Below are 143,787 nucleotides of genomic sequence, written 5' to 3' on the forward strand. Positions count from 1 at the left end.
GTTGTTAAATAACCGTTTTTGAGCTCAATTGTTTTCAATAAATTTTTTTCACTCGCTGATGCTTTGAAATGTGATATTGCTTAATATTCGACAGCACTGTAATGTGGAGTAATGTTTTGAGTTTGTGATATGTAAAACAAAAGGGAACATATTCCATTATGTAAAAAAAAAAAAAAAAAAAAACACTTGTTCAGTTTATTTTGTCCTCCCTGGTAAGCATGTGTGCACTCATGTGCTCGAAATATGAAATGGATGATGTGAATGTAGAGGTGACTCAATCGCGTTATGTCCAGAGCCCAGTAAGGATAACATTTGTAACTATAGATTTATGGTGACGGACTTAGTTTATTGCAAATTTGATAGTTTTGTGAACAGAGCATCTGCTTTTCACCCATTTATCAGCCTAAACTAAATTTTGTATAAAATGTCCAAACCTGCTGAAAAAAAAGCCATTTTAAGTGTTTTTTTTTAAAATAAAAAGTATTAACAACTCTGTTTGGGTAGGATCAAATACATTACGGAGGCATATGAGCCGACATATGAAGTACTAATTCTGCCAAGTATGGAAATAAATGCATGAATAAAAACCTAAAATACATGCTATATAAATAAATACACACGTACATAAATAAAGCAATATCTAAACATATGATCTAAATTCTATTCATCCATATATTTATACATTTTGTCATTTATCTTATTTGGTCTTAATTTTGTCCCCCAAAAAATGTTGAAGTGAGCTGTGGTTTGTTGAAATTTCCAGAGAGCCACTAGGAAGCGCCAAAGAGCCTCATGCAGCTCCAGAGCCGAGAATTCCAAGAAAATCAGTCCAGTCATTTGGGCTTATAAACCACATACGAACACACATACATCAGGATTTATAAATCAGTTCAGATAATAATGTCCAAACTGCGGCCCAGGGCCCAGTTGTGGCCCGTGATCAAATTTTGACTGGCCTGCAACCTCTGTCATATGTGGCCCGCCAGGAAGGTTGACTGCAGTTGTTATTTCGCAAGCTAATCCAAACCAAGCGAGTGATTTTATTAACATTAGCTTGCGAAATAACAAAAAACTCCGACTCCATTAAACCACAACACAGTATCAAATTTAAAAAAGGAAAGTTGACAGAGTCGACGCTTCCAGTGGAAACTACAGTTTACTTTTTCACAGAAATCTGAAACAACCGTGTCTGCCTTAAATGCCAAGAGACTGTGGTTGTTTTTAAAGAATATAATATCAAGAGGCACTGCCTAACAGAATAAAGGTAACTGGAAACGAACGCTGTGAAAAGGTGAAGCAACTGGAAGCTGTTTTAACAGCAAAGCAGCTCTTTTTCACGAGACCCCACGGGTCGAATGAAAATTTTACAAAGGGGAACTACGAGGTCACAACGCTGATTGCGAAGCAGTGCAGACCTTTCACGGAGGGTAAATTTATTAAAGACTGTTCAAAGAATACCAGGCATCACACGTTTATAGCTAACCAAATCTGGCCCGTTTTCTGAAAAGTTTGGACACATTGTTGTGGATGAACTGTTGCCTTCGAGCTGACAGTAACCTATTGTGTGAAGACATCTGGCGGGAGTTATGGGATAATGTTTTTGCAGGAAGTCACAAGCTGTTGAATGAGCAAGTTGGGGCCGGGAAAACATCACGAGATCTTTTGAGCACAGTATAAAGCCCAACGTTTCTGGAACATTGCTTGAAGATTTCTGAATAAAGAGCGTTCCCTCTTTGCCAAATCTCCTCTCTGCGTATATTTTGGGGCGAATCAAACAACGTCTGCTAGAAAACACCTTATTTTTAAAAAGCTTAGATTTAGAGTATATTGGTGGATAAGTTCAGTAGCCGATTATTCATCACTGATCAACAAATAGATAAAAAGCTCAGCTTGTTTTACCCAAGCAGACATTTGAAAAACATTTCATTGTAACCAAATGCACAACAAAATACCAAAATAAATTATGAAACTAAATGCATTAATATTTAGGTATTGTTTTATTTATGAGTTCATTTATTTATATGGAATACAATTTTATGTATTTATACATATGGAAGGACCAGTCATCTATACTGCAGTAGCAAGACTCAGCAAAAAGAACCATCGAAGGCTCAAACGAGTCTTTGGCTGAGTCCCATTCTTCGCACTTTCACTCGCTATGTGCCCTAGTCACTCGGTTTGCGCGTTCACGTGAAAATGGGGTGTGTCCCGATACTCTCAAGACCGAGGCAGAAGTGCCCTCAAACCATGTCGTAGCCACTTCAAGACCGAGGGGGCTCTCGACCTCACTTGGCGGCGAAGTGACTACCCAGAAGGCTTTGCGAATTCTCAATATCAACAAACATGCCCGGAAAGGAACCGCACAAATGTAAGTAGTTTTCCACAACCACGCATGTATTTGCAACAAAATGTATTGAGATATCTTAGTTAGACGTAAATGCAATAGAAAATCGTATTTTCGCGTTAAAACACGAACATTGCAAAATCGCTACTTTACGAAGTGCACTAATCTACCAAGGGAGCTGGCAAAAAAAAATCTTCACGCTACAAACTTTAAAGTAGGATAACTGGGCAGAAAATCACGGTTCAGCCCATCCCTGTTTTTATCTTAAACGAGTCGTCCTTTTACATCTACTGTACATGGCCAGTCGCTAAAGGAGCATAGTCAGAATACCGTTCTGAACATAAGCGCTTGTTTACTGCACACAATTTCGGGTGTCGTGTTTTATTTACAATATGATTCTTTCATGTGAGATCAGAATGCATTAGTTTTCATCATGCATTATGAGTAATGTCTCCGAATTTCACGTGGAAATACAGTTGAAACAAACTACTATCACATAGTCCACTGCCTTCTCTGTAAACACATATTAAGTAAACTAATTACCTTCTCAAAATGTTGTCCAAATGTGGAGACAATTCTAAAGCATATGTGATGCTGGCCAATAGAAGGCTCATACAGCCATAAGAATAACATGTCAATTTTGTGTATCTATTCACTATCAAATAATTATCCAGAACACATCCTATAATTTCCTGTCTCACATCAACTTGCTGAGCATCCTATACTCAGTTGTTTTTGTACAATACATCAGCATTAAGTAATTCTTGTTTTTTCCACCCAACCTAAAGGCCACTGTAGAACGTCCCGTGGAAGAGCTGGTCACCATCACAGCTACCACGCCATCCACACCACCGGGCACGTCGTTGGCACCTTCTAATCCGGCGCCAAACCCCAAATCACCCAGAAAAAAAAGGAAGCACGATACACTCCTTGACTTTTTGAAAGCGGAGTCTGCCGGAGTGAGGAAAAGGCTCGAAGAAACTGTGGCCAAAACTGAGCGGTTCCCGTCCTTTTTGGGAAGCTCGTGGACAAATTTCCAGAACAGTGACATCTCTGCAATGTTTCCCTTTGTTTTATAAAAGGATAATATTGTTTTTTTTATTAAGAACTCAATGAAGTTCCAGTTTGTGTTTTCCAGCTTCATGGAAGTATTGGTATATTTTTGTTAAAATTTGTGACACATTATTTACTATTATGTATTTTGGCCCAATGTGAGTTTGTTTTTCTGAAAGTAAACTATTATTTAAGCTGGAGTGATTTGTAGTTGTTTTCTTTCCAACAGTCACATAGTTCACACACAGTATCTCACATCATTATGAAATAAACCACCAAGGTGTTACTCAAAATGAAGATGTTTATTGAATAGTAATGCAGAAAAGCACATAATGCAAATGTGGGTCTGACTTAAAGAGCCTAAATATGGCTTTTGGGCAATTTATTCCATATTAACTGTGGACAATTCTTTGTACGGTGGACCTGGGAACCCTGAAGACCCGTGACACCACACGGTAGGACAGAGCGTGGGCCAGCCAGTACACGTAGATCAGGACCTCCAGCCACGGCCCTGTTCCCTCTTTAGCAGCTCATGCAGGGCCCACATAACCTAACCTTCTTGCTCAACCTTAAGTCCTGAATGAGTTCTGACTCCACATCCAACCATAAGCACAGGATGGGAACATTCCTGTCCAACCTGTCCACGCTTATGGGACAGCCACTCTGGAACACAATAGATAACAATTTAGACATAAAAGTGGGCATAGAAAAGAAAAAGACCGCTTTAACTGTGATGTAAGCATCATGAAAAAATGTTGAAATGACCTTTTTTATATCCAATGACAACTCTTTTGAATTAAATTCCTTATGAACTAAGGTTTTTGGGTCGTACAGGGAAGTTTGGTGACGATATTATGTCAGCTTAAGGGTCAGGTGGACTGTTCTTGTGTTTGTTTACTTTTCGTCATGTCACACATTCAAAACCCCTACTATATGTCATAAAATGGCATTAAGATACTAATAAGTAGATTGCCATTTATGTCTACACAAACATAGGGTATTATGTGAACGTGCATTGTATGTTAACTCTTACTGTATTTGACCGAACGGGTCATTTTTTTTAATGAGTGTACGTACCTTGTAAAGATGAATCAGCACTACATAGCGCCAAAGCTGTCTTCAGTATAGCACATTTCTCCTCCGTTGATTGGAGACACGGAAAAGATGATGAGCTTTCAGGCAATCGGTAATAACACAGCTGTAGCGGGCATTTTTAACGTTGCACGAACTCTCCAACTGACACACTACGTTGAGACTCGAGTTGTTTACATGTGACGTAGGCCTATACGTCACTAAGGTCTACAGCCAATTAATATTACCGCCATCTCCTGGACAGGGGTGGAACCTTGCAAGTCTTGTCCAAACCTTTTCCACTTTGCACTCCACTCGATGAGGGCACTCCTCTATCGAGGGACCTCACTGGAGGGTTCTCGGGGCCGAGTGAGAGAAATGGGATTGGGCCTTCATGTCATAAATGAATGTTAAGCATACGGTGAGATTGACCCTTTTCCGGCAGGATAAGGGCCATGGCGGACGGCAGAAGCACCAAAACATCCACAAATACTCTAAGGCAGTGGTCGGCAACCTTTTCTGACCTGTTTTATGTCTGACTGTATTCTTGTGGCATTGCCCAATAATAACATTAATAATTATAACAATAACAACAAAAATAAACCAAAAACCACCGTGTAAACACGAGTCCACTAAGGATCCAGATAACATAGGAAAAGGCATACGATTGTATTTTATCATCACACTACCGCGTAGTACAACATTGTTTTATTCAAACTCTTTCCCATAACGCCCCATTGGCACTGTCAGTACAAATAGTGTGATGATAAGATTAAGTGTAATGCCTTTTCTGTTGTCATCTACAATCATAATGGATAAGATTTAGTGTTCTCACAGCCGCAATCTGGGTTTGATATCTGTCGCAACCAATGCTGAGCAAATTAGGTCAGCAGTATTAGTCAACTGATCAATCATCGCTCAATAGTGGTGATATACTACCGTTAAACCTCGGTATGACGCACAAATTGAGTATTTTAGGAGGTAAAAAACATGCATGTATGCATGTATAAGGCAATTTTTTTCTTTCTGTGCCAAACGACTCATGGCCCAGTCCCTGTCCGCAGCCCGATGGTTGGCAAAATCCCTATAATGGAGGCAAGGCAAGCTAGCAATTCCACCCTGAATATTTACTTTTAATCCCATCTCCGGAATCCTCCATTTTAACATGTAGACTTTAGCAACCTAATCCACAGCTATCCCTTGAACCAATGCGGCTCCGCCAAACCCGAGTGCGTGAGCAGCTCCCCGTCCCAAAGTCCAAACGCGGGGCAGAGCGGAGTCTTGAAATGAGCTTTGATGGCGTGAACCATCTTTTGATTCTGAATGTCGACCAACCCCAGGGACCCCGCCTCAAAGTCCAAAAGGATGCCCACACGGTCCGCCTTCCCCACTAAGGTGACGGGAACCACTTTGCTGTTGGTCATTGCAAACCATTTGCGCTGGGCGTAGCCGAAAACCCACGAAGCGCCGCTAGTGCCCACGCATTCGTCACGAGACATGAGTGCTTCGGCCACGCCCAGACGGAACTCTTGTGACTTCTTGACAGTCACCTCCCAGTAGTGGCGACCCCCGTTGATCCTCTCGTTGCCAAACACCACCGCCCAGTCCCGGAAACGCTCGGGGTTGTCTTGTACGTGGCTGGGGTCCAGACCCAGCATGCGGTAGATGACGCCTGTATCTTTTTTGAAGAGGTCGAGACTGCTGTGGGCCGTCTTTTCGTCCAGGCGGAATTGCAGACCTGCAACAAAAACGTACCAGAGTGGGTTTGTCTTTGGAGTGTAGAGTGGGGCTGCTCAATTGACCAAAATCGAATCGATATTGAGATGAGACGTGGTGCGGTTGTGTAATCGCGAGTCACTGCAATTTCTTTCAAGGATTTCAAAAACCCCTTTGTTATTTGAGGGATGCAGTGTTCATTTTACCTCTTAAAAGTTATGGGTCCCAGGGACTCGCATGCTCAAAAATCTATGGGTCCCAACAGAGATCTATGGGTCCCCAAAATTTAGTGTTATCGAGGTTGAAATTGTAAATCGGCTACAAATACATAATATAATTTTAAATCATCACAGTTTATTGGTAATACAAATCAGTTATCACTTCAAGATTATTCAGTTCACAACAATATTGGACATATTAACGAATAATATTGCTGAAATAATTATATTAATCTATATTTTCATTCAGTTTTAATTATCACAGGTTATTGGTAATACAAAGCAGTTATCACTTCAGATTTTTCAGTTTACAATATTGTACATTATACAAAATCCTGAAAATACTTCCATCCACTTAAATATTTTAAGCGGTGAAAGCATGGCCAAGTCTTCTATTTGATGTCGTATCCGTTCTCTCCCTGCAGCAACGGAATTTCCATAGCTAATTAGTGGTTTTCATTGTCGTTGTGCCAATCCAATGTGCTTTTCTGAAAGTTCGGATTGTGAAATGATTTATGCAATTTTTTGTCACAATGGGGACACGCATCACAGAACATGTAGCCTCCATTATCATCCTCCTCATAGCGTAACCAGAAATATAATTTAGTCCATTTTGTCAGAAAAGTATTTTTCTTGCTAGGAGTATTCTTTTGTTTATTTTCTTTCGTCGAGTCGTTCGCTTCAACACGCGTGTTTTCCTTGCCTTTGCGATCTTCCGAAGAATCTCTACGCTGATTTTTTTCGTGCCGGAATTATTGCCGTTGCTATAACTTTCTGCATTATGTTTCGACTTATTACTGATACTGAAGAAATTACCAATTTTGTGTTGATTTTCACCTTCCCTGGACGACAACCATCACAACAATGACGTTATCTCGAAGCAACGAGATCTCGTTTGCCGTGATCGGCGTGCAGACGAAAACTCGAACGGCGAGACTAAAACAACGATAGCGAATCTGCCTGACGAAAAGTTTGGAGTGCAGTAAATCTTTGTTAAAAATAAAAGTAATCGGGTAATAATGTCAATTTTGTGTCAAAAAAGTTGCGTCCCGGGGATGCACGTTGATTCGACACTATGCGTCCCCAGCAAAAATGATGCGTCTAGGACGCAGAGACGCGGGCAAGCAAAAACAGTGCGGGATGGAGCGTTTGGCCAACAAAAATTGTCATAGTTCAGGTTTTAACAGTGCTGGCCTATCAGAGGCAAGTTTTAACGGCACTATCAATTAAAAACGAGGCGAATTTTGCTGGATCCAGGTCACACATCCACTTGTGAGCCTCTTGTCCACAGACAGAAACCCTAACAACGCTCCTCAGAAAAGGGTGCTGTTTACTGAAGTTAAAGTAATGTCACTAACATTGACCCTCAGGTGCATAACACTATGGGTTGTAATGCTAGAAATTGTTTAAAAAAAAAAAAAAAAAAACGTATCATATTTTCCCCCCACTGATTTTCAACCCACTGGATCTCTTAAACACACGTTTTCTACTCCGAGCACTAAATATTTCTATATTAATATATCACAATTTTTAAACACAAAATCATCACAAATTTGTTTCAAGAAAATTTTGTTGGCCTGGAGAGAGATGGGCGCAACGAAGCTGTACTGAAGTAACTTAATTAGTAGTTAGGAAACTGAGTAGGAAACTGAAAGAGATGGGAGTTAGCTCACACCTTGTAGAATGGATTACTGACTACCTGACAGGCAGACCCCAGTAATGTGAAACAGGGGGGCTGTACATCGGACACTGTGGTTAGCAGCACAGGATCTCCGCAGGGGACCGTGCTCTCTCCGTTCCTATTCACTCTATATACATCGGACTTTAAGTACAACTCTGAGTCCTGCCATGTGCAAAAGTTTGCCAACGACGCTGCGATCGTGGGATGTATCAGAAATGGGCAGGAGGAGTAGTAAAGGAAATTTATTCAGGACTTTGTCCGATGGAGCGACGCAAACCACCTGCACCTGAACACCACCAAGACCAGGGAGATGGTGGTGGACTTCAGGAGAACCAGAACTCACCCGGTTCCTGTAACCATCAAAGGAGAATGTGTAGAATTTGTCCAGACCTACAAATACCTGGGTGTGCAGCTGGACAACAAACTGGACTGGACTGCCAACACAGAGGCTCTATGTAGGAAAGGGCAAAGCCGACTTTACTTCCTCAGAAGGCTGGCCTCCTTCAAAATCTGCAAAAAGCTCCTGAAAATATTCTATGAGACAGTTGTGGCAAGCGCCCTCTTCTATGCGACAGCGTGTTGGGGAGGCAGCGTCAAGAAGAAGGATGCCTCTCGTCTCAATAAACTGGCTAGGAAAGCGAGCTCTGTTGTGGGCACAGAGCTCGACAGCCTGACAACAGTAGCCGAGAGACGGGCACTGGAAAAGCTGCGGTCAATCATGGACAATCCATCGCATCCACTACACAGCATTATCTCCAGACAGAAGAGCAGTTTCAGCGACAGACTGCTGTCACTGTCTTGTACTACGGACAGACTGAAGAGATCTTTTCTTCCTCATGCCATGAGGCTCTTTAACTCTACTCGGCAGAGTAAAAGCCCACAGTAAACCACACCACCTACATTGCATATTACCGAATCTTATTGCAATATGTATTCTGTGTAGCACTATTTAGATATTCTATATAACACGCTACAGTGGGCATTTGCACGTCACACTGGGTATTTGTATATTGTATTATTTTTGCTTTATTATTGTATTGTTCTCAGCTCAGGGATGCTGCTGGAAATGTGAATTTCCGATCGGGGATGAATAAAGTATCTATCTATCTATCTAATTACAACCAAATACATGAAGAAATTACAAGTATGCAATCATGACTTCATATTGGCAGTGATATACTTCAATATTCCAATAATAATAATGTAATAGGGCAGCATGGCAGAGCAGTGGTTACCACGTGTGCGGAACAACTCTACGCTCATGAGATCGACCCTTCCTGTCTGGAGTTTGCATGTTCTCCCCGTGCTTGCGTTTGTTTCCTCCAGGCACTCCGGTTTCTTCCCACATTCCAAAAACATGCATGTTAGGTTAATTGGCCGGTCCAAATTGTCCCTAGGTGTGAATGGGCGGGTAAGTTGTCTGTCCCTGTGTGCCCTGCGACTGGCTGGTAACCAGTTCAGGGTGTCCCCTGATTGCTGGGATGGGCTCCAGCACCCCCGTGACCCTACTGAGGATAAGCGGTGCAGATAATGAATGAATGAATAGCAGTGTTCTCGTTTGCCCGCGTCCCTGTGTCCTAGCCGCATTATTTTTGCTGGGGACGCATAGTGTCAAATCAACGTGCAACCCGGGACGAAACTTTTTTGACACGAAATTGTCATTATCATTTTTTAACAAAGATTTATCGCACTCCAAACTTTTCGTCAGGCAGATCCGCCATTGTTGTTTTGGTCTCGCGGCTCGAGTTTTCGTCTGCACGCCGATCTCGAGTTGTGTAGTGAAAGTCCGTCTCTTTTTAGAGGACCGGCTTTTTCAGCTCAACTCATTAAAGAGCCGGCTCTCAAACGACTCACTTGCTTTGATGCATTATATTACGAATAATTATGTTGTATAAAGAAGTTAAGAAAAAAAAGGAAGTATAAAAGGAGAAAATGAAAAAAGACACGTTTGTGGTGATCCCTTTTAATCAGTATATTACCAACAATAGTTTAATGCAGAAAAGGAATTAATAATTTGAATAAGAAAATGTATTATTCTACTTAATTATATTTGCATGTATTTTTTCCTTCTACAGTGAACGTCCAAGCGACTTCATTTTTGAACTTTTTTTAAAATAAACCTCATTCATGTCGAGCAACTCAGTGTCTCTCAACAACATGTTCATTAGCAATATATGATATAAGGAAACACGTGTACAATAGAACATGTTAAACTCCATAAATAAGCATGTTTGGGAAAAAAATGATTTTTTAGTAGTTCGTTAGGGAAAATACGACAGTTTGTAAGGGCAAGGAGCACACTAAATTTTGGAGACCCATAGATCTCTGTTGGGACCCATAGATTTTTGAGCAAGCGAGTCCCCGGGACCCAAACTTTACACAGGTAAAATGAACACTGGAATAGTACCGTAATTATTGTACATTTAAATGCAAAAAAGTAAACAATACGGTTTTATCTAATTTGATTAGAAACTGTTACACGATTTCCCAATTTTACCAAACTTAAAAAAAAACTTTATCCGGAACCTTATTAGCGTCATGGCATAAACGTTGCACTATATGGTTTATTGATATCAATTACCGTATTAAGTGAAACAAAAAAAGACAACAATACTTTGAAATTTGAAGGTTTAACACGGGATCGACAAATAGTTTGAAAAGTTATGCACTGAGCCGAGTCCTGCGCCTTCCTTCGGGGTAAAACAACAACAACAAACATGGAGACCTCATTTAACCTCCGAACACTCGCAGACTTCGAATGGAACTTAGCGTCTTTTCTTAAAACTTTACCAAAGTTTTCGCTTACTGTTGCAATTAGAAGTGATGAAGGGTCTCCTCGCCGGCAAATTAACACTTTTGTTGTTACTCGCCGTCAAATAAGTTACGGTCCGTCGCGCGAGGCGACTTGCACATGCAAAACTGCGAGATGACGCCATGTTTCTTTGACCACATGCTTTCCTCGCTTCCGGTTATCAAAACTAAAACAACATGAGTTGCGCGCCCCCTGCAGGCAGGGAGAACAACAATAGCACCACGGACAGCTACTTTGCCGATCAATCGTCAAAGAACCTATCATGAAAGAGACATAAAATGTAAATTGAGGAAATGCAATTTGTATGTGTATTATTCAAACTCCAAACACCTTTTTATGTGAAGTTTTGTTTATTGAACAAAAAAGCTACATTTACCAGAGCTAGACAGTCAAAACGCTTTTTAATGTAGCGGATTTAAATCAATTTTGGGCAGGGTTGGGTAGGGTTACTTTAACTTGATTACTTTCAATTACTTTTGGATTACTCCAATACCAAATATGCTAATAAAAGACGAAAGAAACTAAATCTGAAAAAAATTACTAAATTTTGTGCAGGCTTGGGGAGTACCGGAATACATGGAACGGCAAAAACGATGTTGGCAAGCTGTTTGGATTTATTTTCATTTTGTTTCTGTCGCATTTTATGTTAGTTTTGCCGGAGATCAAAGAGATCAAAGCCAGGAGAGAAAGCTTACCACGTGTTGTGAGTCATAATTGTATTCATATTTAGTTTATTTTGTCTTTTATTAGCATATTTGGTATTGGAGTAATCCAAAAGTAATTGAAAGTAATAAAATTAAAGTAACCCTACCCAACCCTGATTTTGGGGCAAGGCAGATATTTTAGGTCATTTTTTAGGTTTTCTCCAATAGGCTTTTAATAACTCACTGTCCGCTATAGCAGTGTTTACAAATGAATTCCCGGTACTTCTATTCTATAGATTATGATTGATGCCGACCTCATACGTTTATTTTCCTGTCCTTTCCGGCTGCCTGGTTCGTAGTGAAATGAGAGAAGGACGAACCGGGATGAGTCAGCAGACCAGCACCTGGACCTGAAGCATGTTATTATATGCATCGACCAGCCAACTAAGATAGGAAGCTTCGTCGTTTTGGTCTTGGACTTATGAACAATTTTACATATTCATCCATCCATCCATCCATCCAGCCAGCTGTCTTTGGGAAACAGCTGGGATGCAAACTCCACACAGAAGGTTCAATCTCATGACCTCAGAACTGTGCGGCACACTCGCTAACCACTGCGCTGCTGAGCCGCCCTAATTTTAGTTATCATCTATGTTTATTTTGTACTTTGAGATTGACTACGTTTTGCGTATTGTTACTCAATGCAACATCTATTGCAGCATGGCTAAGTGGGAAGGGGGTTGATTCTTTTGTGGCCTCTTCTCAATGGTTTCTTGAAGAATTCATCTTGAGGTTTTGAGTTTTTCCTTGCCCGCATGCCGGTTTCAGATCAGGCGATGTGTAATTGTGGCCTGTGCAGTGCTTTGAGACATTTTGTAATTAAGGGCTATACAACTAGAGGTGACTTGACTTGATTTGTGTTTTCTAAAATCAAATTATCATGTTGCCGGATCTGACATTATTTGTGGTAACGGTAGAGCAGGATGTAATTCAGCTTATTAAAGATCAGTTTATACTTTTGCTGTCATTTTTTTTGTTTCCCTATATTTTTAACATGGTTTTGAAGTTTTACTATTTATTGTTCTTATTTTTCTATAAAAGACAAAAAATACTTAAAGTGTGAAAAAAGTATCTGCTAATAGAACAAAACTTTTCAGAACTTTATAAGTAAAAAATAATGAGTAAAATCACCAAATATTTTTTGTTGTTTTCGTTAACTTTGGGATACATTAATTTTGCAGGGTAATCATAAATAGCTTAATAAATAATGAGTTATTAAATATTAGTTAGTACTAATTAGTACTAGTTCAAGAGCAGAAAATTAGTCCATCTAATAAAATAAATAGGTAATATGCTGCCATCAACTAATATAGATGAATGTTACCGTTACTTAGCTGATCATTAGAAGAAAGCAACCATAGTGAACAAAGGCATGCTTATTTTCCAAAGAGGTTAGGGTTAGGGTTAGGGTAAGGGTTAGGGTTAGGGTCAGGGTTAGGGTAAGGGTTAGGGTAAGAGTGGGCAATTTCTTGCTATACACTAAGGTCTAAAGGGGTGATTGAATAGTTTCTTTATAAAAACCAGAGATCATCTGTTCACCAATGATAAAAGTAACTTGGTAATGAGAGCAGAGCAATAGCAAAGGTATTGTTTGGGATAATGTGTCAGGACCAGAACGGAGACAGGACCCACTTCCATTACGTTTCTCTCAGTTTTATTGGGAAGAAAGGAAAGGATTGCGCACACGATCCAGTGATCGCTGGACGCAGGAAGCAGGTCGCTCTGAACGCGGAAGTGGCACTTCCGTGGCGAGCGGTGGCGGTGGCGGGAACGGAAAAAACGGGTCAGTAGCCGGGACAGGAGAGCAAAAAACGTGGTCGGGATCAGCAAGGAGTTGAAAGCCACGAGAGTGGAGTAGACATGGTCAAGATAAAAAAAAACGCAACGAAGCCGGGAAACAGACGGGAGCAAAAACAGGAGTGAATCAGGGTCGAAAAGCTTGCTTAGAGTAAACTGAGGTTCACAGACGGACTGACAACAGGTGACAGATATACGTGGGTTTAAATAGTGACAGGAAGCCAATCAGAGTCCGAGGCAGTTGGCGCCAAAGGAGCGGGCACAGGTGCATCACATCGGTAATCATGAGATAATGGTGACAAGTAAAAAATAAATTAAAAAAATACAACGTTAAGTTTTATTGAAACATACAAGTTGGTGCAGGGAATTCAAATGGTTATAAATCATCATTTTAAAAATATAGTCTACATCAGTGGTTGGCACCTTTCCTTTACCACGGACCGGTTTGATGTCTGACAATATTACATATTTTTTACTTTGTCTTAAGTGATAATAATAATAATAATAATAATAATAATAATAATAACAAGCGTGAATCCACTGTGTAATCATGTGCAACGTTTTGAAGTCCCTGTAACATTGCAGGAAAATCATGTTCATTCATTCATTTTCCGAACCATTTATCCGCCCGAGGGTCGCTGGGGTGCTGGACCCATTTCAGCCATCTTTTTGGGAGGACACCAGAGTTTACGGAATGTACGTGGATAACATGCAAACTCAACACCGGGAGGTCATTTTTATACCTATAGCCTTTAATCACAAAAGTCTTAAAGGGCTGCACAGACCACATTTACAATTTGAAATCAACGTGAGGGTAGGGAAAAACTCACCTCATTATGAGGGGAATGAAGAAACCTTGAAGTTATCAATAGAGGCACTCTATTTGACTCACAAGCTGTTTTGTTTGACCAGAATTCCCATTTATTTTATCCAAAACACTGGTCACGTGGTGTCAATCTCCTGTCCACGCGCAAGTCCACACGTGCACGCACAAACGAGACCTCACGACTCAGCAGAGACTGCAACAAGCAAACGACACACTCGCCCACTCTGCCCGCCCCGACGAGATGCTGGACGTGGAAATGCGCACATTGAAAGAGACACGCGTGGGTCCAACTCCTCTAAAGGTTGCAAAATTGTCTCGAAGGATTTGCGTCTTTTTGTGTGTCAGCTGCACGCGTGACGCGCACGCACCCACCATCCTCGCACAGTTGCATTTGGAATCGACGAGCCAACGTGCAGCCTGATTCTGCGTTGACACAACTTGTTATCTTGCACGAGATTTGTTTTTCGAACCGCTGTGGTTGCACGCGTGAAACATGTCGAATCGACAAGAGTTTATAGCGTGCGTGCACCTGTGCAGGTGGTCGACCGATGCCACAGGTGAATGAGGGAGAGTAAGGTCGAGCGGATCTGCTTACCTTTCGTGATGATGGACCTAAAGGCAGAACCGGAAGAAATGGACATGGAACAGCCCTTGCCGATGGAGGTTTTTGCACAGCGGTCCACTCTGCACGGCATCTCGCACATCTTCACTTACGGGCGCTTCTGCTTTCGACGCTGCCTGTGGCTCTTCTTCTTCTTCACCTCTCTCGGCCTGCTGCTGTTTGCATGCTTTGACCGGATTCAGTTTTACTTGGAATACCCGCACGTCACTAAACTGGACGAGGTGGTCTCGCCGATCATGACGTTCCCCGCGGTCACTTTCTGCAACCTGAACGCTTTCCGCTTCAGTCGTGTGTCACGCAACGATTTGTATCACGCAGGGGAGCTTCTGGCGCTTCTCAACCATAGGTGAGGCTCATTCTTTTATTTTTAAGTTGAAGTAAAACTCATGTTATATCATGTTGAACAGGGTTGGGTAGGGTTACTTTAACTGGATTACTTTCAATTACTTTTGGATTACTCCATTATTTATAACGGCGTTACTCCCAACACAGCTTACAAGTCACATCTGCAACTGATGGTTGTGTTGGTTTCCTGTATTTTAAGTTAGAGGCAGATAGAAGAAAGAGCAGCAGAAGATGGGCCTTTCATTGATGCTTCTCATGAACAGATAATAAATCTCATCTCATCTCAGCTCATTAGCTGTACCGCTTATCCTCATTAGTGTCGCGGGGGGGCTGGAGCCCATCCCAGCCATCTCCCGGCAGTGGGCAGGGGACACCCTGAACTGGTTGCCAGCCAATCGCAGGGCACACGGGGACAGACAACTCACTCGCTCATTCACACCTAGGGACAATTTAGACCGGCCAATTCACCTGGCATGCATGTTTTTGGAATGTGGGAGGAAACCGGAGTGCCCGGAGGAAACCCACGCAAACACAGGGAGAACATACAAACTCCGCACAGGAAGTCTGGAGCTGGATTTGAACCCACGCAGGAGGTTCCCAGGACATGAACTGTGCCGCACATGCGCTAACAACTGCGCCGCTGTGCTGCCCCAGATAATAAATGTATTTACATAAATATTCAAATAAACCTTATTTAATAGCTACGTACTTCAGAAAAAAAAGATTTTTAGTAGCTTGTATACATACAGTCTAGAAGCGCAAGGCAAATAATCAAGTCCAAGTCAAAACAAATAAATTATGTTTTTTTTCTCCAATTTTTTTGGGTTGGGCCTGTTTTTGTCCCCATCACAATAGTTTGATCAATAATGCATTTTTGGAATAAGAACTATTGTCAAGACCAGAACAGGGACAGGACCCACTTGCGTTGCGTTTCTCACAAGTTTTATTGGAATAAAGAGAAAGGGTTGCGCCCACGCTCTGGTGTTCGCTAGATGCGGGAAGCAGGTCGCGGTGATACTCGGATTGTGCTCTGAGCGCGGAAGTAGATCTTCTGTGGCGAGCGATGGCGGTCTCGGGGACGGAAAAAAAGATCAGTAGCCGGGACAGGAGAGCAAAAACATGGTCGGGGTCGTAAGCGAGTTGTAAGCCAAAATAGGAGAGAAGACGTGGTCGGGGACAAAAAGAGGTCGAAAGCCGGGACGGGAGAGTAGACATGTACAGGATCAAAAACGGGTTGAAGCCGGGGAACATACGGGATCAAAAAACGGGACAGGTCAAAAAAAGGCTTGCCTAATGTTAACTGAGGTTTCGCAAACGGACTGACAAAAAGGGACAGACAGGACTGGGTACAAGTAGTGATCAGTAGCTAATCACAGCCCACGGCCGTTGGCGCCAAAGGAGCGGGCACAGCTGGGTCACATCAGTAATCATGACAATTAAACACATTGATTCACAAAAAACACACCTTGTCTCATGGTCGGGGTCGGAAGCGAGTTGTAAGCCAGAATAGGAGAGGAGACGTGCTCGGGGACAAAAAGAAGTCGAAAGCCGAGACGGGAGAGTAGACGTGTACGGGATCAAAAACGGGTCAAAGCCGGGGAACAGACGGGAGCAAAAAACGGGACAGGTAGGAGTCAGGGTCAAAAAAAGGCTTGCCTAGTGTTAACTGAGGTTCACAAACGGACTGACAAAAAAGGGACAGACAGGACTGGGTACAAATACTGATCGGTAGCTAATCACAGCCCACGGCCGTTGGCGCCAAAGGAGCTGGGATACATCAGTAATCATGACAAGTAAACACATTGATTCAGAAAAAACACACCTTGTCTCAAAGAGAGTATTTTGAAGGAATCCTCCGGAGGGATGTACTCAACCCTGTCACATGTTTTGATCTGAACTTGAGCAGAGATTTTTGAGCCATGAGCTGGTGCGACCTTTTGTCCCTTCACCAATCTCTACATGAACTGATCAGACGAGGGCCAAAAGGGTCTTCCCTGAATAGAGAATGTTATTTTCACCCGGGTTTCTTTGTATTAAGTTTCTCTCTTCTTCAACATCAATCTGTCAATTTAGCAGGACTTGGTGCAGAATTTGTTTTATGTCAACGTAATGAACGGAGTAGCAACATCAGCAGCCGCTGGCTAGTCAAGTTTTTTAATGATTGGGAAGGGATGTGCAGTAGCTCGGAGTTTCAGTTCCCTCTAGAGACGCTGACAGACTGTGCATTCCACATCTAACACCAAACATCAGCCGCAGCAAGTTCTTTGAGTGTCCATTTCACTGATATTTCGAGAAAGTCCGCAGTTGGACTTATTTTGATAAACAGCAGCTGGGCTGGAAATTTACAAGCTCCATTCGATAAAAAGAAACTTCCCGGGGCTATGGGGATATTTGGCTCCTTTCTCTCACTGGCTGGCATTTACCGGGAAAGAATGGCTGGAGGCTGGTTGCTCGCGAGAGACAAATATCAAAGACCTTTTCACAGAATGCCAATTTCCTGAATCAATACAGCCGTGAAAGCTGTGGATTAGTGTGATTACTTTGAAAACATAAAACAGGGAAAGCTATGCCTGTAAAAGATTCAATCTACATGTTCATTATTCAGAAACTAAAAAAATTGCTTTTTGTATTATTATGAGAGTTAAGGTGGCTCAGGCAATATCTATTTTCTACCGCTTACCTGGCGACCGGGTCGTCGGGGAAGGAAATACAGTACAGAAGCCCAGATCTCCCTATCGCAGCCACGTCCTCCAGCCAATGTTCCCTCTAATTTTCCACGGGTGTGAGCGTTCACACAAAGTCGGTGAGCAACGCTTGAAACAACAGAGAGCAACCATAATTCCAAGTGTGGCAAGATAATTAATTATCAATTATGTCCAAAATTTGACATCAAGTTACATTTTGCTGAGTTTCCGGCAATGCAAAATTATTTTTCTCTTTTGAATGAATTGACTCATGTTGTCACGGTCGCCATGACGACCAGTATGCCACGCCCCGAACTCAAGCTGAAGCAGATCAGCTGATTGCTGTTCTGCAATTTAAGGCTGGATTTTGGGTTTGGCGGGTGCTGGTTCATTACTCATTATTCACAATCCCGTTCTGTTATGCCTTGTCCTGTTTTAGTCTGTTATGCCTTGTCCTGTTGAGTTCGTGCCGGAGGAACTCTGTATTGTTCTGTTTTGCCCCGGAGTATTGGGCGACTTTTATTTTATTAAATAAAACCTATGGATCGTCAACGCATTTGAGTTCTCCCTTCATGCCTCCTGCCTACGTTCTGGTCCGGTCACCTTCCACGCCACCACGCCCGTCCCTGACAGAATGAACCAGCCAACAAATAGAACTCAGCGAACGATCCCAGCGCGACTTGGGGAGAGCTGGAGAGCGCAGTTCGGCAGGCGCCTACTGAGTTGGCCTTCCCTGCCCGTTCGAACCACGGCCCCGCCCGTCGTGGCCCTTGCTGTGCCTCGAATGGGGTCCCACGAAGAATTGACGCCTGCCTGCCCGACTCCCGTGCCGATTGCCTGCTATTCCCTCTCCCCTGCGTGCATGTCCGAATCCGACTCCGCTGCCCGTCGGGCCGACTCCGACTCCCAAGCCTGCCTGTTCGACTCCCAAGCCTGCCTGTTCGACTCCCAAGCCTGCCTGTTCGACTCCCATGCCTGCCTGTTCGACTCCCATGCCTGCCTTGACTCTCCCTGTACTGATTTTGTTCAGTCTTTCCTGTCCTGTCTTGTCTGTTCTGAATCTGTTCCCCCCTGAGTCTGACTCTTCTGAATCTGTCCCCCCCTGAGTCTGACTCTTCTGAATCTGATCCCCCCTGAGTCTGACTCTTCTGAATCTGATCCCCCCTGAGTCTGACTCTTCTGAATCTGATCCCCCCTGAGTCTGACTCTTCTGAATCTGATCCCCCCTGAGTCTGACTCTTCTGAATCTGATACCCCCCTGAGTCTGACTCTTCTGAATCTGATCCCCCCCTGAGTCTGACTCTTCTGAATCTGATACCCCCCTGAGTGCGACTCTTCTGAATCTGATACCCCCCTGAGTGCGACTCTTCTGAATCTGATGGCCTGACCTGAGTGCGACTCTTCTGCATCGGCCTGACCTGAGTGCGACTCTTCTGCATCGGCCTGACCTGAGTGCGACTCTTCTGCATCGGCCTGACCTGAGTGCGACTCTTCTGCATCGGCCTGACCTGAGTGCGACTCTTCTGCATCGGCCTGACCTGAGTGCGACTCTTCTGCATCGGCCTGACCTGAGTGCGACTCTTCTGCATCGGCCTGTCCTGTTTATCTGTCCTGTTCTCGCCTGTCCTGTTTATCTGTCCTGTTCTCGCCTGTCCTGTTTATCTGTCCTGTTCTCGTCGGTTCTGCCTGTCTGTCATCCCTTGTCCAGTTGGCCACCAGACCCCCCCTGCCGAGCGCCGATTCCGATCCGCCCGACGCAGATGGCGCCTGCCTCTCCCCGTTCCTGCGTGTTCGGAGGAGGGAGCAGGGTTGCCCCAATCGCGATCGTCAACATTCCGGGGCGCGAGGTAGTAATTTTTTCTTTTTTTGGGACCTCGGGAGCTGTCCCTTAAGAGGGGGGCTCTGTCACGGTCGCCATGACGACCAGTATGCCACGCCCCGAACTCAAGCTGAAGCAGATCAGCTGATTGCTGTTCTGCAATTTAAGGCTGGATTTTGGGTTTGGCGGGTGCTGGTTCATTACTCATTATTCACAATCCCGTTCTGTTATGCCTTGTCCTGTTTTAGTCTGTTATGCCTTGTCCTGTTGAGTTCGTGCCGGAGGAACTCTGTATTGTTCTGTTTTGCCCCGGAGTATTGGGCGACTTTTATTTTATTAAATAAAACCTATGGATCGTCAACGCATTTGAGTTCTCCCTTCATGCCTCCTGCCTACGTTCTGGTCCGGTCACCTTCCACGCCACCACGCCCGTCCCTGACACATGTACTATTGCAAAGGTTGTACAAATATTTTTTCCTAGCTGTTACTTTTTTTCTTTTTGTTCTCTATTTATTTTTTTCCTTTGTTTCTTTCTTTTCTTTTTTTCTGAATTTTTCCTTCCTTTTTCTCTTCCTTTTGTTTCTTTTTTTTCGGCTTTTCACTACTTTTTCATTTTGGTATTTTTTTTCTTTTTTGTTCTATTTCCCCCCTTCCCATTTTGTGCACAATTTTACATAATATTTGGTCGTGTAGGGATTAAAGAAGCAAAAACAACCTGAAGAGCCGTTTGGGACCCGAAAGAGTCGGTTCTTTTAAGTGAGCCGAGCCGAAGAAGCCGGTTCTCGAAAAACTCTACTGAGTTTACTCAACTTCGTTCTTCTTCGACATTGACTTCAAAATACCGCATTTAGGACACAACGTCAGGGGAACCCGTGTATTTTTATGCACTGTAACTTTGGCTTAAGTCGCTTTTTAATTAGTAATTTTGAGCCCTAATTTTTGTGCGCTGGCTAGATTTTCCTGTTCGCTGAGAACGTGCGAGTAGTGCGCAATTGAGCACGTGCACAGCTTACAGGGAACACTGCCTCCAGCACAACCAAATTGATTCTGAGATGTTCCCAGGCCACCTCTGATATGTAGTCTCTCCACCTTTATACATGCCTATATAACATCTCCAGGAAGATGTCCAGGGGGCATATGGATCAGATTCCCCAGTTACTTCAGCTGGCTACTCTCAACATGTAGGAACAGCTCTAAATCTCTCCCAGATGAGAGAGATTATATCTACCGTAAATTCCGGACTATAGAGCGCACCTGATTATAAGCCGCACCCATCACATTTTAAGAGGATAACCGCTTTTGTTACCTACACAAGGCGCACCTGTATATAAGCCGCATGCGCCCACATTAAAACATGCAACACAATCACAAATTTAACCCAAACCCGACTTTGAGTCCCGCGATTGTAAATGAGGGTTTTTTAAGGGTCATTGTTATATCTTCGTTATTCATTATCCATTATCCGTTATCGGTCAGTTCATAATACGCTACAAAGCCTGGGAGCCAGGACACTTACTCTCAGCCAAAAGGCCAAGCTAAGGTCCTAGCCCTAAAGCCTTGCTGCGATCATTGCGAATGCACCGTTCCCGGAGGTACTGCAATACCGGGCCGATGCGTGGAGTGGACAGAGCAAGCTCTTATTCCATCTCCGGATTGCAAAAATCTAAGAAGTACACAGTCCAAAAACCACAGCCGGCAAAATGAACGGAAAATGATACCGGTACTTAAGGTTCGATGCAGACCTGCAGAGTCTGGGTCCCGTTGAAAATAATCCAAGGAAAAAAAAAAGTATATTTCCAAAGGTAAGGGTGGGAAAAATATATATCCACTATTGTCCGCTGCGTCCACAAACACGTCTTACTTTTACTCCACTTTCCGTCAGCCCCCGTTGTTTTCGCCCCTTCTATTTGATTCGCTCGTGGAAAACATATCAGAATAAGTCTCTAAAATAAATACATTACAAAAATATACAGTTGCAAATACATATTATACATGGTTACACATATTTACAAAGAAAGACGGTACACCGAGAGAGTTTTCAAAGCTTTAATAATAATATTATAACTTTCATTCCAAACCGTGCCTGTGAAAGGTAGCAAAACGCTACTACCAACACGCTCGCAGCACAGTAAAAGGCTCTGTTAAAAAAACATACCGTACTTGTAGTAATCACGGTAAACCGTCCTCATCTTCCTACTTATAACTGACGTCATCAAAGTCGTCTTCCCCAGTATGGGAAAGAGACTATGTCATATAGACGTCGTCCCACGCTCCCTTATTCACAAACACGCTAGAAACATGCTCGCAAAGTAAAGTTTACGTGCAGTATCTCTGTTTCCTTCTTTATCAGACTGCTCGATTGCATCTAGCTTGAAAGCTGCATCATGTGCCTTTCTTTTTGCAATTTGCATGGTGAGGATATTTCTACGCTAATTTAATTTGTGCACAAGCTAAGAAGTTGCAGTCTTCCTCAGCGCATATATTCCACCGGTCTGAATCTTACCTTTTGTACTCGAGCGCCGCTGGCGGCTGTTAGAAAAATGACATAAATTGGCCGCATCACTGAATAAGCCGCAGGGTTGAACGTTTGGGAAAAAAGTAGCGGCTTATAGTCCGGAATTTACGGTATATGGGAAAACCCCCTGTGAAGGAAACCCATCTTGGCCGCTTGAGTCTAGAATCATACCAGCTCAGTAGCCTAGATGGTAGGGCGCCCGCTTTGAGACTGGGAGGTCGCTGGTTCGCGCCTCGGCCGAGTCATACCTAAGACTTATAACATTGGTAAAATGGCGGCGCCCTCTGTTGGCTGCGGCTGCATCGGCTCGCTACAACGGGTCAGGTGTATCGACATTTCGTTCTTACAAAGAATGACAATACAAAGGAAATTATTATTATTATTATTATTATTATTATTATGTTTTGTCATGAGCAATAGTAAGGGTGGCAACAGATTGACTCGTAAATCAAGAGTTTTGCATTCTGGCTCAGCTCGTTCTTCAATATGACGGACTTATACAGAGTTTGGATGAAATCAGACGCTACACAAATCCTCAGGCAATATCCCGCACTACCCTGTCCTCATTTGTGAACAAGGCAGCAAGATACTTGAACTCCTCCACTTAAGACAGGTTCTCATTCCCAATTCAGAAAGGGCACGCCACCCTTTACCGAGAAAGAACAATCATCTCGGATATGGAGGTGCCGAGCTTCTCAGATCTAATTCACACTCGGCTGCGAAATGCACCAGTGAGAGTTGAAGATAAACATCATCTTCCAAGCGCGGAGACGCAATCCTGATCTCATCCAAACCGTATCACATCCACGCATCGACTGCACCTAAAAATTTAGGTCGATTCATTTGTAAGAATAATCCCTTTGGATGTGGACTAACCAACATTATAGATTTTGGAGTAGAAAAAAAATGAAATTCACCAAATTCCGTCTTGGGAAGTTTCAACCTAACGTCAGTAAAATAATTTATATTGATTCAACACAAAGACAATGGTGAAATTGGCAGATGTTAAAGGGACATGCGTAATATTTAGCACCTCTTGGTGGTAAAAAAACAAAACTGTCATGAACCAGGACGGAATCTCGGACCCAATTGCGTTTGTTTCAAAGGAATCTTTATTAGAAAGAGTTGTCGGAACTGGCTTTGGACGCCGGCGTCTGTCGGTCATCAGCCGCTTCGGACGGACTGGCAGTTCCGTGACAGGTAGGTGGAATCGGTACAGCTTAACGGGCAGGTCGATGGCCAGGGCGGGAGAGCCGGTCGAAAACGTGGAACGGAAACAGGTCAAAATCAGAAGGTAGGCAGGAATCAAGCAAGAGTAGTCTTTGGTACTTGGTAATCTGGCGAAACACACAGGAATACAGAAGTACGGTCTGACGTCCTTCTCTGGACGCTGACCGCTTAAGAGGAGAACGTCAGCCAATCAGAGAGTGCGCTCCAGCGCGCCAAACGATTGCCCCAGGTGACTTTACTTAGGCAATCATGACAAAAACGTCATTCATATAAAAAAACACTATTTATTTGAAAAACAAGCAAAATACATGAACTATCATAGAAACATACATGTTTTTTAAACCATGGGGCTCACCTGAAAGGAGCTGACATGATTGTCCGCCATCTTGCTGCTACTGGTACCCACAAAAAACAAAAACTTGAACGTGAATTGCTAGGCAAAAAAAACTAAAAGAAAGAATTGTGCGGTTGGGTCGGTTTGAGTCTTGGTAATCTGTATTCTTCCTTGTGCTTTGTAGCACTCGATTTCGATTGCAATACACTATACAGCAACATATACTGGTGAGATTTTTACCAATGTACCTTCAATTAATTATTCAAACAAGTAGCTATGAAATATAGCTTCTGATCGTTTTTGAGAATCAATTAGTAGTCAATTACCAATTAAATACCATAAATTCCGGACTATAAGCCGCTACTTTTTTCCTAACTTTCAACCCTGCGGCTTATTCAGTGATGCGGCCAATTTATGTAATTTTTTTAACGGCCGCTTCCATTAACTGCCCTGTCAAAGCTATATTATTATTATTAAAGCTTTGAAAACTCTCTCGGTGTACCGTCTTTCTTTGTAAATATGTGTAACCATGTATAATATGTATTTGCAACTGTATATTTTTGTAATGTATTTATTTGTATTTATTTTAGACACTTATTCTGATATGTTTTGCACGGATGAACAAAAAATGAGGGGCGAATCAAACGCGGGGTGCCGAGTTTAAGTAGGGACCGCTAAAGGTGAGGGACAGACAAGAGAAGAAGAGGGGTAAAAAGTTGGTTAAAGAAAAAGGAGTTGCGTGAGTAAATGTGTTCATCTGATATATTTTTCCCACCCTTACCTTTGGAAATATACACTTTTTTCCTTGGATTACTTTCAACGGGACCTGGACTCTGCAGGTCTGCATCAAACCTTAACTACCGGTATCATTTTCCGTTCATTTTGCCGGCTGTGATTTTTGGACTGTGGACTTTAATGAAGGACATTTTGTATACTATCCACACATCGGCCCGGTATTGCAGAACCTCCGGGAACGGTGCATTCGCAATGATCGCTGCTTGGCTCTGTGGCTAGGACCTTAACTCAGCCTCTTGGCTGAGAGCAAGTGTCTAGGCCCCTTGGCTTTGTAGCGTATAATGATTTGACCGATAATGGATGATTGATAAAGAATATAGAACAATAAACCTTACAAAATGTTCATGATCCTGCACTCTCTATCTCTCTCTCTCCCTCTCTCTCTCTCTCCCTCTCTCTCTCTCCCTCTCTCTCTCTCTTTCTCTCACAAGCTTACCTTATATCGCCACTCCCATTCAATTTTCCTCCTCACCTCTCTGTTCCCTTTCCACACAGTTTTTCCTCCTATTACAACTCGTCCTCTTCCCTTATTTAGTAATCTGTCCCTTTGTTATCTTCCTCATCATGTCCCAAGCACCCGGGTCCTTGTTCTTCCTGTGTACCAAATACCTGCCTGTTCTTTTTGCTCACAAGTGACGCCTAATGAACTCTTGGACTGTCCCCTTAGCTGCTTGGGTTTAGTGGAACATCGACCCCTCGCCTGCAACTTGGATAACGATTGTTGCCTTTAGTGTTCTAGATATTGTTGCTACACAACCCGACTTCCGGTGTACCAAACCCTGCCTAAATAAATGACCACCGTTTACTGTACTAATCTGTGTTTCTGCACTGTGCTTCTGTTCCACTAGGAGTGGGTTCTTTAAACAAACAGAATTTGCTTTGCTTGAACAATAAATAAATAACCTATTGAATTGTGAGTATTCACAGATGTTCAGATGACAAAATTGTTTTTTTTTACGCCTCCCTTGGCAAAGGTACGAGATTCGAGACGTGCATCTTGTGGAGGAGAGTGTTTTGGAGAGCCTGAAGGTCAAAGCTGACTTCCACAATTTCAAGCCGCGACCGTTCAACATGTTGGAGTTCTACGACCGCACCGGCCACGATATCAATGAAATGCTGCTGTCGTGCCACTTCCACGGCGCCGAATGCAGGCCGGAAGACTTCAAAGTGGTAAGTTCACGCTAGTCCAAATGTGTTAAATGAAATGAAATGAAATGATCTGCATTTATATAGCGCGTTTCAAGTCAAGACTTCCCGCTTTACAGTGTGCTTCACATTTCCCAATAGCGGCCGTGCAGCCATGTAAGGCGCTAACCTGCATATTGGGGGTATTAGGGGTTCAGTGTCTTACCCAAGGACACTTCGACAAGTAACGGAGGATCCGGGATTCGAACTGCGATCTCTTGATCCCAAGACAACTCTCTACCTCCTGAGCAAGGATCACACGCTATTGTAATGGTTATTACAGTGGGACCTCGCTACTTCGCACTTCGACGTTCGCGGGTTCAGAGCTTCGCGGCCTGTAATAGTTAAAATAAATAAATAAATAAATAATAATATCAATTAAAACAATTTAAAAATTAATAATAATGAAAAATATTACATTAAAATTAGAAATTACATTATTTTACAAAATTTGAAAACAAGATATTCAATTAGAATTAGTAATTGCATCATTTTATAAAATTTTAAAACACAAAGAAATGCACGTATACGCTAAGCGTCACGGCCATAAACGCAAGCTTATTAGCCAGCACTCGCTGAATACTCGACTCCCCATTGGCCCATTCACTACAGTAGACCACGCTTACCTTGTATACAGTACAGTATTGTACGCTTCTCACCATAGCTCGCAGTTAGTTAGCCTTTTTCTCGCGGTGAATTTTAAGTCTAAAAGTTTTTTGAAGCCCTTCGTGATGCCTCCCAAACGCTCTTCATCCCTTGGTGCATGTAGTGAACCGAAGAAAAAGCGAAAGATGTTAACGATTAACGAAAAAGTGAGTTTATTGGACAAGTTGAAAGCAGGAAATAGCTACGCGAGCGTAGCCCGACAATATGGCCTGAATGAATCCACGGTACGGTACATGAAGAAGGAAGAGAAGAACATCCGCAAAACTGCTGCAATATCTTTCACGAAAGATGCCAAAAGGGTTGTAAACACCCAGAATAAGACCATGGTGCGAATGGAAAATGCACTGGTTTGGATCCATGATTGTAGGGCGAAGAAAATCAGCCTGGATGCAAACCTAATCCGAGGTTAAAAGAATTTATTGTAAGAGGTAAGTTAAATTTTGTTTTATTGTTTGATTGTTTAACAAGACTCTCTCTCCCTAATCATATTCCATATGGTGTACTGTATTGTACTGTATACAGGGGGGGTGTACTTCAAAGGTTTTTTATTTTTTTGGAAGGGGCGTCGCTACTTCGCAGATTTTCACTTTTCGTGGGTGGTTTTGGTCCCCATTAACCGGGTCTGAAAAATAATAATAATAAAAAAAAAATATATATATATATATATATATATATATTTTATTTTTTTAGCATTTTTGAAGGGGCGTCGCTACCTCGCAGATTTTCACTTTTCGCGGGTGGTTTTGGTCCCCATTAACCGCGATAACCGAGGTCCCACTGTACAACCCGTCACGGGAAAAAAAAAATATAAATATTTTTGTTGTATACAGTTATTTATGATACTCAGGGTAACTTCAGCAATTTAATCAAATTTAATTCTAATACTAGAAGTTCTATGACCTGAAAACCACGATTGAAAGATTGATGCCCAAAAAGCAAGATTTTAAAAGTTGACTTCCTGCTCTATGTTTTAATCTTGGATGCTTTACGGCCAAAGTGTTTATGTTTGCAATACTCCTGCTGCACCTTTTCACACCTCCGACAAATACGTTTCAATTTCTGGGATTGTAGTGTGCAGAGTACTCATCAGTCTTGTTGACAATGGTATTTTTTTTTTGTTTTTTTTTTTTTTGCTGGACGGTTGAGTGAGCTCTTAAAGTCCTGTGCAAATGTTTACACCAGTCCTTTTCATCTTCTCAGTGTTTGGTTCTGCTCGATGGCAGGAGTTGTTTATAATTAAGCAGTTGTGGAGAGTAGACAAACACATGGAGTACATAACTAAAACAGAGGAATTCCCACACTACAGTGAAACTGCAAGACTCAACAGCAAAAATACCAGCCCTAAATCTAAAGCTGTTACGTTGCCTGTTTATTCACATGTCATGGATCATTATACAGAAACGATCCATCCATTTTCTTTCCAACAGTAGCTCCAAAATAACGTTTGTTGATGGAAAAAGGAATAAATCAACTTGAAAAATGACTAACTTGACAAGTTGTTGTCGACTCAAAAATATCTTTACCAGCTAACAAGTACCTCATGAACATACTGTGAATACTTTCGCCTTATTATCCCGGATGACGCTGTTAGCATTGTGGGGCTAACTGCTTTCCGCGCTGATAGAAGCGGCGAGCTCACCGGTAAGAGCAGGGGTGGCGGACTATGCATTTATACCAACAACAACTGGTGTAGAAATGCTAAGATAATCTCGAATCACTGCTCACGAGACATTGAACTTTTGACGGTGATCTGCAGACCCTTCTACCTACCGAGGGAGTTTAGTGCTACCATCATTACTGCCGTGTACGTGCCCCCCAGCGCTAATACTAAGGAGGCAATGGACGTTCTCTACCGAACTGTGAGTGAACTGCAGCATGCTTACACTGAGTGCATTTTTATTGCGGCGGGGGACTTTAACCAGGCCAACATGAAAACAGTTCTCCCGCATTTCCACCAGCATGTCAACTTTGCTACAAGAGGTAGGAACACATTAGACTTGGCCTACACAAATATCAGAGGAGCATACAGAGCAGCCCCCCGCCCCCACCTTGGCTCATCAGATCACCTTTCTGTTATGCTAATTCCTGTATACAAGCCCCTGCTGACCAGAGAAAAACCTACAGTGAAGCAGGTGAGGGTGTGGACTGAGGGGGCAATGGAGGCACTACAGGACTGCTTTGTATGCACAGATTGGGACATGTTTAAATCGGCTGCCACTTACAACAACAAAATAAATATAAATGAGTACGCCATGTCTGTGTCAGCCTACATCAGTAAATGCGCAGAAGACGTCAGCAATACCAAAACCATCTGCACCCGTGCCAATCAGAAGCCCTGGATGACTGCTGAGATACGCAAACTGCTAAAGGTACGGAACCTTGCCTTTAAATCTGGTGACGAGGAGGCGCTGAGATCAGCGAGGGCTAACCTGAACCGTGCTATCAGACTAGCAAAGCGATCGCACAGTCAAAAAATCCAGGACCGTTTCCTCAGCACAACCAACACCAGGGATATGTGGAAAGGCATTCAGGCCATCACCAGATACAAGCCAACCACCGCCCCAGTGCAGGACACTAGCATGGACTTTCTGAATGACCTCAACAACTTCTTTGGGAGGTTCGAGGCACAAAATGGCACCCCTGCAGCGAAAGCGGTTCCAAATCAGGACGAAAGAGCACTCCTCCTGGACTCAACTGACGTGAGGAAGACCCTGAGAAGGGTCAACACACGGAAGGCTGCAGGCCCGGACAACATTCCAGGGCGGGTCCTTAGGGAGTGCGCCGATCAGCTGGCTTGTGTACTAACAGACATTTTCAACACCTCGCCAGACCAAGCCACAGTACCATCATGCTTCAAGATTGCCACCATCATCCCAGTTCCAAAGAAACCCCACATCTTATCATTTAATGATTACCGGCCCGTTGCACTGACTCCCATCATAATGAAGTGCTTTGAGAGACTGGTTAAAGAGCACATCACCTCCAGTCTCCCCTCCTCACTCGACCCCTTTCAGTTTGCCTACCGGACAAACCGCTCCACCGGGGATGCCATCTCCTCCGCGCTTCACCTGAGCCTGACACACCTAGAGGAGAAGAACACCCATGTGCGGATGCTGTTCCTGGACTTCAGTTCAGCATTCAACACCATCATCCCACAACACCTGGTAGACAAAATGAGACTCCTGGGTTTCAACACCCCCCTGCGGAACTGGCTGCTGGACTTCCTCACTGACAGACCCCAGTCAGTGCGGATTGGTCAGAACATCTCCGATGTCATCACCCTCAGCACGGGCTCCCCCCAAGGCTGTGTCCTGAGCCCCTTGCTGTTCACCCTGATGACACACGACTGCGTCCCTAGGTCCGCCACAAACCACATCGTGAAGTTTGCGGACGACACAACAGTGGTGGGCCTCATCAGGGACGACAACGACCTGGCCTACAGAGAGGAGGTGGAGCAGTTGGTAGGCTGGTGCAGGGACAACAGCCTGGTCCTGAATGTTGACAAAACTAAAGAGTGACTTCAGGAAAAACCAGCCCAACCATGCCCCACTTTTCATCAACAACAAGGCTGTGGAGGTTGTCAGCAGCATCAAGTTCCTAGGGGTGCACATCACAAACAAACTCACCTGGTCCGTGAACACTGCATCACTGGTTAAGAGGGCACAGCAGCGCCTGTACTTCCTGCAGAGGATGAGGAGAGCCCACCTGCCTCCACCCTCCCTCATCACATTCTACAGGGGCACCATAGAGAGTATCCTGACCAGCTGTATCTCTGTGTGGTGTGGAGGCTGCAGCGCTTCCGACTGGGGTAGTGTGAGGAGGGTGACGAGGACAGCAGGGAAAATCATCGGGACTTCTCTCCCCTCCATTCAGGACATTGGCAAGAAGCGCTGCCTATCCCAAGCTAAGAACATTATCAGGGACCCCTCTCACCCCCATCATGGACTGTTCACTCTGCTAGCCTCTGGGAAGAGGTACTGCAGTGTGCTTTGCAGGACCACCAGGTTCCACAATAGTCTTGTCCCCCTGGTCATTAGACTGTTAAATGGTCAATCAAACACATAGTAAATCTAAACTGCTGCTAATCTGTACATCTGTTGGTTTGTTTTGACTTTTTGCACTACTGGCAGTTCTTTATAGCTAGCCACTCCTTGCACATCTGTTTCTCTGCACTATTGTACTTACAGCGTTATTGTTACAGTGTTATTGTTACTGTTTACCTGACTTGTTTACCTGACTGCCCTTTTTGCACATCTGGTTAGCTGCTCCTCTTGCACTATTTGCGCTACTGTAAAATACTATACATAGCCATAATTATTTAGTATATTATTAGTACTCAATACTCCAACTCAATACAACATTTTATTTATATCTGTACATTCAAGGAAACTGTTCGGGTCAGATGTATCGACATTTCGTTCTGTATACACGTGTACTAGAATGACAATAAAGTAGATCTGAATCTGAATCTGAATTATTTATGTAGGCCTTAAAAATTTGATTTTATTGTCTTACCATTTAGTTTTATGCACTGAGCTCTTTTTGCAGGGCAAGCCTGCACCCTTATACTGGGTTAGAACTTAGGCCTTTTTGCCCCTGTCTCTTCCTTGTTTTTTTAAATTTCCTATTAGTTTTTGGGGCACTGAAAGATATCTTGTCAGACTATTTTGTTCCTCGCGTTGGCCATTGTTTCCTTCATTATAGATGAAACAAACAATTGATAAATAAACAACTACTTGATCATCTAATTAATCATTAATTATTTTCAACAATATATCAATTATTTAGTGGCTTAGAATGCTCCAAATTCTCTGTCACGGTTGCCATGGCGCCCAATTAGCCCCGCCCGTGTGGCGCCAGCTGCGGCTGGTTGACAGATTGGCGTTCCTTCTATTTAAGCTCAGTGCTCTCACTCACCCTCTGTCAGTCTGTCAACAAACCTCTGCCCCGCAAGACGTGGGTTTTGACTCGGTCTGGTTTCCTGCTTGTGTTTCCTGTCCAGTATCGTTCCCTTCTATTTTTGTCGTGTTTATTATTGATCTCCAGTTTTGTTCCCGTCTAGTTTGTCCTGTTTGATTTTGATATCCTGTTTTGATATCAATCCTGCCCGTCGGCCACACCAGACTGCTGTCTAACGTGCATGACTGCCCCATCTCCCGTAAAATAAAAGGCTTGTGTGAGAAAAGTCACGCATTTGGGTTCTCCTCCTGTTCTGGTTCTTGTCATCCTCAGGTTCGGAACAGTACACATTGCCAATTTCTGTTACACTCAATAATGGAGGACAGATTTTATTAATGGTGAATCAAAAATAAAAATGGGTTGAAAGTTTTATAAAGTCATAAACTTAAAAAAAATACATTTTGCCTACTTTATGACTCTTATTACATGAGTCCAAGCGGTAACTAAGTCCTTCATCATTTATGCATACATCACTGTAAATTTTGAATATTTTCAAAATTTGATTTTTTTCCAGTAATTTGTTGAATCCATTAATTGATTCAACAATTTAATAACTGTTAAATGCAGCCCTTGTGTTAAAATTCTATAAATGCAGTCATCCATCCATTATCTGCACCGCTTATCCTCAGTAGGGCCGCGGGAGTGCTGGAGCCCATCCCAGCTATCTTCGGGCAGTGGGCAGGGGACACCCTGAACTGGTTGCCAGCCAATCGCAGGGCACACAGGGACAGACAACTCATTCACACCTAGGGACAATTTGGACCGGCCAATTTACCTGAAATGCATGTTTTTGGAATGTGGGAGGAAACCGGAGTGCCCGGAGGAAACCCACGCAAGCACGGGGAGAACATACAAACTCCGCACAGAAAGTCCGGTAGCTGGATTTCAACCCATGACCTCAGAACTGTGCCACATACGCGCTAACCACCGCGCCTAAATGCAGTCATAATATTACTAATTTAATGTAACAATATGGGGTAGCACGCGGCGCAGTGGCTAGCCCATGTGCGGCACAGTTCTGCAGTCATGAGATCGAACCTTCATCTGTGGAGTTTGCATGTTCTCCCCGTGCTTGCGTGTGTTTCCCCCAGGCACCCCGGTTTCCTCCCACATTCCATAAACATGCATGTCAGGTTAATTGGCCGGTCCAAATTGTCCCTAGGTGTGAATGAGCGAGCGAATTGTCTGTCCCTGTGTGCCCTGCGACTGGCTGGCAACAAGTTCAGGGTGTCCCCTGTCCACTGCCCGAAGATAGCTGGGATGGGCTCCAGCACCCCCACGACCCTACTGAGGATAAGCGGTGCAGATAATGGATGGATGTAACAATATGTTAGAATTTCTTCTTTTCACAAAACACTTTTTTGTAGTGGTATCAGCCCCCTATTGATTGTATTTCTCTTATCATCACCGACTGTGATTTGGGCCACCGGCCCAGAATTTAACATACAGTATGAAAGGCACTGTAAAAACAATAATGAACAGACAGTATTGACCCAAAGAGCAGCTGCTAGATCGGAGCACTAGCTCTGCTGAATTTGTGATGTGACTGATTATAAGTCTTGAAACTTTAAGACTCATTAACCTTCTCTTCTCATTTGAGACGAATGGATAATTCATGTGAAAAACATGCACGTACACAGGCAGCTCGTCTACTGTGATAGAGTCATTCCGTCTTTGAAGAGAGCGCTTCTCTGCAGGAAATTACATCTTTCCTCAACACAGAGGGAGAAGAGAGGTGCTTCTCTTAGAACTCTAGCCTTTGTTGCTGACATCTGAGTTCTTGAGCATGTACTGCCTTTGAAGATGCCTCGATGCAATGCTTTGGTAATTCAACCATCGCTTTGTTCGTGCAGCGCCTGATGAATAAAGAAACGATAGGAATCCCAAAAGAACTTCCTTTGTCCAGAGATGAAAAGAGGGGGAAAGAGGCTGATAAGAAATTTTGAAAGACTTGCATTAGGAAGGCAGAGTCCAAGATGAAACGAGCGGCCGAGTCAGCTCTTCCACCTCCAGTTAATGTTGCAAAATACGTATGCAGGGTAAGACCAGTTTGGCTCAGATTAAGGCTTTCATTTTTGAATGAGGTAAAAATTTAGCAGGTTACTGATGACCCGGTGACAATAGAATAGAATAGAATATACCTTTATTGTCATTGTTACAACATGGGATATATTGTGGCAACGAAATTGGACGTGGCACTCCAGGTCCACATTTTACAGTGAGGATAAAGAAACAAAGAGATAAAGGAACAAAGAAGATGTTTGTACTGTCCACGTATTGAATGAATTTGGGAAGTACAATCCCTAAGCATGCCTGATTAAAGTCGCCGGTGACGATAAAAGTTCTGTCGGGGTGTGCAAGCTGCTGTTTATTGATAGCAGCAGGCCGGAGATTTAGCGCTATGCTAACGTTAGCATCCGGTGGAACGTTAGCATCCGGTGCAACGTAAACAGCAATCACAATGACCACAGTTAGCTTTCTCGGTAGATAGAAGGGTCTACACAATACAAATGCTTGCTGACTTCCGTCCAAGTCGAATTGGATCAACTCCAGCTGCCTTCTACCTTGTACTAGATATGTGCTTAAGTTGACCTTATTGAACAATTGTAGCACTTGGTTTTGCATGTGTTGCATGTTGTTTTTTTTCTCTTCGGCGTGTTTTCTTAATTTCGGGAGGCTATGGGGTAGACTTTAGGATTAAAGTCTAATAACGGATGAGCATAATATTTTTGGCACAGAATATTCTTGGCATAAATGAGCTACAGAACATTGGCTGTTTACGTGTGCAAAGACTGAGGTGGTTTACCATCATTTTTATATAAAAAGGTTGGTCCTTAATCTGATTGTAAATCTTCTACAAAGTTAAACATTAAAGGGGTCCCACGGTTGGATGTAGCACTGTTCTACTGACAATAGCCTTGTCATGCTTGGGGGAATCTTGTTCAAGCCTGTCAACCTTTGCTTGAAGAAATCCATAGTATTTTGTTAACAGGTACAGGAGATAGACCTCGATCGGTGGGATGTTCCTCCTTCACACTTGTTTACGCACCTCATTTACAATTGAATCCTCCTTAAGTGTTAGACACCCCTTTAACAAATCCTGAGTATAAATGAAGACAATTAAATTCAGGGCAGCACGGTGGCGCAGTGGTTCGCGCGTCCTCCGCACAGTTCTGAGGTCATGGGATAAACTCTTCCTGTGAGGAGTTTGCATGTTCTACCAGTGCTTGCGTGGGTATCCTCCGGGCACTCCGGTTCCCTCCCACATTCCAGAAACACACATTTCAGGTTAATTGGCCGGTTCAATTTGTCCTTAGGTGTGAATGAGCAAGTGAGTGTGTTGTCTGTCTCTGTGTGCCCTGCAACCAGTTCAGGATGTCAGCCATTTAACCGGTCCATGGTACGGAAAAGGTTGAAGATTACTGCTAAGTTTTTGGGCATAGTTGCAACCATCTTAAAAATGGCCTGAAGTGTCATGTGGAAATCTCGGCCATCACTCGGGACTGGAAATGACCCAGACTCCTCTGAGACTGTTGGTATCCATAAAACATGTGCTCGTGTTTCTTTAAGATGTGACGGTTTGACGGGGACGGATGCCCCAAAGCCCACCACCAATGCTGCCCAGCAACTTCAACAGCTGAGCTCCCACAAATCCTCCCACAGTGGAAATGATGTCACCTCTCAGTTACTGTGTTTAGCCTCATCCTGTCCCCTTGTGCCCTCTCGCATCTTGGGCTGCGTTCTGCATTTCTTCTCGCTGGATGGCCCCATGCAGCAAATCCCTCACATCAGCCCCCATGGGCATGACAATCCTCATTATGTTTTCATGTCATGCTCTTTCCTCTCTCTCTCACCCCTTTCCTCACGCGCCCTCCCTTTGTTATCCATGTTCTCTTGTGATGTCTTTTCAATGAGAAGCATGCAGTAAAATAATTATCACCTATGAACAAAGTGAGGGTGATGATGATGTTCGTTTGGGATACAAGCACATGTATCTGTTTGTTAGTTTGTCTGACATTCCACTCTACCAAGCCAGAATGGCATTGGATATAATTATATCTTTCACAAACAATCGGGTAGGTCACCCTAGATGTGAAAAATGCCCCAAAAAAGCTGAGTCAGCATCTCTGGTTTTATTGATTCAACAGTTTTCACAGAAAGACATTCTACTCCCCCAGTCAAGAACATGTTTGTCCGGGATCACGATCTTTCACAAGCAATGGGGTCGGTCACTTAAGAGGTGGAAATGCCCCCCTCCGAAATACTGACTCTGCACTTTTGGTTTTGCAAACTCAGCAGTTTCCCCAGAAAGATATTTACCTCTTTCAAGCCTGAACCACATTCAATTTCAACACAATGTATTGCAGACTATCAAAGGGATTGACCCATATAGAACAAAATGCCCAAAAAGTTGACCAGGCACTTTTTTGTGACTCATATTTTTTACCAGAAAGACATTCCACTCTCCACCACAAGAACGGCATTGAATATAAACACCATCTTTTACAAGCAGTCAGATGAAAAAACTGCCATAAAAATCTCACTCAGCATTTTTTGTTTTGCTGACTCAGCAGCTTCCCCAGAAAGATATTCTACTATCTCAGGACAGCACAAATTTGATCGCAATCTTTCAGAAGTTATCAGGTAGGTCACGCTTTGGCCCTGCCAAAAAGGGAAATGCAACTTGAATGGCCCACAGCCATTTTAGTTCTGAATAAATTCAGCCATCCTTTTTCTCTACCGTTGACGCTTTTTAGTGTCATTGTGCGAAAATCAGATATTAGACCGGGATTGGTCGACAGGCCAAGTGATGGACCGCTATTTACATTCGCATTCACACTAACAGAGAACTGAAATATCTCCATTTGCACCAAAGTCAGGCAAATCCACCTCTACATTATCAGTAACTTTACTCTTAACAAATATATTAGGCAACAAATCTTTCTTACGATCTTGTAAATGCTGATTTCCCAAAGCGCTCTTCGATAATAAACAAGCAAACACATGTGGCGCTTTAAAGTTATATCCGGCCACATGCTGAACTTTGAATATTTAGTGCTGACCAACGGCAAAGAATCATCAGGCGCAGCAGTGGCCACATTTTCTAAATCAGCATGTGACTCCTTAGGCCTCATAAAGAAGACTAATCTTATGCACCAAAGGCATCCGTCAGCAGCAAGACTATTAAATGAAGCGGGACTGTAAATTTAACATCACATCAAGAGTATTGTAATAAATATAATAAATCCGACCTCAGTGAAGAGTGACAGCACTCGATTTAATCATTTCTCTGTACACAAAAAGTCTTTTAATTGACCATTAGCAGAACAATTAGTTTGAGCGTACGTACATGTGAAAAGCCAAAATCATTGTTGGTCAGTCAAGTGGAATAAAAAATACAACAATATTACACTGGACAAAACACAAAATTAACCCAGGTTGGGTAAGAAATTGACCTTTTTAAACTAACTTTATGTGTTGTTTTACTAAATAACCCAATTTTTTGGGTTGTTTTGAACATACTCCATTTTTGATGGTTATTCCTTTCCCAACAAGAAACCAACTTTTTTTAAGGTTAAATAATGCTTTAATGTTTTCTGTTTAAACAAATTGCCATATATAAAACCTAATTCAAACAAGGAGTTAATAAGTACACTTATGAGCCGGTTTATTATTATTATTTTTTTATTAATGTCCAGCTTTTTTGAAATAATTATATGATTTATTATATACCGTATTTTCCGCACTATAAGGCGCACCGGGTTATAGGGCGCACCCCCAAAAAATAGTTTTTAGTCCTATATTTTCCATACATAAGGCGCACCGGATTATAGGGCGCTACAATCGGAACGTCGATAAATCAGTCGGATTCAGTCAAACTTATTACCCCCTTAACATTCCGAAAGCTTGCAAAGAAGCAAATACGTGTCTCAGACATGTACGGAAACAGTGTCTGTACGATGTCACCAATCACTCAAATGCATCGTTCCACATATCATTCGGAAGGTTAAAGTCTTGGGATTCAAGAAATGCCAAACATTTCTTAGTTTCCATTTTATTTTTTGCTGGCAACTGTGTGGACAGCAAAGTAAGAATTTTATTGTGCAGGGAAACGGGGTTCTTTACTGTGCATATGAAAATAAACACTTTGAATTGAATTTAGTTTAAAAATAGACTCATCACAGAAACATCAAGATCATTCTAAAACAAGATACCGGGATAATATAAAGCCGCATAGCTCACCTAAGTTCTCTTGCAGCCATCACGTTCAATAATGATACGTAACCATGGTCTTCTTACAACCCTGAGTGTAGTAAATCCAGGAGAGTAAAATATTTACAAATACAGAATAGTAAAAAATGTTTTCTCTATTCCGTAGTGCAACCCAACGTCTGATTCACATTCATCTTTTTCGGCCAGTTGCAGGCTTTGATTCGCCCCTTTAGCCTATGCCAACTTGTGAATGATAAAAAGGATCCGCCCCCTTTATCTCCGAAATAACTTTAGCCAATAGTGACTGATTCAAATGATGATTGACACATTGGTTAGGAAATGAAACACCGGTATATAAATCCCAGCATACACCGCGGACTACTTCGCCTTCGGGGGAAAATCTAGTCGGTGGCTGCTTGCCTTAGTTGCAAGACTTTGCGACTTAATATTGATCCATATATAAGGCGCACTGTATTATAAGGCGCCTGGTCAGCTTTTGAAAAAAAAAAAAGCCTTTTAGGTGCGCCTTATAGTGCGGAAAATACGGTACTTATGAATTGTAAAATATGTTTTAATAATCATAGTGTTGAATGCAGAAACAATGCGTAATGACGTTGCTCGTACTTGCTTCCTGATGAGATTGCTAGCAAATGGGATGTTTAAGATGTTATCCGCTTTTTTGTTTTATGTAATGTTAACCCTTTATTTGTATTGCTCTAATCAGCACCCAGGAAACAAAAGGCAGTTTTGTCTTTGGTTTGAGTCTACTGGCGCTCCCTAATGTGATGCTGATAATCTGCGATGTACAGAAAAATCTGGAGAATAAATTGATAGAAAAAAATAAACAATGCCCTATTGACACAAAACAATGTGATATAACAGTTGTTCCTATAAGATTTTTAAATGATTAAATAAAAACAATATTTACGTAATTGCTAATAGTCTGAGGCAGCATGGCTGCGCAGTGGTTAGCACATTTGTGGCACAATTCTGAGGTCATGAGATCGAACCTCCTGTGTGGAGTTTGCATGTTCTCCCCGTGCTTGTGTGGGTTTCCTCCGGGCACTCAGGTTTCCTCCCACATTCCAAAAACATGCATGTCAGGTTAATTTGCCGGTCCAAATTGTCCCTAAGTGTGAATGAGCGAGCGAATTGTCTGTCCCTGTGTGCCCTGCGACTGGCTGGCAACCAGTTCAGAGTGTCCCCTGCCCACTGCCCGAGGATAGCTGGGATGGGCTCAAGCACCCCCGCTACCCTACTGAGGATAAGCAGTGCAGATAATGGATGGATGGATGGTTCGAATCAGCACCCAGGAAACAAAAGGCAGTTCTGTCTTTGGTTTGAGTGTACTGGCGCTCTTAAACGTGATGCCGATAACCTGTGATGTACAGAAAAATCTGCAGAAATAATTAATGGAAAAAAATCTACAATGCACTAATGACGCGAAACAATGTGATATAATAGTGTATATATAAGATTTTAAAACGATTTAATAAACATAATATTTATGTAATTGCTAACAGTCTAATGTTCGAGCTTTATAAATGGGTTCGATGAGGAGGCTAGTTGTCCCTGAAAGAACTTTTAATTCTACCACAAACAAGCACACATGTATATATGTAACCGCTGGACTGGATGATGAGGTTTTTATTATAGTTGCTGCAAATTAATGAGTCACAACACAACACAACATGTGGTAAGCTTCTCTGCTGGCTTTGATCTCGTTGGCAGCTCGTTGTATACTGCCTTAAAACATATCAAAGAGCTTTCTTTTCAGTTTACATTAAATACATTTTAGAATATCAACCATCACAATACATGTTTACATCCATTTTACCAAGATTCTTTTAACAAGAGATCGTATAGTGGCTTTTTAACGTTTACAATGAATTCAACATATTTTCTTTAGTCTGAATTTTAACCAACATCATCCTTTTTATATATATGAGAAAATAGAAATAATAACAATAATGAGTATAAAAACGGGTACAATTTACCTGCAAATGAATGAGTCACAACACAACACGTGGTAGCTTCTTTGCTGGCTTTGATCTCTATAAAGGGAATTAGCATTTTAGCACAACGTGCAACGTCCGGCAAAACTAACATAAAAAGCGACAGAAACAAAACGAAAATAAATCCAAACAGCTTGACAACATCAATCACATTACTGTGCATGTTGAGAGATTTGTCAGCTGTGGTTTTAAGGTTTAAAATTAACTTTTTTGCTGAGTACCAAAAGATCGTGTCTTACCGTTGGCAGCTCGTTGTATACTGCCAAAAAAACCCACCTTCCTGTCGCAAAGTCTAAAGCCAAACCAAACTTTACCACATACCAGCAGGTGGCACTGTTGGACTCATCATTGCAGGACGCTTATACAGAAACTATACAACATATTTCAGCAGGAATTTCAATAAAACAAAAGTTATTATTACACCCGTTACATATATGTTCTATGTTTCAATTTTCGGAAAGTGTAAATAAATTCAACAAATTGTGAGTGTATAATTCCAAGCAATCCAATGTGCTCAGGTTTAGAGTCTAGGCTTCATGTTGTCAAAAGGCGGACAGGCACACAGCATCTCCATGACTCCAGCTGGTTTCGAGACGGATCAGTAATGCTGCTCAAGCACGCTCTATTTGCCCAAGCCGGTGAGGGGCTGGCACGCTTTTTATAAATGTATTTTGGACCGAGTGATGCTGAAAATAGCTCAAGTGGTCTGCATTGCTCTGCCCATGGTTTATTTATCTTGAAGTTTAGTGCAGGTGACTCTGCAGGACTCTGGCATGAGGCCTCAGTGACACGTCGACTGCAGGGTAGAGGGATGAAGCCGAAATCTCCTGTGAGTCGCTTACCGGGTTTGGAGATGGGGTGGTCTGATTCCAGTGACTGGCATGACGAGGTTATTTTCCTGTTAGTACCCTCCAAATGTTACCCAAGGTTACCATGTCAGTCTGAATTGCAATCGTGACTGGCTGTGTTTAAATATTTCAATCGGTGTGAATCGGGGATCACGCAGGAACAGGCCACTGCCTAACAGATTGGACGGAATTTAGCTTTGTAACTGGAACTTAAGGCAGAGAAGGAGAACATCTGTGTGGATAAAACAGGTTATCCGGTTAGCTGCACAGGCACGCCTCTTGTTTTACATCTGTCTGTGCTGTTTCTACTCGTAGCTCTTTTGTGTTTTGTCTCCAAACAAACCTGCAACCCCTGTACCAAAGCAAAAACAGCTAAGCATTTATTTCTTTCAGAGAATTTTGGAGGGAAAAGAGAGAAGGGCATATCGCTAAAAATTAAGAGTTATAATTAGGATTTGAATTTGAAGTGAAGGCACTGAGAATCAGAACAAGTGACCTTCTCTGGATATTCATTCCATTCTTCAGGAAGTGAGCACTGCAAAACTCGAGCTTTCTTGATTTTTACAAAAGTCACTGGGAAAACAGTGGTTCTGTGAGCCAAAAACCCAAAGATAAATGCATCAGGGAGTGGTAGCATTCAAAACACCAACAGACCTCTGATTCACTGACACATTGATTAGTATTTCCTCCATCTGCCCTTTCACTTTCATATCAGATCAGCTTGGCATTTCCTCTCCAATTACTGAGCCAATCCGTTAAATGCTGTTAATCTAGCTTGGACTGCAGTCGCCTGGCATTTTCTCTCTTTTCTCTGCTGGGCATTTCGAAATAGAATGAGTGTTTGTGTGTGATGTAGCGGTAGATGCACTTTCTACAATAATTTTCACTGCAACATTTTTATTGACTGAACTGAATACCAATGCAGATCTGTTCTATGGGTGTGACCAAAAAGGAATAGAGTGTTGAGGTTTCTTATTGGTTCAATATTCCAACTGCAGAGAATATTGGCTTTTGCGTACAAATTTGGCATGGCTACATTGTTGGAACAACTGAAAACTTCTATCATGACAGTTTGTGGCATTCTTGCAATATGCATGAGGAAACATTTTGATTTAGTTGTGACAAAAGTATCCACCAGAGTAAAAAGCTTGTTTCCAAGTATTTCGTTAAACATTTTGGTTTCTGCAAAATCCCAAATTTTGGAGCAAAATTAAGAGGAAATGGTTAGCACTTAACTTCAGTCTTTTGTTGGCTGTCTGATGATGTCAAAACAAATCTGAGCACAGGGTTTATACAACCTCATCATGGCCAAATAAAAGACTTTTTAAGGACCTTCAAACCCAATTATTCAATTTTTTCTGTACTAATAATAGAAGAAATCCTGTGTGAATAATGTATTTTGCAGATACACAAATATAGCTGTGGCATATGATGATAGGACTTGAGTCAATCGATAATTAATTTGTTTTTGGGACAAATCCCTTCCCATATAGGTGTTAGCTAAAATGACAATAATATGTAGCCTACATTTTTTGTTGCAGGAAGGTCTTCCCATGATTAATCACCATTCAAATGCTACCTTAGTTTTTTACATGAGCCATAGTAAATGTCCATAGTAGATACATAATCCTTCCACTTATACACTTTTCATCGTGCCCTGTTTAAGTGTAGCATGCAACTGTCCTCTTGAATGCGACTAGTAGGTGGTGATGAAGCTTCCCATGATAATGCCACACAAACTAATGTCAGCTGCCGTCAATTAAGAGGAAAGAAGGGATGCAATAGCAAAGTGAAGCCACCAGAGAGCATCCCGGGATCATTTTAACCAGACTCGTTGTGAAACTTGGCAACAGTTTCAAGCATATTCAAGCACACTACCCCAAATTAAAGCACTTTGTGATTCTTGAAAACACAAAAGTAAATTCAACGCATTTTCAAGGATTTAAAGCATCCATACAAACGCTGTGAGCATTCACGATCAGATTGTTTCAGCAGGATCTGGATTACTACTTATTGTCAGGGCTGTTCAAGTTAGGGCTGTTCAAAATTTAGTTACAGATAATCTGATGTTCTCATGTGTTTTAGGCAGACACTAATTTAGCAATGCTTCAACCCTCGCATCAACATTTGCATCAAGCTTGGAAAAACTTCCATCAGGGCTCTCGTTTGTGAAAACGCTTGTATTTTTACCATGGAAAAAGTTCTTTTAATCCTGTTTTGCTTGTACTCGGGAGATTCTACTTTCTTAGAAATAATATCAACATTTTAAGACGCTGATTTATTTTCCTTCTACTTCTACTTCTCCTGATTCTACGTAATTTCTCAGGAAGAGTTCCCTCTTCCAACTAGTGGCTAGAGTTAGTCAGCAGAGTGATGGAACAGCTTGATTTTTACAGAAGAGATGGCCAAAGCATTGCTCAGCCTATTACAATCGTAATGCAGACAAAGATGCACAACTTCTGCTTCACCTGACGACCATGTGCTATCAGTGGCACTCAAAGCTAATATAGGCGGTAACATGATGTTTGACCAACTACAGTGGAACCTCCGTTCTCGACCATAATCCGTTCCAGAACCCTGTTCGAAAACCGATTTGTTCAATCACCGAAATTGTCTTTTCACATTAAAAGTAATGTAAAATCGTTTTAATCCGTTCCAACACCCTGAATGTTTACCATGAAGCTAACCCAGGCTAATCGTACGTTCGCGTTAGCGTTATCTTCCGTACGAAAGATTACGCTAACATGAACGTGTAAAAATAAGAAAAAAGGATTATGAATAGAATTTCTTACCTTTGTGGTGGACGGTGGGGAGAGAAAAATCATCAAAAGTTTTTCAACCTCTTCCAAAACTTGCGGCAGTTGCTTGCTTATAGCGCTAACTTCCTTAGCCGCATCACTCGATTTCACAGCCTCCTTATTCTTTACTATCGAGGGCGTCTAGCTGCGGTTGATGGTGGACGCATCAGGTTAGCACTGCTCGTTCTATGCGTTTATACTGTCATTGGCGTCGGTTTTAAGAGTATGGTTAATTATTAATTTTACAATTCTAACCATTTTAACATAGTTAGAAGTAAAGCAGCCGAGTCCTGCCATGGCCGGGCATTATACCGGCGGGCGGAGACGTAACTGCGTGAGATTCTTGCTCAAAGATGTTGTGGCAATTTCGGAGGGAATGTCAAGGACGGATTTTATTAACAAGTTTGTTGAAAAGATTCTGAAGTTTAAAAAGGAGGAGGTACATGCTGTCATAAAAATGACTTCTGGCAAAGGCTTTGATGTGAGTTTTGAAACGGCAGCTCTTTATCAAGAGTTTTGGAATCGCTTTGAGGGAGTGAGGTCCCAGTTTTCAGGATTTACAGTGGAGAAGCTGACTGATAATACTAACAAGATTGTCGTTGTTAGAATGTTTAGTGAAATGATCAGTGCTGATGACGTCTGTTATTGGTTGAGTAGATACTGCTCAGTAAAAGGCCAGGCTATGAAGGTGAGGTGTGAGAAAGGCTATTGGAATGGTGCCTGGAGGGTACCAGTCCAACTACGGCAAGATCCTCAGGGCTTTCAGGGAATGAAACAAATTCCGTCGACTATATTCCTGGGGGAAAACCGTGGCTTTATCCACTATCAAGGGCAACCAAAACTCTGTCGCAAATGTGGTGAGCATGGGCATCTGGCTGAGGTATGTGATCGAATTTTTTGTGGAAAGTGCAGAACAATTGGACATTCCTTTGAGGAATGTAGCAATAGCAGAAAATGCAATCTCTGTGGAGAAACGAATCACCTCTTTAGAAACTGCCCGAATTCGTTTGCTAACAAATTGAAAGCTAGGAAGGCAGTTAACAAAGACAACAAAGACAATGAAATGATGTCAGACAACATAGATAATGAAATGAATAAATGTCACAAAGACAATGAAGTGAATAAAGATAACAAAGACAATGAAATTAATAAAGTCATGGAAATACAAAATGAAAATGAACAAGAAATTAATGAAGTTATAGAAATACCCAATGAAGATGAACAGGAAATGAATAAAGTTATGGAAATACCCAATGAAATTGATCAAGAAATGCACAAAGAAATTGGACAAGACAAACAAATTGAAAAAACAGATGTACCTACCAAAACCCCTGGAGCAGAGACCAGAGAATCAAAATTGAAACAGGAAGAACCTGGAAATTCTGATTCGATTTCTCATAAAATACCTGAATTTGGACATGACAAACGAATAGAAAAAGCAACTGCCACTCCGAAAACACATACTAATCAGGAAGGGCCTGGAAGAGAGTTCAAATTAGCAAATTTGTTTGCTACGCCATTGCCGGGATTTGGAGAAGTCAAACAAATCGAAAAGGCGAATGACTCTCCAAAAACCCATACGGGCACTGGAAAGAGGAGTAAAAGTAAGACAAAATTGGGAGTGGTGAAAAAACCAGAAACAAAGATAAGAGATTTAGAAGAAAGCCGATTGCCGGTGAATAAGCCCACAAGGGAACTGTATGAAGTTGAGACGGAGGAAGTCGGGGAGGGAAAAAATCTGACCCTTAGTGGGCAAGGAAGTAAGAGACCCTTTGATAGGTCCTCTGGCTCACCCCCTAACCCAGAAAAAAGGGGAAGACCTGGAACCACAGACAGAGAGTCAGAGGGTCCCAGAGTTTTCCCCGGTGAGTCTCAAAATGAGGTACTACTCTTAAGTGATGTGTCTGACACAGGTGACACTCTCGATGATCTCGATGATCACCAAAGAATGGACTCAGATCCCCCGGTTTTGTCTAACTAGTTTAAATACTTTAACAACAATTATGAACATTACATTCTCTACTATCAATGTGAGAAGTGTGAGATCAAAGGTTAAGGCTCAGTGTTTTATCGTTCTTAAAAACTATCAGAACGGATGTGTTTTTACTACAGGAATGCTGCATCCCCTTTCTAAAAAATTATAAACAGTGGGAAGAGATTTGGCCATATCCGTCATTATGGAGTGGCTCGAATGAAAACCGTAACGATGGGGTAGCCATTTTAATAAACAACCCTCAACTCATCATAAAGGGGAGTACTGTGATGAGAGACGGACGCGCAATCTTAGCAAGACTTTCTTATATAGGGAATGATTTTAACCTCATTAACATATACGGCCATGCCGACAGACAACTCAGGTACGAACTTTTAGAGGACATCCAGTCGCATATGCTAGGCCATCAACCACTAATCGTGGGAGGAGATTTTAATTGCATCCTAAGTAGGAAGGATAGAAAGAGGAATGATGAGGAGTTTAAAGTAGATAAAACATCAACTTTATTACAAGACATGTGCCGGACATTTAAACTGGTGGACTGTTTCAAATCCATACATCCAGGAGAGGAGGGCTTCACCTGGTTCAGTAGTGACAATGCCAGAGCCTCTCGAATAGACTACATATTTACGAGGGGTTTAGCACAGAGTGATGCAAGATTAATTCCAGTTTTTTTTTCGGATCACTTGCTACTGTCCTGCTCTTTCTCATTTCCTTCAGGTATGACTGTTGGGAAGGGTTTGTGGAAGTTAAACTGCTCCCTGCTGGAGGATGAGGCTCTAGTCGCACAATACAGGGAGCTGTACAAAGACTGGCAGACCCTTCAAGACTCGTATGATTCACGAGCACAATGGTGGGAAATGACAAAGAAACGAACACAGACCTTTTTTAAAAATGCAGGGAAAAACAAGAAACTCAAAGAGATGAAACGCATGTCGGGACTACAAAGAAGACTCCAACGCTATTTCATCCTAACAGAAAAGGGGATGGACTTTAATGATGAAATCAAAGAGATCAAACAAGAACTAAACGCTTTGGCGGAAATAAAGAGCAAAGGCATCATAATAAGAAGCAGAGAAAGAGAAATAGAAGAAGGGGAAAAATGTACACGCTACTTTTTTAAAAAAATTATGGGCAAAAATGAGGGGATTTTTAAACTTCAAAACGAAAACGGGCAAATAACAAAGGAAAGTAGTGAAATAACCAGATTGGTCGAAGACTACTACAAAAAATTATTTGAAAAGAAAGAAACATATGAGAATGAAATGGGGCATGTATTAGATCATATTTCAAGATCAGTGCGTCAAGACCCCTTTTTAACATCGGACTTTACCCAAGACCAACTGAATGATTGCATAAAGACTATGAAAAAAGGCAAATCACCCGGGGAGGACGGACTCAACCTCGAATTTTACCGGACTTTTTGGGATATTTTAGCACCAGATCTGTTAACTGTTTTTAACGAATTTTCCAGTCGAGACCATATGCCAGACAGTTTCAGAATCGGGATAGTTACTCTATTGCACAAAAAAGGAGACAAAATTGACTTAAAAAACTGGCGACCCATAACGCTTTTAAACGTGGACTGTAAAATTTTCAGCAAGCTTCTAGCAACACGAATGTCTGTTGTCTTGGGAGACTTGGTTGATCCAGACCAAACCTGTGCCATTGTGGGAAGGAAGATCAGCGACAGTCTCATGCTGATCCGTGACACCATTTGTTATGCAAGAGACAGAAACATGCGACTAGCGGTCCTAAACCTAGACTTTGAAAAAGCCTTTGATCGAGTCTCGCACCAATACCTCTTCAGGGTATTGCAAAAATGTGGTTTTCCCCAAAAATACATCAATTGGGTAGGACTGCTATACCGAGACATCTACAGCAAATTCATGATTAACGGGAATTTATCGGAAGCAATCGAGATCAACTGCGGTGTACGTCAAGGTTGCCCTATGTCTCCCCTTCTCTATGTTCTTTGCATTGAACCTTTGGCACAAATGTTAAGAAAAGATAGATTTGTCGAAGGCATCAATATCCCAGGAAGTGGGGGACAAATTACCAAGTGTGTTTTGTACATGGATGATTTTAATATTTTGTGTACTGACCGCGCATCTGTTGAAAGAGCCCTTGACTTGACTGACCTGTTTGGGAGGGCGTCTGGGTCAAGGCTAAATAGAGAAAAATCACAAGTGAAGTTTTATGGAATGTGGAAAGAGACAGAAAAGGCAGGACTCCCGCTGACGGTGTTAAAGACAGACCAGAAAATCCTAGGGATAAAGTTCAATGCGGATGGAGGAGGCGAGACCAACTGGGATGACGTGACAAGGAAAGTTAAGCAAAAACTTGTTTTTTGGTCACTAAGAAAACTGACAATAGAGGGGAAGGTCCTAATCATCAAAGCGATCATCCTCCCAATGCTTTTGTCAATCAGTTTAATTTTTATGCCTAAAAGAAACGTGCTGTTACAAATGGACCGAGCCATCTTTCGCTTTGTCTGGGGCTCAAAGTGGGAAAGGATAAAAAGAGATACAATGAAAAAGAAAAAGGAAAAAGGGGGGAAAGGAGTGCCTGACCTCCAGCTTTTCCTGGGAAGCAAATATGTCTCTCTCCACTTCCAAAACGCTGTGGGCCCACCCAACAACCCGAAAAGTCAAGCAATGACCCGTTTTTGGATGGGCTCATATTTGCGGAAGCTAAAGCTTGTACCAGACAATCGTTTGATTCCAGTTTCGTTTAACTTGCCACCAACACATCTCTTTATCCGGGATTTTTTGAAGAAGTTTGATTTGGAAACACAAGAATGTCACACTTTACAAAACCACAGGGCCCTTATTGCTATTGTGCAAGAGCGAGCTACAGTAAGCCCTGTGCGGGGGCTTGCGTTTGGCGAATCCACAACGGTTTGGAGCAACGTCAATCATCCTGCCCTCCCAAACAGACTACGAGACTTGTCATGGATGGTGGCTCATGAAGTTCTCCCAGTCAGAGCTGTAATGCACCACCGAGGAATGTCAGCGACTTCGACGTGCCCTCGACCTGGCTGTGGCGCCCAGGAGTCGGTGAGGCACCTTTTTTGTGAGTGCAGCGCTGCCAAGGTCTTGTGGACAATGGCCGAACAACTAGGAAAGTTCCCGGACTTGCCAGCAGGAGAGGTCCCTGATGCACAGTACGTGCTTTACGGGGTGAGTCGGTCGAGGAGGCATCGGAACGACTTTGCCAGGGACTGGCTCACTCTCGCCGCCATCAAGGACGCCATCTGGACCTCCAGAAACCTGCTGGTATGGAGGTGCAGGCAGATCCCCCCCGTGGCTGTGCTCCAAATGGCTGCAGATACCATACAATCTGCGAGCGGCGGGCCTAGGACGCAGCCATAAAGAAGACTCGTCTGTACCCACCCGGAGGGGGGAGCCGGAGCTACACTGTGGGAGTCCCGGCAGCAACGGCCTGGGTTGTGGAACCCAGAAGGGAGAGGACCCACGCAGAATGGAAAGGACCCACACAGAGGACTGGAAGAATGCTGCTTGGGAGGGTGGGATGGCAGAGCTATGCCCTTGCACAATAGTATTGCCTTTTACACGCTGGTTTACTACTGTTAAAAGAAAATAACTCTGAAATTGTTTAATTGATGTTGAAAATGTCAGGAAAAAATGTTAAAACGTCATATCGTCACGTCATATTGTCAAATATAAAAAAAATGTGAATATGCTTGATGGATGTGTTTTGCTGCTGTTGGTGTCGGTGGATTTGTTCAGACCGAGGACAATCGACTTTGGCCTGGACGGATCTATTGACACTAACAAAGATGTTATATAATGAAATTGTGAATATGTTTGATTTTCGAGAAGGTTTGTTCAAACCTCACTTTGTGTTTGCTGTTAAAAACGTAATATTGGAATATAATATTGTGAATGTGCTTAATTGCTGTTGAGATTGTCATGATTGTTTTCTGTTCTTAGTGTCAATAAATTTGTTCAAACCAAACCAAAAAGATAGTAGATTTAGCCATGCTGTATTAACTAGCAAGATCAGAAATTCGTACACCTCTTTCATATTTAGCTATTATGTCTTTCTTAAAGGCAATAGTTGTACGAACAAACTTGTCCTTTTTCACCTGTCCTGCTTGCACCGACCTTCTTCGGAGGCATAATTAGGGGCTAAAACACCCGTACGCCGCTCAGCATCGCACCCTAGCGTACCGGCGTTCGAACTCCGATTTTTTGACCGAAAAGCGAAGCAAGAATTTCTCTAAATTTTTGGTCGAACACCGATTTGTCCAAACTGAGAGGCGTTCGAAAACCGAGGTCCCACTGTATATTAAACGTATCTCTTAATTCTAAGCTTAAAATTGGAATACAAGCATTACAAATTGTACACGAATCCTTGTAGCACATCCATCTCTTCTATCATGAAAAGGTTTGATGATGTCTAACGATGTGCAGACATCAGCTTTTCTCCATCCATGGAAGCTTACAAGACCATTTGTCCTTCAGGTTGAATCAAACTCAGATGATGAATGTTGTTGCTCTCCTGCTACCTCCTCACATTCCCACTGCAAACATAACACAACACAACTATTGCTTTTACTCCTAATGATGGGAAATGAAAGCCATCATTCATCCAAATATGCAACTCTAAGAGGCAAAAACGGCATTCCCGCTTAATGAGTGATGTTGTGACTGCCGCCAAGAGTAGAGGACATCAGTCATTGTAGCATGCAGTCGCGCTTAGCAGCCGCAGGTCTAATTGGCAATCCCGTCTCTGTTTACTCACCGCTGGCCGTTGCCTCTCTGTATTTCGGATAAGGAAACCTCAGTTCAAGGTTGAACTGATACCATGTTGTGGGTTTTTTGCCCACCTCTCAATGAGTCTTTGGGGTAGCAGGAAGCCACGTTTTACAGATAGCGGAATCCTGCTTATTATGCATCCCAAGTCTCCAGTCTGTTAAATCTCCGTCCCAATTGGCCGTGTTCTCGAAGTTGGTGACTCCGAAGTTACAGAGTCAAATCAAATCAAAAAACTGCATGGGATCTAAATGATTTTGTATGCGATTGAGTTATGCAAGTGCGCCTTTTAAAAGAGATCACTGCCTGAATTTATCACCTGATATACCTCATTAATGCAAGTGTCGTTTTAATTATATGTTGATTAAAAGAGAGAGGAGTCATGTTTGAGTGGCTTTTATTTGTATGCCATTAGCATTTGAATACACTCAGATCGGCTCCAATGCAGAAGTGGATATTTTCTTTGGATGAGGGTAAAAGACTGTATATCTAACCAATTGTATTAGCCTTTTTGCAAAGATTGGTTATTTTAGTCGAATATATACAATTTATTTAATCTCATGTAAGGTCACACAAGTATAGGGTGCCTCTGAGGACCATTATGAAGATTGTAAATCACATTATTGCATATGCATTTTTTGCTGGGATTATTTCCCCAAAATAACTGGTGATTGCAGTGATGGGCCGTAAGGGCCCCCAAGGTGTCACGAGGATTACCAGAACAGAGCAGGGGACCCCAGAGCGTTCGTTACAAGTCTTTTATTTGGGGAAGCGTAAGGGTTAGCGGGAAACACGATGACCGTCGAACGTGAGCAGCCACGTCGTGAAGACAACTTCGGAAGACGTAGCCAATCGTAGCGTGGGACGGAAGGAGGTCGAGTTTACCAGGACGGGACTGAAGAGAAGATTGTAGCGTGGGACGGAGGCAGGCAGACAAAATCAGGTAAACAAGAAGGCAGAGGTAATCGGGAGAGTCTTACGGGGTACAGAATTAATCCTCCCACAAATAGTTCTCCGTGTAACGCGTTTAAAAAGGGAGCATTGACCAATCAGGAAGCACATTCCTGCGCGCCAGATGATTACCCCAGGTGGCTCCACTTGGGTAATCATGACAGAACCCCCCCCTCAAGGAACGGCTCCAGAAGTTCCCCAGGAAAAAAATAAAAATAAAAATAAACCCACGGCACGTCACAGAGTAACACAGGAAAATCAGGAGAGTCAACTCAGGACAGGAAGAATCAGACAGGACAGGCAGAATCAGAAGAGTTCGGACTCAGGGGGGTCAGATTCAGAAGAGTCCGGACTCAGGGGGGTCAGATTCAGAAGAGTCAGGACTCAGGGGGTTCAGATTCGGAAGAGTCAGAACTCAGGGGGTTCAGATTCGGAAGAATCAGACTCAGGGGGAGCAGATTCAGAACAGACAAGACAGGACAGGAAAGACTGGAGAAAATCAGTACAGGGAGACTCAAGGCAGGCATGGGAGTCGAACAGGCAGGCATGGGAGTCGAACAGGCAGGCATGGGAGTCGAACAGCCAGGCATGGGAGTCGAACAGCTAGGCTTGGGAGTCGAACAGCCAGGCTTGGGAGTCGAACAGGCAGGCTTGGGAGTCGAACAGGCAGGCTTGGGAGTCGAACAGGCAGGCTTGGGAGTCGAACAGGCAGGCTTGGGAGTCGTTCGCAGTCATACGGCCGGAGGTGCCTTAGCCAATTTCGCCATGTCGGAAATGACTTGCCGAACTGCACAACAGGAATCGCGCTGCTGATTCAGACTTTTATAGCGGTCAGGGGGCAGATGTACAAACGCGGGGTCCATTCTGGTGGGAGGATTCTGTCACGAGGATTACCAGAACAGAGCAGGGGACCCCAGAGCGTTCGTTACAAGTCTTTTATTTGGGGAAGCGTGAGCAGCCACGTCGTGAAGACACAAGGACTTCTCTGCTGTCCTAAATAAATCTAAATCATGTGATGGTAATTATGTATTATCCATAACTACTGATTAAATAATTCAAAAATGTCTGTCAGCTTTCTTTCATTGCTTTTCCCTTTGTTGTACTGCTTCCAGATGTGCACTTTCATATTTAAGTATTTCAGATTTTAGCCATTACTTGTTGAAAGGCTCGGAAATCTTCCCGGAGGCCTTCAGAATGAGATTTGCAGGCCTTGAAAAATAAAGCTGTTGGTTTAGCCAATCGCATTCTGTTAGCGGGCCTTGGGAAACTCACCGGTTTCACAAACTATGATTAGTTAGGGGGCGTTAATGGAGGTACTACAACAGAAACGTGAAGAAAAAAATCTCTGTGTCCACTGCTTCTATCAAACAGACATTTCCAGCCCAAAGAAACCTATGCCAAAATTACGACAGAACAGGCTTTCCTTTAGCAATAGCTTCGATGGCGATACATAAGAACTTCTTGATGGAACTGAACTGCACGGAATAACATTTCAGGTTATTGTGTAATGTGTGTCCATGTGCCTGTCTGTTTTTTCTGGTCCATCTGTATATTATTGTTTCCCTCCCTGGTGTTGGCCGGATAACTTTTTTTTTTGCCTCTTAATTTTCTGTATCCTTATTTCTTGGTTCTCTATCCGTTTTTGTAGTGGCTGGTTTTATGTTGTGTACTGCCAGAGTTTGTGTCATGTACACAGCTCCATTGGTACACCAGGTTTGTTTCTTGTTTTGATACTTTGTTAGGTATTTTTGGGACCTTGTGTTTTTGTTGTTCTGGCAAATTTTGTTTTTTTTATTTGTATTCCACTTTTGTTAATGAAACAACACCTTTTTTAAGTTACACTTTACTTTCCTGTTCCTGCTCAACTTCCTTGGGTCCGCTACCCCTCTGACGTGCAGTCAGAAGTGGCAGATATATACTACATAACATTTTAAATGTATTAAATGGTTATATTTATTCAGTGTTAAAGTTGTTTCTCATTTGACTTCACCATTTTTGGATTTTCTTTTTCAAAATCACAGAATTTTCACATTATATCATGGGAGCCTTCGCATTCAGCAGACCCTGTACAGTAGTATAAAATAATTGTTGATAAAGCTCTTGTTTTAACCAATCAGATTTCGATTTGGTGAAACCAGGGTCTTCTAGCTGGATTAGAGAAATGTCAGCGTTTTCACAAACTATGATTGGCAAGGGGGTGGTAACGGAGCCCCACAATAAAAACGTGAAGAAAAATATCCTTGGTCCACTGCTTCTGTCGAACTGACTTTTTCAGTCCTAAATCAAATACAAAGGTTTAATTTTCAACATTAGCTTCAATGGTGATAGAAAATAACTTCTTAATGGAGCTGGAACACACAGATAATCTTTACAACAGAGTAATTAAAATCGTCTCGAGAAAGGAAAAAGAAGATGGATTTAGTGTACACTTAAAAATGATTTTTGGTGAGTAAAATGTGGCTATGTTCATTAATAGTATTGCATCTTTATGAGGTTATTATTGATGCTTTTTTATATCTGTGGCAGCAGTGGCTGCAGTAAAGGTTTTATAGCCACAACATAGTTATTGAGGGTTAGATTGATTCATACGTAGCACTACAGAAGGCAAATGTGTCAAATGCACGGGCTGTCACTGGGACTTATGAAAGTGAAGAAATTACACAAGGCAGGCAAGGAGTCAGATGTCAAATGGAGAATTGTATCAGTTTTATTTCAAAGTAAAGCCATTTGCGAAAAAAAATAACTGCATGGTTGTGCATAGCTGCTGGTGTAGCATACACTCCTCAATTACTTGGACCGTTTTCGGAAGGGTTTTCTGCGCATGCGTGGTGACTCATGTGTCAGAAATTGTCAGAATCGCTGCCCAGTATGTCAATCAAGAGACAATTATTTTAGTGAGCAGATGATAGACTGACGTTCATTTTGTTAATGCTATGTGCCCTGAGGGGCTTGCCCCAGAAGTGGACAGGGCGATTGCGAGGCTGTCTCGCACAGCGCAAGCTCTAGTCAAGTCATATTTATTTGTACAGCCCTAATCACAAAATGTCTCAAAGGACTGCACAGTATTACAATTACGTCTCCCCCTGATCTTAAACCAACATGCGGGCAAGCAAAAACTCAAAAACCTCAGCATGAAGAAAAAAAGAAACCTTGAGAGGGGGCCTCACAAGTGGTAATCACCCTTACAGGATGACCAGGGTGCATTGGATTTAACATTGGGTAACAATACACAAAACATAGTGAACATCAATGAAAAAACAAAGATAATATTCGTCCAGAAAGTGCATGACAGCAAACGACTTCTCAAGCTTGTAAAATTGTCCAAAGAGTCCATGATATAATTACAGTGTTCATTTTACCTCTGAAAAGTGCTGGGTCCCAGGGACTCGCATGCTCAAAAATCTATGGGCCCCAACAGAGATCTATGGATCCCCAAAATTTAGTGTTATCGGGGTTGAAATTGTAAATCGGCGACAAATATATAATATAAATCCATATATTTATTCAGTTTTAATCAACACAGTTGATCGGTAATACAAATCACTTATCACTTCAAGATTTTTCAGTTCACAATATTGTACATTATACAAAATAATATTGCTGAAATATTAGTCTATATATTCATGCACTTTAATCATCACAGTTAATTGGTAATACAAAGCAGTTATCACTTCAGATTTTTCAGTTCATATATTCTTCGTGGTTTGCTGTCCCGCCACATTTGTGATGCCTTCTCAAGGTCCAATCCATTATCATCCTCAAGTCCATTTCTTGCTAGGAGTATTCTTTTGTTTATTTTCTTTCGTCGAATCGTTCACTTCAACACGGGTGTTTTTCTGCCTCCGCGATCTTCCGAAGAATTTCTCAGCTGTCTTTTCAAGCCGGAATTATTGCCGTTGTTATCACTTTCTCCATTATGTTTCGACTTATTACTGACACTGAAGAAATTACCAATTTTGTGTTGATTTTCACCTTCCCTCGACGACAAGCACCACAACAATGACGTAATCTCGAAGCAACGAGATCTTGTTTGCCGAGACTGGCGTGCAGACGAAAACTCGAACCGCAAGACCAAAACAACAATGGCGGATCTGCCCGACGAAAAGTTTGGAGTGCGGTAAATCTTTGTAAAAACAAAAAAAAAAAGTAATCGGGTAATAACGACAATTTTGTGTCAAAAAGGTTGCGTCCCGGGGACGCACGTTGATTTGAGACTATGCGTCCCCAGCAAAAATGATGCGTCTAGGACACAGGGACGTGGGCAAACGAGAACACTGTAATTATCTGAAAAATAACTGTGGTGCTCCAAAAAGGCAAGACGAGTTTAAAAAGAAATAAACTCTCCAGTTGAATTGGTTAATTAATTTGTTGTTCAAATAATTGATTAACCACCTATGCTACAATACTAAAACTCAAAACAACAATTGAATTGTCCTTGATCATAAATAAACATGAGTTGACGCCATTTAAAATGGTCAGTACAACTTTTCTATTAGGTATAGACTACCGATTCATCCGGATAAAACGTTACCAAAACAATATCTGTAAACCCGACAAATCAGGCTTAAAATATTTCACACCATCATCGTTTTAGCAACCAAAACAAGCCCAGTAGTACAGCATTTTAGTGTCACAGTGCGGCAATTCCACACATTGATGTCAATACCCTCTGAATTGCCATTTCACGGCTAAGGCTGCGCTAGGCCTGCCATGTCTATTCCTCTATGTTTATGAACAGTTATTGTTTACAAGTGGCGTGATCAATCTTTCACTGTTTTTTTAAATTATTTTCTAGAGCACCAAACCATTCAAGCAGTTGTAAATAAATTTAACAGGGAAAAACTCTCCCTACAAAAATACATTACGGATGGTGGGGTTGAGCGGTGGTCTTGTGGATCCATGATACACTTCAAATTTATCAAATGAAAGTCTTACTAAAAAAAAACTATTGTAATTAGGATTTCACGATATAAGGATTTGTTTGCTTTACACACACACTTCACTTAATGGTGTTGTTTTAAGAAGCTCCATGTAAAGCATGTAAAACAGGTGCTTGCTATTCCACAGTCCATGGTTACCCACTAAACACTGAGAGATGGGCACCAATATCTCGCAAAATCAATTTGAAACACACATCTGGTTTCTGTGTGATAGAGCAATTTTTCATTGTCAAACATTGCATCGCAGTCCACTGATACGAGAACTGTCCAGGATTGCATCATGGGCAGGTGTACACTCCAACCATCCATTTAATGCTTATCTTCAAGGCCACAGCTGAACTGAAGCTGATCCTAGCTAATCTTGGTCTCAAAGTAGGACACTGCCTGGACTGGTTGCCAGCTAAAGCGCAGCGAATCAAACTCACAGTGCACATTTCTTGGCTTCGGAGTTCCTGGGTTCAATTCCAGGACTCGGCTTTCCCTTATTTATAATGCATGTTCTCTCTGTGCCTTATTTTTCTACAAGTACAACACGTATCAAAAACATAAATGTTAGGTTAAGTTCAAAGTCTAGATTGTCTTAACTGTACTGTATACTACTGAATTACAGTATTTTGCTGTAATTTTTACTAGTTACAGTTTGACTGGAATCTGTAATCCAGTAAAATGCTGTAAATATTGTACTGTTCTCAGCTCAGGGATGCTGCTGGAAATGTGAATTTCCCTTAGGGGATGAATAAAGTATCTATCTATCTATCTATCTATCTATCTATCTATCTATCTATCTATCTATCTATCTATCTATCTATCTATCTATCTATCTATCTATCTATCTATCTATCTATCTATCTATCTATCTATCTATCTATCTATCTATCTATCTATCTATCTATCTATCTATCTAAATATGAGTACAGTTTTAGCTAGATACAAATCCACAGTATTAGATACTGTGTTAAATTAGGTTGCTTTAAGTACTCTATGCATATATATGTAAAAAAAGAAGATTTTCCACTGATTTGTTCCCGGATTCTTAAACGATTCATCATGGGGAATCCCAACAATCCATAGTATCTCCTGCAACATTGAAATTTCTCTAAATTAGATCAAATGAGAAATTTTTCTACCCTGCTAGGTGTTTCAGCTCTTGAAGATCTACCAAATAAAATCAGTCCTTCTTCAAAACACAAAGTTAAACTGTTTCAATGCTGACACTCAAATAATGAATCATAGAAGCAGGCCAAAAATACATCTAGTGTACTCTATTGCTCAAGTACACGAGACGAGAGTGTTGCTTACTGCAAATTCAGAGAGAACATATTTTGATAGTTTGGCATGCTTTGGGTATGTTACCGTTATGCATCTGTGCCAGTCTTGTAACTATTAACTCTTGTAAAACATTTTGCATTCATTTGTGGTCTTGTCATTGCGTGACTCGCTCTGTACATTCAGAAACCTAAAAACACAAGTTCTTTATACTTGCCTGACTGCTTACTCCGCTAAATTCCTTGGAAGAAGCACAATGTGACATTCTTTTTAGGGTCTTTAACAACTATTGTGCTGCCAGATTTTTCCATTGTCTCGCTAATGGTCCAAATGTTCAGACTACGATTCTGAAACTGACAAGACTCGTGTCTGTGTTCCAGTTCAATGACGCAAGTGTGTTGGAAGCGGTGTTAAGCGCGTTACTGAAAAACAGCAAATAGAATAGAATATACCTTTATTGTCATTGTTACAAAATGGGTTGAACATATTGTGACAAGGGCAGCACGGCGCAGTGGTTAGCGCGTGTGCGGCACAGTTCTAAGGTCTTGGGAACCTCCTGTGTGGGTTCAAATCCAGCTACCGGACTTACTGTGCGGAGTTTGTATTTTCTCCCTGTGCTTGCGTGGGTTTCTTCCGGGCACTCCGGTTTCCTCCCACATTCCAGAGACATGCATATCAGGTGGCTTGGCCGGTGCAAATTGTCCCTAGGTGTGAATGAGCGAGTTGTCTGTCCCTGTGTGCCCTGCCCACTGCCCGATGATTGCTGGGATGGGCTCCAGCACCCCCGCGACCCTACTGAGGATAAGCGGTGCAGCTAATGAGATGAGATGAGATATTGTGACAACGAAATTGGACGTGGCACTCCAGTTTCACATTTAACAGTGAGGATAAAAGAAAACAAAGAAGATAAGGTTATAATTTACACAATAATTAGTTGCATTTACTAGTTACTTCATTTAAAAAAGTAATTAAGTGGTACCAAAGAGTAAAGATGTAATTAAAAATGACCGCATATATTTGCATTTAAGCCTACATCACAAATAAGCCGCCCCCCTAAAACTGCTTAAAAATAACCACATACTAAAAGAAATACAAGAAAACATGTACTCCTACCTGTGGAAGCAGTGAACCCTTTCCATATTTTTGGCTTGTACAATCTTGTACAAGTTCAAAAACGAACACTAAGCTAAGACACTCCATATCGTTTTTTACTGTCAATGGTTTGAGCTCTGTTCACACATTTGGCCTTAGATGCAATCTCCAGTGATGAATCCTTCTTCCATTATCAAACATTGTTTTCTTCTAGGGGCTGGTTCTTTCTCCTGCCGCCTTTATCACTTTTAGCTTAACTTCAGCAGTATAGGACAGACATTTTCTTTTTTTCCAGGCATGGTGTATTGCAAAGATAATCTTACAAATGAAAATCACAGAATTCAGCACTATTTCCAAAAATTCTGTGGCCACGTTCTCACATTTGCCCTACTAGTTTTCCGTTGGTTTGTTTTCCTCTATAAGCCGTGCGCCTTTTCCCACACACTGCCTACAGTTCTCGACAGATAACTAGGGTTGGGTAAGGTCACTTTAACTTGATTACTTTCAATAACTTTTGGATTATTCCAATACCAAATATGCTAATAAAAGACAAAAGAAACTAAATATGAATAAAATTACTGAATTTTGTGCAGGCTTGGGGAGTAAAGGAATACATGGAACGGCAAAAATGATGTTGGCAAGCTGTTTGGATTTATTTTCATTTTGTTTCTGTCGCATTTTGTGTTAGTTTTGCCAGAGATCAAAGAGATCAATGCCAGGAGAGAAAGCTTACCACGTGTTGTGAGTCATAATTGTATTCATATTTAGTTTATTTTGTATTTTATTTGCATATTTGTCATTTATTCTAACCCCAGCAGTATTTTATTGTTTTGAATCCGGTTTATATGCGAGTATATACAGTAGTGAGAATATCTCTATGAGGACAAACTCAATGTGCTTGTACTCTGTTCTTGAGCCCAGTACTGCCAAAACTGTTTCTGTTGTACATTGTTTGTAAACATTAACGCGCCCATCTCACAGTGCCAGTGGCTGATAAATCGGGGTTGTGTGACAATGTGAGTGATGCAGGGAAATTCAGGAGTCAGAGGACGCTGGCATTTATAATCTATATAAAATAGGTAGCTAGAAGAATGCTTGAAAAAATGATCCAATATGGCTGAAGGTAAATACTTTAGCTCATATTACATTTTTCATATTATTTACCTCTTCATTAAATTAAACATTAAAATAGCAGTAATCAATAGAAGTTGTGTAATCAATGATTAAATAAGCCTACATAAAACAACCAAAAATATCTGCCAATTTGAAAAATTACTTAAAGGTGCTGTTCATAACTTTAAAATATTCTACTGTATTTTCCGCACTATAAGGCGCACCGTGTTATAAGGCGCACCTTCAATGAATGATATATTTTAAAACTTTTTCCATACATAAGGCGCACCGCATTATAATGCGCTACAGTAGAGGCTGTAGTTACGTTATGCAACCATTAGATGGTGCCGCGCTAAAGGGAATGTCAACAAAACAGTCAGATGGGTCTGTCAAACTTCATTAATAGATAACAAACAAGCTTTCCACAACTCCATTCACTCCCAAAATGAATAAACAGCTGTTTTATTATTTTCTCTGAGGTATAGCATTTTCGTCGCCCATCTTTAACATCTTTGAACAACAGCAAGGCATAACATTTTACTTTTCCTCCATTTAGTCAACACGCAAAAAACAGTCTGATACTGTTATGGTAAATTAAACGTTAGTGCAATCGCAATATAGTGACACTCGTAATGTGCAAAAACAATAACAAGTGCAAAACAATAACAATAAAGCAATAACATGATAACTGTAAACTGTAAAACGTAAACACACAAAAGAAAAACATAAAGCTCACTCAAGTGTGTCCTCTAACTGTGGCTATCTCGCTTTATTGCCACGGAAACTTTGTTTAGTCTTCTTTACTTGGCGCAGCTCATCCTCATGCTTCCTCCACTTCCGCACCATCGATTCATTAATGTTAAACTCTCTTACTGCTGCTCTATTTCCGTGTTCTACTGCGTGACTGATCGCCTTGAGTTTAAACCCTGTGTTGTAAGCGTGTCTCTTAATAGGAGCCATTTCAGGGTCTTTATACAAACGCACAAATAAAAGAGAATCGTTGTTTAATAGTTCCCAGTATGCACAGCGCACTTCTTCTTCTACGCGAAAAATGGAGTCGGTGGCTGCTTACCGTAAGTTGCGAGACCTGTCGCGGCTAAATATTGATCCATATATAAGGCGCACCGGATTATAAGGCACATAGTTAGCTTTAAAAAAAAAAAAAGATTATAGGTGCGCCTTATAGTGCGGAAAATACGGTAATTTAGGTTTTAAGTTTTTCATTGAACTCACGTGGGTTTTAGATCATGGGAAGGTGTAATAATAGTCTGTAATAATCTGTGATCTGTGCAGCCCTTTGAGACTTCTTGTGATTAAGGGCCATGCTAATAAACATGACTTGACTTGACTTGCTGATGACTTCTGGCTGAAATCATCTTTCCATCCTCTACACGTTCATGTCTATCTTAGAGGTGCTCGAATAATTATTTTTTTCATCTTTTGGGAGGTTTGGGTTGGCATTTGGACTGTATTTAAAACAGTCATTTTTTTACTTTCACCATTTTCATCCTGGAATAATAAAAACCACAGCCCTCAATGCCCCCGCCTCCTTTCCTCCAGCGTAATGCACTGCGTGGCCGGAACACCGACGACAAAACTAAGATAGAAGCAGAAAGGCGCGTTTAAAAAAAATATCTATATGAAGGCTCTTTGAACTCAGCCGGGCTAATATTTAATTTAAAAATGTTTAATTTTAAATTATTTAAGGACACCTCAAACTACATTCCCCCTTTAATCAATAATGTTGCAACATGTTTCTAACTGGATGTCACGGTTGCCCATGGCGCCCAATTAGCCCCGCCCATTTGTCGCCAGCTACGGCTCGTTGACTGATTGGCTTCCCTCCTTTTTAAGCTCAGTGCTCTCACTCACCCTTTGTCAGTCTGTCAATGAACCTCTGCACCCGCAAGACTTGTGTTTTAACTCTGTCTGGTATCCTGTTTATGCATCCTGTTCGGTATCGATCCCGTCTATTTCGTCCTGTTTTGATATTGGTCTCCGGTCCCCAGTGTCTGGTATCGTTCCCGTCTATCTCGTTCTGTCTGATCTCCGTCTCCAGTCCCCTATATGTGTTATCAATCCTGTCAGTCAAGTTCTGTCCGGTATCAACACCATCTGTCCGGTATCGGCTCGTGTAACTGGTATCGATCTCGTTGGTCTCTGGCTTCCCGTTGTTTCTTCTTCGGCCCAGCGATCGCTGAATCACTGGCGTTTGTGTTAATGCGCATGACTGCCCCGTTCCCGTAAAATAAAGCTTGTGTGAGAAACGTTACGCGTCTGGGTCCTCCTCCTGCTCCGGTTCATGACACTGGACCCTTTTCTGTATCCACACAAAATGCCAAACAAAACAATTGTAAGATGTAATTATTCAATAACGGAATATTATCACATCTTCAACTCAAACTGTTCGCCTCATAATTATTATTTTTCATACACGGTCGAACTATCGTCTTTGAAATGTTGAAAACATGTCATTTCGACTCTTTGCCATTAGCTCTGAGGGAATAGGCCTTGCCTGTGAGGAGAAATCTTCATACGAAAGAGTTTAGATGTATTTATAAAAGCGGACCACAGGTCCTCAATTTCAGAGTGTCCAAATATGCGACATTAGGCAATGAACTGCTTTGCAATACTGAGCATGTGTTTTCATGCATCACAAAAGCGCAAATCAGATAACTTACCGCTGGACTTGCACCAAAAGGTTTTTCACGCGAATAATCACAGCACTGCACCACTAAAGTGTTGACCTAAAATTTAGGTTATGTTTTGCCATGGCTGAGTCACAAAGGACACCCCTATCTAAATTATCATTTGGCGAGCTAACAATTGTTTCCAAATGACCATTATTCTTAAGCAACAACTCTACCTTTGTACCTGGTTCAAAGCTTTGGGTGTCTTGTTTTTTTTTTTTTCATTTTATTTAAAATGATTTAGTATCATTCAACACTGTTCAGGAGTGTCACTTCCAATTTGTCAGTGTTACTCCGCGTCCTCTCTTCCCTTTCTACCCCTCTCTCTCCTAGCGCTGATAGACATATACAAATGTGGGACATTAGGTGGAGGTTTTGTATATTTCTCTATAGTTGGTGATTGAATCTCACTTGAGCATGGAGCTTTTTTTTTTACAGAAAAACTGTGTATGACTATGCTGGTGCTGGAAGGACGACCACACATTAGCCTGGGGCAGCAGCCTTAAAAGGGAAGCCCAGACGTCCCTATCCCCAGCTATCTTCCAGCTCATCCGAGGGGATCCTGAGGCGTTCCCAGGCCAGCCCAGTGACATAGTCTCTCCAGCGTGTCCTGGGTCGCCCCCGGGGCCTCCTGCCGATGTAACATGCCCGGAACACCTCCCGAGGGAGGCGTCCTTATCAGATGCCCGAGCCACCTCCACTGGCTCCTCTCAATGCGGAGGAGCAGTGGCTCTACACAGAGTCTCTCCCGGATGACTGAGCTCACCTTATCTCTAAGGGACAACCCAGACACCCTGCGGAGGAAACTTATTTCTGCCACTTGTATCCGGGATCATGTTCTTTCGGTTCATGACCATAGGTTAGGGTAGGAACGTAGATTGATTAGCTTACCCACACGAAACAATAAAGCTAGGCCGATCATTATTGCATTCGATTCAATGCAGCTAAAATGAGGACTAATATCTTTTAATGATAACAGTCAGTGTATTGGGTGGTAAAAAGCTGTTCCACATAACAGTATAACATACTCTCACCGTAATACACTGGAGCCTCCACAGACTGTGCCGCTATGGTGCAAGTGACACAGCTGAGCAAAAAAGGTGGGGGAAGAGTGGTGCAAGGAATCAAATTGACCGAACCTATATCCGATGCTGAATCGTTCACATTTTATTCATTTTTTTCTATCTATCTACTATCTATCTACCCTGGTCATATCCCTCGAGAGAAAAACAAAAAATATAAAATAAGGGAAAAAGTAGCAAAAAACACACACGAGATTTTTGTACCATGGCCAACCCAAATTCCCAAACACCCAAACAAGTTAAAAACTTTTTTTTTTTACTATTTTAAAAAAAATCGATTGAGCTTTTTATTTATATTCAAGCCTATCCTGTCCTTTGACCAGCTCGGTAGCCTAGATGGTAGGGCGCCCGCTCCGAGACTGGGAGGTCGCTGGTTCAAGCCTCGGCCGAGTCATGCCTAAGACTTACAACATTGGTACCCATTGCCTCCCTGCTTGGCGAACGGCATTAAGGGTTGGAATTGGGGGGTTTGGTCACCTAATGACTCCCAACACAGCAGTTGGTTTTAAAAACCCGGCGCCGATCGAAGGCGACGAGTCACGCCGATAGCTTCGCGTGACAAAATGATTTCCGGTAGATATCACGTTGATGGTTGATACTGGCTGAATAATAATAAATAGAAATAAAATAAAAGGAGAGTTTTTAAAATGCTCTAATCTTGGGGGGTGCTTTGGTTGAATTTGGAGCACTCCCCGGAAACTGGCTGGTTACGCCCATGTAAAGTACCATTTTTAGGCCCTCTGACAACCTCTGATATTGGGATTATGCAAACAATGAAGTTTATCCAGCCAATCTGTTTTTTCGCCAATCTTCATGGTGCAAATAAACAAAATGTGAGAGATTTATCGTCAAAGTCAATCCATCATCCTGGAGAAAATCATATTTAAACCTACTTGACCCCCTTTCTGCCACCTAGAATGTTGTCAGCTATAATAAGGGGATGTCTTGCCTCTGTGACTAGCCTCAAGGCTGTTATCCCTCCATGTTTACTCAGCTGTGTCTGAAAAGGGGGTTGCTGCACGCTGGAATTGCAGCACAAAGAGCTGTTGCTGCGACCACGTCAGCTTGCCCGCCTGCTCGGAATCTTCCTTACAACAGAGCCGGAGCATGAATCTTGTATACACGCCTGTTTAACACAAATGGGCATGCAGAGATTTGCGGGTGGGTGGAGATGCAAACATGCAAAACACCAGTGGGGTGAGGCAGCGCTTCTCAGCCAGTGTGCACAGAACGATTTATGTGCTGCGAGACTTTGTGAGACTGTCTGGTGTGCCGCAAGAAATCGTCCATTTTCGTTTAAATGAGAATTAATAGATGAATATTCAGAAATAGCCTGCTGTTTTCTGTTCTGTCAAACAGTGTTCAGCAGAGAAAATATACAATTTGTATGTGTCAGTAGGGGCAGGAAATCGCTGTTTTTCTAGTAATCTCCTGAGGACATAGTACGGGTAAGTAATGTTGATAATTAATTTAGTTTGACGTTTGACCTTACATTGCAAAAGGGCAAACCGGGGCGTGACATTTTGTTCATTTTAAGTACTGTTTTTTATTTTACGGGGGAAAATAAATCACTTATTTTGTTTGTATTGTCAATTTATGTTTTATTATTTAATTAAAATTAAAATTAAAATTAAAATTAAAATTAAAATTAAAATTAAAATTAAAATTAAAATTAAAATTAAAATTAAAATTAAAATTAAAATTAAAATTAAAATTAAAATTAAAATTGGAATTGGAATTGGAATTGGAATTGGAATTGGTATTAGAATTGAAATTGAAATTGAAATTGAAATTAAAATTAAAATTGATTTCGAAATATTGTATGCAACGAGTTTAGACATGTCACTCCTGGGTAAGACGTGAAAGATTACGACAATAAAGAGAAAAAAGAGAAAAGTGTCATGATTACTGATGTGACTTAGCTGTTCCCGCTCTTTTGGGGCCAACCGCCGCGGGTTCTGATTGGCTCCCTGTCACTATTTGAACACAGTCATGTCAATTCTCTGTTGTCAGTCCATCTGCAAACCTCAGTGTATACTAGGAGAGCCTTTTACGACCCTAAATCCCACCTGTCCCGTTCTTGCTCCCGTCTGTCTTCGGCTACGACCCGTTTTGATCCTGACCACGTCTGCTCTCCCGTCCCAGCTTTCGACCTCTTTTTGTCCCCGACCACGTTTTCTCTCCTATTCTGGCTTACGACTCGCTTACGACCCCGACTGTGTTTTTGCTCTCCTGTCCCGGCTACTGACCCGTTTTTTCCGTCCATGACACCGCCATCGCTCGCCACGGAAGATCCACTTCAGGACACGATACTCAGATTGTGAAAGAAAAATGTAGCCAGCTATTTGAACCTTGGGGACACTGTGGACACATCTTTAGTAGTAGTACTTTTCTTTAACCATTTTATAAATGTTATTATATTTTTAACTTTTGCCTGGACGGATTTAAAAGTCTAACAGGCCGCATTTTTCCTGTGGGCCGTAGTTTGCCAACCTCTGTACTAAAACATGTCCTTTTTGTGACCACATTTTGGACAGTAGTGATTAGGACCTAAGTGATCATTTTTTTCGTATAAGATCCGTTCCCTTTGCCAGTGGAAAAAATAAAGACTTTGAAAGGATAAACACCGTTTAACACATTATAAATGTGTTAGGACCAGAACGGAGACAGGACCCACTTGCGTGCGTTTTTCTTAGTTTTATTGGGAAGAAGGGAAAGGATAGTACACACGATCCGTAGATCACTGGTCGCGGGGAGCAGGTTGCTCAGACGCGGAAGTGGTATTTCCATGGCGAGCGATGGCGGTGTCGAGAGCGGAAAAAACAGGTCAGTAGTCGGGGCAGGGGGGAGCAAAAATCGTGGTCGCAATCAGAAAAAAGGTCGGAGCTGGGAAACAGACAGGAACCAGAACAGGAGAGAGTCGGACTGACAACCAGTGACAGGAAGACTGGGGGAAGCCAATCAGCGTCCGAGGCAGTTGGCGCCAAAGGAGCAGGCTCAGGTGCCTCGCATCAGTAACCATGACAAAATGTGTTAAATCAGAATGTATGATTTTAATTTACTCAACTTTTCATTTTTTCACGATATTGTTTGGAACCCCCGTTAAAAGGCAATAAAAATAAATAAAGTGGTCTGCTTTTGTCCAACTTCTCTTTTGCACTTTGTCATGTCCTGCTTGGTTGTCATGGCGCCCAGCTTGCCCCGCCCCTTGACACCGGCTGAGACGCATTGGACTGATTGCTCTTGGAGTACTTAAGCGCGCTCCTTTTTACTGTGCGTTGCTGGAACGTTGGTTAAACCTGGTTAAACTCCGTGAGACTTCTGTTAAAACCTGTTAAATGCCTAGTTCTGTGAATCTGCCCGTATTTGATCCTGTCCTGTTTTTGGTCTGATCCGTTTGTTTGTTTTTGACAACTTTTCTTTTGTTTGGATTTCTAATCCACTCCGCGACCATCGATCCCCGGATCGAGTGTGCGCACCCTACTCATCCTTACCCCAATAAATTGTGAGTACGTCTACGCGAATGGGTCCTTTTTTCCTGTTTCCTGCTCAGTTTCGTGACACACTCGGCAACACAGAACTACGGTATTTTCCGCACTATAAGGCGCACCTTCATTGAATGATAGATTTTAAAACTTTTTCCATACATAAGGCGCACCGCATTATAAGGCACTACAGTAGAGGCTGTAGTTACGTTATGCAACCATTAGATGGTGCCGCGCTATAGGGAATGTCAACAAAACAGTCAGATAGGTCAGTCAAACTTTATTAATAGATAACAAACAAGCTTTCCACAACTCCATTCACTCCCAAAATGAATAAACAGCTGTTTTATTATTTTCTCCGAGGTAAAGCATTTTCGTGACACATCTTTAACATCTTTGAACAACGGCAAGGCATAACATTTTACTTTTCCTACATTTAGTCAACACGCAAAAAACCGTCTGATACTGTTATGGTAAATTAAACGTTAGTGCAAATGCAATATAGTGACACTCGTAATGTGCAAAAACAATAACAAGTGCAAAACAATAACAATAAAGCAATAACATAATAACTGTAAAATGTAAAACGTAAACAGCTCATCCTCATGCTTCCTCCACTTCCGCACCATCGATGCGTTATTGTTAAACTCTTTTGCTGCTGCTCTATTTCCGTGTTCTACTGCGTGGCTGATCGCCTTGAGTTTAAACTCTGCGTTGTAAGCATGTCTCTTAATAGGAGTCATTTCAGGGTCTTTATACAAACGCACAAATAAAAGAGAATCGTTGTTTAATATATATCCATCATGCTACATGTGGTAACTCAAACGTTGTTTGAATTCATTTATTCCTCCAGGCAGATGGCTTCTAGCGTTGAAAGTCAAGGCAGCTGCTCCCCTGAACAACTCCCAGTAGATTAAAACACGCTGCCTCAACATTACATATTACACCTCAATCCAGTGACTCTTGCTAACAAATTCATTTTTTCCTCTCCATCGTAGAAGTGTAACATTCCTTTAGAACAGGGGTGTCAAACTCATTTTAACCCGGGGGCCACACAATAGAATTCTGTTGGGGGCCAGACTAGTAGATTAAAGAGAAAGAAAAAGAGATAAAAGAAAAAGAGTAAAAGGGAGGGAAAAGGAGAGAGGGCAGGACAAAGAAAGAAAAAGAGAGAGAGGGAAAGAGCCTGAGAAACAAAAGATAAAAAGTCGTGAGAGAGGGGGAAAAGAAAGGGAGAGGGAGGAAGAAATCCAAAGAGAAATGGAAAGACAGAAGGAGAGAAAAGAGAAAAGATAGCGTAAAGGGTATGAAGAGAGAAAGAGAAAAGAGAGAAAAGGAAAAAAGGAAGTTAGAGCAAAAGAGGTTAAAAGACACAGAGAGAGAAAGAGACAAATAGCAACAAAGGAAGAGAAATAGAGAGACACAAAGAGTGAAAGAGACAGAGTGGGAGAAAAGGGGTGGAAAAGAAAGAAAGAGAGAGAGAGAGAGAGAGAGTCAGAGAGAGAGAGGGAGAAATAAATACAGTGTCTTTGTAAGTACAGTAAGTACAGTGTCTTTGTGAGAGGCACCAGGCTTTGGCAACATCATGTTGACATATTTCAACCTGCTGCTTGTTTTTCTCTTGCGCTTCTCTGAGTGTTGTCTCGCGGGCCGGATTCAATCCCTTAGCGGGCCTGATCTGGCCCGCAGGCCGCCTGTTTGACACTTGTGCTTCAGAATGTAGTTTCCATCACACAGACTACATTGTCAGGACCAGAACGGAAACAGGACCCACTTACGTGACGTTTACCGCAGGTTTTATTGGAAAGTGAGAGAAAGGGATGCGATGTTCGCTGGGCGCGGGAAGCAAGTCACTCTCGTACTCGGATTGTGCTCCGAACGGGGAAGTGGATCTTCCAAAGCGAGCGATCGCGGTGTCAGGGACGGGAAAAACGGGTCGGTAGCCAGGACTGGGAGACCAAGGCGTGGTCGGGGTCGGAAGCGAGTCGTAAGCCAGAACGAGAGAGTAGATGTAGTCGGGGACAAAACAAGGTCGTAAGCCTTGACGGGAGAAGAGACGTGGTCGGGATCAAAACAGGTCGTAACGGGAGACAAACAGGAGCAAAAAACGGGACAGACGTGAGTCAGGGTCGAAAAATGCTTGCATAGTATACACGGAGATTTACAGACGGACTGACAACAGGGGATTGACAGGACCGGGTTCAATAGTTCAATCAGAACCCGCGGCAGTTGGTGCCAAATGTCAAATCAGTAATCATGACATACATTACATATACAATTTTTTAAACAGTTTCTAACTTTCTGTGAGTTTAATCCTTTCACTGCCAATGATGGCTAAAATCATCAATCAAACATTTTTACTGTACTGGCTGTAAATGAGTTCAATATGATCTTTTTTCTACTATGTGTTATGATTATACCGCAATTGTGTTATTGCAAAAATTCATTCAGTAAGCTGCATTTTTTAAATGTATCAGATACAGTGGAACCTCGGTTCTCGACCATAATCCGTTTCAGAACCCTGTTCGAAAACCGATTTGTTCGATCACCGAAATCATTTTTCCGATTAAAAATAATGTAAATCGTTTTAATCCGTTCCAACACCCTGAATGTTTACCTTGAATGTTTAACGTGAAGCTAACCCAGGCTAATCGTACGTTCGCGTTATCGTAATCTTCCGTACGAAAGATTACGCTAACATGAACGTGTAAAAATTAAAAAAAGGATAAAGAAAATAATCATGAATAGGATTTCTTACCTTTGTGGTGGTCAGCAGAAGGCGCAGGTGGACGGTGGGGAGAGGAAAATCATCAATAGTTTTTCAAAATGTGTTAGACCCATGTAAATGAGTTCATGACCTGAATGAATGAATGGATGTTGAATGGATGCTTGAAAGAGGGAACACCCCCAGGCATGTACCGTATTTTCCGCACTATAAGGCGCACATAAAATCTGATTTTTTTTTTAAAAAGCTGACTATGCGCCTTATAATCCGGTGCGCCTTATATATGGATCAATATTGAATTGCAAGGTCTCGCAACTAAGAGAAGCAGCCACCGACTCCATTTTTCGCGCAGAAGAAGAAGTGCGCCGTGCATACTGGGAAATATTAAACAACGATTCTCTTTTATTTGTGCGTTTGTATAAAGACCCTGAAATGGCTCCTATTAGGAGACACGCTTACAACGCAGAGTTTAAACTCAAGGCGATCAGTCACGCTGTCAAACACGGAAATAGAGCAGCAGCAAGAGAGTTTAACATTAACGAATCGATGGTGCGGAAGTGGAAGAAGCATGAGGATGAGCTGTTTATGTTTTACATTTTACAGTTATTATGTTATTGCTTTATTGTTATTGTTTTGCACTTGTTATTGTTTTTGCACATTACGGGTGTCACTATATTGCGATTGCACTAACGTTTAATTTACCATAACAGTATCAGACGGTTTTTTGCGTGTTGACTAAATGGAGGAAAAGTAAAATGTTATGCCTTGCTGTTGTTTAAAGATGTGTCACGAAAATGCTTTACCTCAGAGAAAATAATAAAACAGCTGTTTATTCATTTTGGGAGTGAATGGAGTTGTGGAAAGCTTGTTTGTTATCTATTAATAAAGTTTAACTGACCTATCTGACTGTTTTGTTGACATTCCCTTTAGCGCGGCACCATCTAATGGTTGCATAACGTAACTACTGTAGCCAAGTCAAGTCACATTTATTTATATAGCCCTTAATCACAAAAATGTCTCGAAGGACTGCACAGGATGACAATTACAAAATTTCACAATTACCTGATCTTAAACCAGCATGCTCTTATAGCGCCTTATAATGCGGTGCGCCTTATGTATGGAAAATACGATAATTGCATTCTTCACTTATTTTTATGTTATTTCATTTATATGTTCATTTTTGTTCGTTTATGTTGTCTCGAAATTTTTGGTCGGACTCATGATTTATGATTGTGTATTACGCAACAAGCCGTTGTCATAATTAGAGGAGAATAGATCTCATACATCCACCCACCCAGTCTCCTCAATTACCCTTAAGCTATCGTCCCTGAAGGTGATAGGTAGTGAGAGGCTGGCCAGGGCCTGGGAATAGGATGAGAGAGGCAGAGCGTCTCTACTGGCCTGTGAAATATTCCTCAAATGAAGCAGAGGTGGGTTGGGAAGTACGCCGGCAGATAGAGAGGAATCCACGAGGGTAAAGAAAAAATAGATGGTTGATCAAGATAGAATGGAATAGAATAGAATAGAATAGAATAGCCTTTATTGTCATTGATAACAACAGGGTGAACATTAAATTCAACGAGATTAGACCTGGCAGTCCGGGATAAACAAGGTAAACACGTAATAAAGACTGAAATGCAAAAAAAAATTAGATAAGCGAATGTCAGGATAGCTATAAAAGATAAAAAAGAAAAATCGTAATTATAGTGCAATAAAAAATAGTCCTTCGTAACAACAGTGCAATAAAAAGTAGTGCAATTACATTTAGCAGCAAACCCTTTTAAAAAAAACAGAGATATATATTTTTCACAGTCGTACGTGCTTGTTTTGTCACGGTTGCCATGGCGCCAAATTGGCCCCGCCCGTGTGGCGCCAGCTGCGTCTCGTTTACAAATTGGCTTTCTATCTATTTAAGCTCAGTGCTCTCACTCTTCCTTGGTCAGTCCGTCAATGAATCTCCGCCCCCGCAAGACGTGGGTTTTGACTCGGTCCTGTTTCCTTTTGGTATTTCCTGTCCGGTATTGTTCCTGTTTATTTTTTTGTCCTGTTTGATATCGATTTCCAGTTTCGTTCCCGTCTAGTCCTGTTTGATTTCAATATCCTGTTTTGATATCAATCCTGTCTGCCCTGTCCGGAATCGACCCCATCCGTCCGATATCTGCTCAGGCTATTGTACTCGAGCTCGTCGGCCCCTGGCTTCCTATCATTCCATGCCAGACTGCTGCCTAACGTGCATGACTTCCCATTTCCCGTAAAATAAAAGGCTTGTGTGAGAAACGTCACGCATTTGGGTCCTGATCCTGTTCCGGTTCTTGACATCTTTAGAATAAGCCTGTTTGTAAAAGGTATCATTAGTGTAAGGAAGAAACTTCTTAAAATTTAAATATCAGTTGATTTGGTACAAACTTTTATTAATAAACCTGATGGATGGATAGATAAATGGATATTTTGACCCAGTCACAGGCTGGGAGAATATTGTCAGACATCAGACTGGTCCTTGGTACAGAAAAGGTTAAGGAACACTGCACTAAATTATAAATCTAACTAAAAGTGCTGTTTTAAGCAACCAATAAAGGAACATTTTGAAATTGATCTGGTCCAAACGTTTTTATGAGACTGTATGCCTCACTGTGAATGTGTAAAACTGGAGTGTCATGCCCAATTTCGTTGTCACAATATGTTAACCCATTTTGTAACAATGACAATAAAGGTATATTCTATTCTATTCTATTATCCGCTAGAACGCAGCAGCTTTTTCTAACGCATTTTTACATTTCAAGTGCTAATTCTCAGACAAGTTAACTACTACGTACTATGTAGTAGTCACCTCAGTTATCCTCAGTCCAATGTTCCCTCTAATTTTCCACAGGTCTGAGCGTTCACACAAAGTCGGTGAGCAACGCTTGAAACAACAGTGAGCAACAGCAATCCCAAGTGTGGCAACTAAGTCATTATCAAACATGTCCAAAACTTGACATCAAGTTACATTTTGCTGAGTTTCCGGCAATGCAAAATTGTTTTTCTCTTTTGAATGAATTGACTCATGTACTATTGCAAAGGTTGTACGGCCTACAATTGTTCTTACAATTCTTTCACAAGATATCCATTTCTTTTTATTTCCTGATATATTTTGTCACATAATATTAACATTTTGGCGGGCTTATTTAGTCGGTTGTAAGATACAGAACTGTACTTAATCGCATTTTTTAGTGGAAGTACAATGTTGGCAACAAGATTCACATGATATAATTGGAAATTATTTGAATGCAACACGAACTTTTTTCTGGGTATTTTTTTCTAGTTTTTTTTTAAATTCCTTTAATAAAATCTCATTGTGTTTACTTTTTCCGAGCTGTTACTTTTTTCTTTTTATTCTCTATTTACTTTTTTCCTACAGTTCTTTCTTTTTTTCTGGCTTTTTTTCTAAATATTTTTTCTCTTCCTTTTGTTTCTTTTTTTCTCAGCTTTTCACTACTTTTTCATTTTGGTATTTTTTTCTTTTTTGTTGTATTCCCCCCTTCCTTTAAGTCATGTTGTGCATAATTTTACATAATATTTGGTCATGTTGGGATTAAAGAAGCAAAAACAACCCGAAGAGCCGTTTAGAACCCAAAAGAGCCGGTTCCTTTTAGTGAGCCGAGCCAAAGAAGCCAGTTCTCGACAAACTCTAATAACTTTACTCAACTTCGCTCTACTTCGACTCGACTTCAAAATACAGCATTTAGGACACAACGCCGGGGGAACCCGTGTATTTTTACCTTCAGGCACTGTAACTTTGACTTGAGTCGCTTCTTAATTAGTAATTTTGAGCCCTCATTTTTGTGCGCTGGCTAGATTTTCTTGTGCGCTGAAAATGTGCGAGCAGTGCGCAATTGTGCACGCGCGCAGCTTAGAGGGAACACTGCCTCAGTCTATCTTGCATAATTATAATCTGTCCATACAATTCGGTCCGACCTCAGCAATTAGGCCAACAGCAGTCAGGCACTAAAACTAAACTCAGTTATAGTTGTGAAGATGCAGTTTTCCAGGTTCAACAGGAAACTGTGACCGGGCCAGACAGCACCTTCAGTATTTTAGAAAGATAGTTGTTTTGAAAAATAAGGTTGAAAATTTAACTTCGAAAGAATAAACATGAAATGTCAAGGCAGAAAGGCAAAAACTCCAGATATTTTTTGTCATTGAAAAAAAATTATACATCGTTGTTTGCAACGAGATTAGACAAGCACTCTAAGATAAAATGTAAGAAAGATTTAAAGAGAAAAATAAGATTAAAAAAAAATGTTAAGATCGATTAAAAAAAATATATTTACAGGGTAGTGCTTGGAGATAATAATGCAATGAAAAATGGTAACATTTAGCTAAAACTACCTTTAAAAAGCATTTACTTTACTGTACTAGTTTTGGTCCATTTGCCTATTGTGTCCTCATTGGTTTTGATAATGAAGCAAAGCTATTTAAGCCAGAAATGTGGCAAAAAAGTTCAATGGATAGTTATACCTAGTAAGTGAAGTATGTGATTACTGCATATAATATAAGCTCTGCGCTCCTACACCAGAAGTCTACAGCATCAAGTACTGTCCAGTGCTGATCCAGGTGAAGTCAAGTGCAATAAATAGAATAGAATACAATAGAATATACCTTTATTGTCATTGTTACAAAATGAGTTAACATATTGTGACAACAAAATTGGGCATGACACTCCAGTTTCACACATTCACAGTGAGGGAAAAAAGCCAAGAAGATAAAGGAACAGAGAAGATAAGGTTATAAAACAAGGAGGATAAGGTTATAGTTATAATTTACACAATATTTACACAAGAAATGTCTGCATGTAGGATGTTACATACAGTTTGGTATCGTAATACAGTTGGTATCGTAGGGGTTTGTGCAATCATGCATTTGGTGCAAAAATAGTCATCATAGTGCAAAAAAATGGTCAACATTGTGCAAGGTGAGCAGTAAACATAGTGCAGTCAACATGTGCAAGACACATAGACATGAGTACCATTTTACATTCGTATGAGGTAGTGTTTCTGCAAGAGTTTTTCAGTTTTTTGTGCGGTGTCTGTTTAGGGTGGTAATGGCTCTGGGGAAGAAACTGTCTCTGAGTCTGTTTGTTTTTGTTTTGTGTGACCTGTAGCGCTTGCCGGAAGGCAGCAGGTCGAAGAGGTGGTGGCCGGGGTGAGAAAAGTCTATGATGATGTTTTCTGCTCTGCTGAGGTAGCGAGAGCAGGCAATGTCCTCCAGACTGGGCAGAGAGCAACCGACAATTTTCTGGGCTGTTTTGATGACCCTCTGGAGCGTTTTCCTGCCTGCTGCTGTGCACCCAGCATACCACACTGTAATGCAGTACGTTAGAATGCTCTCCACTGTGGCTTTGTAAAAGGACACCTGCAGCTGCTGTTTTAGATGATTTTTCCTGAGCACTCTCAGGAAATGCAGTCGCTGCTGGGCCTTCCCTATTACCGCTCTGGAGTTTGCGAAGGCCGATGTTTGCTTCGCCTTGTAGCTATTTTCCCCCCATTAGTTGTTAAAGAAGCATAATAAATAAAAAGCTCCCCACTTTTCTCCAAATTCCTAAGTCCTTAGAGTCCATCAACACAAGGGCACTGATAAATTGAAATTATCCTGCAGAAAACTCTTTATATGACCTTGTTTACTAGATCGGCAACTGGAAAATCTAACTTGCATCTTAAGTCAGGCATGCATATTTATGTGCATTATGTTTAATGACAATAGTGCTCTGGTGGGTACTTTTCAAGGTACTTGACAGCAAAACTAGCTGTGAGGGACAGCTTTATGTATCATAGCCCTCTGACGGTTTGTATCTGTCAGGTAAGCGCTTCATACTGTAAGCAAAGCATCTGAAGTGCACCTCAAGTGCCATATAACAAATTGCAAGTGACATTCAGCTTAACATTTCATCAATGCTGATGAATATGATGCATATGTCATGTCAGTCTTTAACACTTTGATCATAGGGTATGCATGGTGAGTAATGCAAATGTGCTTTGTAATTTATTCATTCACTTAACCCAACCAGTACGCAAGATTGTGGTACATGTAGGGAGTCTTTTCGCATATACCATCAGTGTCACGCTATTGAGCATTACACAAGACACGAAGCACCCTCTCCTTAATCAATTTTGTTGCTGCTGAACATCAACATCATCTGTTGTGCACATTTGATTTATGTTCATGCACGACTGATTTATTTATGAGGACTGTTACGTGCAGCAACAAACTATATGTATGTGAAACGTAGCCTTCAGTACCAGTATGGTTTAAGTTAGATATATTGTCAATATTCTGCAGATTTAAATTGATAATGATCCGTTCAAACCAAATCACATATTTATGTCATGAACCGGAACAGGATCAGGACCCAAACGCGAGACGTTACTCACACAAGCCTTTTATTTTACGGGAAATGGGGAGTCGTGCACATTAGGCAGCAGTCTGGCTTGAAATGATAGGAAGCCAGAGGCGGACGAGATCGATACCAATTGCCCGAGTTGATATCGGACAGATGGGGTCGATACCAGACAGGACGGGACGGACAGGATAGATAAAACAGGATATCGGAAAAAACAGGACAAACTAGACGAGATAGAAAACTGGAGAAAATAATAAACAGGACAAAAATAGATGGAAACAAAACAAAATTATCTTCAGTCGCCTGTGGCAGAAAGCGGGGGCTGAGACAGCAAACTTGTGTCTCCGTTCTCTCTGCCGATAATGAACCGCACCTTCGTGCGGCCTTGTTCCTTTATCTCCGGTCTACTAAGCTCCTAAAATGGTGGGTGCTACTTGGCTCCAGCACCCCCTCGACCCTATTGAGGAGAAGCGGTGCAGATAATGGATGGATGAATATCAATGACAATGAAGACAATTCAATTCAATTATTTTTAACCGTAGACAAAAAAAATAATCATATTGAACGAATTAATTGATCAATAGCGGCCGTGCAGCCATGTAAGGCACTAACCCGCTTATTGGGGGCTTTAGGGGTTCAGTGTCTTACCCAAGGACACTTCGACATGTAACACGGAGGAGCCGGGATTCGAACTGCGATCTCTTGATCCCAAGACGAGCATTCTACCTCCTGAGCCACTAGTCTAAGAAAAATCAAGGACATTCAGCACCAGATTACTCAATTGCCTGTAATGAGTTGTGTAATGTGATTGGTTCTTTATTGAATTTCTTTAATTCTGTAAAAGTAATAAGACATACTGTAATTCATTAATATTGTAATAATCCTACAACAGAGTATTCATGTGGTGGATTATTATCCAGAATATGCGTTGCATCCAACTTAGTTATTTTGATAGTAGGCTAACATAGCTAATATAGATACAGACACACATTATAAGGCTTATAAAAGGCTTTTTTGCATCTTCGGACAAATTTATTTTTGTTTTGTTTTTTGGTTCTATACGGCTCTTTTAACATTTTGGGCTGCCTACCCCTGAACTAGCTTTTGTAATCACTTTAATGTAAGATGGACCATGTTGCAAAAAAAAATAAAAAGGCAGAAATCATCCTGGTGAGCAGGTTTAGTCACCATGGTAACAATGTTTCTTTTAAATTGACATTGAGTCTGGAGAAGATAAATCACCAGCATGTAGCTCTCTATAACCTCAGAACAATTAGTTTCATCCCAAAGTGTGGGATTCCTTTTTCATCTTATACTAATTTTTCCTACCTGAGATGCTTGAATTATCTTCTTTTGTTCGGCCCTACATAGAGACAAACACTGACTCCTAGCGGATTTACTAGGTATGACTATAGAGATTGCCATATTCAAAACATTTGTTGTATTTTTCAGGTCTTCACTCGCTATGGCAAATGTTACACCTTTAACGCAGGGGGTAAAGATCGCTCGCCCCTTACTACCACCAAGGGAGGAATGGGAAATGGACTAGAGCTCATGTTGGACATCCAGCAGGATGAGTACCTGCCAGTTTGGGGAGAAACAGGTGAGCTGGACCACACTGTTTCACATACAGTGGAACCTCGGTTCTCGACCATAATCCGTTCCAGAACCCTGTTCGAAAACCGATTTGTTCGATCACCGAAATCATTTTTCCCTTTAAAAATAATGTAAATCGTTTTAATCCGTTCCAACACCCTGAATGTTTACCTTGAATGTTTAACGTAAACATAAAGCTAACCCAGGCTAATCGTACGGCCGTGTTATCGTAATCTTCCGTACGAAAGATTACGCTAACATGAACGTGTAAAAATAAAAAAAAAACAGGTCGTTTGCAAGTCATTTAGCACCCGAGTCTCCACAACAAGTGGTGAGCGGTTCATTGGAAAGGGGGCTCCGTTCCAACACCCTGAAAGTTGGGCTCTGTTCCAACACCCTGAATGTTTGCCTTGAATGTTCAACGTAAACATAGAGCTAACCCAGGCTAATCGTACGTTCACGTTATAGTATTCTTCCGTACGAAAGATTACGCTAACATGAACGTGTAAAAATTTAAAAAAAGGATTAAAAAAAAGAATTATGAATAGGATTTCTTACCTTTGTGGTGGTCAGCAGAAGGCGCAGATGGACGGTGGTGCTATTATTTCTTTCTTGAATGCAATAGTTGTACGCACTACTTTTCTTTTTTCACCTGTAGCAACTTTGCTGCTTGCACTGACTTTCTTCGGAGGCATAATTAGGGGCTAAAACACTTGGTACACCTATATTAAAAGCGAAAACAAAACGAAGCACGTCCGCACGCGATAACAGTTGGTCACGAAAAGAGCGATCTACACCCGTACGCTGCTCAGCATCGCACCCTAGCGTACGCACTCACGCATTACCGGCGTTTTAACTACGATTTTTTGTACTTAGATTCTTGCTGTGTTGTATGACATCCCTTTATGTATTTATTTTCAGACGAGACATCTTTTGAAGCCGGAATCAAAGTGCAGATCCACAGTCAAGATGAACCATCTTTCATCGATCAGCTTGGATTCGGCGTGGCTCCGGGATTCCAAACCTTTGTCTCTTGTCAAGAACAGAGGGTAACAACTAATTATTTCCTTTTATTTGTTACTTGTCATAGACAGGTTAAGCAGTTGAAAAAAATGAATGAATAGTAATACTAATACCAATTATACTATTGTGTCGGGATTTTTTTTGTTGTTGTTTTTTTTAATGCAAAAAATGTTCTGCAATGTTTCAGCTGATCTATCTTCCACCACCCTGGGGAGACTGCAAAGTGACACCCATGGACTCTGAATTCTTTGACAGATACAGTATCACATCTTGCCGTATTGACTGTGAAACCCGCTACCTGGTAGACAACTGCAACTGCCGCATGGTGCACATGCCAGGTAAGAAATCATCTATCGATTTGCGACGTGCTTGGACAAAAACCTTCTGGTATTACAGTATACTGTCACGGTTGCCTATTGCCCTCACTTGAACCCGCCCGTTTGGCGGCAGCTGCTGCCCGTTGCCTGTTTGGCTTCCCTCCTATTTAAACTCTCATTCACTCCTTGTCAGTCCGTCAACGAACCTCTGCACTTGCAAGACTTGTAATTTGACTGTGTCAGGTATCCTGCTCGTGTATCCAGTATCCGGTATCGATCCCGCCTGTCTCTTCCTGTCCAGTATCTTGCTCCAGTATCGGGTATCGATCCCGCCTGTCTCGTCCTGTCCGGTATCTTGCTCCAGCGTCCAGTATCCGGTATCGATCCTGTCTGTCTCGTCCTGTGTGGTATCTTGCTCCAGTCTCCAGTATCCGGTATTGATCCCGTCTGTCTCGTCCTGTCCGGTATCTTGCTCCAGTCTCCAGTATCCTGTATCGATCCCGTCTGTCGCGTCCTGTCCTGTATCTTGCTCCAGTATCCAGTATCGATTCCGTCCGTCCCGTCCTGTCCGGTCCCTTGCTCCATTATCCAGTATCCGGTATCGATTCTGTCTGTCCTGCCCTGTCCAGTATTTTGCTCGTGTATCCAGTATCCGGTATCAATCCCGTCTGTCCCGTCCTCTCCGGTATCTTGCTCCAGTATCTAGTATCTGTCCCGTCCTGTCAAGTACCTTGCTCCAGTATCCGGTATCTGTCCCGTCCTGTCCAGTATCTTGCTCCAGTATCCTGTATCGATCCCGTCTGTCTCATCCTGTCCTGTATCCTTCTCGTGTATCGATCCCGTCTGTCCCACCCTGTCCGGTATCTGCTTGTGTATCCTGTATCTGGTATCGATCCCGTCTATCCTGTCCGGTTTCGATCTCTTCTGCCCAGCGATCGCCAAATCGCTGGCGTTTGTGTTCCCGCACATGCCCGTTCCCAGGGTTAGGTGGGGTTACTTTAACTGGATTACTTTCCATTACTTTTGGATTACTCCAATACCAAATATGCTAATAAAAGACAAAAGAAACTAAATATGAATAAAATTATGACTCACAACACGTGGTAAGCTTTCTCTCCTGGCTTTGACCTCTTTGATCTCAATCGGCAAAACTAACATAAAATGCGACAGAAACAAAATTAAAATAAATCCAAACTGCTTGCCAACATCATTTTTGCCGTTCCATGTATTCCGTTACTCCCCAAGCCTGCACAAAATTTAGTAATTTTATTCATATTTAATTTCTTTTGTCTTTTATTAGCATATTTGGAATTGGAGTAATCCAAAAGTAATTGAAAGTAATCCAGTTAAAGTAACCCTACCCAACCCTGCCCGTTCCCGTAAAATAAAGCTTGTGTGAAAACGTTACGCGTCTGGGTCCACCGTCTGTTCCGGTTCTGACATATATGGATTTCTGTATGCGAATTTGAACATGGAAAGTAATACTACCGGTAATAATGCTTTATTAGGTTTTTATGTTTTAAACATTCACAGATCAGAGTGGAAAAATATACAAACCTAAAGATAGTCCAAATGTGTCCATGTACATTTACTATCAACTATTCAAAGACCGCATACGTTTTTGTTCTTGTGTTTCTTGTTGCAGGTGACGCACCCTACTGCACTCCAGAGCTGTATAAGGAATGCGCTGATCCTGCTCTTGGTAAGAAAAAGGCTTTGTTCAACTGCTTAAACCCACACAACAGTTACTGTAATTTACTTCGCATTATTCACAACTTTGATTCGAAGAGTTTCATACCAGTTATTGAATCCAGTTTTCTTTTGCCCCCCCAGATTTTTTGGTGCAGAGGGATAACGATTTTTGTTTGTGCGAAACGCCGTGCAACTTGACCAGATACAGCAAAGAACTGTCTTTTGTCAAAATCCCAAGCAAGGCCTCTGCTAAATATCTTGCAAAGAAATACAACAAGTCTGAGCAGTATATTAAGTAAGTGCAAAGTGAGTCAAGTGTGAGCTTACTTAAGGAATGTTTGAGTCAGCATTCGGTCTTAGTCTCATTGTTGCCCTTTCTTACATCAAGTTTTAGCTCAATGACTCAGAATCTAAGGCAGGCTTTTATATGGTGACACAGGTTATTCCGTTAATATTGGACCCCTGCATGGGAGCCAGTTTGTTATTTATGTCTGTTATTATGCACTGTTTACATCAATGTCAGCATCCGCTAATAATGTTGCTGTTCTTTGATATCCACAACCTTTAGCATGGATCTGCTTTTGGTTACCTTGCATTTAGTAAAAAAAGAAAAACTCAGGGGAAAGCTTTTAGAGCAGATTTAGAATTTGCCGTTGTGAGGTTTTTTTGTACAGTCTTCTCCTGTTCTCCTTGCAATCTGAAAATCCAGTGATGTCCTCTTTCCTTATTCTGAGTGTCTAGTAAACTACTGTGTAAATGTACTAACAGGGTTGGGTAGGATTACTTTAACTTGATTACTTTCAATTACTTTTGGATTACTCCAATACCAAATATGCTAATAAAAGACAAAAGAAACTAAATATGAATAAAATTATGACTCACAACACGTGGTAAGCTGTCTCTCCTGGCTTTGATCTCTTTAAACTCTAACAAAAAATGCGACAGAAACCAATTGAAAATAAATCCAAACAGCCTGCCAAGATCATTTTTGCCGTTCCATGTATTCCGTTACTCCCCAAGCCTGCACAAAATTTAGTAATTTTATTCATATTTAGTTTCTTTTGTCTTTTATTAGCATATTTGGTATTGGAGTAATCCAAAAGTAATTGAAAGTAATCAAGTTAAAGTAACCCTACCCAACCCTGTGTATTAAGTACCTTTGCATAAAAAACAAGTGGTACGCAGAGCTGCTGCGTAAGCTAATCAGCATTGGATAGTCAAATGTTTGAAAAGCTGTAGACATGGAAGTTAGGGAGGTACAGTGGCTTGCAAAACTATTCGGCCCCCTTGAACTTTGTAACCTTTTGCCACATTTCAGATTTCAAACCTAAAGATATAAAACTGTAATTTCTTGTGAAGGATCAACAATAAGTAGGACACAATCGTGAAGTGGAACACACTTTATTGGATATTTTAAACTTTTTTAGCAAAAAAAACAACAACAAAAACGAAAAAGTGCGTGGGCAAAATTATTCAGCGCCATTGAGTTACTACTTTGTAGCGCCACCTTTTGCTGTGATTACAGCTGCAAGTCGCTTGTGGTATGTCTATCAGTTTTGCACATCGAGAAACTGATATTTTTGCCCTTCTTCCACATGTTTGGTGTGTCCTCCAGGTGGCTTGTGGCAAACTTTAAACGACACATTTTATGGAAATCTTTAAGAAATGGCTTCCTTCTTGCCACTCTTCCATAAGGGCCAGATTTGTGCAGTACACAACTGATTGTTGTCCTATGGACAGATTGTCCCACCTCAGCTCTCAGACCTCTGCAGTTCATCCAGGGTGACCATGGGCCTCTTGGCTGCATCTCTGATCAGTTTTCTCCTTGTATGAGCTAAGTTTAGGGGGATGGCCCGATCATGGTAGATTTGCAGTGGTCTAATACTCCTTCCATTTCAATATTATTGCTTGCACAGTGCTCCTTGGGGTGTTTAAAGCTTGGGGAATCTTTTTGTATCCAAATCCAGCTTTAAACTTCTCCACAACAGTATCTCGGACCTGCCTGGTGTGTTCCTCTTTCTTCATGATGCTCTCTGCGCTTTAAACAGACCTCTGAGACTATCACAGTGCAGGTGCATTTATACAGAGGATTGATTACACACAGATGGATTCCATTTATCATCATTAGTCATTTAGATCGACAATGAATCATTTAAGATCCTCACTGAACTTCTGGACAGAGTTTGCTTCACTGAAAGTAAAGGGGCTTAATAATTTTGCACACCCACTTTTTCGTTTTTTATTTGTTGAAAAAATTCAAAATATCCAATAAAGTGTGTTCCACTTCATGATTGCGTCCCACTTATTGTTGATGTTTCACAAGAAATTACAGTTTTATATCTTGATGTCTGAAGTCTGAAATGTGGCAAAAGGTCAAAAAGTTAAAGGAGGCCAGATAGTTTCGCAAGCCACTGTATTCTTTTGTTTCCGCTACATGGAGAAGGTTTTCAAGAGTGGCTCCAATGTACAAAAGAGGCCCAATGTCAGATGGCTAATGTTTATTAAGCAGCAAAACGCCCTGAAACATTGTCTTTATTCAGAGGAATTACAATAGATACACTTTGCGAGGATGTCAGTATTTTGTGTCATTATTGGTGGGTGGGAGAGTGATTCACAACTATGTTATCACATCAACTTTGAACTCTTATCGTTTGGATGCAGAGCATTTTTCACATAATAGAAATGAACTCTGAACTTTGCAGGGAAAACCTCTTGGTTTTGGACATCTTCTTTGAGGCTCTTAATTATGAAACCATTGAACAGAAAAAGGCTTATGAAGTGGCTGGACTATTAGGTATTCTACCTTCACGTCAACCATCTGAAACTGAAAATAGTGTACTTGTTCATATGTTTTGGTGATCATTTAAACCACATTTATATAGTACCGTTATTCAAATGTTCCAGGTGATATTGGTGGACAAATGGGACTTTTCATTGGTGCGAGCATACTCACCATTTTGGAGATATTTGACTATCTTTATGAGGTTAGTATTCATTGTTGTATCTACTATACTTTTGGTCCGTGTAACCCTTTGAAACTATGTGATTAAGGGCTATACAAATACATGTGACTTGACTTGATTGATAAAATGTGAATATAAAAAGTCTACACACCCTGTTAATTGGCCAGGTCCTAACAAATAGCTTTTCAAAGTCATTTCAATCATCAATGAGGCTTGCAAAGTGTACAACTGTAATTTTTTTAAAGAGCAAATACATGGTAGTAGATTTGTATAAGTCGGTATCACAGTTAGACGTAAGATCGGGCCTAAAAACTCCAGCCCAACCTGACCTGGCCCGCTGGTATATAAGCCTGAACCTGGTCAAACCCGACAGAATAACAAATTAGCGAACAAGACTGAAGTAAACCTGAAGGTTTTTTTTGTGGATTTTTTTCAATGCCTTATTTAACAAATGCTTATACCTTCCATCCATCCATCCATCCATTGTCTGCACCGCTTATCCTCAGTAGGGTCACGGGGTTGCTGGAGCCCATCTCAGCCATCTTCGAGCAGTGGGCAGGGGATACTCTGAACTGGTTGCCAGCCGGTCGCAGGGCACACAGAGACAGATAACTCAGAGACAGATACGGGGATGAATAAAGTATCTATCGATCTAAAATGTCTGGTTGAAATACATACTTTCACAAAAAAATAGTTACCTCGATTGTTCACCCGAAACAAGCATTTTCATAAAACTCACCCAAATTCAACTAAAATGTAGATAGGTACTTTTTGTGAAAAAAAGGTTAAGATCTTTAATTTGGTGGCTCTTTAATTTTCTAAAAACAAAATTTTAAAAAATAAAAAAAAACCTGATAATTGAAAACGGCTGGAACACCAGGGATGAGTAAATGAATACATTTGTCTTCAAATGGAGAATCAATGGTACATTACCAAGAATTTACAACTTCTTGATAACATGTAGTTCAGCCTCAATAACCAAAATACACTGGTAATCTTGATATACAGTGGAACCTCGGTTCTCGACCAAAATCCGTTCCAGAACCCTGTTCGAAAAGCGATTAGTTCGAACACCGAAATCATTTTCCCCATTACAAATAATGTAAATCGTTTTAATCCGTTCCAACACCCTGAATGTTTACCTTTGTTAACCTTTAAGACACAAATAACATAAACATAAATGTAACCCAGGCTAATCGTACATCCGCGTTATCGTAATCTTCCGTACGAAAAATTACGCTAACATGAACGTGTAAAAATTAAAAAAAAGGATAAAGAAAAGAATTATGAATAGGATTTTTTACCTTTGTGGTGGTCAGCAGAAGGCGCAGGTGGACGGTGGAGAGGGATGGAGGAGGAAGGAAAATTATTTTTTGGAAGGAGAGTCCCCTTCCATAAAAACTTCGGGGAGCTCTTCTGTCTGAGGGGTGCTCACACGTTCAAATCTCTTTGCTACGGATGACTCGGCTACAGGATGTTCTTTTCTCTTAAAATATCTATCCAATGACACTTGCTTCTGCCTTCTTTTTAGCACTTTTTGGAAGTTGTTCATGACAGTGTCGTTAAAGTCATTGATGACTCTGCCGGCTGCAGCTTTATCGGGGTGATGGCGTTCGACGAAATTCTGTAACTCGACCTATTTGCTACACATTTGTTTAATCTCGGACGTCCCCTAGTGTAGTGGAGATGCAATTGCACCTGAGTAAAAAAAACGTGATGTGAAACATCCACCCCTAGACGGTACCACTGCACTTCAGTTAGCCATAGCTGTATCGCGGAATACTTAACGTGGTTTTGCGACTTACGTACTTTCATCACCCGTACGCCGCTCAGCATCCCACCCTCGCGTAGGCGTTCGAACTCCGATTTTTGTTCGAACTACGAAGCAAGAATTTCTCAAATTTTTGGTTCGGACTCCGATTCGTTCGAACTGTGAGTCTTTCGAAAACCGAGGTTCCACTGTATCAGGAAAATTACGCTCCAATGTAACAAAAGTCAAACCTTTTAGCCAGACAAGCAGACTAGGGCGGCAGTAGCTCAGGAGGTAGAGCGCTCGTCTTGGGATCAAGGGATCCCAGTTCCAATCCCATCTCGTCCGTGTTACATGTCGAAGTGTCCTTGGGTAAGACACTGAACCCCTAATACCCCCAAAAAGCAGGTTAGCGCCTTACATGGCTGCAAGGCCGCTATTGGGAAATGTGGAGCACATTGTAAAGCGCTTTGGGAAGTCATTGACTTGAAAAGCGCTATATAAATGCAGATCATTTCATTTCATTTCACTTTCACAAATGTTTCATTTTTAACCACTGACCATTCTGTTTTTATCTTCCCAGGTGATAAAGTACAAGCTCTGTCGATGCTCTGATAAAAAGCACAAACACAACAACAGTGATCAGGGTACTGTGCTGAGCCTCGACGATGTCAAGTGTCATGTCACTAACTTCCATTAGTTCTGGTGGAGCTTCTCTACGAAATGTGTTCGGTACTGGAGGCCAGCGTGAAAGTAAAGAAACTTTGAACTTGTGGCTGACTCAAACAGAGAGACACTCTCGGATGGCGGCACTGTAAAATTGACTTTGAAGAACCGTATGGCAAAGTCTTGGACGGGTCTTTTACACGGACGCAAAACCAACGTCGTAAACCATCAAAATGTATTTTTAACATTGGTTACTTTTAACGATGAGGACTTGCATGTCACTATGGTCAACTTTTCTTACCGCTTTTTTTGTCAATGCCACTCCAGACAATATTTGGGCACTCGTCCGTTGTTAAAACATCTCACGGTATTCTACCTCATTGTGCAGGGTGACTGCGGGTGCAGGTGACTCCGCTGAGCGTGAAATAAAATCAAGTACAATGTGTAGGAAATAGAGTAAAAATCCAATGATTGTATGGCAGCAATTGTAAAGACTTGTGAGCAATGTTCCCTCTAGGCTGCCCGGACATTCTCAGCGCACAAGAAAATCTAGCCAGCTCACAAAAATCAGGGCTCGAAATTGTTAATTAAGAAGTGAATTAAGTCAAAGTTACAGTGCATGAAGGGTTCCCCTGACGTTGTGTCCTAAATGCGGTATTTTGAAGTCGAGTCGAAGTAGAATGAAGTTGAGTAAAGTTAGTAGAGAACCGGCTTCTTCGGCTCGGCTCACTTTCGGGTCCTAAACGGCTCTTCAGGTTGTTTTTGCTTATTTCATCCCTATATGACCAAATATTATGTAAAATCATACACAAAATGACTTAAAGGAAGGGGGAATAGAACAAAAAAGAAAAAAATACCAAAATGAAAAAGTAGTGAAAAGCTGAGAAAAAAAAAACCAAAGGAAGGGAAAAAAGAGGGAAATATTCAGAAAAAAAGCCAGAAAAAAAGAAAAGAAAGAAACAAAGGGAAAAAAAGTAAATACAGATGAAAGAAAAAGTAACAGCTTGGAAAAAATAAACACAATGAGATTTTTTTAAAAGAATTAAAAAAAAAAATAGGAAAAAAACAGGGAAAAAGAAGAAAAAGTTTGTGTTGCATTCAAATCATTTCCAATCATACCAAGTCAATCTTGTTACCAACCATGTACTTCCACTAAAAAATGTGATTAAATACAGTTGTGTATCATACTACTAATGACTTAGTTGCCACACTTGGGATTGCTGTTGCTCACTGTTGTTTCAAGCGTTGCTCACAGACTTTGTGTGAACGCTCAGACCCGTGGAAAATTACAGGGAACATTGCTTGTGAGTGTTAATGCCATTGCTGAAATGTATAATTTACGAAACCGCAACAGCAGTTCAAAAATGTCATTTTATGCCTGGAACAACACACTCTGTATTTGTAGATTTCCGTCCCTACAATCCATAAAGAACATCCGACACATTCAACTGCAGATTGCGGTTGTGTTCAGTTGCCGAATGTTACATCAGAGGGCTCGCGTGGCATTTAGCACTCGTTCTCAAACGCCGTCAATGAACAGCTCACCTGCATATGAGGTTGTCTACTGATAGCATTAACGTGTGTTTGTCGTTGTGCAATGCTTGTGCCAAAGGCTGCCGTGGAAATCCAAGGAGTACACGTCGTCTCCAGCAGTGCCTGTTTTAAACTGTCTCTGAGTTGCGACATTCTTTGAGTGTGTTACATATACCGTAAATTCCGGACTGTAGAGCGCACCTGATTATAAGCCGCACCCACCACATTTAAAGAGGAAAACCGATTTTGTACTTACACGAGCCGCACCTGTATATAAGCCGCATGCGCCCACATTAAAAAAATGTAACACAGACACAAAATTAACACAAACCCGACTTTAAGTCCCACGATTGTAACTGAATATACTTCTTTTTGGTTTTTGGTTTGAACAATTATATTGACAGTATTAACAGCAAATTAACAATGTGAGGTTTGAACAATAAAGTCCAATAATCTCAGCCGGCAAAGTGAATGGAAAATGATACAGGTACTTAAAGTATGATGCAGACCGGCAGAGTCCGGGTCCCGTTGAAAGTAATCCAAAGAAAAAAGTGTATATTTCCAAAGGTAAGGGTGGGAAAAATATATATCCACTATTGTCCGCCGTGTCCACAAACACTCACCTTTACCAATCCCCACTTCCCGTCAGCCCCCGCGTTTGTTACGTCCCTTCTTTTTAATTCTTCCGGCCAAAACATATTAGAATAAGTGTCCAAAATAAATACAAATAAATACATTACAAAAATATACAGTTGCAAATACAGATTATACATGGTTACACATGTTTACAAAGAAAGACGGTACACCGAGAGAGTTTTCAAAGCTTTAATAATAATAATATAACTTTCATCCGGGCAGTTAATGGTAGCAACACGCTAGCAACACGCTCGCAACACAGTAAACGGGTCTGTTAAAAAAAACATACCGTACCTGTAAAAATCACGGTAAACTGTCCTCATCTTCCTCCTTGGAACTGAAGCCATCAAAGTCGTCTTCCTCAGTGTCGGAAAGAAACTTTGTCATATAGACGTCGTCCCACGCTCCCTTATTCCAAAACACGCTAGCAACACGCTCGCTCCTTCTTTATCAGACTGCTCGATTGCTTTTAGCTTGAAAGCTGCGTCATGTGCCTTTCTTTTCGCGTTTTGCATGATGAGGGTATGTTTACGCTAATTTAATTTGTGCACAAGTTAAAAAGTTGCAGTCTTCCTCGGCGCATATATTCCACCGGTCTAAATATTACCTTTTGTAACCGAGCGCCGCTGGCGGCCGTTAGAAAAATTACAAAAATTGGTCGCATCACTGAATAAGCCGCAGGGTTGAAAGTTTAGGGAAAAATTAGCGGCTCATAGTCCGAAATTTACGGTAAGTCATCGCCATAAATTGTGTCATCAATTGATATTAAAACAAGAAATGTCAATACTGAAGTTTTGATGGGTAGTTATTAGCAATGTTTTAGCATAGTGAAAATTGTATACTACTGTACTTGATTTTCTTGTCGGTTTTCTTTGGAATGGCATATGTAAACGATACCGAAACCAAGCTTAACGTTAAAGTTTTGTGTCATTGGTCAAAGCTTCTGAAATTGTATCATGCAATTACAGAGCTCAGTTATGTTTTGCCGTGTTAAAAGCATGAAATCTTTCACATCGTCCTTGTCCAAAGAAAAGTGTAGATCTCGAAATGGGAAATTGTTTTTAACCCTGGAGAATCAATTCACGGGCCATCATTTTCCGAAGAATAATAGGGTTTTTTGGGCTCTCCAGGGTAGATAAGATGTACTTTGTTGGCTTTATAGATTATTTTTTTCTTGTAAGTAATTCTTAAAACTCAGAGATGCATGCCATTGCTTTTATTGGACAGGGTGAGTCGTTTTGGTTGTTGTTGTTCAGATCTTTTAATCTCTTCGTAAATGAATCAATGTGATTAAGAATCAAGAATCTTTTATTAAATATAAAACTTGAGATTTTATTCAAAACCAGTGTTCTGTGTCATTATTTGTTATACAGTGCTGTGAAAAGGTATTTGCATATTTATCACTCACAAACAAATTTTAATATCACACAGAGACAACCCAAGGAAATACAAAATGCAGTTTTCTCATCTCATCTCATCTCATTAGCCGTACCGCTTATCCTCATTAGGGTCGCGGGGGGCTGGAGCCCATCCCAGCCATCTCCAGGCAGTGGGCAGGGGACACCCTGAACTGGTTGCCAGCCAATCGCAGGGCACACGGGGACAGACAACTCACTCGCTCGCTCATTCACACCTAGGGACAATTTAGACCGGCCAATTCACCTGAAATGCATGTTTTTTGGAATGTGGGAGGAAACCGGAGTGCCCGGAGGAAACCCACGCAAGCACGGGGAGAACATACAAACTCCGCACAGGAAGTCTGGAGCTGGATTTGAACCCACGACAGGTTCCCATGACATGAACTGTGCCACACAAGCGCTAACCACTGCGCTGCCGTGCTGCCCCAAAATGCAGTTTTGAAATGTTAATTAAATTTCTAAATTTAAAAAAAAATCTAGTCCTATCTGGCCCCATGGGGAAAAGTAATTAATCCCCTTGATAAAACACGAAGTAACTGTGACTAAACACAGTTTTGGGAAAGCAAAATTCAGTTCCACAGGCTTTCAGAGAGCCTCCTGGTTTCCCCAAGGTTTTATAGTAGACCCTTTGTCAAAAAAGATTTCTAACCCAACATTCTTGGCAGTTGCTGCCATACTCATTGAATGAGCTGTTTGTCAAAAAAAGATGTCCAAATACTGAAGAGGAAATCATTTTTCTTCCAAAGCATGTTAACTTATATTTATGTTGCAACACCTATCGTGTTACAATCAGTTAAAATAAAAGCTGAAAAAAAAGCAGTTCCTCTCATGATTACTGATGTGACTCACCTGTGCCCGCTCATTTGGCGCCAACCGTCACGGGCTCTGATTGGCTCCCTGTCCCGACTCAAACCCAGTCCTGTCAGTCCCCTGTTGTTAGTCCGTCTGCGAACCTCAGTACATACTAAGCAAGCCTTTTTCGACCCTGACTCCAACCTGTCCCGGTTTTGCTCCCGTCCGTCTCCGGCTTCCACCCGTTTTGATCCTGACCACATCTGCTCTCCTTTCCCGGCTTACGACCTCTTTTTGTCCCCCGACAACGTTCTGGCTTACGACTCGTTTCAGACCCCGACCACGCCTTGCTCTACCGACCCGTTTTTCCGTTCCTCACCGGATCGTGGGCGCAGCCCTTCCTCTTTCCTTCGATAAAACTGTTGAGAAACGTAACGCAACTGGGTCCTGTTTCCATTCTGGTTTTGACAGTTCCTTTGAGGTTTCTTTACAGAATATTCTGGGCAGAAATGAACTACAGAAAATGGATTTGGGAATTCACAAGTGCAAAGCCAAAATTGCTGACAATTACTTTCATATTTGTAAGTGGGCAATGCAGTTTTGAAATGTTAATTACATTTTTAAATTTACTCCATGACTAATTGGGGAGGAATGGGAGATTTTCCTAAGGGCCAACATTGTGCCAAAAAATGGTCCGCCCTAGCGCAAACTTCACTAGAACGACTTAATTTTGGGGGGAATGGAACAGTAAACCCTAGAACATTTGCAGCTTGTATACTATGTAGAAATCGCTTTTGAGCAGGTTGAAAATAATGAAAATATTGCCCTGCATGAAATGCCCACCCCCAAACCTCCACCTAAATATCAATAATGACTCCGCCTTTTCTTACCAATCAGTAGCCTAGATGGTAAGGCGCCCGTTTTGAGACTGGGAGGTTCGGGTTCGCGCCCCGGCCGAGTCATTCCTAAGACTTAAAAAGTGGTCGGCGGCGCCCTCTGTTGGCTGCGGCTGCATCGGCTCGCTACAACGGGTCAGGTGCAATCGACATTTCGTTCTGTGTACATTGTTACACAGAATGACAATACAAGGAAATTATTATTATTATTATTATTAAGTAAACAAGCTGTTTTATTGCGATTAACCGGCGACTCAAAACAGAATATTGTCAGGACCAGAACGGAAACAGGACCCAATTGCGTTACGTTTCTCACAAGTTTTATTGAAGGGAAGAGGAAAGGCTGCGCCCACAATCCGGTGGTCGCTGGGCGCGGGAAGCAGGTCGCTCTCGTACTCGGAATGTGATCCGAACACGGAAGTGGATTTTCTGTAGCGAGCGATGGCGGTGTCAGAGACAAAAAACGGGTCGATAGCCAGGACAGGAGAGCAAAACGTCGTCGGGAACGGAAATGAGTCGTAAGCCGGAACGGGAGAGTAGACGTGGTCAGGATCACAACGGGTCATGGCCGGAGACAGATGGGAGTAAAAACGGGACAGGTGGGAGTCAGGGTCGAAAAAGGCTTGCCTAGTATACACTGAGGTTAGCAGACGGACTGACAACAGGGGATTGACATGACTGGGTTCAAATATTGACAGGGAGCCAATCAGAACCAGCGGCAGTTGGTGCCAAAAAAGCGGGCAATGGTGAGTCACAAATATTGCATGTAATAAAAACTGTTATGTGCTAAAACTGTAAAGCTCACATACGGTAAAATGAACTGCCAGATTCTAAACGGATAAAATGGGAGACCAAAGTACAGAAGATAGGCTAAGGCGTCAAGTCACTAGAGTCAATATCTTTAACTTGCTCAAAAGTGATCTCTGCAAGGTAAACATGTTTCTGCAGTGCAGTGATTAGCACATTAGCCAAACATACAAAAGGTTCATGACCTTGTGGAAACGTATGTTGGCCTGGAGAAGGAGGGTCGCCTAGGGGTAAATTTCATACTGGGGGGCAGTGTTCCCTCTAAGCATGTTTGATAATGACTTAGTTGCCACACTTGGGATTACGGTTGCTCACTGTTGTTTCAAGCTTTGCTCACCGACTTTGTGTGAACGCTCAGACCCGTGGAAAATTACAGGGAACATTGCCGGGGGGGTAAAATTTTCGGCACAACACTGGCTCATGTATCAGTCACTTGCACTATCCAACCTTACTCGTGGATTCATTCATCTATTTGGCCACGTTCAACGTAACCCTAACATTGTACCAGATGATGTGAGTTTTACCATTTCGGGAATTTTCCCTAATTCCCCAACAATTGCAATGACATAATGGCGCTATCGCAAATAATCTCCTCTTACTACTTTCTCGGTTAGGTGGAAAACCCAGTCTGATATGCTAGATGTCGAATAAAAGATCTTGTAATTATGAGGAAAGATGAACAAACAGGAAACATCTGCTATCTATGTCGGATTCTTAACAGGTGCCGTGGAGTTCTTTGGGACCCCGGTGTATGGGGATTAGAGGTAAGATTTTGGACCCGGGCCTGAACCCGGCCCGTCAATCATTAAGTTCGACCGGGCAGGGTTTTTCTCTCTTGACTCGGGACGGGAGAGCAGACATGGTCAGGATCAAAACGGGTCGTAGCCGGAGACAGACAGGAGCAAAAACGGGACAGGTGGGAGTCAGGGTCGATAAAAACCTTGCCTAGTATACACTGAGGTTTGCAGACGGACTGACAACAGGGGATTGACAGGACTGGGTTCAGTGACAGGGAGCCAATCAGAATCCGCGGCGGTTGGCGGCAAAAGAGCGGGCACAGCTCAGTCACATCAGTAATCATGACACATACTCTATAGCTGAATTTCTTCCGTATATAAACGTATCATAAGAGTTCATTCAAAATCCTCCTCCGTAGCTATGTGGGCCGGCTTTGGTTACAAAACTCCGGGGGCCCTGTAGTTTGGTCTGAGTCAAAACAAAACCTAAACAAATAGCTGAAGTGGAAAATTCCCAAACAGGATTCTTTGTACACCCGGCTCTAACAAGGACTAATATGACATCGTTGAAGGCTGCTTCTGGATACTGAATAAAACACAACTGAAATCATGGAGAAGCTGAATAACAACGACTGAATACCGTGAATTCCGGACTATAGAGCGCACCTGATTATAAGCCGCACCCACCACATTTAAGGAGGATAACCGCCATTGTACTTACACAAGCCGCACCTGTATATAAGCCGCATGCGCCCACATTAAAATATGTAACACAATCACAAAATTAACCCAAACCCTATTTTGAGTCCCGCGATTTTGACTGAACATAAAGTTCACAGTTCAAAATCCACAGCCGGCAAAATGAACGGAAAATGATACCGGTACTTTTGAGGCAGACCTGCAGAGTCTGGGTCCCGTTAAAAGTAATCCAAGGAAAAAAAGTGTATATTTCCAAAGGTAAGGGTGGGAAAAATTTATATTCACTATTGTCTGCCGTGTCCACAAACACTCACCTTTACATTTCCCCACGTCCCGTCATCCCCCGCGTCTGTTACGCCCCTTCTTTTTAATTGGTCAGAGCTTATCAGAATAAGTGTCCAAAGTAAATACAAATAAATACACCGAGAGAGTTTTCAAAGCTTTAATAATAATATTAACTTTCATCCCAAACCGTGCCTGTGAAGGGTATCAAAACGCTACTAACAACACGCTCGCAAAACTGTTAACGGGTCTGTTGAAAAAAAACATACCGTACATGTAGAAATCACGGTAAATCGTTCTCATCATCCTCCCTATAATTGACGTCATCAAAGTTGTCCTCCTTTAGTATGGGAAAGAGGCTTTGTCATATAGACGTCGTCCCACGCTCCCATATTCAAAACCACGCTAGCAACACGCTCGCAAGGTAAAGTTTGCGCGCAGTAGCTCTGTTTCCTTCTTTATCGGACTGCTCGATTGGTTGAGCTTGTAAGCTGCGTCATGTGCCTTGAACTGGAGCGGCGCTGGCGGCTGTTAGAACGATTACATAAATTGGCCGCATCACTGAATAAGCCGCAGGGTTGAACGTTTGGGAAAAAAGTAGCGGCTTATAGTCCTTAATTTACGGTAAATTAATGCATCACGATGTCAAATAATTAAAAATGAATAAATTAGTTAATTGTTTACAACGACATATATGAATATATTATAAATGACCGAAGAAGTTACGAATGAAGAAATCATACAATCATTATCGTAAGTAGCGTATTTTCCGCACTATAAGGCGCACCGGGTTATAGGGCGCACCACGAAAAAATAGTTTTTGGCCCTATATTTGACATACATAAGACGCACCGGATTATAAGGCGCTACAATGGGAACGTGGACAAAACAGTCAGATAGTTCAGTCAAACTTATTACCCCTTTAACATTCCGAAAGCTTGCAAAGAAGCAAATAAGTGTCGTAGACACGTGCGGATGCGGTGTCCGTACGATGTCACTCAAATGCATCGTTCCAAATATCATTCGGAAGGTTAAAGTCTTGGGATTCAAGAAATGCCAACCATTCCTTAGTTTCTATTTTCTTTTTCGCTCGCAACTTTACTGTGCATATGACAATAAACACTTGGAATTGGAGTTTAATTCAAAAATAGACACTCCATTCCATCCATTATCTGCACCGCTTATCACAGAAACATCAAGTTCAGTCTGAAACAAGATACTGGGAAAATATATAGCCGGAGTAGCTCACCGAAGTCGTTGTGTTCAATAATAATGTGCAACCAAGGTCCTCTTATATCCGTGAGTGTAGTAAATCCAGGAGAATAAAATATTTACAAATACAGAATGGTTTAACATGTTTCCTCTATGCCGTAGACAACCACACTTGCTATTCACATTCATCTTTTTCGGCCAATTGCAGGCTTTTTTTTGCCGCTTTAGCCTATGCCAGCCTGTAAATGATAAAAAGGATCCGCCCTTTTTACCTCCGAATAACTTTAGCCAATAGTGATCGACTCAACTGATGATTGACACATCTTTTTTGGCCAATTGCAGGCTTTATTTTGCCCCTTAGCCTATACAAGCCTGTAAATGATAAAAGGATCCGCCCCCTTTACCTCCGAATAACTTTAGCCAATAGTGATCGATTCAAATGATGATTGACACATTGGTTAGCCAATGAAACGCCGGTAAATAAATCCCAGCATACACCGCGGTCTACTGGCGTTCAGGGGAAAATCTAGTCGGCGGCTGCTGCATTAGTTTCAAGACTTTGCGAATTAATATTGATCCATAAATAAGGCGCACTGTATTATAAGGCGCATGGTCAGCTTTTGAAAAAAATAAAGGCTTTTAGGTGCGCCTTATAGTGCGGAAATACGGTATTCCATTCAGTCAAAAAATAAAATGCGAGATTTAAACGTCGTTCTTCTCAACTAAGCAGATTGACTTTGAAACCCTTAACAAGAGCAGACTGCTGAATGTGTACTTAAAAGTTCCTTCACGAGTCTCTTGTTCAAGTCTTACACAACAAGGTCCTCTTTTGTGAAAGTCGGTTGAAGTTTTGGGTGTTACGTCTTGTGACTTTTAATGGAATCCTAAAAAACAATCACTACTACTCCCAAAACAGTAAAATGCTTAACCTGGCTGGGCGCTAAATGAAATCAGTATTATCTGTTGTAAAATTCCATTAAAATGTTCAAAGTAATTAATATGACTCAGCTGTCACTTAATATTAATAAATTCTGTCACGATTACAGCACTTTATTGTACATTGTGAATGTGCAATTACCACAATTTAACATAGCGTTTCATGGCAATAGTATTCCGTACACACATAGTATAAGGCAGTATTTTTTAACTCGTGAGTCAGAACCCAAAAGTTGGTTACGGACCTTTGCACTGGCAAAATAAAAGTCAAGTCATCTTCATTTGGATAGCCCTTAATCCCAAGAAGTCTCAAAGGGCTGCACAGACCACAGACTATTGCAAACTACAGACTATTATTACACCATCCCCTGATCTAAAACCTACATGAGGGCAAGGAAAAACTCAAAAACCTCAACATGTGAAAAATGAAGAAACCTTAATACTAAAAAGAAGAGAAAATGGAGTGTCGATTATACAGTAGATGGCAATTATGCCCTGCTCAATCTCTTCAATCTCTTCAATCAATCGGCGCCGTCTCAGTTGACCTATGGCTAAGCCCCGCCTCCTTTACTCACTCGGACAAACATTGAACATTATGTCAAGTCAAGTCATTTTTATTTGCATAGCCCTTATTCACAATGAGTCTCAAAGGGCTGCACAGACTACAGACTATTGCAAACTACAGACTAGTATCACACCATCCCCTAATTATAGGCCCTATGTAGGGGATGCCAGCCTGCAAAAGTTTGGGAACCATTGGTGTAAAGTGTAAAAAGAGGCAAGCCGTTTCTTTTAAAATGAAAGTGGAATAAAAAAGTTTGATGCGGTTGAGAAAATGGTCAGGATGCTTATTTTCGGCCTCTATTTACCACAGAGGAGGCCCTCTTGAAGCGCATCTTCTAAAAGTAAGTTAAACTTAACTTTATTTATTTTTATAGAACATATTGTTTTATTAAATGTTTATTTTTTTAGTAAAAAACAATACAGGTTACTTATACAAGCCTTAAATACTTGTATAAACCTTATACATACAAAATATAGCACTGAAGCAACTTACAAACAAATTCAACATACGTTACGAATGATCATTTGGAACCTAACTCGTTCGTTGGTCAGGCAGAGTCTCTATTCCTCAGAAGACAAACTTCGAAATCATCTATGTTTTGCCGACAGGTTTTTTTTTTTGAAATAGAAAAATATCCTACTATATATCCTACTATCACAGCTTTAAACTGCACAATCTTTTTATTTGATAAATTTGAGGAGTGTTTTTTGTTTTCTTATTCGGGTCGCAGCTTGTCATTCGGTGAAATGGTGGGTCCTCAAGGCAGACAAGTTGAGAACCCAGTGTTCTCGTTTGCCCGCGTCCCTGCGTCTAGACCCATCATTTTTGCTCAAATCAACGTGCGTCCCCAGGACGCAACTTTTTTGACACAAAATTGTCATTATTACCCGATTACATTTTTTTTTAAACAAAGATTTACCGCACTCCAAACTTTTCGTCAGGCAGATCCGGCAGATGTTGTTTTGGTCTCGCGGTTCGAGTTTTCGTCTGCACGCCGATCTCGAGTTGTGTGGTGAAAAGTCCGTCTCTTTTTAAAGAACCGGCTTTTTCGGCTCAACTCATTCAAGAAAGCCTGCTCTCAAACGGCTCACTTGCTTTGATGCATTATATTACGAATTATGATGTTGTATAAAGAAGTTAAGAAAAAAAGGAAGTATAAAAGGAGGAAATGACAAAATACAGGTTTGTGGTTATCCCTTTAATTAATAATAATAATAATAATAATAATTTCCTTTGTATTGTCATTCTTTGTAACAATGTACATAGAACGAAATGTCGATACACCTGACCCGTTGTAGCGAGTCGGTGCAGCCGCATTGGTATATTATATATATATATATATATATATATATATACCACAGCCATATCCCCCTAGTGGGAGGTGGCTAGAGTCATTTCTGACTCTTTTTAGGAGATTGATTTAGAGGAGGGGATTCCCAGCCCCCTCGCTCAACCCAACTGAGGTGTTGGGAATCATTAGGTGACCAAACCCCCCAATTCCAACCCCTAATGCTGAACGCCAAGCAGGGAGGCAACGGGTACCAATGTTTAAGTCATAGGTATGACTCGGCCGAGGCTTGAACCAATAATTTGATGCAGAAAATTAATTAATGATTTGATGATTAAAACTGAATGAATATATAGATTTATATTATATATTTGTCACCGATTTACAATTTCAACCTCGATAACACTAAATTTTGGGGACCCATACATCTCTGTTGGGACCCATAGATTTTTGAGCATGCGAGTCCCCGGGACTTATCACTTTTCAGAGGTAAACACTGAGAACCGCTGGTATAAAGAAAATACTCACTCCAACTTCCTTCCATTTCAGTTACTAGCAGACAACAATATCAATGTATATACTTTAAAGTGTTATTTCAAGAACAGATGTTTTTCTTTGCAGGAAATCTCATCACAGAAGAGATACTAACTACAAGGAGGGACGATGTCAATGGTTAACTATACACTGTCTCCTTAATGACCCTGAAAGGCTGTTTGCTTGTGTGTGCTATCCACCGTTGCAAAAGAGTTGCCAAGAGTAAAACTGTGTCAATTATTTTAGGGGTTGTGATGTTATTTACCATCATTATTCTTATTTATAATAAGAATAATAATAATAATAATTTCCTTGTATTGTCATTCTGTGTAACAATGTACACAGAACGAAATGTCGATTGCACCTGACCCGTTGTAGCGAGCCGATGCAGCCGCAGCCAACAGAGGGCGCCGCCGACCACTTTTTAAGTCTTATAACGCTTTAAGTATATTGGAAGTATTGTTAGATGAACGGTCTACTTCCATTGAGATCCAAATAGAAAGAGAAGTCAAATATAATTGAGAAAGTCTTGTAAAAGGAAAGCAAACTGTTAAAATAAAACCAGCAATTACCGACTGAAGCTATGACTATGAGTTCTAAATAGAAGATGTCTGGAATATATTGAGTGTCCACACTCCACAAAGTCTGGGGAGACTTGACAATAGTTGTTTATTTAGCATTATACACATTAGGGTTTTTATAGGAAAAGGGCTGACTAAGACAGAAAAACGTGGAGAGAGAGAGAGAGAGAGAGAGAGAGAGCGGTGGGGTAGAGAGAGAGAAAGATAGTAGGGGAGGGAGGGAGAGAGACAGAGAGAGAGAGAGAGAGGGTGGAGAGAGGAAGCTAGTCTGAGACTAAGATCGTAGGAGAGAGAGAGAGAGAGAGATAGTAGGAGAGAGGTCGAGAAGGAGTGAGAGAGAGGGTGGAGAGAGAGGAAGCTAGTCTGAGACTAAGATAGTAGGAGAGAGAGAAAGAAAGAGAGGAGAGAGGTCGACATGGAGAGAGAGTGAGACAGAGAGAGGGGGGGATAGAGAGCCAGAGGGGATAGAGAGAGAGAGAGAAAGAGGGAGGGTGGGGTGAGAGAGATAGCATGAGAGAGATCCAGTGAAAGAAAAGGAGAAAATAGGAGAGAGTGTGAGAGAGAGAGATAGAGGGGGGGAGAGTGAGACAGAGTCAGAGAAAGAGAAAGAGAAAGAGAGAGGGAGTTAGGGAGAGAGAAAGTGAGAGAGAGAGAGAGAGAGAGAGAGAGAGAGAGAGAGAGAGAGAGAGAGAGAGAGAGAGAGAGAGAGAGAGAGAGAGAGAGAGAGATGGTGAGAAAGACAGGGAGACAGAGAGAGAATGAGAGATGGTGGAGAGAGAGGAAGCTAGTCAGAGAGAAATATAGTAGGAGAGAGAGAAAGGTAGTAGGAGAGAAAGAAAAGAGAGCGCGAGAGAGGGAGAGAGAGAGAGAGAGAGAGAGAGAGAGAGGTGGGTAGAGAGAGAGAAAGATGGTAGGAAAGGGAGAGAGAGAGAAAGAGAGAGAAAGAAAGAGAGTCAGAGAGACAGAGAGAGAGAGAGAAGGAGAGAGAGCGGGACAGAGAGCGAGGGGGGACAGAGTGAGACAGAACGGGGGGCATAGAGAGAGAGAGAGAAAAAGAGAGACAGAGAGAGAGGAAGCTAGTCTGAGACTAAGATAGTAGGAGGGAGAGAGATAGTAGGAGAGAGGTTGAGAAGGAGAGAGAGAGAGGGGTGGAGAGAGAGGAAGCCAGTCTGAGATTGAGATAGTAGGAGCGAAAGAGTAAGATAGTAGGAGAGAGGTCGAGAGAGAGAGAGAGAGAGAGAGAGAGAGAGAGACATAGAGAGAGACAGAGAGAGAGAGAGGAAGCTAGTCTGAGACTAAGATAGTAGGAGGGAAAGAGAGAGATAGTAGGAGAGAGGTCGAGAAGGAGAGAGAGAGAGGGTGGAGAGAGAGGAAGCCAGTCTGAGATTGAGATAGTAGGAGGGAAAGAGTAAGATAGTAGGAGAGAGGTCGAGAGAGAGAGAGAGAGAGAGACAGAGAGAGAGACAAAGAGAGAGAGAGGAAGCTAGTCTGAGACTAAGATAGTAGGAGGGAAAGAGAGAGATAGTAGGAGAGAGGTCGAGAAGGAGAGAGAGAGAGGGTGGAGAGAGAGGAAGCCAGTCTGAGATTGAGATAGTAGGAGAGAAAGAGTAAGATAGTAGGAGAGAGAGAGAGAGTGAGAGAGAGACAGAGGAAGCTATTCTGAGACTAAGATAGTAGGAGGGAAAGAGAGAGATAGTAGGAGAGAGGTCGAGATGGAGAGAGAGAGAGGGTGGAGAGAGAGGAAGCTAGTCTGAGATTGAGATAGTAGGGGAGAGAGAGAGAGAGAGAGAGAGAGAGAGAGAGAGAGAGAGAGAGAGAGAGAGAGAGAGAGAGAGAGAGAGAGAGAGAGAGAGAGAGAGAGAGAGAGAGAGAGAGAGAGAGAGAGAGAGAGAGAGAGAGAGAGAGAGAGAGAGAGAGAGAGAGAGAGAGAGAGAGAGAGCTCACCCGAGTCACTTTGAGCCCACTAACCTTAAGTCCAGTCCATAAATGAGTGACGGAACCGATCCGGGTTGGTAGTTGGACCGCAATGGGCGGATCGGAGTCTCCCCTCGCTCCGGCCAATAACGCGAAGACCCTCGCGTCACTCAGTCCACGATTCCAAGCGGGCAGCCGCTGGATCCTTGCATAACAATCCCCGCACTCATCGATCTGCTTTTTTTTCAGCATGGCCGCTGCGAAGAAAGTCTGCATCGTCGGATCTGGAAATTGGCAAGTAAACGTTCCAAAGTGTTACAGAGCGAGTGAGGAAGCATGCAAAGGACACATTGCACTTGGAAAATGTCCACTCGGGACTCTTTTCTGCTTTTGTTAGCTAAATTAGCATCAGCGCTTGTTGGTGTCTGCAAGTGTCAACCGTTAGCTAAAAACAGCTGCTTTCGCTTCGCTAGGCGTTGTGTCTTACTTACCGGTAATTAGGGTTGGATAGGGTTAATTAACTGGATTAATTTCAATGACTTTTGGGTTACTCCAATACCAAATATGCTAATAAAAGACAAAAGAAACTAAATAGGAATAAAGTTACCAAATTTTGTGCAGGCTTGGGGAGTAACGGAATAGATGGAACGGCAAAAATGATGTTGGCAAGCTGTTTGGATTTATTTTCATTTTGTTTCTGTCGCATTTTATGTTGGTTTCAAAGAGATCAAAGCCAGGAGAGAAAGCTTACCACGTGTTGTGAGTCACAATTTTATTCATCTTTAGTTTCTTTTGTCTTTTATTGGCATATTTGGTATTGGAGTAGTCCAAAAGTAATTGAAAGTAATCCAGTTAAAGTAACCCTACCCAATTCTGCCAGTAATTCACAATGAGCCGAGCTTTTTTTCACTCTTCCTTTTAAACAAAAAGCAGTGGGCAGGGGACACCCTGAACTGGTTGCCAGCCAATCGCAGGGCACACAGGGACAGACAACTCATTCGCTCATTCACCGGCCAATTCACCTGAAATGCATGTTTTTGGAACGTGGGAGGAGACCGGAGTGCCCGGAGGAAACCCACGCAAGCACGGGGAGAACATACAAACTCCGCACAGGAAGTCTGGAGCTGGATTTGAACCCACGACAGGTTCCCATGACATGAACTGTGCCGCACAAGCGCTAACCACTGCGCCGCCGTTCTGCTATCTAATATGCTGTTTGTTCGAATTTATCTGCAAAGCACCTGATTTCTCCATCCATGACTGGGTTAGGGGACCTTTTTGACTCAAAGAGCCATAAAAGGACAAATATTTTGATTTTTTTTTTTCCTCTTATTGTAGTCGCATTTATTTGTATAGCCCTTGATCACAAAAGACTGCAAATGTCTCTATTACACATTCCCCTGATCTGAAACCAACATGCCAGCAAGGAAAAACGTCAACATGAGAGATTCACACCCAGGGTTGGGTAGGGTTACTTTAACTGGATTCAATTATATTATATTATACTTTCTCTGGTTTTCATTGGACAATTATTATACAATAAATTCGAGAAGTGAAAATGTGTTGTTGTGTTGGTTCGGGTCTCGTACTTAGCTGGAGGGTCCTGAAGTCAAACCAGTTAAGAACCACTGCTGGAGTTTATATACATTCAGGGTTGGGTAGGGTTACTTTAACTTGATTACTTTCAATTACTTTTTGATTACTCCAATATCAAATATGCTAATAAAAGACAAAAAAAAACTAAATATGAATAAAATTACTAAATTTTGTGCAGTAACGGAATACATGGAACGGCAAAAATGATGTTGGCAAGCTGTTTGGATTTATTTTCATTTTGTTTCTGTCGCATTTTATGTTAGTTTTGCCAGAGATCAAAGCCAGGAGAGAAATCTTACCACGTGTTGTGAGTCATAATTTTATTCATATTTAGTTTCTTTTTGTCTTTTATTAGCATATTTGGTATTGGAGTAATCCAAAAGTAATTGAAAGTCATCAAGTTAAAGTAACCTTACCCAACCCTACCGGTATTTCACAATTAATTCTCTCTCTCTCTCTGTCTCTCTCTCTCTCTCTTTTTCTCTTCCTTTGTTGCTTTGTCTCTTTCTCTTTCTTTCTTCCTACCCTTTGCGCTTTCCTTTCTCTTTTTTCTCCTTCTGTCTTTGTTTTTCTCTTTGGATTTCTTTCTTCCTCTCCCTTTCTTTCCCCCTCTCTCACGACTTCTCTTTTATCTCTTTTGTGTGTCACGCTCTCTCCCTCTCTCTTTTTGTCCCGCCCTCTCTTCTTTTCCCTCCCTCTTCCTCTTATTTCTTTATCTCGCTTTTTCTTTCTCTTTAATCTACTAGTCCGGCCTCCGACAGAATGTTCGTTCTATCGTGTGGCCCCCCGAGTTAAAATGAGTTTGACACCCCTGGTGTAGATAGTATATGGAAACACACAGTATCATACCTATTGGATTGCAAAATTGAGGGTCTTTCACACAACTGTGACATATTTTGGATTACATTCAAGAGCTAACTCCATTATGAACAACACAGGGGCTCTGCCATTGCCAAGATAGTCGGTGCCAATGCCGCCCGGAATTCCAAATTTGACAACACAGTGAAAATGTGGGTGTTTGAAGAGATGGTAGATGGCCGCAAACTGACTGAAATTATCAACACTGACCATGAGAATGTGAAATACCTTCCCGGGCACAAGCTACCTGCAAATGTGGTAAGACAATCCTGATTTTTTTTAACACATTTCATGTCACATTGCATGTTTTGCTATGGATGGCGAATATGCCTCCGTTTATAACAATCATGGTCGTGAATCTTCAATAGATTTTGAAGTGTAGTTTAAATCGTTCTTCCTTTCATGCTGTGAAAGATAGGGGCAGGAGTATAGTCAGTATATCTTGTGCAGTGTTAACTAAATAAAAAAATAAAAAAGGGAGGGAGAAGAGGTCTGAATTGCGTATTGGCGTTTTTGTTTTATTCTGTGATGAAAATGGTGAAAGTAAGAAACAGACCGTTTGAAATACAGTCCAAATGCTGACAAAATGAGCTGCGATGAGGATTTCAGCCAGAAAATACGGAAGTTACGGACAAGAGCCAAGAAGAAAACCGCAGGTTCGAGAGTGTTCTCCATTCGGGCCCCATTGTTGTGGAAAGCTTTTGCAATGGATGGCGAATATGCCTCCGTTCATAAATCATGGTCGCGAATCTTCAATAAATGTTGAAGTGTACTTTATATTGTTCTTCCTTTCATGCTGTAAAATTCCCATCAGGTGGCGGTTCCAGACCTGGTGGAGGCATCTCGAGATGCAGACATTCTGGTGTTTGTCATCCCACACCAGTTTATTGGGAAGGCCTGTGATTCCATGGAGGGCAAAATAAAGAGCGATGCACTAGGAATTTCTCTCATCAAGGTTTGACTTTTGCCCTGTTTGGAATGGAATTGAAACTCTTACAGTAGTGTGAAACCATTGTTACCACAGTGGGGTAACATATACCGTCAATTCCGGACTATAGAGCGCACCTGATTATAAGCCGCACCCATCACATTTTAAGAGGACAACCGCTTTTGTACTTGCACAAGGCGCACCTGTATATAAGCCGCATGCGCCCACATTAAAACATGTAACACAATCACAAATTTAACCCGAACCCGACTTTGAGTCCCGCGATTGTAACTGAATATAAAGTACACAGTCCAAAAACCACAGCCAGCAAAATGAACAGAAAATGATACCGGTACTTAAGGTTTGATGCAAACCTGCAGAGTCCGGGTCCCGTTGAAAATAATCCAAGGAAAAAAAACTTATATTTCCAAAGGTAAGGGTGGGAAAAATATATATCCACTATTGTCCGCTGCGTCCACAAACACGTCTCACCTTTACTCCACTTCCCGTCAGCCCCCGTTGTTTTCGGCCCTTCTTTTTGATTCATTTCAGAATAAGTCTCTATAATAAATACATTACAAAAATATACAGTTGCAAATACATATTATACATGGTTACACATATTTACAAAGAAAGACGGTACACCGAGAGAGTTTTCAAAGCTTTAATAATATTATTATAACTTTCATCCCAAACCTTGCCTGTGAAGGGTAGCAAAACGCTACTAGCAACACGCTCGCAACACAGTAAACGGGTCTGTTAAAGAAACATACTGTGCTTGTAAAAATCACGGTAAACCGTCCTCATCTTCCTCCTTATAACTGACGTCATCAAAGTCGTCTTCCCCAGTTTGGGAAAGAGACTATGTCATGTTGGCGTCGTCCCACGCTCCCTTATTCAAAAACACGCTCGCAAAGTAAAGTTTACGTGCAGTAGCTGTTTCCTTCTTTTTCGGACTGTTCGATTGCATTTAGCTTGAAAGCTGCGTCATGTGCCTTTCTTTTTGCAATTTGCATGGTGAGGATATTTCTACGCTAAATTAATTTGTGCACAAGCTAAGAAGTTGCAGTCTTCCTCGGCGCATATATTCCACCGGTCTGAATCTTACCTTTTGTACTCGAGCGCCGCTGGCGGCTGTTAGAAATTACATAAATTGGCCGCATCACTGAATAAGCCGCAGGGTTGAACGTTTGGGAAAAAAGTAGCGGCTTATAGTCCAGAATTTACGGTACTCAGTTTTGTATTTTCTGTTTTTTTTGCAGGGTGTTGATGAGGGGCCCAATGGACTTAAACTGATTTCGGATGTGATCCAGGGGAAGCTCGGTATTGCGATGAGTGTGCTGATGGGGGCGAACATTGCCAACGAAGTGGCCGACGAAAAGTTTTGTGAGACCACCATTGGTTAGTCTCGATTTTTCGCAACAAAAGGGCTTTTTTTAATGTCTTGGCCTACCTTGTTTCCTATTGCTCCTCCTTGGTGCACACAACTACTGTTCAATTCCCAAATTCAGTAGTTTGGGTATTTTTGTCACATAAAAAAAAAGCACATAGATCGGTCTACTTTTATTGCATTTGACTGTTATACAGTATGTTAAAACAATGAGTTCACCCCTCACATTTCTTCAGAAATTTCATTGTAATGTTTAATAGAATAACCCTGAAGAAACATTGCTTCGACATAATGAAAATAAGTAAATTTATTTTTCCCCTTAAAAAAACTCAAAATTTAGCCATCAATAACTAAAAACCTTAGCTACAAAAGTGAGTACAACCGTAAGGCACTACACCCCTATATGTCCAAGCAAAGCACTGCTTGTAAGGTGTGTTCAATTTGAAGTACACTGTCATACTGGTCACTGAAACTCCCAATATGACACACCATGGCAAGGAACTCTCTAGGGACCTTAAAAACAATGTATAGTGGCACTACATAAGGGTGCCCAAGGCTAAAAGGCGATTGCCAACACCCTGTAGTTGAGCTTCAGTACAGTAGCCAAGATCCTCCTGCGTTTTAAAAAAAAATCAGGATGCACTCACAACAGAGCTTGTGTTGGATGTCCAAAGAAGCTGAGTGATCGCGCACGGCTTCACATCCAAATGCTATCTAAAGAAGATGGGGGCAGGAATGTAGTCAGCATTGCTGCAGAGATTGAAGATGTCTGGAAGTACTCGGACCATAAACTATAGGAACTTTCACTTTTGGGTGTACTCACCTTTGTTGCAAAGGGGTTTAGTTATTGACTGCTATATCATTATTAGCGCAGTCGTAAGAGTTGATCAAAGTTGCTGGTACAAATTATGAATCGTATGTCAAAAACGCTATTAAGAGTATTTTTTTTATTTTGCAGGATGTAAAAATGAAAAGCACGGGGCTCTTCTTAAGGAACTCATGCAAACCAAAAACTTCCGTGTGACAGTTGTGCAAGAGCATGATGTGGTGGAAATCTGTGGCGCTTTAAAGGTGAGCCTTCTTCGAAAAATGGTTACCAAAACGGGCCAAACTATTAACAATCCCCCAAAAATGGATTATTTAAAAATATTGTTATTTTCCATTTTTTATTGCGTTTTGTTTGTATTTTACTGTCTGCTTTTTGATCCTGTGATATCACAAGATAATAATTATATTAAAGGGACAGTATCATTTAGTGCCTCTTAGTTGTAAAAAGTAAATTCATTAAAAAACAATATGGATTTAAAAGCAAAAATGCATGAGCTATCATTAAAAACACATTTTTAAAAATACCCAGAGGCCAAGAAATTAGCATGCATTTTACATAACACCAGCCTTACCTAAAGGGAGCAAACATAATTGTCTAGGCAAAAAACAGCGAACTAAATTAGCCTGGGTTGTTAACTTTGAGTCTGTAGTTTGTATTTTTCCCTTGTGCATTTTTGCATTCGTTTTTGGTTGCACTACATCATAAAGTGACTAATATTACGCATTGTACCTTTAAGGAAAACGTTAAATCCCTTTCAAAATTGTCATTGTGTGTGGTCAGAAATTATAATATGAATTCATACGTTGATTTTTGTGTTTTTATTTTGCTTTTCCTCATACAACAGAGGTGTGACTGTTGGTGAATTTGAATTGAAAATATTCAACAATGATGTAAATGGTTTGCATTTATATAGCGATTTTCAAGTCAATGAAGACCTCCCAAAGCGCTTTACAATGTCAGTGTTCATGATGGGTCCCGGGGACTTGCATGCTCAAAAATCTATGGGTCCCAACAGAGATCTATGGGTCCCCAAAATTTTTTGTTATCGAGGTTGAAATTGTAAATCGGCGACAATTATTTAATATAAATCTATATATTCATTCAGTTTTAATCATCACAGTTTATTGGTAATACAAATCAGTTATCGCTTCAAGATTTTTCAGTTCACAACGATATTGTACATTATACAAAATAAAATTGCTGAAATAATTATATTAATCTATATTGTCATTCAGTTTTAATCATCAAAGTTAATTGGTAATACAAAGCAGTTATCGCTTTAGATTTTTCAGTTCACAATATTGTAAATTATACAAAATAGTATTGCTGAAATATTAGTCTATATATTCATTCAGTTTTAATCATCACAGTTAATTGGTAATACAAAGCAGTTATCACTTTTCATATATTCTACATGGTTTGCTGTCACGCCACAGTTGTAATGCCTTCTCAAGGTCCAATCCATTATCATCCTCCTCATAGCGTAACCAGGAATAAAATTAAGTCCATTTTGGCAGAAAAGTCCTTATCTTGCTTGGGAGTATTATTTTGTTTATTTCTTTCGTCAACATACGTGTTTTCCTAGCGATCTTCCGAAGAATTTCTCCGCCGTTTTTTCGTGACGGAATTATTGCCGTTATCACTTTCTGCATTAGTTTCGACTTATTACTGACACTGAAGAAATTACCAATTTTGCGTTGATTTTCACCTTCCCTCAACGACAACCACCAACACAATGACGTAATCTCGAAGCAACGAGATCTCATTTGCCGAGATCGGAGTGCAGACGAAAACTCGAACCGCCAGACCTAAACAACAATGGTGGATCTGCCTGACGAAAAGTTTGAAGTGCGGTAAACCTTTGTTAAAAATAAAAGTAATCGGGTAATAATGTCAATTTTGTGTCAAAAAACTTGCGTCCTGGGGACGCACGTTGATTTGACTCTATGCGTACTGGGGAAGCACGTTGATTTGACTCTATGCGTCCCCAGCAAAAATGATGCGTCTACGAAGCAGGGTCTCGGGCAAACGAGAACACTGCACTGTGCAATACACTTAACCATTCACACACCAATAGGGAGCCTACCTGCTTATTGGGGGGGGCATTAGGGATTCAGTGTCTTGCCCAAGGACACGGAGGAGCCAGGAATCGAACCTGCGAGCTCTTGACCCCAAGACGAGTGCTCTACCTCCTGAGCTTTTTACATGTAATACTGTCACAATTTGGTTTCATGAAATAATTGTTGTGAAAAGCGTTTAGACCATCAGGGGGCGTGCCCAAGATTAGCTCCAGCTTTTTCCCATCAGCCCTTTTTTTTTTTTTTCAATTATTTCACAGTTGTTAGTTTCAAATTCATTGTAACTTTGTATTTATAAGGAACGGAAAAAAACGTAATCATTCAATATTATTGCAATGTCGATCATTTTACAATTTTAATGCAAAGGAAGTTTACTATCGTGTTCCTTCTATATGTTTTAGAACATTGTTGCCGTGGGGGCAGGTTTCTGTGACGGCCTGGGTTACGGGGACAACACAAAAGCGGCCGTGATCCGGTTGGGTCTGATGGAGATGATCGCCTTCGCCCGGATTTTTTGCACTGCTGGACCCGTGTCCTCGGCGACGTTCCTGGAGAGCTGCGGCGTGGCCGACCTCATAACTACATGCTACGGTGGCCGCAATCGGAAGGTAGCCGAGGCCTTTGCAAAAACCGGAAAGGTAAGCGAGAGGAATGTGTTTCAGACTTCCAGTTTTTAATATAGTGTCGTTCTCACCTTTACTCTTGGTCAGTCCATTGAAGAGCTGGAGAAGGAGATGCTTAACGGGCAAAAACTGCAAGGCCCGGCAACGGCGGCTGAGGTTTACCTCATCCTCAAGCATAAAAACTTGGTCGACAAGTAAGTTTAAAACTCAAACCCGACCTAGAAGAACCAATTGTATTGTGTTTTTTTTGGGACTCACTGCAACTTCACTCCACCAGGTTCCCATTATTCGACGCTGTCTATAAGATCTGCTACCAGGGCCATCCTGTCACGGAGTTCATCAGCTGTTTGCAAAACCACCCTGAACACATGTAAAGCGCCAAAAAACGGACCAAGTGCCTTCTGCATGAAGAACGTTACTCAGTCTTTTGTTACTCATCCGAAACAGGAGGCGACCTGTCACTACCCAGCAGGGTTGGGTAGGGTTACTTTAACTTGATTACTTTCAATGACTTTTGGATTACTCCAATACCAAATACGCTAACGGCAAAAATGATGTTGGCAAGCTGTTTGGATTCATTTTCATTTTGTTTGTCGCATTTTATGTTAGTTTTGCCAGAGATCAAAGCCAGGAGAGAAAGCTTACCACGTGTTGTGAGTCATCATTTTATTCATATTTAGTTTTTTTGTCTTTTATTAGCATATTTGGTATTGGAGTAATCCAAAAGTTATTGAAAGTAATCCAGTTAAAGTAACCCTACCCAACCCTGCTATCCAGCTGGGAAGCACCTAGGCGCCCTCTTGTGTCACTCACTCCATGGAGACGTTGCATAACGATTTGAAATCAACCACTTGACCGTGACGATCAGTTAATACCGTTTTAATACAATGAAATCTCGCTGAAGCATGGAAAACTTTCCTTCCCTACGATTTTAATTCCCCCTAGGTGGTCTTGTTTAAGGCTTAAAACGGTGATTGCTGAAGTTAGTCTGAGACTGTCCTTGACATGTAAACTAAAGCAAGCATTCATATTTAAATATGGCCATATAAAGGGCAAGTTCTCAAAGAACTTAGGACATAAGAGAGGAACATAATGCCATCCAATAGACACCTCTCTGACCAGGAATCAGTTCATTATCATGTAATCCTGTTTCATGTCTTTGCTCTATTTCTCATCCTGTACTGTATATTAATTACACATGGCAACTGTTTTTATACTAAACGCAAGTGCCTTCAAATATACAGTTCCTTAAGCAAGTAAAGGCTGATGCGCATATTTGTGTAGACCAAATACTTGTTTTTGAAATGTTACCATTCATTAACACTACTGCCTTAGTCATATTTTTTACTCATTAATAAATGGCAATGTAAACATTGGTGGGATTCTCCTAATTCCAAGATGCTAACGGCACCCAAGTAGGACAAGTGGAGACCAAAATTAAATGCTTTTACCAGTGTCTGAAACTCATGACAAAAAGTCAACAGACCCCAGGGCAGACAACTCTGAAAAGTTGCCTGCCCCATTTTTCACAACTTGAAACACAATAAGACGACTACAGTAATCACAAAAAAAACCATTGTTGCAAAGTATTAAGGATTGATAATCAGAATATATATAACAGAACACTTTAAAATTAAGTCTATTATAAATCTACTTATAACATTCATTGCATGTATATGACATTGCTGTTTTCCATCTGCCATCAGGATGTACCTGTATTTACTCTTCATTCATGCAATGTTTGCGTCGTCTGCTACAAGCCACATGAACTCCCAATTTCCACGATGCTTTTAATGTACGTTTACGTTTTGTAGCGTCATAAATTTGGTCAGCTTCTTTTGAATATTTCACCTGGGGCTGAGGTTTTGGCTTGATTCCTAACCACTTATCCGTTTTTCTCGTCTTCTCTGTGCGTTTACGTTGGAAAACGATATGCAAATGAGCGACCTTATTAACGCTTGGGGAAAGTCCGGAAGTTATTTGCCAAACCGAACGAAGGTTTCGAAATCTGAACAAAGCAAACGTTTGATTTGAAAAAAAAAAAAAAAAATTTCCATGAAAAAGTTGTCGGCCACCCGGGCGGAGACGTTTTGTCAATTGTACGCCCGACCTAAAAGATGCACTCTCCGGGCGTCTGGGCAGACGTTATTTCAGACACTGCTTTTCCCAATAAAATATATAGACCTGGAATAATTGTAGGCAGAAAAGCCATTTTAAATACTGCATTAGTTCTTTAGAAAATTAACATTTACTGCCAGCCTATGATACTTAAACCAAAACTGAGATTAGGCACCCATAGCTAACAATGACACTGAATGTGATTAGTTTGACAGTAAATGCAGATATAAAATTATTACGTATTTTTGCTTATTCAAAAATGTTTTTTTGCTGTTTTTTTAAATGAATGAAGTTTTTGTCAGCACTAAAAGGTGTTAAATAATACACAATGTTTATTTAAAGGTAAATACGAGGCTGGTATTTAAAAAAATCTTAAAATTGGGAGGAACGGGATGATATATACCACAGGTATCAAGATGGAGGACTACGGTACTCGAGATTTGCGTGCCGCATAGAAAAAAAAACAGAATGTGACGTCTAACATCATATTTTTAAGGTCTATACCAGGGGTGTCAAACTCATTTTAGCTGGAGGCCACATTCTAGGAGAAAGAAACCTCACAGGGGCCAGACTAGTAGGTTTAAGAGAAAGAGAGTGGAAGAAAGAGACAAAAGAAGAGTGAAAGAGTGATCAAGAGAGTGGGTGTGTGTGAGAGGGAAAAAGAGAAAAATAACCCCGAGAGAAAAGGGAAACAAATGAAAAAGAATAGAGATAGCAAAAGAATGAGAAAGAAGTAAAAAAGAATGAAAGAGTGAGAATAAGAGAAAAGAAAGAGATTGAGAAGAGAGGGTGAATGGGAAAGAAAGAAAAAAGAAGAGAGAAATACTACTACAAATGCTTTGCAAGGGGTGCCTGGCTTGGGTGGCATCAGGTGGACATGTGTAAAACTGCAGCTCATTTTTTTTCTTCCGCTTCTCTGAGTTGAACGGGCCGGATTAAAACCCTTGGCGGGCCTGATCCGGCCCACGGGCCGCCTGTTTGATACCTGTGGTCTATACCAAAAGATTTGTGTTTCAGACAGACACAAAACCCTTGCTGTAATAAATTGTAACATTTACCTTCTCTTTAGAAAATTAACCCATTTACTTCCAGCCTACTTGCGCTAAAAACTGAGTTTTGATGTCCATAGCTAACGACACTGAATGTTATCCTTTAAAAAAAATGCAAATGTTGACAAAATCTCCCTTGAAACATACAGAAGCAAGAGTATTTTATTACATAATAAGTAGCAAACAGTTGTTCATTTGCAAGGACATTGTAAGCCAGTGTGTATAATTGCTTCCATGTTTTCTTGATCTCCAAAATGGAATGAACTTGGATAATCGTGAATATTGTAAACAAAAAGGGAATGCGACCATAGGGAGACTGCTTACCTTCCCTTTCGTAAATTTAAGACAATTTCAATAAACATTCTGGAAAGATCAATTATTGGCTTTCCTGGGTCAAGGGTGAGTATTAATGGTCACAGCAGAGAAGTCTCCTCCCAAAAAATACAGGAATAAGTACACAAAAATGGATTTTTCCTGTGTGCAGTACTTAATGTGGTCCACTGCTGTATTCAATTACCAACTCTTGGGTATGGTACAAAGTTGAATGGAAGAGTGCTGATTAATAGTTAAGTTTTCTTGACACCCCCTCCCCAAAACTGTTTTCTTTAGTTTTGTGCACAAATGAATTTACCCGTTATCCAATCCCCATAAATTACCAATTTTTCTGAAGGTGGCCCAGAGAAATAACCTTATTACCTGAGATTTCATACCTGGAGTCTGCAAAGCCTATTGGGACACTTTGGCTCACCAGAAGTGGCAAAACCCTCAATCTATACTAGCTAGCCATTTACTCCGTCAGATCAGCGCATCTCAAAGTTTGTTGGGGTTCACCCATACGTAAGTGCCTTCGTAGCGGAATCCAACTCTCTTTACGAGCTCGTCTGCATCTGCCGGCCCGCGGCTAGAACGAGGGGAGATTATCGAGATGTCATTTTTGGGTTTATTCCGCATTGAAGATACGAACAGACTTACCTTCCATATTTGTACGGAATTGGTTTCGGCTTCTCTTTGTCAATTTGATGAAGGAGCGGTGTGAAGATCCTCCAAGCTTCCTTAAGTTCATCACTGCAGAGGTGTTGGAATTCAAATTAGAATACAGTGGTACCTCTTTACATTAGCACCTCTACACACAAGTTTTTTTCACAGAAATCTTGTTCCCTTTAGAAAGAAAATTCTCGTGACTGCTCATCGCCATTATTTCGATATCGAGTTTGCTCACCATCAGGTCCCTGTATCTGCACCCTTAGTTATACCTGCAGCATGTTTGTTTTGATTGCATCACTTTACTCTATAGCATCTCCTTTTTGTGACCTTAGTCATGGAAACTTAGGTGTCTGAGAGAAAATGAGAATGATGACCATTGAAACGAAGCAAGAAATAATCGAAAACACGAGTGCGGTGTTCGTTTGAGTGACCAAGTGAGGGACTACAATCAAGAAAGCAGCAACTGCTGATAAAAAAGTTGCAAAAGAATCACTGAGATAAAAGAATGGATGTCACTCAACTTCTTGCGCCTTAACTCTGAAAAGATTGAAATGTTAGTTAGTGGTCCATCTAAATGCTCAAAAACTGCTCTGAACATTACAAATGTAATATCACCCAGAGTGACTCAGTCAAAAATTTAGGTGTCATATTTGACGTGTCCTTTCAAACACACGTTGAGAATATTACTAGAACAGCTTTTTCCCATCTTCGCAACATTGCTAAAATTCGCCCTATGCGGAGATTATAATTCATGCGTTTATTACCTCCCATCTCGATTACTGTAATGCACTACTCTCCGGTCTCCCCAAGTCCAAAATCAAGAGCCTTCAGCTGGTACAAAATGCTGCATCGGGGCTTTTAACTAAGACAAGAAAGTTTCATCACATTACCCCAATTTCAGCTAACCTGCATTGGCTCCCTGTGAGCTTAAGATGTGATTTTAAGGTTCTGTTGGTCGTATACAAAATCATGCATACACTTGCTCCCTCATATCTTTCAGAATCAATTTCTTCCTATGTTCCAGTACGGAGCATTCGCTCTGAAAATGCTGGTTCTACTAGTGATCCCAAGCGGCAAGAAGAGATCCGCAAGTTCCATTCAGGCCCCGTGCTATGGAATGCTCTTCCCCCTGAGATTCGATCTGCAACCTCAGTGGAAATGTTTAAGTCTAAGCTTAAAACACACTTCTATTCTATAATATAAATAACCTTTATTTCATGTTGACAATATCTGTGTATTTGTTATTGCAACATCCATTGCAGCTTGGCCATCCTGGAAGTGGGATTACCTCATGTGTAGTTCCTTCTCAATTTTCTTCCTTTTCCTCATGTTGAGGTTTTTGAGTTTTTCCTTGCCCTCATGTAGGTTTTAGATCAGGGGATGGTGTAATAATATTCTGGTTTGCAATAATTTGTGGTCTGTGTAGCCCTTTGAGACTTCTTGTGATTAAGGGCTATACAAATAAACATGACTAGACTGCAATAATTTTTAAAGGAGGTTATATTCCTGTAGCAAAAAACAGTAAAAAGGAGGATGAAACAGAAACTGGCTAGGTAGGAGGAAATTACTGTTTTTGATGCAAAAATCCAGAAAAAGCGAATATTCTCTTTAATGAGAATTCCCTTACACATCTCAAAAGAGATGCAGAGACAAAAGTCCCAGTTTTGTTTTGTTTTTTCAAATACTTGCAGAAAAGGATCGTGTTGCAAGTCCAGCTAAAAGGGCAAAAAACAATGATGAATGAAAACAATCTGGCTAAACCAGTGTTTTTAGTGATCCGGTAAAGGTATTTCATAGCTATTTAGGGTTCACTTTGATCCTTTTGGGAAGTCGGGAACAGGCCAATTAGTTTAATTACTCCACAATCCGCTCTTACCGTGAGCAATTTGAGCTACAAGCACGATTTTGGAACGGTTTAAAGCTTGTATGTAGAGGTACCACTAAAAGTTTTTTGTTGAGTTTTCTGAAAGCACAAAAACTGCGACACCTTGTGGTAAGCATTGTAAATGCCATCTATCAAACGTTGACCACAGACCTGCGTACAAAGTGCATCTGACTCCCACAGAAGACATCCAGAATGAGACGTTCATAGGCATCTGGTAGCTTCACGTCCTGCAAACAAACATTTCAATATATTTCTCCAGCTTGGCAACACAATGCAATTTGACATTGCATGCCTTATATCTGCTTTTGTAAGTGAGGTCCAGTTCAGTTTCCTCAGGACAGAAATACACGCCAGGTTTCTTGCTCATCATTTTGGCATAGACTGCTTCATTGGGTTGCACGCGCACCACCAGCTCGTTACGGCGACACTGATTTCCAAAAATGTCTCCTGGGACGTCTGTGAACTGTAGCCGCACCTCGGCCTTCCTCTCGTTTAAAGCTTTTCCGCACCGCAGAATGAAAGGAACACCTGAGGAAGAAGCGCAAATGAAATTCTAAATGCGATTAAAGTGACGTTTTCTGGAAAACCAGCACCAATTTACCATCCCAGCGCTCATTGTGCACATAGAGAACTGCTGTGGCGAACGTGGCCTGAGTTGACCCTTTGGGAACTGTGGGATCGTCGAGATAACCCAGTTTGGCATCTCCTTCCCCCTCTGGGTCGCCCACGTACTGACCGAGCACCACGTCTGACATTTTAATTGGATTGATGCATTTCAGCACTTTGACCTTCAAGGGGAACGCACACGTCAGCGAGCCGCATAATCGAATTTCATTCCAGAGCGGGAACGATATGTACCGTACCTTTTCATCCCTGACATCGTCTGAGCTGGTGGAGGCTGGTTTCTCCATGGCAACCAGAGACAGCAATTGGAGCAAATGGTTCTGCATGACATCTCTAATCAGGATAAGGAAGAACAGATCAAAGACGGGCAGCATGGACTCCAACGTTACCACGTGATCGTGCTAATTACCATATTTTCCGACTATAAGGCGCACCGGGTTATAGGGCGCACCCCCAAAAAAATAGTTTTTGGTCCTATATTTTCCATACATAAGGCGCACCGGATTATAAGGCGCCACAATGGGAACGTCGACAAAACAGTCAGATAGTTCAGTCAAACTTATTACCCCCTTAACATTCCGAAAGCTTGCAAAGAAGCAAATACGTGTCTCAGACATGTACGGAAACAGTGTCTGTACGATGTCACCAATCACTCAAATGCATCGTTCAAAATATCGTTTCTTAGTTTCCATTTTATTTTTTGCTGGCAGCTGTGTGGACAGCAAAGTAAGAATTTAATTGTGCAGGGAAACGGCGTTCTTTACTTTGCATATGACAATAAACACTTTGAATTGAATATAGTTTGAAAATAGACTCATCACAGAAACATCAAGATCGTTCTAAAACAAGATACCGGGAAAATATAAAGCCGCATAGCTCACCTAAGTTCTCTTGCAGCCTTCACGTTCATTAAAGATATGTAACCATGGTCTTCTTACAACCGTGAGTGTAGTAAATCCAGGAGAGTAAAATATTTACAAATACAGAATAGTAAAAAATGTTTTCTCTATGCCGTAGTGCAACCCAACCAACGTGTGATTCACATTCATCTTTTTCGGCCAATTGCAGGCTTTGTTTCGCCCCTTTAGCCTATGCGAGCCTGTAAATGATAAAAAGGATCCGCCCCCTTTACCTCCGAATAACTTTAGCCAATAGTGACAGATTCAAATGATGATTGACACATTGTTTAGGAAATGAAACGGGGGTATATAAATCCCAGCATACACCGCGGACGACTTCGCCTTCGGGGGAAAATCTAGTCGGCGGCCTCTTGCCTTAGTTGCAAGACTTTGCGACTTAATATTGATCCATATATAAGGCGCACTGTATTATAAGGCGCATGGTCAGCTTGTGAAAAAAATAAAGGCTTACGGCTATACGGTACTAAGAGAGGTGATCGTGTGACCTTGTCCAATCCCCATCCATGGATGGCAAAATGAATTAAACTACAGCCCGTTGCCATATTAGCTACTCACCGAATGATCCCAAAGTCATCAAAGTAGCCTCCTCTTCCCTGCGTGCCAAACGGTTCTTTAAAAGTGAGGACCACGCAGGCAACACTGTCCCGGTTCCAGATAGGTCCAAAGATTCGGTTTCCAAATCTACAAAAGCATCACACTGATTATTAATGAAAACTAGCTTCTTTTGCTGCATGAGCTATTTTGAAATTCCCAAACTGAAGCAAACTAAATTAATGTCTTTCCTCAGGAACAAATTAGAACATGACTTATATTGCTAGATAGCCCTTTACAGTGTATGCATCTTTCATCAAGTGTTGTGGTTATAATTTAGAGCTGTTACCTCAAGAAATTACAAATATATATATATATATATATAGGGACAATATAATTAATGAAAATTGATAGAAATGCTGAAATCTGATACGGCTATTGTACTGGATTGGTGTAAAGGAGCATGTTTTAGTCCAACCTTTTTCAAGCTCAGAGCTGCGTTTTTATTACTAATTAGAGCAAAGGGCACCCAGTTTGATATCAATTTTGAAAATTATTTATGTCTATTATTGTTATCATTATGTTACGACCCAGGCAGGTATTTATTGGAAATAATGTCAAATAGACTCAGTAAACCACAAAAAAATATATATACATATACTGGAAACAATGCCCCAGCACTGGTGAGCATTTTTCTGGACAGGTCGGCGTGCACCTCAGCTGTCTTTAGGGGACACCCTTCTGCCCTAGCACCACGTTGGAGACCCCTGTTTTGGTACAACTCCCCGTTTACACTTTGTCATGTTGTGTTTTTATGACTTGCCATTAATCCTATCAAGTCGAGACATGCAATACCAGATATTAACACCACTGTGAAAAAATAAAAATGAAAACTGTTTCAAAAAATTATTTTCTAGACTGAAATCTGTACCATTTCTTCATTTTCCTCAAGTAGAGGTTTTTGAGTTAGCCCTTGCCCTTCTGTAGGTTTTAGATGTAATAATAGTCTGTAGTTTGCAATAGTCTGTGCAGCCCTTCGAGACTCCTTGTGAGCTCAGTAGCCTAGATGGTAAGGCGCCCGCTTTGAGACTGGGAGGTCGGTGGTTCGCGCCCCGGCCGAGTCATTCCTAAGACTTAAAAAGTGGTCGGCGGCGCCCTCTGTTGGCTGCGGCTGCATCGGCTCGCTACAACGGGTCAGGTGCAATCGACATTTCGTTCTGTGTACATTGTTACACAGAATGACAATACAAGGAAATTATTATTATTATTATTATTATTAAGGGCTATACAAATAAACACGACTTGACTTGAGCATGATGTGCGATACTATTATCAGCTGCCCTCTAGTGGCCGTTTTACTCCAGTCCTAGGAATAACAAATAGCCATCAATTTCTTGAAATTAAAAGGGACACTGTAATATTTGACCACTAGATGTCATTGTATTGGGTCTTTCAACCGAAAACGAGTACTGAACAGTACAGCAGTGTTTTTCAACCAATGTGCCTGGGCACACTAGCCGTGAGACCTTGTCTAGTGTGCCGAAAGAAACTGACCAATTTTATCTTTGTGAAAAAAGCATGCCGCTGTTCAGTATTTTTGATTTAGTCAGGTCATCAGCCGAGTAACTGACATACATCCATATCAGTAGGTGGCAGTAGATTGCCATTTCTTCATTCCTTTTAAATACTAATAATATGCTTATGGGGTAGTGCAGGGAAATATATTTGATAACTTATATAATTTTTAATAAAAATAGTTTTAAACTTTATTAGACACACAAAATAGGGAGAAGAGATCACTAGGTTTTGAACTTACAAAGAAAACTGGGAAAGAAGCCTTCAAATAAGGAAGTCAAGCTGCTCTAAAAGGCTGCACATAATTAATTTCAGTTTAGCACGGATACGATCAATAATACATCAAATAATGTAAAAAATGTGCGAACGTGATTTCGCAAATTTAGTTGTTATTATCATTTTATTAATTTACAAAACAAAGAAATATGGCAGTAAAAAATCTAGTATTTTTGTTATGTTTTTAAAAAAACTAAAATTTCAAAATCACATCAAAATATACACCAAAATGAATAATAACATGTCTTATCTCCTGAGCCACGATAACCGCAGAAGATTAAAAAAAAGAAAAACTTTCATTTTAAGCAATATGATTATTTCAACTAAAAAAAAACAAAAATAACAATAACATGAAACTAGTTTCGGGATTCATTTTTTAAACAAGGACTGTGTGCCTTGAGAATTTTGAATGAGAAAAAAGCGTGCCTTGGCTCCAAAAAGGTTGGAAAACACTGTAGTACAGCACATGGAAAGTTAAAAATGTCGGGGCCTCAAAAATAACTTGACCTCAATAATTTTCTCCTAATTTTTTACTCAGTCTTTCACAAGGGTTTTTTCCCTTTTTTGGGGTACCCTTAACAGCAAAATTTTGGACAATCATTTCCGCTCCTAGGTGAGCCTGATGCTATGTAAAATACAATTTTTTTTTACCTATGAGGGGAGAAAAATTACATTTAAGTGATAGTTTATATATATGTTTGCTTATTGTTCAATGCAATACTGTAGTTGTTTTTTTAATTTTTTATTTCTCAATGTTTTACGTTTTTTTTTGTACCAATAGGAGGCGCTCCATAATACAGAATACCCATTTAAAGGACATACCATGTTGATATTGATTGGCTTTCCTTTTAAAAAAATGTATTTTTGGGGGTGGATGTAATTATATATACCCGAAGTCTCAATATGGATGACTACACAAGATCTGAGTGTCCAACACCGTATTTTCTAAGTCCGTTCTAAAAACTTGGGTCAGCATCCTAAATCATACCGTTTTCAAACACACACAACACTCTTTCAAAAAATCTTAACATTTGCTTCAGTCACCTGAGCACCATAAGGTTCTGCACCATTTCTTTGCCGAGATAATGATCTATACGATAAATCTGATCTTCAGTGAAGAGGGAAGACAGGTGAGCCGACAGCTCTTCGGAGCTCTGAAGATCGTGTCCGAATGGCTTTTCCACAATCACTCTGGTCCAGCCTCTACGAAAATAAATGATTCCAGGTCACTTTACACCCATCGTCTACAACACATGTGTCAAAACTCATGGCCCGCGGGCCACGTCCGGCTCGCCGTGCAATCATATCCGGCCCGCAAGACCATTTTACATTATTGTTATTAACGGCCCGTCATTATGAACAGGGCCGTCTCATCCCTGGACATCAGAATCTGACGTCTTAGTCACTGTACCTATTCCTTCATATATGACGTATACTATACTATATAACAGGGGTCGGGAACCTATGGCTCGCGAGCCAGATATGGCTCTTTCTATGAGTACCTATGGCTCAGAGACAAATTTAATTGCATGCAAATTTTCTCCATCTCGTTCAAAACTTGAGCCATTAATCCTGTTCAGATACACGCAAAGCCAAACCAAAACTGATTTCAAAGCAGTACTTTTCAAAATATATAGGGCACGTTTTCACTACAATTTACAGTCAAGGTGTCACACAAAAAAACTCGTTTTGGCTGTACAACGCTAAAGAATCCTTTATATAAAAGCTCACTCTATAATCTGTGTTCAGTGTTCAGATACTTTTTGATGAATCCACGGGACAAATTGTAAACACGCCAAAACACCGGAAGAAAACTTAAAAGTTATTTGATTGGGTGAGTGGGAGGGATGGGTGGAGCTATGCAAAGAGTGCAAGCACTCCCTCCCATCTGTCGCCCTACTCCGTCTGCGCCAAAGGTAAGCACATTGGCTCACTGTTCTCAGAATGTTGTGACGTTTTTACAAAATAATTTGTGTAACATTTTCATATTTCTACTTTTGACATGAGATATATTAAGGAGAGCAAAATCTTTTGGGATATTTAAGTTTTTTTAATATATACATTGACATAGGAGCAAAGGAATTTGAATGTTATTTTAATGTTAAGTTGTTTAAGTTAAGTTCTAAGTTGTATAATTTAACAAGATATTTTTATTTACAGCAAAATAATAAATACTGTATAAGTGATTTAAGGTTTAAATTTAATATCCTTGTCTGTTTTTATTCATATTTATGTTCCAAAAACATTCAGTTCAAGTGTGTTCAATAAATGTTTATCCTGGTTGGCCCGCAACCTTAATCATCCCTGGTCTACAACTTGAAGAGTTCCTTTGTAGGCAATAGAGGAAAAAAAATGTGAACTCACTTGTCATTCATACAGTGTTTCTTGATGTTCTTGGTAACGTCGTGGTATACTGTAGGCGGCAGAGCCAGGTAGAAGAGGCGGTTAGCCCCTGAACCTCCCGGCAAAGTGAGGATGTGTTTATTGAGATTGGAGAAGCACTCCCCATCCGCGTATTTCCCACTGATGTAAGAGTTTCTGCCGAAGAAGACAGACAACCGATCTGCTTCGGAGTCTGTCACCTGACACAGGAGATGAGAAGGCAATGACGATGGTAATACACCCTAATTGTTGATTTAATGCTCATACGCTTTCTTGAACTGCTACCTTGAGGTATGGCATGCACGAAGCCCGGATAGCATCGACCGTCAGTGCAGAACGAGCAAAGCCGACGAAAAAAGTCTTCTCTGGGAGGAGACCGTCCCGGAACAACCACCTGCGGGAAAACTTTCAAAATGTACTCAAAACTGTTTCAGTTGGTGATGTATCCAAAAATTGTGAAGATGTTTCCAAGGTCGAAGGTTTACTCACCAAAGAGTTGGGTAGATTTTCTTCTTGGCAAGATCACCCTGCAAATCCAACCAAATAAACACATTTTGTAGGGGTCATCTATCAACAAGGTCATTCATTTCAACAGGAATGGGAGACACTCTATGACAGACACTGCCCCCTAGTGGAAACGGATGATTATATACAGTGGCTTGCGAAACTATTTGGCCGCCTTGAACTTTGTGAGCTTTTGCTACATTTCAGACTTCAAACCTAAAGATATAAACTGTAATTTCTTGTGAATAATCAAAAATAAGTGGGACACAATCATGAAGTGGAACACACTTTATTGGATAGTTTAAACTTTTTAAAAAAAATAAAAAAACGAAAAAGTGGGTGTGCAAAATTATTCAGCTCCATTGAGTTAATACTTTGTAGCGCCACCTTTTGCTGCAATTACAGCTGCAAATTGCTTGGCGTATGTCTCTTATCAGTTTTGCACATTGAGAAACTGATATTTTTGCCCATTCCTCCTTGCAAAACAGCTCGAGCTCAGGGAGGAACAGCAGTTTTCAGTTCTTTCAACAGATTCTCAATTGGATTGAGGTCTGGCCTTTGACATTCTAACACCTTGATATGTTTTTTGGTGAATTATTCCAATGTAGCTTTTGCTTTATGTTTTGGATCACTGTCTTGTTGGAAGACAAATCTCCGTCCAAGTCTCAGGTCTTTTGCGGACACCATCAGGTTTTCTTCCAGAATAGTCCTGTATTTGGCCCCATCCATCTTCCAATGAATTTTAACCATCTTCCCTGTCCCTGCTGAGGAAAAGCAGGCCCAGACCATGATGCTGCCACCACCATGTTTGACTGTGGGGATGGTGTGTTGAGGGTGATGAGCTGTGCTGCTTTTACGCCAAACATAACGTATCGCATTGTTGCCAAAAAGTTTGATTTTGGTCTCATCTGACCAGAGCACCTTCTTCCACATGTTTGGTGTGTCTCCCAGGTGGCTTGTGGCAAACTGACAATTTTTATAGATATCTTTAAGAAATGGCTTCCTTCTTGCCACTCTTCCATCAAGGCCAGATTTCTGTAGTATACAACTGATTGTTGTCCTATGGACAGATTCTCCCACCTCAGCTGAAGACCTTTGCAGTTCATCCAGAGTGATCAGGAGCCACTTTAAACAGACCTCCGAGACTATCACAGTGCAGGTGCATTTATACAGAGACTTGATTACACACAGGTGGATTCCATTTATCATCATTAGTCATTTAGATCAACATTGAACCATTCAGAGATCCTCACTGAACCCCTGGACAGAGTTTGCTGCACTGAAAGTAAAGGGGATGAATACTTTTGCACACCCACTTTTTTGTTTTTCATTTGTTAACAATTTTTAAAACATCCAATAAAGTGTGTCCCACTTCATGATTGTGTCCCACTTATTGTTGATGCTTCACAAGAAGTTGCAGTTTTATATCTTTATGTTTGTATTATGTCTGAAATGTGGCAAAAGGTCACAAAGTTCAAGGGGGACAAATAGTTTCGCAAGCCACTGTATAAATTCTGCTAGAAACGGTAAAAATAATGGCCGGACGGTACAGAATATGCAATGGTCGATTGAGTTCATTTCCAATTACATTAAATTCAGCATCTGACATTATTGTGGTTTTTATGAAGGCTCTCCAAGGGATTTGTGATATTTTTAAGATGGATTTTAAAAGTTGTTTTATTGTAGTATTAATTTTTATGTTTTTGTACTATCTCTTTTGTATTTTGAAGTATTTTCTTATAATAATGTTCGGTTTATATCTGTAGTATTTCTGTAGCACTGTTACTGTATTTTTATTTTTGTGATATTTCCATAGGAGAGTAATATCGATATAGGTGTAATTTGCAGTATTTCTTATAGTAGTAGTTTTTTCCCTAGTGTTTTTTTTATATTATGGTATTATGTATTGGTATTTTTTTAGTATTTCAGTAGAAGTATAATTGATGCATTTCCAAAGCAGTATTTGGCTAGTATTTCCATGGTAGTATTTTCTTCATATTTCTTTAATATTGTTATAATATTACTGTAGTTTTGTAGTTATTGTGTAGTACTTTTGTTGTATTTCTGTAGAAGTATTTTTGAGTAGACACACAAAGTGGAAATGGGGACAATGTTGGGACCAAAAAAGTTGACCACTCTTGGGGGGCCCCTAATGGTTGCGGGGCCCTAAGCAACCGCTTAGCCCGTTTATGCCTTGGGAGTACTGTAACACGTTTTTATTGACATTTTGTAATTCTACTGCCATTACTACATAGTCCATCACTTATTTGATTGATACAGGTCATGAATTACAGATAATACTACTGTATCACTTACGTTGTCACATTTTGTAAGGGGTGGGCATCTTTATATTTACCAATAACAACTAAATAAAACAAAAGTAATTGCAAAATATGCATCTACATACAGTAATTTGATTAATTTTAAGCACCAAATGTATAATTGCACAAACCCTTACGATACCAACTGTATTACGATACCAAACTGTATGTAACATCCTACATGCCGACATTTCTTGTGTAAATATTGTGTAAATTATAACTATAACCTTATCCTCCTTGTTTTTATAACCTTATCTTCTCTGTTCCTTTATCTTCTTGTTTTTTTTTACCTCACTGTGAATGTGTGAAACTGGAGTGTCTTGCCCAATTGCGTTGTCACAATATGTTAACCCATTTTGTAACAATGACAATAAAAGGTATATTCTAATATATTTCCTGCTCTATAAAGGTGCAACCGATTAGAGGGTGCACCCTCAAAAAGTAGTCTGGTGGCGCCATCTCACGCAGAGTTTAAGTACCTATTCCTCATATAGATATTCTCCCTAGCGTACATACTCAAATCCAAGCGGAATTCACAACAAAAAACTAAAATACTGAAATCAGGGAGTCCGCTTATGTGCATATATTTGGTTGTGTGACACTAGTAGTAAATGGTAGGCAGTGCGTTTGGAGAGGGGGTGGTGGCTTTTACAGGAACAACAAACACACTTCTATTCTATAGCTTATGAATGATCTATATTTCATGTTGACATTATCTGTGTGTTATTTGTTATTGCAACAGCCATTGCAGCCTGGTCATCCTGGAAGGGGGATAACCTCATGTGCAGTCCCTTCTCAAGGTTTCTTCATTTTCCTCATGTTGAGGTTTTTGAGTTTTTCCTTGCCCTCATGTAGGTTTTAGAACAGGGGATGGTGTAATAATAGTCGTTAGTTTGCAGTAATCTGTGGTCTGTGGAACCGTTTGAGACTCCTTGTGATTTAGGGCATCACAAATAAACATGACTTGACACCAGTGTTTCCTCTAAGGTGCGCGCGTGCGCAATTGAGCACTGCTCGCACATTCTCAGCGCACAAGAAAATCTAGCTAGCGCACAAAAATGAGGGCTCAAAATTACTAATTAAGAAGCGACTCAAGTCAAAGTTACAGTGCATGAAGGTAAAAATTCACGGGTTCCCCTGACGTTGTGTCCTAAATGCGGTATTCTGAAGTCGAGTCGAAGGAGAACAAAGTTGAGTAAAGTTAGTAGAGTTTGTCGGGGAACCGGCTTCTTCGCCTCGGCTCACTAAAAGGAACCGGCTCTTTCGGGTCCTAAACGGCTCTTCGGGTTGTTTTTGCTTTTTTAACCCCAACATGACCAAATATTATGTAAAATTATGCCCAAAATAACTTAAAGGAAGGGGGGGAAATAGAACAAAAAAGAAAAAAATACCAAAATGAAGAAGTAGTGAAAAGCTGAGAAAAAAAAACAAAAGGAAGAGAAAAAAGAAGGAAAAAATTAGAAAAAAGCCAGAAAAAAAGAAAAAGAAATGTAGGAAATAAGTAAATAGAGAACAAAAAGAAAAAAGTAACAGCTCGGAAAGAATAAACACAATGAGATTTTTTTTAAGGAATTTAAAAAAAAAAGTAGGAAAAAAAACAGAAAAAAGAAGAAAAAGTTTGTGTTGCATTCAAATAATTTCCAATTATATCAAGTGAATCTTGTTGCCAACATTGTACTTCCACTAAAAAATGTGATTAAGTACAGTTGTGTATCTTACAACCGACTAAATAAGCCCCCAAAAATGTTAATATTATGCGACAAAATATCTCAGGAAATTAAAAAAATTGATATCTTGTGAAAGAATTGTAAGAACAAACGACGTTTGTAGGCCGTACAACCTTTGCAATAGTACATGAGTCAATTCATTCAAAAGTGAAAAATAACTTTGCATTGCCGGAAACTCAGCAAAATGTAACTTGATGTCAAGTTTTGGACATGTTTGATAATTAATTATCTTGCCACACTTGGGATTATGGTTGCTCACTGTTGTTTCAAGCGCTGCTCACCGAATTTGTGTGAACGCTCAGCCCCGTGGAAAATTAGAGGGAACATTGCTTGACACTAATTTCCTGAACAAGTTATCCAATAGCCATAAAAATATTCAGATTAGTAAAATTAATAATTTCTTCACTTGTTTTTTATGTCTCTGAGTGTGTCCGACTAGAAATATGCATACTAACAGACATTTAAAAGCTTTTGCTCCAACCTACTTGACTAGAAATATTTTGCTGTTGTCATTGTACTGTGTCCAATACACCAAACCCTGAGATGTTGATAAATAATAGCAACCCTGTTCAAACTTGTGCTGACATTAATAAATGATCTTGTTTTCCTAACCACCGATTAGGCCATGCTGAAAAGTTAGGTATGACTGACCATCTTAAATAAAAACAGAAAAAACGGTAAAGAGCTTCAACTAAGGCAAAGCAGCACAAAGCTGAGGCCTTGTCTTTATTTGCCAGTGTAACAACCTGAAAGAAAAATGCTGACAGCCAATGACATTGCAAAAATACTAACAGAGAAAGAGGAGGACATGAACAGATAACCGTGAAAAGCAATGATTAAAACGACAGACTGTGCGCATCAACAGAGATGTCATGCGTCTTGACGGCGATCAAGGAAACTGGCCTTCACATATTCTTATCTAAACGCGTCCATAAGCGATCGATTCAGGACTAAATATTCCTTCTTTCGCCAGCAGATGGCAACCGTTTTTAAAATAATGTCAATACAGTGGAACCTCGGTTTTCGAACGCCTCTCAGTTCGAACAAATCGTTTCTCGACCAAAAATTTCGAGAAATTCTTGCTTCGCTTTTCGTTCAAAAATTCGGAGTTCGAACGCCGGTACGCTAGGATGCGATGCCGAGCGTGTAGATCGTGTAGATTGCCCCCACCCCTCGTGAAGAACTGTTATCACGTGCGCACGCACTTCTTTTCGCTTTCGCTTTTAACATCGGTGAACGGAGTGTTTTAGCCCCTAATTATGCCTCCAAAGAAGGTCGGTGCAAGCAGCAAAGTTGCTACAGGTGAAAAAAGAAGCGTAGTGCGTACAACTATTGCATTTAAGAAAGAAATAATAGCAAAATATGAAGGAGGTGTGCGAGTTTCCCTTCTTTCGAGGGAATAGAGCATGGCTTCTGCGGACCACCACAAAGGTAAGAAATCCTATTCATAATTCTTTTCTTTATGTTTTAACCGCTCACCACTTTTTGTGGAGACCCGGGTGATAAATGACGTGTAAACGACCTGATTTTTTTATTTTTACACGTTCATGTTAGCGTAATCTTTCATACGGAAGATTACGCTAACGCGAACGTACGATTAGCCTGGGTTAGCTTCATGTTTACGTTCATGGTAAACACTCAGGGTGTTGGAACGGATTAAAACGATTTGACATTACTTTTAATGGGAAAAACGATTTCGGTGATCGAACAAATCAGTTTTCGAACAGGGTTCTGGAACGGATTATGGTTGAGAACCGAGGTTCCACTGTACTGTCATGTCAAGTCGAATGCCACAAAAGCAGAGCGAACAAAATGATTGAAAATGGTTTCAAAAGCTACATAAACTCCCCCAAACTGCGTGGCATCACTTGAAATGAGCAAACACTTATGTTCAAGTCAAGTCATGTTTATTTGTATAGCCCATAATCACAAAGGGCTGAACAGACCACAGACTAAGACTACAGAGACTGAAAGTTTTTCTTCACATTTTTCCCCAGCCTTTCACAAGACAAAAAGGCAAAAATATATATATTTTTAAGTAATGAAAAAAATTGGGATTAAAAAAGGGGCAAACAAAAAATTGGAATGAATAAAAGGGAAAAGAAAGCCAAAAAATGGAGAAAAATACAAAAAGGAAAGAAAATAATTGAATTGAAGAGGAAAAAAAAAGACAAAAAGAAAGTTACATTAAAAAAAAAGGAATTTCCCTTTTTAATGTTTACTTTTTGTCTTTTTCATTGTCTTTTTTCTCTTTCATTTTTCTTCTTTTTTTACTAAAGGTGTTTTGGTCACGTTGAGTCTCTGTATTTTGCTTTTAGCACTTGTTTCCGTTGAGACTACCGTAAATTCCGGACTATAGAGCGCACCTGATTATAAGCCGCACCCACCACATTTTAAGAGGAAAACCGATTTTTTTCCGATTTTGTACATACACAAGCCGCACCTGTATATAAGCCGCATGCGCCCACATTTAAACATGTAACACAAACACAAAATTAACCCAAACCCGACTTCAAGTCCCGCGATTGAAACTTTTTCTTTAACCAACTTTTTACCCCCTCTTTCCTTGTCTGTCACTCACCTTTAGCGGTCCCCACTTAAACTCGGCACCCCGCGTTTGTTCCGCCCCTCATTTTTCGTTCACCCGTGTAAAACATATGAGAATAAGTGTCTAGAATAAATGTAAATAAATACATTACAAAAATATACAGTTGCAAATACATATCATACATGGGTTACACATATTTACAAAGAAAGACGGTACACCGAGAGAGTTTTCAAAGCTTGAATAATAATAATAATATAGCTTTGACAGGGCAGTTAATGGTAGCAACACTCGAGCGCCGCTAGCGGCCGTTAGAAAAATTACATAAATTGGCCGCATCACTGAATAAGCCGCAGGGTTGAAAGTTAGGGAAAAAAGTAGCGGCTTATAGTCCGGAATTTACGGTACATGCTTTTTCTTGAACAAAGAGTGACAACATGAGAAGTTGAACTCTGACCATAGAAGGGCTAATAAGTTATTGGACCTATACACTGGCAAAAGCATCAGAGACAATAGACAGCTACTCGGATTACACTGCCCAATTGACGTCATCATAAAAAGAAGGTGAGGATGATGCTTTTGGCCTTTTGGACGACTGAGCTCTCTTTGTTGGCGGATGCTTGCGGTAATCTCTTTCAACATTTCCTCAATCAGATTGTGCTGCAATAGCTGCACTGGGGAACTTTTGAAAACTCGCATCGCAGTATACTTTAACAAAGTTAGGTAACTGGAAGAATTTGGTGGAAAGAATGTGGAGATGGTGAGTCTCAGACACCTTCGGGAGGGATTCAAACACTATAATAATAAGTATTTACTTGGGGGGGGGTCTCTCACATGTGAATAAGTGAATAGTTGACAGCACATAGGATGGATTTTGCTGGAGAAACACCTAGCAAATGAATAAGATTGACAAGAAATGTGTGCAAACACAACTTTCCTTCTTAGTATCTGATTCATGTTTTTGATAGGCTAGATTCTAATCAATTAGGGGACGTTATTGTTGATCATTTTGAAGTCACTTCTCCAAACCAGGTTACCCATTTTGTCAGGGCAGTGTCTGAAACTCATGACAAAAAGTTACCGAAAACCAGGGGAGGCAACTCTGAAAACTTGAAACACAAAAAAACCCGTTGTTGCAAAGTATTAAGGATTGATCATCAGAATATATAACAGGACCACACTTTAAAATTAAGTTTATTATAAATCTACTTGTAACATTCATTGCATGTATATGATACCGCTGTTTTCCCTCTGCCATCAGTATGTACCTGTATGTACTCATCTTCATTCATGCAATGTTTGCTTTGCGTCGTCTGCTACAAGGCACGTGAACTCCTCTTTCCATGATGCTTTTAATGCACGTTTACGTTTTGTAGCGTCATCAATTTTGTTAGCTTCTTTTGAGTATTTCTTCTGGGGCTTAGGTTTTGGCATGATTCCTAACCACTTCTCCATTTTTCTTGTGTTTTCTGTGCGTCTACTTTGGAATATTATATGCAAATGCACTACCTTATAACGCTCGGGAGAGTCCGGAAGCACGGAGTTACTCAATGCAGGCTTCTGATTGGCTGCCGAGTATGCAAATTGCCAAACGAACAGAAATTACGAAATTTGCCAACCGAATAAATATTTCAGAATCTGAATAAAGCAAAGGTTTGTTTTGAAAAAAATATATATATTTTTTATGAAAAAGTTTTGTAAGTTGTATGACGGACGTAAAAGATGCACGCCCTCGGGCGTCCGGGCAGACGTTATTTCAGACAATGGTCATGGGCATCCAGAATCAACGAAAAGCTCTTACCGAGGCCCCCATGATGATAAATATATGAACATCAGAATGTCGGAACTCTTGATCATTGTGCAGCTCCTTCCTCAACTCCCCGAACACCTCGGAGCGGGACAGGGGAATGGTGCTCATTTTTTCTGGAAAGCAAAGTGGACAAATGCATGTGATATAGGAAATAAACTGATAGTTGAAAAGAAGAGCAATGTTTCTCCACTTGATGAAGCAATATCAATTGCAAATTACGTGCATCAGATTTCAGAAGAAATAATTACTCTAAAATATAGTGTGCAATCACTCGATTTGTTTAGAAAAAGAGAAAATACAAATTCAACTCTCGTGTTGCTGTTTTCTAGTCAAAAATATCCAGTACGAGCAAATCAGGAAGTTGGAATTGTACAAATATTTAATCAGGACGACCCTATCTAAACATATATTGTTTATTCACTGAGAGTGATTACCTTTGCCGCTTTATCTCACGGCACCAATGCTGTATTTCCGGCTGAGTTTGTATACTTTTCCAAATGACTTCCTCGTTCATTTACTCAGCACTCAACACAAAGGTGGAGGAGGAAATTGCTCCACTTGAAATGTCAATTTAAAAAATGACAAGTCGAGTCAAGTCAAATGTATTTATATAGCCCTTAATCACAAAAATGTCTTAAAGGACAGCACAGGATTACAATGACACAATTACCTGATCTTCAACCAACATGCGGGCAAGGAACAACTCAAAACCTCAGCGTGAGGAAAAAGAGAAACCTTGAGAAAGGACCTCACAAGTGGTAATCCCCCTTCCAGGATGACCAGGGTGAATTCCATTTAGCATTACAGTACACAAACATAGTAAAAAAATTCGAGAAATTCTTGCTTCGCTGTTCGGTCAAAAAATCGGAGTTCGAACGCCGGGGTGGATGTTTCAGATCACATTTTTTTTACTCCTTTTAATTTTCTTAGGTGCAATTGCACCACAAATACACTAGGGGACGTCCGAGATTAAACAAGTGTGTAGCAAATGGGCCGAGTTACAGAATTTCACCACAACGATAAAGCTGCAGCGACCAAAGTCATCATGACTTTAATGACACTGTCATGAACCACTTCCGAAAATTGCTAAAAAGAAGGCAGAAGCAAGTGTCCTTGGATAGATATTTTAAGAGAAAAGAACATCCTGTAGCCAGTCATCCGTAGCAAAGAGATTTAAACGTGTGAGCACCCCTCAGACAGAAGAGCTCCCCAAAGTTTTTATGGAGGGGGACTCTCCTTCCAAACAATCATTTTCCTTCCTCCTCATCCCTCTCACTGTCCATCTGCGCCTTCAGCTGACCACCACAAAGGTGAAAAAATCCTATTCATAATTCTTTTCTTTATCCTTTTTTTTTCTTATTTTTACACGTGAATGTTAGCGTAATTTTACGTACGAAAGATTACGCTAACGCGAACGTACGATTCAGGGTGTTGGAACGGATTAAAACGATTTACATTATTTCTAATGGGAAAAATGATTTCGGTGTTCGAACAATCACTTTTCGACCAGGGTTCTGGAACAGATTATGGTCGAGAACCGAGGTTCCACTGTACTTCCTGGAGTACTGCAATCTGATCAACACACGAGGAGTGAATTGACAATACTGTCCAATACACAAAAGACAGTGTAGCACGTGCATAGGAGCTCAACGTGCCACAAATAGCCCGAGACAGACTCTAATGAAATTAGTCCAATCCTTTACGAAATCCCTTATAGGCAGGGATAAACCTTTCTGAACACAATTGATGAGTGATCCAACAATTTCGGAGGTTTGGTTATCATTTAAAAAAAAAGACGATGAAACAATAGCTTCTATAATCAAAACGATGTGATCATTATCATCAGCATCGCAGGAGGTCATTTAAGTAAGGCATTTCGCTGCGGATCGTCAACCCAAACTGCTCTGTCATCCGTGTTTAGCTTCACGTGCTGTTATGACAACACAAGCTGTTTCTTATGAGCGAGAGCAACGGAATTGAATCCAAACGTAACAAAAAATGAATTATACCTACTTAACGTAGCCGTTCTCGAGAAGACCAAAACGGGACCGGTGGCGGATGGAACTTTATTAAGGTACGGATAAAAACCCTGCCCACCTAAGCGGGACGGCACGCGCGCTACTTCCGTGTTCTAGTAACAAAACGATTTTATTGGTTTGCGAGAAACTCACCAGCGCTCGCTCGAGTTCCCATTGCTGACGGATGACGTCACGGGCTCGTTTGTGGGCGGGGAAACAGCCTGCGGGTGGAGCGTCTGCGCGCGAGCGCGCGCACGTAGTTGCGCGCGCGCGCGTCGCAGCATCACGATTTTTGGTCGTTCGGGGGAAATTTCGCGGCTTACAAAAGTCAGGGACGGGGGCGATTTTAGGTTCGGAGCTTTGAGGGGTGCTGAGTATCCAGATCAGGGGTGGGAAAACTACGGCTCACGGGCCACTTGCGTCTTGTTAGGGTTCTTCATCCAGCCTACCAAACCTCCATCCATCCATTATCTCACAAGTGTCAAACAGGAGGCCCGCGGGCCAGATCAGGCCTGCTAAGGGATGGAATCCGGCCCGCGAGACAACACTCAGAGAAGCGCAAGAGAAAAACAAGCTGCAGGTTGAAATATGTCACCTTGATGTTGCCAAAGCCAGGTTCCTCTCTCAAAGACACTGTACTTGTATTTATTTCTCTCTCTCGCTCTCTCTTTTCCACCCCTTTTCTCCCACTCTCTTCCTCTGTCTCTTTCACTCTCTGTGTCTCTCTTTTTCTCTTCCTTTGTTGCTCTTTGTCTCTTTCTCTCTCTGTGTCTTTTTAACTTCTTTTGCTCTAACTTCCTTTTTTCCTTTTCTCTCTTTTCTCTTTCTCTCTTCCTAATCTTCGCGCTTTCTTTTCTCTTTTCTCTACCTTTTGTCTTTCTCTTTCTCTTTGGTTTTCTTTCTTCCTCTCTTTCTCTATCTTTTGTTTCTCACGCTCTCTCCCTCTCTCCCTTTTTTTCTTTCTTTGTCCGGCCCTCTCTCCTTTTCCCTCCCTCTTTCTCTTATTTCTTTATCTCTCTTTTTCTTTCTCTTTAATCTACTAGTCCAGCCCCCGACAGAATGTTTGTTCTATCGTGTGGCCCCCGAGTTAAAATGAGTTTGACACCCCTGCATTATCTGCACCGCTTATCCTCAGTGGGGTCGCGAGGGTGCTGGAGCCCATCCCAGCCATCTTCGGGCAGTGGGCAGGGGACACTCTGAACTGGTTGTCAGCCAGTCTCAGGGCACACAGAGACAACTCACTCACTTTTTCACACCAAGGGGACAATTTGGACTGGCCGATTTACCTGACGAACCAGAAGAAAGTCATGGAAGTACGGGGAGATCATGCAAACCCCACACAGGAAGGCTGGTAGCTGGATTCGATCGCATGACCTCAGTACTGTGCCGTGGTCAGCCGGTCCGCCAACCAGCCGGCCCATCAGACAAAGATGGTCTAAATATATATATATATATATATATATATATATATATATATATATATATATATATATATATATATATATATATATATATATATATATACTTACATACATCCATTATCTGCACCGCTTATCCTCAGTAGGGTTCCGGGGCTGCTGGAGCCCATCCCAGCTATCTTCGGGCAATGGCCAGGGGACACCCTGAATTTGTTGCCAGCCAGTCGTCTACTACAAAAATACTCTAACCGTAATACTACGATACAAAAATACTATTACATAAATATTACAACAGAAATACTACAAAAATACAACTACAGTAGTATTAAAAAATACTAAAGAAATACTACAACGATACTAGTATGTCTACCAAAATACTACAAAAATACAATTACAGTAACACTATAATATAAAAATACTGCTTCATAAGTATTACGACAGAAGTACTACAAAAATACTACATATATACTTCAAAGATTTTAGTATGTAAATACTAAAAAAATACTTCTGTAGAAATACTAAAAAAATACTTCAAAATAAGAGCAGAGAATACTAATAAAGTACTACGGAAATATTACAAAAATTTGAATGCAGAAATACTACAAAAATACAACTAAAAATACCACAGATATGCTACAAAGATTCTACAGTACTAAGAAAATACCACAAAAGTACAACTGGAAAACTACCACAAAAATATTACAAAATACTACAGACATTATACAAAAATTTTTACTATAGAATTAGAACACAAATACTATTTAAAAAATACTGCAGAAATACTCCCACACGTTGCTAAGAATCAAATGGACTCAACCATTTCAAGGGAGTATTTCCAACGCAGCGTTTTTCACATTTTTCTTTTGTTTTACTTTAAAAAAAAATATTTAGTGTTTTTCATCATATCTAAAACTATCTTGTCCTTTATTAAGGAAAAGAGGTTTTGAAAAAAATGCAAAATTTTGGGGGGTGCTTGAGCACCCCCGAAAATAGGCTGGTTACGCCCATGGTCAAGAATAATATCTGAATCCAATTTGTTCTATTTTTAATGAACAATGTAAATGTCACGACCAAAACGGAATCAGGACCCAGATGCGTAATGTTAACCACAAATTTATTGAGTAAAAGAGGAAAGTCTGCGCCTTCGATCCGGTGCTCGCTGGACGCGGAAAGCAAGCCGCTCGCAGAATTGGAACGTGTTCCGAATGTGGAAGTGGATCTCCCGGAGCAGGAGATCGTAGTGTCGTAGACAGAAAAACAGGTCGATAGCCGGGACAGGAGAGCAAAACGTTGTCGGGATCAAAAACGAGTCGTAAGCCGGGACGGGAGATCAAAAACATTGTCGGGTTCAAAAAACAGGTAATAGCCGGAGACAAATGGGGAAATCAGGAACGGACGGGTGGAAAACGGGTGAAAAAAGCGAGTCCGACGGCAGTCAGAGTCAAAATGTTTGCCTTGTAGAAACAGAGGTTTGCTGATGGACTGAAAACGTATGAAAGAACTGAGCTTAAGTAGGACGGGGAACCAATCAGGAAGCCAGCAGCGGCTGGTGCCAAAATAATCAGTCATCATGACAGTATAAATAGGCATTTTATTGTAGAATGTATAAGGTTTTATGGATACTAAGGTACAGTATTTCTCAACTCGTGGGTTGCGACCCAAGAGTGGGCCAAAATCATTTTTAGAAAAGTAAAATAAAATAACTGAGGGTCAATAACACGCCTTAACGGTAGGTAAAGATAATACCCTGCAAATGCGAATTGACACAAGCAATTACACAACACAAAAAAAGACTGGTTACATTAGTTTACACCTCTTTTTTTTAATGCTTTTTTAATGGACATTGCTTCCTTACAAAGAAAATGGGCATAAAATATTAGAAAACTACACAGTTATAAATTTCCGAGGGAACAGTGCTGCAGAGATACAGAGAAAGATCATGAAAATGTCATGATTATCGATGTGAATCACATGTGCCCGCTCCTTTGGTGCCAACTACCTCGGACTCTGATTAGCTCCCTCTCCCTATTTGAACCCACTCTTTTCTGTCCCCTTTTGTCAGTCCGTCTGCAAACCTCATTTATCACTAGGCAAGCCTTTTTCGACCCTGACTCCCACCTGTTTTTTGCTCCTGTCTGTCCCCCGGCTTCGACCAGTCTTTGATCCTGACCACGTCTACTCTCCCGTCCCGGCTTTCGACCTTTTTTTGTCCCCGACCACATCTACTCTCCTTCCCTGGCTTACGACTCGCTTACGACCCCGAACACGCTTTTGCTCTCCTGTCCCGGCTACTGACCCGTTTTTCCGTTCCCAACACCGCCACCGCTCACAACGGAAGATCCACTTCCGCGTTCAGAGCGATATGCTTCCCGCGTCCAGCAATCACCGGATCGTGGGCGCAACCCTTTCTCTTTCTTCCAATAAAACTGGTGAGAAACGCAACGCAAGTGGGTCCTGTCTCCGTTCTGGACATGACAGAAAATAAATGAATAAAATAAATTTAGTAAAAAGAGAGGACAGGGGGCTGAACTTTTTATTTATTTTCGACAGGACGACCAACAATAATTCCAGCTTCCTTCAGGTGAGGCACATATAAGGTAAAATTCAGTTAATGCCAATTTCTCAACCTAAGAGTCTTAAAAAAATCCGTGTTTGTATGTTTTATTGTATGTTTGCTCATTATTCAATTCAATCTTGTTTTATTTTTTAAAAAAACGTCTTTTCACCACTCTTTGGTGGTAAACAAATTCAGGGTTGGGTAGGGTTACTTTAACTTGATTACTTTCAATTACTTTTGGATTACTCCAATACCAAATATGCTAATAAAAGACAAAAGAAACTAAATATGAATAAAATGATGACTCAAAACACGTGGTAAGCTTTCTCTCCTGGCTTTGATCTCTTTGATCTCCGGCAAAACTAACATAAAATGCGACGGAAACAAAATGAAAATAATTCCAAACAGCTTGCCAACATCATTTTTGCCGTTCCATGTATTCCAAGCCTGCACAAAATTTAGTCATTTTCTTCATATTTAGTTTCTTTTGTCTTTTATAAGCATATTTGGTATTGAAGTAATCCAAAAGTAATTGAAGTAATCCATTTTAAGTAACCCTACCCAACCATGTAAACAATACACTGTCACTTTAAAGGAAACATTATTATTGTTGCTGATCATTTTGTGTTTCAGAAAAACGTGAATATATTAAATTATATTCTACTTTCTCTGGTTTTAATTGGACAATCATATCATACATTAAATTTGAGAAGTGGAAATGTGTTGGTTGGGGTCTCGTACTTAGCTGGAGGGTCCTGAAGTCAAACCAGTTAAGAACCACTGCTGTAGTTTGAATACATTTCATTATATTTCATAAAAATGAAGGTACATTTCACCTAAAATGTCCAGAAATAGCTAAAAGATCATTTGAATACACCAAGAACCTGGTTGGTCTCGAGCACTCTGACCTCTAGTGGTAGCATTTAGAAATTCTCGTACCTAGGATTTTCTCACATGACAGGCAGTATTTTTGCTCAAAAGACGTCTCGTATCTCAAACAGGGTTGGGTAGGGTTACTTTAACTGGATTACTTTCAATTACTTTTGGATTACTACAATACCAAATATACTAAGAAAAGACAAAAGTAACTTAATATGAATAAAATGACTAAATTTTGTGCAGGCTTGGGGAGTAACGGAATACATGGAACGGCAAAAATGATATTGGCAAGCTGTTTGGATTTATTTTCATTTTGTTTCTGTCGCATTTTATGTTAGTTTTGCCAGAGATCAAAGCCAGGAGAGAAACACACTTCTACTCTATGGCATATGAATAACCTATACTCTATTATTTGTGATTACAACGTCCATTGCAGCCTGGTTATCCTGGAAGGGGGATTACTTCATGTGCGGTCCCTTCTCAAGGTTTCTTCATTTTCCTCATGTTGAGGTTTTTGAGTTTTTCCTTGCCCACATGTTGGTTCCAGATCAGGGGATGGTGTAATAATAATCTGAAAAATAGTCTGTGTAATAACCTGTGAAGCCCTTTGAGACTCTTTGTGATTAAGGGTTATACAAATAAAAATGACTTGACTTGAAAGCTTACCACGTGTTGTGAGTCATAATTTTATTCATATTTAGTTTATTTTGTCATTTATTAGCATATTTGGTATTGGAGTAATCCAAAAGTAATTGAAAGTAATCCAGTTAAAGTAACCCTACCCTACCCTGATCTCAAATTTCTCGCAACTAGAGTAGCCGATATGTAGAGTCAAGAAAATAATTCTAATAATTTAAAAAGACACATTAAAATAATGCATGTTAAAGAGAAAAGAGAAAAAAACTTCCTCTTGATTCTTCTGGAAGTGGCGCAACATGTCTGACAATGAGGAAATTCATTTCACAAAGTCTTTCATCATTGAAGAAGTCGACTTCGTATTGTTGCTAAAGTTTCTGTTCTTCCTCTGCTGCTGAAGTGGCACTTACTACTAAGTGAAATCTATTTGAAAAGTAAATAATAAACATAATACCTGATGTTGACGAGGATTGAGTCAACAGTGTAAATTCAGTAGAAAAATGAATGGCAGAAAACACCAGTACCCTTGAATTAGGTGGGCAGTTTTCCCCTTTTGTTAAACGTTTGTATGATTGCCTGTCTGAGCTGTCTAACCGGTAAATCACGTACACAAGTTCAAATGCTGCAACCATTATAAGCATGTGCTGTTGCTCAAACGATTATGAAACGGCAATCATCTTTGTAGCTCTGTGGAATCCTGTTCTTCCCATGATTTTTCCCAGAAGAATTCTGGCGTAAATTAGCACACTGGTACAAAATGCTGCAGCGAGGCTTTTAACTAAGACAAGAAAGTTTGATCACACCTATTATAGCTAACCTGCATTGGCTCCCTGTTAACTTAAGATGTGATTTTAAGGTTCTGTTGGTAGTATACAAAATCATGCATGCACTTGCTCACTCATATCTTTTAGATTTAATTTCCCCCTATTTTCCGGTCCGGAGCCTTCTCTCTGAAAATGCTGGTCTGCCAAGAGCCAAGAAGAAATCGGCAGGTTCGAGAGCTTTCTCCATTCGGGCCCCGGTGCTGTGGAATGCTCTTCCCCCTGAAATTTGATCTGCAACCTCAGTGGAACTGTTTAAATCTAGGCTTGATACACACGTATACCGTATAGTTTATGTATTACCTATATTTCATGTTGACAATATCTCTGTATTATTTGTTCTTGCAACATCCGTTGCTGTCTGGTCATCCTGGAAGGGGAATGACCTCATGTGCGGTCCCTTCTCAAGGTTTCTTCATTTACCTCATGCTGAGGTTTTTGAGTTTTTCTTTCCCTCATGTAGGTTTTAGATCAGGGGATGGTGTAATCATAGTTTGTGGTTTGCAATAATCTGTGGTCTGTGCAGCCCTTTGAGACTCCTTTTGATTAAAGGTGTCACAAATTAACATGACTTGACTTGACTTGGTTTAAATAATGTCACAGTTTTACTATTTAATAAATGGATGAATAAATTGATAAATGGAGGGAGAGATAGAGAGATAGCTAGATAGATTGAGAAAAGAACAAAATAAAGAAAAAACGAGGACAACAACACTTTCCATTTACGGATGTGTCATGATTACTCATTGCACTCACCTGTGCCCGCTCAATTGGCGCCAGCTGTTACTGGTTACCTGATTGGTTCCCCCTCCTATTTAAGCTCAGTGCTCTCACTCGCTCTTTGTCAGTCCGTCAGAAAACCTCTGTTTACACAAGGCAAGCATTTTGACTCTGACTCACGTCGGTCCCGTTTTGTCACCCGTTTCTCACTCGTCTGTTTCTGATTTCCCTGTATGTCTCTGGCTACGACCCGTTTTTTTTTTTTAGCCTGACCACTTTCTGGCTAACGACCCGTTTTTCCCGTTTCACCACGCTACAATCCCCCACTCCGGAGGATCCACTTCCGCATTCCAAACACGCTCCGATCCCGTGAGCGGCTTGCCTCCCTCATCCAGAGAGCACCGTATCGCTGGCGCTGATTTTTCCTCTATATCTCAATAAACTTGTGAGTAACGTTACGCATCTGGGTCCTCCTTCTGTTCTGATCTTGACTGGATTTACAATAGAAAAGGGTATAGAAAGAATCAAGTGCTTTTTATTTCTATACTTAGCCTTCTTGCTCTATTGGGGGGGAAATAAATAATAAACATACATTATTCAGTACATAGCCCCCTTACCCCTTACCTGTTAAGATTCATAACAATGGTAAAATAAAAGGTGAAATAATTTCAATTTTCATATGACAGGTGCATCTTTATCCCAAGTGATACATTAATTCTGCTTGTTTCTGCTTTTATTATTGGACACCTGCAAATGAGATTGCATAGGTTGCCAGTTGGTTATTTTGACTATTATCCCTTACTGTTGTTTTTCGTTGTTATTTTTTTATTTTTTGGGTTTATTGTGCTCTGTTTACATCATTGTCAGTTGAGCCAATAATATTGCTGTTTATTTTTAATTTCCACACGCTTTAGGGTGGATTTTCTTGTTTGTATTTAGCAGGGGTGTCTAACTCATTTTAACTCGGGGGCCACACGATAGAAAAAACATTCTGTCGGGGGCCGGACTAGTAGATTAAAGAGAAAGAAAAAGAGAGATAAAGAAATAAGAGAAAGGGGGAAGGAAAATGAGAGAGGGCGGGACAAAGAAAGAGAGAGAGGGAGAGAGCATGAGAAACAAAAGAGATAAAAAGAGAAGTTGTGAGACAAAAGAGAGAAAGAGACAAAGAGCAACAAAGAGAGACACAGAGAGTGAAAGAGACAGAGGCAGAGAGTGGGAGAGAAGGGGTGGAAAAGAGGGAGAGAGAGAGGGAGAAAGAGAGAGAGAAAAATAAATACAAGTACAGTGTCTTTGTTCGATGCACCTTTCTTTGACAACATCAAGTTGACATATTTCAACCTGCAGCTTGTTTTTCTCTTGCGCTTCTCTGAGTGTTGTCTCGCCGGCTGGATTCAATCCCTTAGCGGCCCTGATTTGGCCCGCGGGCCGCCTTTTGACACCTGTGGTATATAGGGAGATTCATGAAATCAAAAGGTCTCAGGTGAGGACTTTAAGAACATGCTTGGAATTCATTGTCTTGATGATTTTTTTTTTACAGTCCTCGTGTGTTCTCCTTCCAAGTTTAATTTATGGCTTTTTTTCCCTTATTTTGAGTGTCTAGTAAACTATAAACGTATCACCATGTTTTTTAAGTAATATGTTTCTTTAAATAACAAATAAATAGATTCAGGTTTAGTGACAAAGGGGTGGTGAACTACTACACGCTGTCCCTCCAAAAAGCGACAATGGCATTTCAAATGTTCTCAATTCACTGTGGAACACAATGGTGGTAGAATAGTTCATATAATCTCAAGGTTACACAAATGTTTTCTCAATTTTTTTCACAAACGCTGTCACGATTACCCATTGCCCTCACCTGTGCCCGCTCGTTTGGCGCCATCTGTTGCTCGTTGCCTGATTGGTTCCCCTCCTATTTAAACTCAGTGCTCTCATTCACTCCTGGTCAGTCCATCAACGAACCTCTGCACTTGCAAGACAAGCATTTTGACTCTGCCCCGTCCTGTCCGGTATCCTGCTCGTGTATCCAGTATCCGGTATCGAACCTATCTGTCCCGTCCTATCCGGTATCTTGTTTGTGCATCCTGTATCCGGTATCGATCCAGTCCTGTTCGGTATCCTGCTCGTGTATCCATTATCTTGTATTGATCCCGTATGTCCCGTCCTGTCCGGTATCCTACTCGTGCATCCTGTATCCGGTATCGATCCTTTCCTGTCTGGTATCTTGCTCGTGCATCCTGTATCTGGTATCGATCCCGTCCTGTCGTGCATCCTGTATCTGGTATCGATCCTGCTCGTGTGTCCATTATCCGGTATCGATCCCGTATGTCCCGTCCTGTCCGGTATCCTGCTCGTGCATCCTGTATCTGGTATCGATCCTGTCCTGTCCGGTATCTTGCTCGTGCATCCTGTATCTGGTATCGATCCCGTCCTGTCGTGCATCCTGTATCTGGTATCGATCCTGTCCTGTCCTGTATCCTGCTCGTGTATCCTGTATCCGGTATCGATCCTGTGCTGTTCGGTATCCGAAATCCATTCCGCCTGTCCCGTCCTGTCCGGTATCTTGCTCGTGCATCCTGTATCGATCCTGTCCGGTATCTTGCTCGTTTATCCGGTATCGATCGTTGGGTCTACCGTCTGTTCGGGTTCTGACAAAACCAGACTAAAATTTCCTTTCTGTTTGGTTTTCAATAGGGTCAGTGATTATTTTGTCAAATGATTTACCCACAATAAAACGAGACATTTATCTTTCCGTGTTTTTTTTTTCATCAAGGGGGAACTTTATTTTTATTTTTGTCATCGTCCTTCTTGACATTCAGCTATAGCAAAACACGCCACTCTTTTCTCCCCCAATTCAGGAAAAATACAAAGAAACAAAACAAGGACGGAAAGTTATGTATCAGGCCTGAGCAAGAATACTGGTTCAGTTGTGTGGGGACAACCTCCTCCCCCAAAACATCCCGAGACTTAACAATTAACAAAAGTCCACAAACAGCCAATAGAAATAAATACATATAATGCATTTCCCCCCTTTAAATATAAACACATATCCGATCTATAATCTCTTTGCTTATAAATTAATCATCCTCTGTTGGTCACAGTTCGCTCTTAAGCTAATGTCCTCCAATATTTCGCACACGAAGCACCGAAACTGCTGTCGAGTCAGGCCACAAAAATTAAAGAAAAAAGAATGTGCGCGATGAGCTGTTGAACGGTGAATATTCCTAACAAGCCCTTGTTCTTTTCTCACCATCAGCAGTCCAGAAAGGGCCAGCAGGCACAGTTCCTGTATAGTGTTATTCTAATAAATGTCTTATATTAACTTAAGGCAATCATAGGCAGCCGTCAGCACATATTTCACTGAAAGACTCGCAAAATAACACAAAAACTGAATAAACTATCCTGGAAAAAAGAAACTTCCGCAGCCTTTTTCTTTCCACTGACCACATAGTGGTATCGTACGAGTTAATAGAGTTATGATCCGTTTCCTGGTGAGACATGTGGAAAGGAAACACCCATTTAAAGCCTGGCTGAGATTTACAATACTGCAGGAGTGTAATTTAAAATATAATCGAAAAGAGGAAAAAGCACAGTGAATCCTTTGCCCCCAAAAATATGTTCACTGTTCTACTTAAGCGGGCACGCGTCAACTGGGAGTTATTACTTGCTGTGTATGGTCGTAATGCTAGCTAGTGCAGAGGTAAGATCTTAAGCCCAAGCCCGAGCACGACCCGACCAGAATTTCAGCCCAGGTTGGGCCTAAAATGTCAATTATTAGTTTCAGGTCAGGTCAGGCTTTTCTTGAAAAATCTCTCAAAAAAAATAAATAAAATATATAAATATATATATATATATATATATATATATTTATATATATGGTGGCCACAAAGTCACGCACCAATGTTAATATTTATTTTTTGTTAGTATAATTCTTATATAATATCTCATCTCATCTCATTATCTACACCGCTTCTCCTCAGTAGGGTCAGGGGGTGCTGGAGCCCATCCCAGCAATCATCGGGCAGTGGACACCCTGAACTGGTTGCCAGCCGATCGCAGGGCACACGGGGACAGACAACTCACTCGTTCATTCACACCTAGGGACAATTTGGACCGGCCAATTCCCCTGAAATGCATGTTTTTGGAATGCAGGAGGAAACCGGAGTGCCCGGAGGAAACCCACGCAAGCACGGGGAGAACATACAAACTCTGCACAGGAAGTCCGGAAGCTGGATTTGAACCCACGCAGGAGGTTCCCAAGACATGAACTGTGCCGCACATGCGCTAACCACTGCGCCGCCGTGCTGCCCCCTTATATAATATATATACTTTTTTTTTTTTTATTTCAGATCAGACATTGACTACAGAGCAGCGCGCATTACGCAAATATTATATAATATAATTTTTTACATTTGAATAAATGTTACTACTAAAACTTCTTTAATTAACATTGGTTCGTGACCTTGTGGCCACCCAGCACGTAGCCTTTGCTTACCAGGACCTGGTGGAGGTCAGTTGTGTATATATATATATATATATATATATGTATATATATATATATATATATATATATATATATTTATGCTTTAAACAATGTACAGACGCTT

At 41.1% G+C, this 143,787-nt stretch overlaps 4 protein-coding genes, 2 long non-coding RNA genes and 1 pseudogene across 6 annotated transcripts; 3 read left to right on the forward strand and 4 right to left on the reverse strand.

The window, feature by feature from the left end:
• Positions 1–2,123: 2,123 nt before the first annotated feature.
• Positions 2,124–3,597, forward strand: LOC148368735 (uncharacterized). The gene is made up of 2 exons (XR_015849956.1): positions 2,124–2,368; positions 3,133–3,597. It is a non-coding gene; the product is annotated as an uncharacterized LOC148368735 (long non-coding RNA).
• Positions 3,598–3,680: 83 nt separating this feature from the next.
• LOC148368736 (uncharacterized) lies at positions 3,681–4,864 on the reverse strand. The gene is made up of 2 exons (XR_015849955.1): positions 4,475–4,864; positions 3,681–4,060 (listed from the first exon to the last, which is right to left on the reverse strand). It is a non-coding gene; the product is annotated as an uncharacterized LOC148368736 (long non-coding RNA).
• Positions 4,865–11,026, reverse strand: spryd4 (SPRY domain containing 4). The gene is made up of 2 exons (XM_088330770.1): positions 10,890–11,026; positions 4,865–6,206 (listed from the first exon to the last, which is right to left on the reverse strand). The coding sequence occupies exons 1-2, from the start codon at positions 11,017–11,019 to the stop codon at positions 5,662–5,664; spliced, it is 675 nt and encodes a 224-aa protein (XP_088186896.1). The 5' UTR covers positions 11,020–11,026; the 3' UTR covers positions 4,865–5,661.
• A 3,350-nt stretch (positions 11,027–14,376) lies between these two features.
• LOC148368738 (acid-sensing ion channel 1-like) lies at positions 14,377–89,240 on the forward strand. Its single transcript, XM_088330771.1, has 10 exons — positions 14,377–15,190; positions 25,541–25,736; positions 77,197–77,347; positions 78,262–78,389; positions 78,551–78,701; positions 80,326–80,382; positions 80,514–80,667; positions 83,075–83,166; positions 83,277–83,356; positions 85,669–89,240. The coding sequence occupies exons 1-10, from the start codon at positions 14,784–14,786 to the stop codon at positions 85,783–85,785; spliced, it is 1,533 nt and encodes a 510-aa protein (XP_088186897.1). The 5' UTR covers positions 14,377–14,783; the 3' UTR covers positions 85,786–89,240.
• LOC148368739 (U2 spliceosomal RNA) lies at positions 21,263–21,408 on the reverse strand (annotated as a pseudogene).
• Positions 89,241–100,623: 11,383 nt separating the features above from the next.
• On the forward strand, positions 100,624–110,258 carry LOC148368740 (glycerol-3-phosphate dehydrogenase [NAD(+)], cytoplasmic). Its single transcript, XM_088330772.1, has 8 exons — positions 100,624–100,875; positions 103,116–103,293; positions 103,850–103,990; positions 105,226–105,364; positions 106,312–106,424; positions 108,662–108,898; positions 108,971–109,077; positions 109,161–110,258. The coding sequence occupies exons 1-8, from the start codon at positions 100,832–100,834 to the stop codon at positions 109,255–109,257; spliced, it is 1,056 nt and encodes a 351-aa protein (XP_088186898.1). The 5' UTR covers positions 100,624–100,831; the 3' UTR covers positions 109,258–110,258.
• A 1,936-nt stretch (positions 110,259–112,194) lies between these two features.
• On the reverse strand, positions 112,195–132,385 carry g6pd (glucose-6-phosphate dehydrogenase). The gene is made up of 13 exons (XM_088330773.1): positions 132,306–132,385; positions 130,126–130,247; positions 121,717–121,754; positions 121,513–121,621; positions 121,210–121,427; positions 119,890–120,048; positions 117,019–117,144; positions 115,783–115,876; positions 115,521–115,707; positions 115,212–115,447; positions 115,070–115,146; positions 113,023–113,115; positions 112,195–112,951 (listed from the first exon to the last, which is right to left on the reverse strand). The coding sequence occupies exons 1-13, from the start codon at positions 132,325–132,327 to the stop codon at positions 112,861–112,863; spliced, it is 1,572 nt and encodes a 523-aa protein (XP_088186899.1). The 5' UTR covers positions 132,328–132,385; the 3' UTR covers positions 112,195–112,860.
• Between the last annotated feature and the right edge of the window lie 11,402 nt (positions 132,386–143,787).

This window comes from Urocampus carinirostris, chromosome 3 (genome assembly GCF_059441175.1).
Source record: "Urocampus carinirostris isolate Australia breed hairy pipefish chromosome 3, RoL_Ucar_1.0, whole genome shotgun sequence".
Classification (NCBI taxonomy): Eukaryota; Metazoa; Chordata; class Actinopteri; order Syngnathiformes; family Syngnathidae; genus Urocampus; species Urocampus carinirostris.

Coding starts and splice junctions, on each gene's coding strand:
- spryd4 (XM_088330770.1), bottom strand. CDS start 11,019: ATGGCGTCATCTCGCAGTTTTGCATGTGCAAGTCGCCTCGCGCGACGG. Junction 6,207..10,889: donor CATCACTTCTAATTGCAACA/GTAAGCGAAAAC, acceptor TTTTTGTTGCAG/GTCTGCAATTCCGCCTGGAC.
- LOC148368738 (XM_088330771.1), top strand. CDS start 14,784: ATGAGGGAGAGTAAGGTCGAGCGGATCTGCTTACCTTTCGTGATGATG. Junction 25,737..77,196: donor GGCCGGAAGACTTCAAAGTG/GTAAGTTCACGC, acceptor TGTATTTTTCAG/GTCTTCACTCGCTATGGCAA. Junction 83,167..83,276: donor TGAAGTGGCTGGACTATTAG/GTATTCTACCTT, acceptor CAAATGTTCCAG/GTGATATTGGTGGACAAATG.
- LOC148368740 (XM_088330772.1), top strand. CDS start 100,832: ATGGCCGCTGCGAAGAAAGTCTGCATCGTCGGATCTGGAAATTG. Junction 100,876..103,115: donor ATCGTCGGATCTGGAAATTG/GCAAGTAAACGT, acceptor TGAACAACACAG/GGGCTCTGCCATTGCCAAGA. Junction 108,899..108,970: donor CCTTTGCAAAAACCGGAAAG/GTAAGCGAGAGG, acceptor ACTCTTGGTCAG/TCCATTGAAGAGCTGGAGAA.
- g6pd (XM_088330773.1), bottom strand. CDS start 132,327: ATGGGAACTCGAGCGAGCGCTG. Junction 121,428..121,512: donor CGTGCATGCCATACCTCAAG/GTAGCAGTTCAA, acceptor CTCCTGTGTCAG/GTGACAGACTCCGAAGCAGA. Junction 113,116..115,069: donor CAGATGCACTTTGTACGCAG/GTCTGTGGTCAA, acceptor ACACCTCTGCAG/TGATGAACTTAAGGAAGCTT.